Source organism: Aulonocara stuartgranti, assembly GCF_965226115.1.
Source record: "Aulonocara stuartgranti genome assembly, chromosome: 9".
In the NCBI taxonomy this organism is placed as follows: Eukaryota; Metazoa; Chordata; class Actinopteri; order Cichliformes; family Cichlidae; genus Aulonocara; species Aulonocara stuartgranti.
In genome coordinates this window covers 31,276,019-31,377,988 of record NC_138960.1, presented here as the reverse complement: position 1 = coordinate 31,377,988, position 101,970 = coordinate 31,276,019, and the positions used below count along the sequence as shown (strand labels likewise).

At 38.7% G+C, this 101,970-nt stretch overlaps 3 protein-coding genes, 4 long non-coding RNA genes and 1 pseudogene across 19 annotated transcripts in view; 3 read left to right on the top strand and 5 right to left on the bottom strand.

Moving 5' to 3' along the window:
* Positions 1-1,057: 1,057 nt before the first annotated feature.
* LOC309713731 lies at positions 1,058-4,643 on the bottom strand. The gene is made up of 3 exons (XR_014278661.1): positions 4,190-4,643; positions 3,423-3,480; positions 1,058-2,058 (listed from the first exon to the last, which is right to left on the bottom strand). It is a non-coding gene; the product is annotated as an uncharacterized lncRNA (long non-coding RNA).
* A 2,548-nt stretch (positions 4,644-7,191) lies between these two features.
* On the bottom strand, positions 7,192-11,504 carry LOC309713818. Its single transcript, XR_014278690.1, has 4 exons — positions 11,372-11,504; positions 10,324-10,504; positions 9,557-9,614; positions 7,192-8,192 (listed from the first exon to the last, which is right to left on the bottom strand). It is a non-coding gene; the product is annotated as an uncharacterized lncRNA (long non-coding RNA).
* A 5,532-nt stretch (positions 11,505-17,036) lies between these two features.
* On the bottom strand, positions 17,037-26,624 carry LOC309714323. Of its 2 annotated transcripts, none has more exons than XR_014278901.1 (3): positions 26,227-26,624; positions 17,365-17,454; positions 17,037-17,277 (listed from the first exon to the last, which is right to left on the bottom strand). It is a non-coding gene; the product is annotated as an uncharacterized lncRNA (long non-coding RNA). The 2 variants fall into 2 exon arrangements; XR_014278902.1 differs by lacking the exon at positions 26,227-26,624 and adding an exon at positions 24,166-24,724.
* Positions 26,625-31,666: 5,042 nt separating this feature from the next.
* LOC309714858 lies at positions 31,667-35,859 on the top strand. The gene is made up of 3 exons (XR_014279058.1): positions 31,667-31,858; positions 32,615-32,661; positions 34,319-35,859. It is a non-coding gene; the product is annotated as an uncharacterized lncRNA (long non-coding RNA).
* Positions 35,860-36,975: 1,116 nt separating this feature from the next.
* LOC309714545 (CD276 antigen-like) lies at positions 36,976-39,612 on the bottom strand (annotated as a pseudogene). The gene is made up of 8 exons (XR_014280691.1): positions 39,534-39,612; positions 39,330-39,441; positions 38,873-39,193; positions 38,469-38,732; positions 38,032-38,319; positions 37,787-37,888; positions 37,669-37,717; positions 36,976-37,369 (listed from the first exon to the last, which is right to left on the bottom strand). The product of XR_014280691.1 is annotated as a CD276 antigen-like (transcript).
* Positions 39,613-40,485: 873 nt separating this feature from the next.
* On the top strand, positions 40,486-65,072 carry LOC309714831 (NACHT, LRR and PYD domains-containing protein 12-like; the record flags this gene model as incomplete). Of its 7 annotated transcripts, XM_082547554.1 has the most annotated exons (11): positions 40,487-40,884; positions 41,577-41,660; positions 41,843-41,906; positions 43,964-44,117; positions 45,450-45,535; positions 48,059-49,835; positions 50,409-50,582; positions 51,941-52,108; positions 52,696-52,869; positions 54,850-55,020; positions 63,611-65,072. In XM_082547554.1, exons 3-11 carry the CDS (start codon positions 41,885-41,887, stop codon positions 63,624-63,626), a joined length of 2,742 nt encoding a protein of 913 aa, XP_082403680.1. In that variant the 5' UTR covers positions 40,487-40,884; positions 41,577-41,660; positions 41,843-41,884. The 7 variants fall into 7 exon arrangements, with proteins under 7 accessions (XP_082403681.1, XP_082403682.1, XP_082403680.1 ...); XM_082547553.1 differs by having other exon boundaries at positions 40,487-41,660; XM_082547558.1 differs by adding an exon at positions 43,425-43,487 and having other exon boundaries at positions 40,488-41,906.
* A 1,118-nt stretch (positions 65,073-66,190) lies between these two features.
* Positions 66,191-70,555, bottom strand: LOC309713813 (V-set domain-containing T-cell activation inhibitor 1-like). Of its 3 annotated transcripts, XM_082545683.1 has the most exons (5): positions 68,564-70,555; positions 67,691-68,008; positions 67,165-67,431; positions 66,894-66,998; positions 66,191-66,593 (listed from the first exon to the last, which is right to left on the bottom strand). In XM_082545683.1, exons 1-4 carry the CDS (start codon positions 68,640-68,642, stop codon positions 66,895-66,897), a joined length of 768 nt encoding a protein of 255 aa, XP_082401809.1. In that variant the 5' UTR covers positions 68,643-70,555; the 3' UTR covers positions 66,191-66,593; position 66,894. The 3 variants fall into 3 exon arrangements, with proteins under 3 accessions (XP_082401809.1, XP_082401808.1, XP_082401810.1); XM_082545682.1 differs by having other exon boundaries at positions 66,191-66,998; XM_082545684.1 differs by having other exon boundaries at positions 66,191-66,998; positions 69,386-70,555.
* A 26,642-nt stretch (positions 70,556-97,197) lies between these two features.
* LOC309713796 (sialic acid-binding Ig-like lectin 13) overlaps positions 97,198-101,970 on the top strand; it is a 5,320-nt gene continuing 547 nt past the window's right edge. Inside the window, exons 1-8 of one of the 3 annotated variants that reach the window (XM_082545655.1) lie at positions 97,198-97,244; positions 97,388-97,463; positions 97,591-97,974; positions 98,711-99,016; positions 99,100-99,381; positions 99,538-99,616; positions 99,765-99,804; positions 99,969-101,970. The exon at positions 99,969-101,970 is cut by the window's right edge and continues 547 nt beyond it. In XM_082545655.1, the coding sequence (XP_082401781.1) occupies positions 97,391-97,463; positions 97,591-97,974; positions 98,711-99,016; positions 99,100-99,381; positions 99,538-99,616; positions 99,765-99,804; positions 99,969-100,211 (1,407 nt within the window). In that variant the 5' untranslated portion in view covers positions 97,198-97,244; positions 97,388-97,390 and the 3' untranslated portion in view covers positions 100,212-101,970. Of the gene's footprint in view, positions 97,245-97,386; positions 97,464-97,590; positions 97,975-98,710; positions 99,017-99,099; positions 99,617-99,764; positions 99,805-99,968 lie in introns of those variants that run through there. The other 2 variants (XM_082545653.1, XM_082545654.1) reach the window with 2 other exon arrangements.

Below are 101,970 nucleotides of genomic sequence, written 5' to 3'. Positions count from 1 at the left end.
CACACAGAACTTCTTGCTAGCAAGGGCAGCCTCCAGAACTGAGAATCACACTGAGGACTGCCCTGGTCTTTATTTATATGCTTCAGTGAGCGTTTGTTCCTTACATTGGAATGTGGAGGTGTACGTGTGTGTGTGTGTGTGTGTGTGTGTGTGTGTGTGTGTGTGTGTGTGTGTGTGTGTGTGTGTGGTGTCAGAGTGTGACCCCATAAATGACTTCCGGAAACCTGCTGGTCTCGAAGTCCAGCAGTTCATCTAAACAAAAAGCACTTAGACTAAGACAGATATAGCTACGTTAATCCTACTGTAAAACAATAAAACAAGGTACGACCTCTCCCATACTCCTAGGATGTGGGGGTGAACGCCAGAACACCCTGGAATGTTACAGACCTCCTGGGATGAGACATTCTTTCAATATGCCACCAACTATATACTTCTAAACACAAATGATTACATGCAGTATTCTACCATATGCAAACTTATATCATTAAAAGACTATACTGACTACTAAGTACAATTTTCCATTGACAGTCTGTGATTTGAACAGCCCAGCGTTGCTCCCGACGAAGGGAAAACCAATTCTGCAAGGGAGACCTACCTTGGCACTTGTACAGGTGAAACCAAAGGGCAGATATGCTTCACCATATTTTCTAGTCTTTGGCTTAGAAAGAAGTTGGTTTGTAAACATATTCAGCTATGCTTCATCTCCTGCTTTGCGTTTCTGTGGGCGCCCCGTGCTAGCAGTGTCCAAGCGTTTTGTTCTCCCCCCCCCCCCCCTTTTCATTCTGCGCCCCCCTGCAATGGCTCTGTGCCCCCCCTAGGGGGCGGGCCCCACACTTTGGGAAGGTCTGGGTTAATTAATGTATACCAGAGGGTCCAACAGTATGATCTTTATGAACTTCATGATTTTTTACTAATATGAAATTAAAACAAATAGCAAAAAAGGTAACATTTTATAAAAATAATTCATAATATAAAATGAAAACATGTTTCCTTTATTTAGTCATTTTGGTAAGATATCGCTTAACAACTTGCACAAATAGAACACATTTGAACAACAGAGAATTTGAAAAGAAAATGTTTATTTGTGAATACTTCATTACAAAGGGTTCTTCAAAGAGAGTTGTAATACAGATGTATTTACTGCTGTTTACACTTATCTAGATTAACACGATGGTGTTGTGTTTAGTACGTTGCTCTGTTTTTTTTTGCTTGTTTTCTCTTCTTTTTCTCTAAACAGGTGTTCCAGGAGATTTTTTTTCTTCTTTCTCTTTTTAAGTGCCCTTTCTCACTGTCCCTCTTCCCTTCTGTTTTTCTTTTCTTCATCTTTCTTTCCTATAAATAATATCAACAAGGGTTGATCAAATGGACCAATACGGCAAGGCCGTGATGATCCATTTGGCAAAGTAAATCCTTGTTGGTCTTCAGACAACAATTCTGATGGCTAAAGAACCAAATGGGACAGGCAAAAAAACAAAGGGAGTTGTAATATACAAACACAAAGTTCTTCATTTTCCAGGTATGCTACTACTAATAATTTGAATTGAACTGGACTTCTACTTTTGTTTTGTCAAAGTTAGGAATATATCGCCACCTGTTGCTTCGGCATGATTCTAGCAGCATTTTCCTTCATTTCTGCGTTTACGTGTGGACGTGATAATTTTTTAAAACGAAAACGGAAAATCTCAGTTTTCAAAAATATCCGTGTACGTGTGGACGTAGCCTAATACATGATCTAAAGTGCAGAACAGACTGCTTTTTTTTTTTTTCCAATGTGAGCATCCTCATATCAGTTGGTTGAGAAATGGCTGTCTTGCTTTGTTACTTCTTGAAATTTGCAGGAAAGAAAGATTGCGTTCAGACATATGGAAAAAAATAGGAAAAAATAACTGAACAGTAGTGCTGTAGGGCTACATGATAAGAAGATCACACGACAGTTTGACATTATTATCTGAATTAAAAAATGTCATTTGACTGAAATTAACTAGTCTTGGGAGAGAATTGGACCGTCTTCGGGGGTTCTGATGAAGCATTGCTGTTGTCATGTTGTCAGAATTGTCTCTGCAAGCAAGAAGATATTAACGTTTAGTGAAATCAGACTTTTTCCTTTCGTGTGTATCATTGTTCGCTATTCAAAAAAACAAACAAAAAAAACATGGAGTTTTCATAACAGTCGGTCTGGTCCTATCCTTGCTTTGCCATACAAAGTTAAAATTTAAATTGAAGATGAACCTGAAGGTTCAAAGAGAAACCAAAAAGAAATAGACTTAAAATTTAAGAGGTGCCTACACAGGGAATGTATATAATAAAGTGAGTATCTTCACAGATATGTACAAGTTATATACAGGTTATTTATGCCATATAAATTAGCAGGTGCAATATAAGGTGCAATGTGATCGGTTGTAGTGCACATTAGAGATGGCACGATACCACTTTTTTATGTCCAATACCAATATCATAAATCTGGTTATTGGCCGGTACAGATATGAATCCAATATAGTGTGTTTTTTAATCAATAAAACTGTTTTTTTAATATCTTGCTGCATTTTGTATAAGTTCATACTCAAGTTTAAAAACAAAAACATTATTTTAAAAATTATAAGTCTGTATCATAATGTCTGGTGTTTTGGTGTTTGTTGGTTTGTTTTTTATTTTGTTTTATTTTGCGAGCTGGTAGATGCTGCTCCAGCCACAGAATCCCCCGCCGCCCCGCCCTCTCCTCCCTGTGCCGCAAGCAGCAGACGCACCTCTTAAACAGAGGGCGCCCTTACTCCCAGCAAATGGGCGATAGAAAACCGATCGGTGCCTGTGCCATTCCCAATATGTGCTGGCATGACGTTGGGGCAGCATGAGCACGAGCAATTATTTATTTATTTTTTGCCGATGCCCACGATGCCGCCCCGGGCAACCGCCCGTGTCAAAAACCGCTACTGGCTGTTAAGCTTAACGCTGGAATGCTTTACAAACATTCATAGGTGAACTTACACACTTGCTTTACTTCTCTCTGGGATAACTTTCTTGGAGATGAAATGCCGGTTTGGTAGCGAGGCTCCAAATGCTCAACCAGACCACCGACAGGTCCCGCACGCCACAGCCACTCTATTAGGTGATGCATACTACTCCGACGTGCTACAGTTATGAGCCGAGTTTTACCATGTCGCAAGTTTTGTGGGGTGCTTTTTTGATATTTAATGGATTGGATTACATTTTACATTTCTCTCCGATATCCGATCCAGTAACTTAGGTCAGTATCAGACCGATACCGATACGTGATATCGGATCCGTCCATCTCTACTGCACATTGAGTAAGAATTAGGACTAGAGGAAGGAATGCTAATTACTAATGATTACATATTGATTTTCTTGCACTGTCAAGCGCTTCAGTGCATTCTAATAAAAAAATAAAAATAAAACTTCTGACTTACATCTGAGTCACTTCTTGCCTCTTTGCAATTCTTGGCTCCTTGCATTTCTTCTGATGATCTGGGGAAAAGAGAAAAAGCATCAATACAAACAGATTAACCCAAACTACCTCAAAGTCAGTTCTTTGTAAAGTAACGGGAGACGATTATTTTATCCTTTTTCTTTTTACAGTGAATTAGCAGCACTACTTTTATTAGTACTGCTACTGCTATAGCAATAGCATATAGCCAGACTGGGTGTGGTGGTGTGGAGGTGTTGGAGAGGGAACAGTGGATTATTGTTTTAAGCTTTGAGGTTCCAGGTTAAAAGAGAGTTTTTCCTTCCCACTGTCGCCAAAGTGCTTGCTCATAAAGGTCATATGATTGTTGGGTTTTTCTCTGTATGTTGTATTGTAGGGTCTACCTTACAATATCAAGTGCCTTAAGGCAATTGTTGTGATTTGGTGCTGTATACATAAAATTGAAATAAATTGAATTACAGTGGAATTACATATTTATATAAATATAGTGATTTTTTAATATTCATAACATGTTTCTCTTTTACAGTGTCAGTCAGACAGAAGTAAGAAAGCTGTACATTTTTTATGATAATGCTGCTTTTATGTCATGTGCATTAATGTGAGCATAGGCTTGATGCAAACACTTGGTAGGGATTTAATAAACTCATATAGCAAAGTTTTACTTGATTAACACTTAAGAGTTGAATATATTGTGATATCAAGGGCAAGTTAAAGCAAAGTTCATGCTGCTCCGGTATTTGCTTCACTTACCTGCTCTGGAAACTCTCAGTATCCACAGAAACTCCACGACCACCAAAAACATAGTGCAGGAGACCCTGATCATATTTCTCTAAGATTTCATGTGACGGTGCAGCAGTGAACAGAAAAAAATGGTGGCAGTTACATCCAGATAGGCAGGTTTTTCATTCCTTTAAGTCAAGTTTGAACATGCCTGAAATACAAGGCTGAAAAAAGAAATGCTGTTAACAGTCATTGCCCTTTTCAATTCTTTTAACTGCAACAGTTCAGTTTACACACAGAACAACAGAAAAACCTGCAAAACAAATCCAACTATGCAACACAGAGGACAAATCTCTTTCTACAGTTGAAAAAAACTGAATGATTATTATAAGTTCTTCAAAAAGAAAGTCCAATACAGACTGTAGCAACGTTATGTACACATTTTCCCAGTTAGTGGTATGTAAGACATCAAGCAAGCATAACCTAAATAGGAAGATTACAGGCAGATATGGGTAGATGGAAGTCAGAAAAATCACAGGAATATGTCCTGAAAATAGAAAATGCCCCAAAGCAGCTGAAGGAATGAAATGGAATTTACATCCAGAAAAGCCAAAACAAATCCAGATAACTTCCTGAAGAAAACAAGTAAATTCTCCTGCTCAGTTATGATTGGGGGCTGCATGTGAGGTAAAGGACCAGAGGACACTGGAGTAGCCTAAGGTCCTCGACAGTAAGTTGACATGTGTACACTGAAATTTCAGTGACACATTCAAAAACTGTCTGGGTCCTGATTGGACTGATTTCATTAGGGACAGTGGGGGAAAAATGGCCCATGGAAATGTTGTAAAGCCGGAGGTTTCTTCCTGTTAAAAGGGAGTTTTTCCTTCCCACTGTCGCCAAAGTGCTTGCTCATAGGGGGTCATATGATTGTTGGGTTTTTCTCTGTATCTATGAAGCGCCTTGAGCCGACTTTTGTTGTGATTTGGCGCTATATAAATAAAACTGAATTGAATTGAATTGAATTAAAGCTGATCTGTCAGTGGCTTTTGGAGAAAAGTGGGACAAACTCAAAAGAGACTGCTTTTCATTAATCCAGAGAAATCAAGCCTTTGTAAACGCCCGCGGTTCAAGAAAGAACTCAGTGTAATAAATTTGTTAATGATTCCCACGTTTTTCTACTTGATCTGCAAAAGAAGCATCCAACAAATAAGTTATTCATTTTAAATTGTATGTCTCACAAAGACAGAAACTCGAGCCATTAAACAAAAATGTTTTATATGTTTCGGTGATTAGTTTATTTTCTACAACATCCCAGATATGTGCTGATTTCATGACTTTTTCAGGTGCTGTATCAGAAATCACCACAACAAACAAATGTGTCAGTTGAAACAGACTATTTTTTAAAAATGTATATCAATGAGCAGAGTTTAACAGTCTCAAACCTAGAACCAGATGATCTGGTTCACAAGTAACAGAGTTAGTTAGATCTCAAATGCCCTACGACGGCCAGAAACTTAAAATTAAAACAGCAAGTAATCACACCCAGTCAGACCACAGCGAGGAACAAGAAAATGAGAATCTCTCACCCACACATTAGTTTCATAACTCTCCCGACAGCCTGTGTGCAGAAACCCACCGGAGAACAGTACGAGGCAGGATTTAGCACTCCGTGAAGTAGCTCCACGTGTGCTGTGGATGTGAGTCACTGAGCTCCAGACGTGAGAAAAAAAAGTATCAATAAGAAATTTAGATTCTGTTTTCATTAAAACAGCGAGGATTTCCAAATAAAGTTAAGCCAAGGCTGGATGTTAACCTGACACACAGGCACGGACACGGTGTATCAATACATTTTTCAAAAAATGCCTCTCTGTGCAAAATGGGTTTAAAAACATAAACAACTGTAGGATACTGTTTGTCTGTGTTAAGAGATATACTCTAAAACACTTCTTCAGTAGAGACTCAGAGAAGAGAAACACACAGAACTTCTTGCTAGCAAGGGCAGCCTCCAGAACTGAGAATCACACTGAGGACTGCCCTGGTCTTTATTTATATGCTTCAGTGAGCGTTTGTTCCTTACATTGGAATGTGGAGGTGTACGTGTGTGTGTGTGTGTGTGTGTGTGTGTGTGTGTGTGTGTGTGTGTGTGTGTGTGTGTGTGTGGTGTCAGAGTGTGACCCCATAAATGACTTCCGGAAACCTGCTGGTCTCGAAGTCCAGCAGTTCATCTAAACAAAAAGCACTTAGACTAAGACAGATATAGCTACGTTAATCCTACTGTAAAACAATAAAACAAGGTACGACCTCTCCCATACTCCTAGGATGTGGGGGTGAACGCCAGAACACCCTGGAATGTTACAGACCTCCTGGGATGAGACATTCTTTCAATATGCCACCAACTATATACTTCTAAACACAAATGATTACATGCAGTATTCTACCATATGCAAACTTATATCATTAAAAGACTATACTGACTACTAAGTACAATTTTCCATTGACAGTCTGTGATTTGAACAGCCCAGCGTTGCTCCCGACGAAGGGAAAACCAATTCTGCAAGGGAGACCTACCTTGGCACTTGTACAGGTGAAACCAAAGGGCAGATATGCTTCACCATATTTTCTAGTCTTTGGCTTAGAAAGAAGTTGGTTTGTAAACATATTCAGCTATGCTTCATCTCCTGCTTTGCGTTTCTGTGGGCGCCCCGTGCTAGCAGTGTCCAAGCGTTTTGTTCTCCCCCCCCCCCCCCCCTTTTCATTCTGCGCCCCCCTGCAATGGCTCTGTGCCCCCCCTAGGGGGCGGGCCCCACACTTTGGGAAGGTCTGGGTTAATTAATGTATACCAGAGGGTCCAACAGTATGATCTTTATGAACTTCATGATTTTTTACTAATATGAAATTAAAACAAATAGCAAAAAAGGTAACATTTTATAAAAATAATTCATAATATAAAATGAAAACATGTTTCCTTTATTTAGTCATTTTGGTAAGATATCGCTTAACAACTTGCACAAATAGAACACATTTGAACAACAGAGAATTTGAAAAGAAAATGTTTATTTGTGAATACTTCATTACAAAGGGTTCTTCAAAGAGAGTTGTAATACAGATGTATTTACTGCTGTTTACACTTATCTAGATTAACACGATGGTGTTGTGTTTAGTACGTTGCTCTGTTTTTTTTTGCTTGTTTTCTCTTCTTTTTCTCTAAACAGGTGTTCCAGGAGATTTTTTTTCTTCTTTCTCTTTTTAAGTGCCCTTTCTCACTGTCCCTCTTCCCTTCTGTTTTTCTTTTCTTCATCTTTCTTTCCTATAAATAATATCAACAAGGGTTGATCAAATGGACCAATACGGCAAGGCCGTGATGATCCATTTGGCAAAGTAAATCCTTGTTGGTCTTCAGACAACAATTCTGATGGCTAAAGAACCAAATGGGACAGGCAAAAAAACAAAGGGAGTTGTAATATACAAACACAAAGTTCTTCATTTTCCAGGTATGCTACTACTAATAATTTGAATTGAACTGGACTTCTACTTTTGTTTTGTCAAAGTTAGGAATATATCGCCACCTGTTGCTTCGGCATGATTCTAGCAGCATTTTCCTTCATTTCTGCGTTTACGTGTGGACGTGATAATTTTTTAAAACGAAAACGGAAAATCTCAGTTTTCAAAAATATCCGTGTACGTGTGGACGTAGCCTAATACATGATCTAAAGTGCAGAACAGACTGCTTTTTTTTTTTTTCCAATGTGAGCATCCTCATATCAGTTGGTTGAGAAATGGCTGTCTTGCTTTGTTACTTCTTGAAATTTGCAGGAAAGAAAGATTGCGTTCAGACATATGGAAAAAAATAGGAAAAAATAACTGAACAGTAGTGCTGTAGGGCTACATGATAAGAAGATCACACGACAGTTTGACATTATTATCTGAATTAAAAAATGTCATTTGACTGAAATTAACTAGTCTTGGGAGAGAATTGGACCGTCTTCGGGGGTTCTGATGAAGCATTGCTGTTGTCATGTTGTCAGAATTGTCTCTGCAAGCAAGAAGATATTAACGTTTAGTGAAATCAGACTTTTTCCTTTCGTGTGTATCATTGTTCGCTATTCAAAAAAACAAACAAAAAAAACATGGAGTTTTCATAACAGTCGGTCTGGTCCTATCCTTGCTTTGCCATACAAAGTTAAAATTTAAATTGAAGATGAACCTGAAGGTTCAAAGAGAAACCAAAAAGAAATAGACTTAAAATTTAAGAGGTGCCTACACAGGGAATGTATATAATAAAGTGAGTATCTTCACAGATATGTACAAGTTATATACAGGTTATTTATGCCATATAAATTAGCAGGTGCAATATAAGGTGCAATGTGATCGGTTGTAGTGCACATTAGAGATGGCACGATACCACTTTTTTATGTCCAATACCAATATCATAAATCTGGTTATTGGCCGGTACAGATATGAATCCAATATAGTGTGTTTTTTAATCAATAAAACTGTTTTTTTAATATCTTGCTGCATTTTGTATAAGTTCATACTCAAGTTTAAAAACAAAAACATTATTTTAAAAATTATAAGTCTGTATCATAATGTCTGGTGTTTTGGTGTTTGTTGGTTTGTTTTTTATTTTGTTTTATTTTGCGAGCTGGTAGATGCTGCTCCAGCCACAGAATCCCCCGCCGCCCCGCCCTCTCCTCCCTGTGCCGCAAGCAGCAGACGCACCTCTTAAACAGAGGGCGCCCTTACTCCCAGCAAATGGGCGATAGAAAACCGATCGGTGCCTGTGCCATTCCCAATATGTGCTGGCATGACGTTGGGGCAGCATGAGCACGAGCAATTATTTATTTATTTTTTGCCGATGCCCACGATGCCGCCCCGGGCAACCGCCCGTGTCAAAAACCGCTACTGGTTGTTAAGCTTAACGCTGGAATGCTTTACAAACATTCATAGGTGAACTTACACACTTGCTTTACTTCTCTCTGGGATAACTTTCTTGGAGATGAAATGCCGGTTTGGTAGCGAGGCTCCAAATGCTCAACCAGACCACCGACAGGTCCCGCACGCCACAGCCACTCTATTAGGTGATGCATACTACTCCGACGTGCTACAGTTATGAGCCGAGTTTTACCATGTCGCAAGTTTTGTGGGGTGCTTTTTTGATATTTAATGGATTGGATTACATTTTACATTTCTCTCCGATATCCGATCCAGTAACTTAGGTCAGTATCAGACCGATACCGATACGTGATATCGGATCCGTCCATCTCTACTGCACATTGAGTAAGAATTAGGACTAGAGGAAGGAATGCTAATTACTAATGATTACATATTGATTTTCTTGCACTGTCAAGCGCTTCAGTGCATTCTAATAAAAAAATAAAAATAAAACTTCTGACTTACATCTGAGTCACTTCTTGCCTCTTTGCAATTCTTGGCTCCTTGCATTTCTTCTGATGATCTGGGGAAAAGAGAAAAAGCATCAATACAAACAGATTAACCCAAACTACCTCAAAGTCAGTTCTTTGTAAAGTAACGGGAGACGATTATTTTATCCTTTTTCTTTTTACAGTGAATTAGCAGCACTACTTTTATTAGTACTGCTACTGCTATAGCAATAGCATATAGCCAGACTGGGTGTGGTGGTGTGGAGGTGTTGGAGAGGGAACAGTGGATTATTGTTTTAAGCTTTGAGGTTCCAGGTTAAAAGAGAGTTTTTCCTTCCCACTGTCGCCAAAGTGCTTGCTCATAAAGGTCATATGATTGTTGGGTTTTTCTCTGTATGTTGTATTGTAGGGTCTACCTTACAATATCAAGTGCCTTAAGGCAATTGTTGTGATTTGGTGCTGTATACATAAAATTGAAATAAATTGAATTACAGTGGAATTACATATTTATATAAATATAGTGATTTTTTAATATTCATAACATGTTTCTCTTTTACAGTGTCAGTCAGACAGAAGTAAGAAAGCTGTACATTTTTTATGATAATGCTGCTTTTATGTCATGTGCATTAATGTGAGCATAGGCTTGATGCAAACACTTGGTAGGGATTTAATAAACTCATATAGCAAAGTTTTACTTGATTAACACTTAAGAGTTGAATATATTGTGATATCAAGGGCAAGTTAAAGCAAAGTTCATGCTGCTCCGGTATTTGCTTCACTTACCTGCTCTGGAAACTCTCAGTATCCACAGAAACTCCACGACCACCAAAAACATAGTGCAGGAGACCCTGATCATATTTCTCTAAGATTTCATGTGACGGTGCAGCAGTGAACAGAAAAAAATGGTGGCAGTTACATCCAGATAGGCAGGTTTTTCATTCCTTTAAGTCAAGTTTGAACATGCCTGAAATACAAGGCTGAAAAAAGAAATGCTGTTAACAGTCATTGCCCTTTTCAATTCTTTTAACTGCAACAGTTCAGTTTACACACAGAACAACAGAAAAACCTGCAAAACAAATCCAACTATGCAACACAGAGGACAAATCTCTTTCTACAGTTGAAAAAAACTGAATGATTATTATAAGTTCTTCAAAAAGAAAGTCCAATACAGACTGTAGCAACGTTATGTACACATTTTCCCAGTTAGTGGTATGTAAGACATCAAGCAAGCATAACCTAAATAGGAAGATTACAGGCAGATATGAGTAGATGGAAGTCAGAAAAATCACAGGAATATGTCCTGAAAATAGAAAATGCCCCAAAGCAGCTGAAGGAATGAAATGGAATTTACATCCAGAAAAGCCAAAACAGTGTTAGCAGTGTAATGCATTTGTTAATGATTCCCACGTTTTTCTACTTGGTCTGCAAAAGAAGCATCCAACAAATAAGTTATTCATTTTAAATTTTATGTCTCACAAAGACAGAAACGCGAGCCATTAAACAAAAATGTTTTATATGTTTCGGTGATTAGTTTATTTTCTACAACATCCCAGATGTGTGCTGATTTCATGACTTTTTCAGGTGCTGTATCAGAAATCACCACAACAAACAAACAAATGTGTCGATTAAAACAGACTATTTTTTAAAATGTATGTCAATGTGCAGAGTTTAACAGTCTCAAACCTAGAACCAGATAATCTGGTTCACAAGTAACAGAGTTAGTTAGATCTAAATTGTCCTACGACGGCCAGAAACTTAAAATTAAAACAGCAAGTATGAAATCACACCCAGTAAGACCACAGCGAGGAACAAGAAAATGAGAATCACTCACCCACACATTAGTTTCATAACTCTCCCGACAGCCTGTGTGCAGAAACCCACCGGAGAACAGTACGAGGCAGGATTTAGTACTCCGTGAAGTAGCTCCACATGTGTTGTGCATGTGAGTCACTGCGCTCCAGACGTTCGTTCCAGACATGAGAAAAACAAAATGCGAAAGCTCCGCCTATGGATGGGAAGGAGCGTGTCATTCCTCCAAGATCCCGAGAAGCTTGGAGTGCAGGTAGAAAGTTTCTAGTTTTTCTGATGAGCTTCAATAAGAAATTTAGATTCTTGCATAAAGGACCTACGAGCACCTAAACAGCCCATTGGTTTATTTCCAGTACTGACACTGGATTGTCCAATCAAATCTCTTAACGCAAAAGACCCCTCCACAGTGTTTCTTGTGAAAGAAGTGTTTGATAAAGATGAACAAACAAAAGCGAAAACGTTTAGTTCAAAAGCTCAGAGAAAAAAGTAAACTAGAAATAGATTCAGGAAAATGTGTTAAATGAAACTGCTAAACCTCAGCAGCTGCACCAGCGACAACAACTTGTAACAAAACCTCACAGTCACGTGAACCTGCAGTTACTAACTGTAAACGTGCAGTACCTCGTTAACCCGCAGCATCACGTTACTACCACAGTGTGATGCTGTCATCGCCACATTACGGATGATTTTAGTTCTTAGTTAAAGGGTAAATGAGCTCTCCACTGCTCGAAGTAAAGAAAAAACAGATCCAATTTACTTTCTCAGAGAATATTGAGCGGTTCGCAGCCGAGTGTGAAGCAGCGGGAATGAGGATCAGCACCTCCAAATCTGAGGCCATGGTTCTCAGCCGGAAAAGGGTGGAGTGCCCACTCCGGGTCGGGGATGAGTTCCTGCCCCAAGTGGAGGAGTTCAAGTATCTCGGGGTCTTGTTCGCGAGTGATGGGAGAAGGGAGCCGGAGATCGACAGACGGATTGGGGCTGCAGCTGCAGTAATGCGGACGCTGCACCGGTCCGTCGTGGTGAAGAGGGAGCTGAGTGTAAAAGCGAAGCTCTCAATTTACCGGTCGGTCTACGTCCCTACCCTCACCTATGGTCACGAGCTGTGGGTAGTGACCGAAAGAACGAGATCGCGGATACAAGCGGCAGAAATGAGCTTCCTCCGAAGGGTGGCTGGCCTCTCCCTTAGAGATAGGGTGAGAAGTTCGGCCATTCGGGAGGGGCTCAGAGTAGAGCAGCTGCTGCTCCACATCGAAAGGAGCCAGCTGAGGTGGTTCGGGCATCTGACAAGGATGCCCCCTGGGCGCCTCCTGGGTGAGGTGTTCCAGGCATGTCCCACCGGGAGGAGGCCCCGGGGCAGACCCAGGACACGCTGGAGAGATTATATCTCTCGGCTGGCCTGGGAACGCCTTGGTATTCCCCCGGATAAGCTGGAGGAGGTGGCTGGGGAGAGGGAGGTCTGGGCCTCTTTGCTTAGGCTGCTGCCCCCGCGACCCGGCCTCGGATAAAGCGGATGAAGATGGATGGATGGATGGAATATTGAGCCACTGGTACAAAGTTTGTTTTGCATTTGTTGTTTTTAACCATGATCGTCTACAGATATTGAAGTAACACGCTTTCATTTCTGTGCTAGTGATTGTTGTTGTGTCTTGTATGGAGGACCAGAAATTCTTAATTTTGATGCTTGTGACTTTTTGTGACTCGTCCGATATGCTGCAATAACACAGCAGAATTTTGAACTCAGTCCTTTCCCCACAGTGGTGACAGCAAATTGTGCTAGTCGATGCTTTTCTCGCCTCCTCTTGAAATAGTCAGCATCCAAGTGACTTGAGGCAACTGTTGTTGTGATCTGTTGGTATATAAATAACACTGAATTGAACTGAACTGAATTGGATGAACCACAACAATCGACAAAAAAATAAGGCACTGAGGTTTTGGCACAGTGCTTTCACCAAGGAGAATAGGATTTAATGATTCGTGCATTCTTTTAAAGGCATTTCATACTTGCCTGAGGCCATGTTGGAACTTCCCAACATACCTGATACATTACCTGTATTAGCTACATTTACATTGTTTTTATCTTTTTGTGCTGTTAAAATTATTTTCTATTTTTATTTAAAGCAGTTAGGAAGATTTTCTATCGTAAAGAAAAAGTAGCTAAAATGTACTTTAATTAAAAAACTGTGTCTGTATAAGCTGCTATTCAGTTAAACCTTGATAATAATTCAGTATATGTTTTAACAATTAAAGAAATAAAAAAAATATATACTTCTGCATAACAAAAGTATCCACCAGAGACACCAGAGCATTTTAACACACATGGTTGTGTTTGACGTTCTTCTAAATTGCAGTCCAGAGTTTGTCAGGTGGGTTTATTTTTCTTAGTTTTTGTTTTGTTTGTTTTTTTGGATAATCTGTTCTCAGAGTTTACCTGAAAGATATTCTCCATTAAAATGTTTCCTCTAGAGTCACTGCTCGGTTTCACACAAGCAGGGATGTTTATCTTTGAGAGAACTGGCTAAGACTTCGTCACTGTGATGGTCTGAAACTGTCAGGCATAATCAGGCATACACAGATTCATTATTGTTTTCCACAGCAGTCCTCTTTTCAGTACAGTAATGTTACGATTCCCTCCATGCAACGTGTTTATGGGTAATCTGTGAATTGTTACAAAAATTGGACAAAACACAAATATAAGATTTTTTTTTCAGAGCTTTGTCTTCTTTTAACTTTTTCTTATAACATACTAGACTCATGTGTTTTTGCTCTTAGCTTATCCAGTGATGTGATAAGTCAGTTTTGTAGCTTGATTTTCCCACAAGTACTTGATCGTCTTTTTCTCCACCTCATGTCTCCCTCTGTGTTCTTATTGGAAGAGCCTGTCGGAGCAAATCCCTAGAGATTGTTCAAAAAACAACTCACACTCTGAAGGAATGCTTCACCCCACTCCTACTCACTGGTGCAGCCCAGCACTGAGGTGCTGACCTCTGTCCCACATCTCAGCAGTTTTGCGATGAACACTGGAAGTTCCTCACTATTCTTTTCATCTGCTTTTGAGTTCACTAGCCCTCCAGCGAAAATGACACTTTCATTACTGTATGATCTGAAAAATGTTTTATATTCATGAGACATTATCATCACATGTCTAAAATGAATACAGAGCTCAGCAGTGTAGGCAGATTTTCTATAGTACAGTATTACTGTTGGATTTGTATTGTTGATTATCATTTATGCTTAGAAATATCTACTTATCTATGCTTAGAGTTTTATAATTAGTTGCAGATTGATAGAGGTTTGATCCTTAGTAGTCTGCAGAGACGTTGTATGCATTCCAGAGTGTTCTGGCATTCACACCCACATTCTGGGAGCATGGGAGAGGGCATACCTTTGAAACATTTAAAATTTTGGAATTGGTGGAATTTGGTAACTTGTTTTTAAATCAATAACAATGACAAAAGAAAACAGAAGAGATAACAGAAAAATAAAAGTTAAAGTTTGGAGTAAAATAGTAAATTATTTCATTTCTCAATATCCCGGTTGAATGTTTTAGGTCAGTTTGCTGTCTTTGCGAAAACAATGATACAAAAGTTTTGAAAAAACTTAAGGTTGCAATGCCTCACTATGAACATTTCGGACAATGAAAAACCCATAATAATTATATCTTTCATTTTGTCTTTATGCCTTAAAGACACAATGCTTTGATCAAAGCTGCTTAATTTTCCAAATTAATAATGCTTTTGCTACGTATACTTTGAGTTGGTTTTATTGACTGTGCCTTCAAATCTAAAGAGAAAGAGGCTTTCTGTTTTTTCATGTCATGGATGTTGTTGAATGCTGCTTCAGCCTGACACACTATTAAATCATTGTGACTAGACAGCCGTTTAATTAGAGTCATTATAGACATCTGATTGTATCTTCATGACCATAACACTGTTTTCAAACAACTGATTTTTTACAGAGTAGTTCAAACAGATTTTCTCATGGTGGTTCTTTGTGTCTGGGGGTGGGCGTCCGGGTACACACCGGCTCACTCCTTGGCGGCCGCTTGTCGGGGCCTGGGGCTCGCTCGGGCCCCTTTGGAGGTGGGGTGCCCCCGGCCTCTCGGCCTGGGGCTCGGTCACTCAGGCACAGCTGGGGGCCGGCGGAGCTCACGGGCGCGTCACTGCAACTCCCCCTGACTTCTGCTCCGCGGCTGCTGGGCGAGCCCTCATCTGGGACTCTCCTCAGCTCTTACTGGAACAGTGGCGCGGCTGCCCCTCTGTTGGTCTTCCATGGTCTCTTGTGTTCTGGGGGCCTCTGGATGTCTGGAGTTTTGATCTCCTCCATACCCGCTTCACACCCTGGAGGACGGGGCTGTGGCCCCCCCACACCCTCTAGCAGATTATTACATGGAGAAACCTTTGGAATGCAAGCATGCTGATCCACACAGGTATGCACACATGGGTATTCACAGACGCGGACTAAAGCTTTCTTGGCTGCTGCCTCAAAGCACACTGTGCGCTGTCTATCTTGCGTGCTGCACAATATCGTTTATTACTTAGTAAATACTTGTTATGATATTTTGATACCACGGTAAGCATTTACAGGATATTGTTTTATACAGGAAAACTGTTACTCAATAAGGCCAATCTACTAGTTGTTTTTCTCTTTCTCTGTGACCCAAGAATTAATGTGTAGGACTCACAAGCTGGTACCCCAAGGTCGAAAACACCACAGAGATGAGACCACTTCCTTACTCCCATCCTCCCTTTTTCTTTATCTCCTGGAAAAGGCTCGTTAAAGGCTAGGTGGTTCGTTTCAGAATTCACTAATGAAAGAACTCTGTATTTTATGTCTAGGAGTGTATTTTGCTGGGATGATCATAAATTATAGCTGAACTGATAAACTACACACAGGATACTTCTTTGCTCACAAGGCAGGAAGACGTTTCCTTATTTAGTCTGTACCGGTTTGAACTGGGAAAGCTGACACACGAACCTTTTTTTTCATCTATATAAACTGCTGTGTATCAAATAAACCTTTGAGTTGATTTGGGAAGGCAACCTGAAGCAGTCTGTGTTTCCTTGTTCTCCCAAGCTGCTCCCGGCGCTGTAACTAACCCAGCTGAACGGCATACCTGAGTGTTACTTTAAATAATTAGGAATCTTAGAAGGAAAGGACAAAACTCTGCTTATCGCTCACGCCACGGAGGAAACCCGGGACGGCAATTTCCTTCAATACTGATATCTATGACTAGCTAGTTTATTGTGATGGTGCTTTGTTTTCTCTATTATTATGTTGCTCTTTGTTGTTTGCTGGCTCCTCTGTTTGTTTTTTTTGTTTGTTTTGTTTTTTTTTCTCCATACAGGTGACCCAGGAGTTCTTTTTTTTTTTCTCTCTCTTCCCCCCCTTCTCACCGTCTCTTCTCCCCTTTGGTTTTCTTTCTTTCTCTCCCCCTCTTTCTCTCATTCATTCCCCCTGTCCTATTTATTTAAAAAAAAAAAAAAAAAATGACAAAGGATGAACTGAAGCTCTGCCATCACGTAATGTCGCATACTGCTGTTTCTGATGTCATTTAAAAAAAAAAAAAAAAAAAAAAAATAATGCTTTTGCTACGTATACTTTGAGTTGGTTTTATTGACTGTGCCTTCAAATCTAAAGAGAAAGAGGCTTTCTGTTTTTTCATGTCATGGATGTTGTTGAATGCTGCTTCAGCCTGACACACTATTAAATCATTGTGACTAGACAGCCGTTTAATTAGAGTCATTATAGACATCTGATTGTATCTTCATGACCATAACACTGTTTTCAAACAACTGATTTTTTACAGAGTAGTTCAAACAGATTTTCTCATGTAAGATAAGATAAAAGATAAGATAAAACTTTATTAATCCCTCGGGTGGGTTCCTCTGGGAAATTCGGTATGCGTTTCGCTGTCTTTACGTTGTTGCTCTGAGGAATTGAATCCAGAAGATATGATCATCAGTAAAGATAACATAAAGAAAATGAACTGCAAAGTGAAGGGAGAACGTCATTTACCTCTTCTGCTTTTATACAGCATGAAGCCTACTGCTTCTTCTGTAACCACAATAGGTCTAATCACCCCTCCTAAAATAGCTCCTGAATATCCTGAAACACAAAGAAACAGAGTCAGTTTTAATGTCTTTTGGCTCTGAACTCTGAACTGGATCTTTTTTTTTTTTTTTGTCAAAATGATTATATAATTTCTTGATTTATAAAGCTTTTATATAATTTGCTTTATGGCTTTATTGGAAGAGGTTTAACGTCAAACACATAAACAAACTTAAAATGGAGATGGAAGACCAAGTAAAATTAATTTTGAAAGATGTCAATGGTTACTTGCTGAACTATGAAATCAAGCAGGTTTTCTGTTGCATACTGTGGAGCAGGGAAATTATTTTACTGCTATTGTTAAATAATCATCATCATTACCATTGCATTAATAATAGAATCTGCAGCATTGATATTGTATTCAGAGGTTTAAACTGTGTGTGTCTTTTAGAAAGACTAAGTTGCAGGCTGACAGGAAGTTGCAGAGAGTTTGCAGAAGGGAAAGCAGAAGTGAAAGCAGAGTCTAAGTTATTCTGAGCAGGTTAGACAAGGCTATTTGAATTACTAGGTTATTCAAATTGTCTGTTATACTTTTATATTCTTTTACTAAGCCCTTAGTAGAGGTTCTTGATTAAAACATTTATTCAACATAGTACATATAGTTTCAGTTAGGTTATTACACATAAGGATGAGCCTCTGGTCTGGTAGAAGGTCAGAAGTGCAACGGGTGAGATGAGAGGGCATGTAAGGTCAACATATACATACACACACATTAGTAGACTCATTTATAGGTGAGAAGTTGGTCATGTTTGTCTCTGGAAAGAGGAACAGCGTCTGGCAGGATGTGGGGCTCGTGTTCCAGACGAGACGAAGACAGCGTTCTTTTAAACTGTGTTAAAAGTCATTGTGGTTTTGATTTGACGTATGTATATATTCTGTCTGTGACGTATGAAGGGGCGTCATTAATTCAAACCCTGATGCTATAAAAATCTGTGTATGCTTTGATTAAGTCGAAGATTAATTCCTGTCTGCGTACAGATTATTCTTCCCACGCGTGTATTCATTAAAATCAATTGTTTGACCAAGATCTTCTGGACCACGGTTGTTTGTACTCTCCTTCCTCAATATTTGAACCTTAACAATACTGTGGAGTAAACGTCATATAATATTGGCTTCTGCCTACATAATTAAACAGGTACGGAGGTTCAGACTCAAGCTGCCTCTCCTTTACTTGTCTTTAAGATGGCACACAGACCAAATCCAGCACTTTTCAATCTTTTATTCTTTCCTGATTGTCACTTTTGCTTCTTAATAACCTGGCATTAAACAGCTGCACTTAACCTGAAAGCTAACATGTTAGCTAACATTAAATGGCACCACGTTGATGGTGAAATCAGACAATTAAGAAAGTATGTGATTGAGTGTAACAAGAGGTGCTTATATTTTAGAAATGTTTACTAGATAATATGTACTAGGAAAAAATGGGAAAAATGTGTATTCTTTTGGTTTAATTCAATGTTTAGCATTACAGCAGCTTTCATATTAAGATAGTAATCAGTTCCATTGTCTTTTTTGACTCAATGACAGTAGTTAAAACAACCTTAAACAAAATAAACTAATTAATTTTATTTATTAAATGGGTAGTTACTTTTTCTAAAAGTTTTTGTCGTCTCTTCAGCATCACTAACTTCACATGTGTAAATTCCCTCCTGAAAACTTCTGCTTCCATTTCTCTGAGATTGTGTAGTTGGTCAGAGTCCTATTCAGGATGACCTGATTATGGTTGAATCTCTACATGAGTTGAATGTTTGAGGGACTGCATGAGATTGTGTTGTCATACTCATGCACATTTTCAGAAGCTGAAATATTATTCCAAAAACACAAAATTTCCAGCAGGTGATCTAGCAGATTTTTAGTGTCTTTTCTGTCTCTCTCTTCCCCTCTGTTTTTCTTCCCCTCTCCTTTTGTTGAGCCTCTTCCCGGCTTCTCTTTTCTTTGTCTTTCTCTGTCCTCTCCCCCACCCCTGTCTGTTTCGACTGTAATAACTTATTACAAGTAAAATAAATAAATAAATGAATAATAAAGATTGAAAAAACTATGACAATCAAGTTGCCCAGTATGGCAAAAGCCATAATGATCCATTTGGGAAGATAAATCTGTTGGGCAGTTTTCTTGGCCTTCAGACAATAATTCTTGTTGGAGCTATTTGTTCTTATTTTTTTTATTATTTTGAAATTAGTTAAAGTTTGTTGTTAGTTTACTTATATTTGGGGTTTATTTACAAGTTTATTTGTAGGTTAATATTTGTTTTGTTTGTTTGATGTTACCTTGTTAAATTAGTCAGTAAGAGCTGTAGGGTCATTTTGTGTCTATAAATAAAGAGACTGGTATAGGACCAGCATGCACTGGGGTGGGCCCATGGTTTTTTACCAGAGCAGGAGAAGCAGCAGGAAGTAACAAAAATGGATCTTGTTATTGCCAAACTGGATAAAATAAACCATAAAAACGCATCTTTCAAGTTTGGACAGTGGACTTCTTTTGCCTGCGTACGAAATATTATCTCAGTGCAGCAGTGGCTTATGGACTTTTAATTGTGGGATGTTCGGTTTGTCAAACAAAAGGAATTGCCACCAGAAAAAGTAAAAAACCTGCCCGTGGACAAAGGAATAATCCTTCATTAATGGATATGTTGGATATATGGATTTCAAGGATCACCGTCGAACTCGAATAAAAGTTACTGGATCATCTGTGAGTAATCCAGACGGATTTGATGTTGAAGCCTGGATCAACATGTCACTCGTTCATCAAAGCTGGTGAGTGATGATATTGTTTAAGCCTTAAAGGAAAACGGTGAAGCTATTGGAATTTAAAGACATTATTTCACTACAAAGACTGATGAACTGAGTTTTGATGTACTAAATTGGTGCATAATTGGATTGCTAATTGAAACATGCCAACGCCCTCTGTGGAAATGGTTGTTCACTGCAATCAGCAGGTAAATGGATGTCGTGTTTGCGCTTTATGCTATGGACTCTCAGTGTGCTGTGCATCTTTATAATGTTCGAAATAATCCAAGAGGACAATAAAAATGTCGGATATTAAGAGTAAACATGAGGATGACACTCAGATTCAAGCAGAGAAAAGAAGCATCAAATTTACGCCAAAAGGTTTGGATTTGTATATAAAGACATGCCAAGAAAAGTGGAGTTCAATGTGTAAGCAAGCATCTAAGTACATGGGGAAAATTTCCGCTTTAATGACCTCACATGGGAACGTTAAGGAAGTGTCTTCTGAATTTGGGAAGTTTATTAAATGCTATCAAGATGCAAACGCTTTGCAAGAATCCTTTTTAAGTTTGCCACTGCCAGAAGATGAAGTGACAAGGCAAAGCACACATTTTCAGTCGAAGGTGACAGCATTCTCTGTTTTTATGGACAAAGTAAAGGTTTGGTTGCAGGAGGCGGGCGAGCCGTATACTGAACAAAGCAATACTGCTCTTAATGATCAAGCTGTTGAAAGTTTGGATGAAATAAATCCTGAAGACAGTGTCTCTAATATCTCAAGTGTAAAGCCACCTTCGAAAACATTGTCACAGCAAAGTCGAATTTCATCAACATCTTCCGCATGCATTAAAGCTGCGGCTGACAAGGCAGCGCTCATGGAGCGACTCGCTGCATTAAAGAAAAACATTCTATTGAAGCGCAAGAGGAAAAACTGAGAAAAGAAAAGGAGAAATTATCCTTGGAAACAGAGTTGTCAGCAACTAAGGCAAAGCTTCGTGTCTTAAAAATAAACTCAGTTTGTAGCTCTGAGCCTTCTGATGGAATGAACTCTTATTTTGAAAGAGGGCACGTACAAGAAGCGCCTAATTTAAATCCTTGTGCTGATACATTTGTTCCGGCAGAAAGAGATTACTCTGGTATAAATTCTGCATCTGAATCACAAGTAATCATACCTAGACAAAGTCGAAACCAACATCAGGTGGATGAGATGATGGTAAAAGTTGATGCTTCAGCTGGAGAGGATTGTGAGTTGGGCACCTATTAAAAGTGAGGATGTGAAAGGTCTTCAGTCATTCTCTCTTTTTCTTAAAGGATGTTCGAATCTAACACAGCAAGTTGTTTATATGAAGGAGTTGGATTTGCCCTCAAATATGAGAATGATTGTTATGAAACTTCCATACAAATTGAGGGAAAAATGGAGAGTTGTTGCCTATGAACTGCAGGAACAAAATGGTTACAGAGCAGTGTTCACTGATCTGGTTGCCTTCATAATAAAACAGGTGAAAGTAGCATCAGATCCAGTGTTTGGCAACATCCAAGACTCACAATCTGGAAGCAGCTTTAAAGCTTCAAGTTCCACCAAGCAAAGAAAAAAGGGAAGTAGTTTTGCCACTAATGTCAGTACAGTGCCAGGAGTCAAGACTCAATCAACTGGAAGCAGAACAAACTCCATTGTTCTGCATAGTTGTGTCATGAATCGCTGTGTGGCAGGCAGACAAGCAGGAGTGGTGGACCCAAAATGCAGAACTCAGACACGGAAGTGAAACTTAAAGCGCAGCTTTATTGCTGGGAAAAACCTCGTACAAACTAAACTCACCAAAAGACAAACTAAAGTCTGAACAGAGGAACCAAACACTGGAAAAGAAATACTAAACTAGAGCAGGAGACTAAACACTAGGAACATAGAAGCGGCACACACAGCTAGTTGAGGGTACGACGCGGCACCGACACAGAGAAACACAGGGCTTAAATACACAGACGGCAGTAATCAAAGGATGAGAGACAGGAGGGGAACACACCTTGGAGAAATCACAGCTGACGAGACAGGGGAAACGTAACCTGAGCACACTCACATAAGACACAGACCTTCACAATAAAACAGGAAACTCAGACACGGGGAACCAGACAAGACGCTGAACTGAACAGACAGATTCACAAACAGACGGGGTGAGACCATAGACAGACAGAGATACAGACGCAGACTCAGAGGCGGACCGAAGAGAACTCAAACAATAATAATCATCATAATTATAAACTAGAAAATGATAATAATAAACTTAAAGCGCTGGGTCACCGACCCAGGACCATGACAAGTTGTTTGTTTTGTTCACACAGCAATCATTTACTAGAGAATTGTAAGCAGTTTAAAGCTAAAATGCATCGGGATAGGTTGACTTTTATCAAGGAAAGGGGAATTTGTTTTGGTTGTTTAAAAGTTGGTCACACAAGCAAAGACTGTAGGAGTCGTTTGGATTGCAAAGTGTGTCACCAAAAGCACCCAGGGGTTCTTCAAATAGAGCAAAAAGATCCAGGTGTACCCTCAGAACAAACTCAACAGATGACAAGCTCTGATGTCCACTTTTCAACTGCAACCACTCAGACATGTGGGCATATTGGGGCTGGTCATGAAGTTAATGTAGTTTTTCCTATAGTTCCAGTTGAAGTTAAGAGCCAAAAGAGCAATAAAATTGTGCAAACCTATGCGTTTTTGGATCCTGGAAGTTCAGGTACATTCTGTACAGAACCCTGGCAAAAAGACTGAATCTTAAAGGTAAAAAGACCAATATCCTTTTGAGAACAATGAGTCAAAATAGGATTGTTAGTGCACAAGTTCTGTCTGGTTTGGAAGCAAATGATTTCATGGCGTTGCCAGATGTGTTGACTCAAAAGACCATGTCAATTTCTACAGTCAATATTCCCCAGCAAGGCGACATCGATCAGTGGCCTCATCTTAAACCTGTTAAACTTCACAACATTGATGCAGAGGTGGAGCTACTGATAGGGACTGATGCTTCCAATGTTTTAGAGCCATGGAAGGTGATAAACAGTGTGGAGGGTGGACCTTATGCTGCAAAAACAAAAGTTGGCTGGGTCATAAATGGTCCCCTGCGCACTGGAAGTAACAGTGGAAATAAAAACAACTGCACTGCTGTAACAGCCAATAGGATTTCTATTGAGCGTCTTGAAGAAATGTTGATTAAACAGTACAATCGTGATTTTTATGAAAGATCCTCAGAGGAGCAGACTGAAATGTCCAGAGAGGATCTGTGTTTCATGGATATTGTTAGTAGTTCAATAAAGCTTATTGGAAATCATTATCACATTGATTTGCCTTTCAGGAGAGAAGGTCCCAGCTTGCCAAATAACCTCTGTGTCGCGGAGCAGCGTCTCCAGAGTCTCCAGAGTCTCAGACGGAGATTTGAAAAGGATGCTCATTATAAGGATGAATACACTGAATGTGTAAACAACATGCTTGAACAAGGATATGCCGAGCTTGTGTCTGCAGATGAGTTGCACAAAGATGATGGAAAGCAGATCAACTTCCAGTTGAGAGAGCACTGGGTTTACAGTCAGTGTTGGGAAGGTTACTTTTAAAATGTATTCCATTACAGAATACAGATTGCATGCCCCAAAATGTATTCTGTAACGTATTCCGTTACGTTACTCAATGACAGTAACGTATTCTGAATACTTTGGATTACTTAATATATTATCATGCTTTTTACAACAACGTGAATGTACTATTGCTGTGTGATTTATTACTATTACTGAAGGTCCGCGACTCCGAACTGTAGTAAAGGGACCTCTGACTAATACGGCGGGGTCCCTGTCGGCTCATAGCCGAAAAATAGCTTTACTTTGTTGTGTGGGTCAACTTTTCTTGCGAGAGACAGAGAGAGGCATTGAAAGGCTGCTCCAACGGAACTTGTTGTTTCGGAGGAAAACACGAACACAGCGTACAGTCGAGTCTTAATAGCTTACTTACAACTGGGCTCGTCAGGCTCTCTTCTTGGCTGCAGTGGTTATTATTATATTTACATGCTTCCAGCTCCCGTTTTTCCTCGATGACAACTCGTACCTTTCCACTCGCCTTTTTCTCCCTCCTCGCGCTCACAGACACATAACGTGTATGGCAGTCCATTCTCCCTGCAACACGGACTACACTGCCCATGATGCTACATTCTTTAGAGCTATGCTTGTAGCATTCTGCCTGTTAGCTTAGCACAACAACAACAACAACGAAAAGGCGCTCTCTCACCCAGGAAACACACAGTCGCAGAGAGAGAGAGAGCGTCGCCCTGTAACCATGGCAACCGTAACGCTGCCGCCTGGAACAACAGAACGTAGCTGTCAAACAAAACCCAAACAGTCCGGACCCGCAACAATATGAAACAGGAAAGTACCGCAGTGTAATCCATTTATTTCAACAAAGTAACTGTATTCTGAATACCACCTTTTTAAATGGTAACTGTAACGGAATACAGTTACTCATATTTTGTATTTTAAATACGTAACGGCGGTACATGTATTCCGTTACTCCCCAACACTGTTTACAGTGGTGCATAGAAACAGACAAGTTCCAGTTCAGAACCTCCCTGCAGGACCGTCCAACAACCAGAAGGGGCATTTTGTCTGTGGTCAGCTCACTGTATGATCCTTTGGGAATCTTGTCTCCCTTCAGTATGCCAGCTAAACTGTTGCTACAAGAGCTTTGCCAAGAAAATTTGAAGTGGGGTGAAGTTATTCCCCACTCTCTTTCCCAGCGGTGGTGTGATTGGCTGGAGGATCTCCAGCTGATTTTAAAGTTCAAAGTGGAATGTTGCATTAAACCAAGTTGCTTTGGAAGACCAAATAAGGCACAACTTCATAATTTTTCTGATGCAAGTCAAGATGGTTATGGAACAGTGTCATATTTAAAGTTGGAAAAGAATAACATCACGCATGTTGCTTTTATCCTGGGAAAGGCTAGAGTTGCTCCTCTCAAGCAAACTACAATTCCCAGGCTGGAATTAACGGCTGCAGTTCTTGCAGTTCGAGTGAATATGCTGAGTGAACGACTCAGAGGGATTGGTGTTTCCTCCAGATTATACAAGAGATCTTGTGCTTTTTAGGCAGGAGTGTATAGCACTACACTATTTTTTTTGTTTTGTTTTCAAATTGATTACATTGTAATGTGAAAAAGTTACTTGTGACAATGTTCCTCCATGATGGAGTCCAAAGAAAGCAATCTACAATTTATTTGTCTGTTAAGACTGTGTGTAATGTACAGTCACATTGCATCTATTACACATATGCTACAGGGTATTGGCAAACCGTGCCTTTTATGCACAGTAGTGCCTACTAGGTAGGAACTAACATCCAGGTGTATATAAATTCTAACCCTGCCTCGTTCTGGGCTGCATGATGAGGTTTGTATAGGCATCTGGACTTTTACAATATCTACAGCCTTCTTAGTCTCTTAAAGTTATCAAAATTAGGCTATTGTGTGTTACTTTGAATTACAATTGCCAGAAGATATACAGACTAAGGCATTGTGTTAAACATGGTGAAGTAAGAAAGAAAGATCCCATCCTCACTAAGGTGTTATTTCTTATAGTATCATTGCCACTTCAATGATTAAAAAAAAAGGTACATAAACTCTCCCATGCTAGAAGTCAGGAAAAGAGATAAAGAGATCAAGCCAACTGTCACGGATGCTCTCCAGCTCATGGCAAGATGTCATCTGAGACATTGGTACAAAATTATTATTATAGCATAAATATACTGCGCAGGACTCTCAAGATGCCTCTGGTAGAGGACCCGAGCTTGAAGGATAAAGACCACCATATGACACAGTAACTTTAATAGATATTCAAGCAACAGGCTTTTATTTCTGGGGTAATAACTGCTTGAGTTACTGCTGCTGTGCCCGTGTATGGATGCAGCAGCTCTTTCCCTTTAGAGGCAACATATTGCTGCACAGATTTAGAAAACAAGAACACTGACCAAAACGTGTAACAGAGTCATTTTTCTCATCATGGTAACAGCAGAAAAATGTATTACTCACCTCCTTTCGAAATCGTAGGTATTAAAAGAACTATAACAATCACCACATACAAGGCAGCAATGATGATATGCATCACTGGACTGCAAGGAAGGAAACACAGTTGATTTTGAGTATTCTGGGTAAGTCTTCTTCAGACATCAAAGTCCCATAGTTCCTGCAGTCAAAGGCATTTCGTTTTGTGCACAAAGTCATGTTGGAACACGAAGACTTGGAGATAAGATCATGAAGGATCTTCCCCGCCCATCTTGTAGTTTTATTAAATTTTCTTTTTAGCAGAAGAAAAGGTTGAATGGATACACATATCATAACATGTGCCATCTAAAGACACTTTAGACTCAAATCTTCCAGATTTTGCAACTTTACTCCACAGCCAATTAATGCCTTTAACATTTAACACATCACTTCAAAGACAGCATTTCAACAAAATCCGTATCCCATTACTGTAACTTATATATATTTCACTTTTCACCTTTCAAATTCTTTCAGATGTATAACAGTAAATAACAACATAAACTGACTGACTACATGTCATGGTCTGGGTGGTTTTCCACAGCATCAGCTCCTCCCCACTGGGTGGAGTCTTCGTTGTTCCTCACCTGATGGCAATCGGACCAGCAGTATTTATGACCGGCGCACTCAACTGGTCTTCGCCAGATTATCTGCCAACTTTAGTCAGTTCTCGGCCTCACGTCCATTCCTTGGTGACTCATCAGATGTATTAACCGTATCTCTGTTTTTCTCGTCAGCCGCGACAACCCACCTACCAAGCTCTCCTGGAAACCAGTTTGCTGCCGCCGGTAATCCCTCTCCGTGTCGGAGCTGCCATTCTTTCCTGCCTGCCTCCCTGCATTGCATGCAGTACCCACCTGGACCTCTCCTGCCTCCCCCCTCCACGCAACCCTCACCTGCAAGTTTTGCCCTGGCCCGCCACAGTTTCCCCTGCCCAGTACCTGCACTCAGTTATCCCTGCCGTCTAGTTATCATCACAGTATCTTCTCTCGCCTCAGACATCTAGTTTATGTTCATTGATTCTAGTCTGCACTTTCTGTTAGCCTTTGAGCATTGTAAAATAAATATCTCTTTTCGTTACACCTCACCCCTGGCCTCCGGTTTTGAATCTGCACTTGAGTCCCTTCCATTTCCACGGGCCACTGCGCCTGACACTACACTGGTCAAGATTTACACTTATACAGGAACATCTGAGGTCGTTAGCACTGTTGCTTCACAGCAAGAACGTCCTGGGTTCAACCCCACCATCAGTGAAGTTTGCATGGCCTACCCATGTTAAAATTTGTAATGATGGTGCAGTTATTAGCAATGTGATCTTGGGCCTTTCTGCATGATTCTACATGTTCTCTCTGTGCATGTGTGAGTTTGATCCTCATGTATCGATTCTTATGTAATATTTAATGTATAAACACACAGGAAGTGAAAAGAGACAAGTAAAAACTAAATATTCCCCACAGCATGCTAAGGCTGCAGCATAACTCCTCTCTGTCCATCTGTCAGTGTATGTGTTGTAGTGATGTTTATTTCCCTTTTTCTCCAAAGGTGACTCCTCCTGGTTCCTCGACTACTCTGCCAGGCACTCACCTGTCAGCAGAATACAAGCTTTAGTTCACATTGTAATACAGATATTCAGTAAATCAACATATAAACACCATCTGTGTAAAGATTTATGCTTCTAAAGTGAAACAGTGAAACATTAAAGCACTATTAATAAATAAATATTGTGCTTTTAGGTTCTTCTTTTGCGTCTGGTTCAGTGAATTTTGGTTGGAGCGTGGTGAAACTTGATGTTTGGAATAGGTGATAGCTCTGCCTGCTAACAAGCCATTATCTATAGTGTTACATGAAGTCTGGAGAGTTCGGGTGTTTTTAGCGGACTTTTGTGTATTTACATAACTGCTCTTTTAATCATTGCTTGTTTTCGCTGTGTTTGGTGGTTGTAGAAATGGGTTAAATGTGCATTTAGCTGAGATTCTAAGGTTTCTGTGGATGCTACATAGGCTGATATTTGCATAAAAGGCTTGAGGCCTTTCTCTCTGTATAATCATAGAGGGTCACATACCTCTTGAGCCCCAGTGCCCCTGTATGAGGGGCAATGGGGCTTAAGCTGTGTGTGGAAAATTTAACAATAACCTGCAACACACCCAGTGAGCTTGATGCAATCTGACTCACTGGCTACATCATGTGGCAAAAAGTTGTTACTGCAGGTAAATGTTTTACAGTCACATGATGTAATCTCTATGAGTGCTGTCTGAGTTCAAAAGTAAGTAAACTATTATAACTATTATACAACACTGGTTGGTCATTGTTACAGGGACCATGATGGGGACAACTGTTTTAAATATTATCTGGTCGTGGACTGAAGTGAAGGAGCAGTAGCTCAGAAACTGAAACAGGAGTTTTAGTGTTTAGTTAAGCCTCTAAACTCAATTACAAACATTTCAAAACTATGTTAGCTCCTATCATACAGTGTCCTCTCGAGCAGAGCACCTGTTTGCAATGCTTTTGGGAAACCAGTTCCCAAACCCCCTCTCTGTAAAATCAGTATTGCAGTTCAATAAAAAACGTTTGTTTTGTTCATTAGTACCAAGAAGAGAACCTCCTGCATGTTGCTTTAAACTCCAGATCAGCAGGTGGAGCCAAATCAGCTCTGAACTGGTGGAACAACCTCCAATAAATCCAAAGTTCACCTGGAGAATTCTTACCTGTAGAGCAATTGAGCTGTTAGTGTCTGTTTATCTGCAGAGGCGAGAAAAGCTGTTTGTGCTCTTTGCTCATAGAGTTTTTCTCAGTTTGTGCCCTGGCCTACTCTAAAGGTGACAATCAGCAATTAATTCTACACCCAGGTCAAAAATGTGTATAAGAAAATTGGCATAATATAATATTATTTATAAACATACCTGTTCAGCTGTCCAGTGATTAATTACATAAGTACATGGAGGCAGGGACTCAGAACAGTCATATTCCTCAGGATGAGCTGTTCTAGTTGGGCCTCTTGTCAGCTTTCTCTCCGACACTATAAGCAATCGAGGTTTTTTTTTCCTGGAAAGTTCATTTAATCTTGATGAACAAGTGTTTTTTGTAGTTAAATTTGGCTTCTATCACCTGCGCCAAATCTCTAAAACTAAGCATTATGTACCGCACAAGGATCTCGAAAAACGTATCCATGCTTTTGTGACTTCCAGATTATTATGTCCAATCTGTCCCTCTTCACAGATTACAGCTTGTTCAAAATGCTGCAGCTCGCCTCCCAACTGGAACTGGAAAGTTTGCTTCTATCACTCCAGTTCTAGCTGACTTATATTGGATACCCATCAAATATCGTATTGATTTTAAAATCTTGTTGCTTACTTTTAAAATCATAAATAACATTGCACTGAGCTATCTCACTGACCTTCTCAGCCTGTACACTCCAAGTCGAGCACTAAGATCATCAGGTTAGTTACTCTTGGCGCAACCTAGGTCTCAGCTGAGGACCCGAGGCCATTGTGCTTTTGTCTCAGCTGCACCTAACCTCACAAACAACCTTCCTGCGACTATTTGTGCCTTGAACTCAAGTCAATCTTTCAAATCATGGTTGAATACTTACCTATTTAATCTGGCATTCCTGACTAGCTAGTGCCATCATCTCATCTATTTTAATCTTATTATTGTGTATTTTTTAGTTTCTTAGCTGATATCTTATATGTATTAATTGACCCTATCTCATAATTGAGGTCTGATACCTACTTTATTTAGCCCACACTTCTGGTGTGTTAAGGCCCTAACACTAACAGAGCCTTAACACTTTAACAGAGTGGGAGTGTCACCACAGGGCTTAAATCTGGGACTCTCCACCATTTGAACCTAGAACTGAAGAAACTTCATTTCGCCTCAGCTGTCTCAGATCAACTCCACATACAAAATATGAGAACAAGGGACAGTGTTTCTGTATATATTCATTAAAACATTTTGAATCTTTCAAGCAGGCTGAAACGCTACATCTGTATTTTCCTTTTTCTTTTATTTGCTTGTTTTTGTAAGTACAAAACAATACTAGGTAGAGCAATACTGGTTCATGCAAATTTATTGAGCTATATTGTTTATTTCTTGTGCTTCTTGGGACCCTGTTTTGGTTACTGATCAAAGGGTGTGGTGAGCTTTGACTGTTTGTTGCTAGTAGGTTTTTCTCTGGTTCAATCTGGGACCCTGAGACGAAAATAAAACTGTTATATGAACACCGTCTGTTACAGATTGATAAATTAAAAATATAATTTTATTGTTAGCATAAGCTGTTAGTTGCTACTTTAATTAGGTCCATGCCCAAATTTATTGATGTGTTGCTTAATTGCCCTGTGGGGATAAATAACGTTTTCTGATTCTGCTTTCACAGAAGTGTCATCAATGACCATATAGTGTATATGCTGGGACTGGAGAGGACCAGCACACCGGTGTGAAAAGAGCTTTGTGTAAAGACAGCGAGTTAATAAAGTTTTAATCCAAATAGTGTCAGATTGAGAGCAAGAACCCTTTTTATTGTTTGAGTACAGACAGCAACACAGAACATCTGAATAGAACCTCTTCAAGATACCGATTTAAACTTAAAAAAACACTGAAATCCTATTCATGCAATGATCACTGGAGATGCTCCATCAGTCCTCCTGTCAGTCACCTGCTTCACTCTTCCCTCATTCATGTTGCTTTGAGTGAACATGAACCATCACATTTTTATTATCTCAATAAAAACCGCAGCTGGTAGTTAAAATCATGCAGTTTGTAGGTGAAAGTGTAAAATATCCCAGTCATATCGATAACTGGGACGAGGTCACCTTCAGTTCCATCAATCAAACATGAAGCCGATTAGCTTCCTTTCACATTATTGTAATGCATAAAACATTGACGTTGCCGGGCGACACTTGGGTTCCCACTGCAGAAGATCCTTTTTTCTTCAGCTCCCTTTGATTTACACTTACATATCAAACTTTTTTCTTTTTAGTTATAAAGGTTTGGAATCTTTAGTTGGATGAATCAGAGGGACGTTTGGTGTATTAACAGCTCACAGGAGACTTTGGTTCTTTAAATCCATGAAGTTCAACTTCTCTGTTAACTGAAATTGAGGGGAAAACGCATTACAACGATTAGAATTCATCTTTATTGTTTGAATTTCCAGATTGAAGAGGCTTTTGAACTCTGAGATTTACTGAGCTATTGGTTTCACCACTGTCTGACACTGTCATGCATCTTTTAGATCCATGAGATCAATACAAATATACAAATTATTCCAGTAGTTCAGACAGAACCTAGTTTTACCTCTTTTCCTTTTGCAGTACAGCAAACCCCTGCAGTAATTACTATAATAGGCATGGATGCATTTTCCAAATTAAAAAACAAGGTGTAGAAACAGTAACAAAGGGGGCCCAAGTTTGTCGTAGGCTCCAGTATTTGAGTAAATTACATTTCACCGTTTGTCAGCAGGACTAAGAAGAGAACCTTTTTCTTCCTGCTTGTTGCTTTAAACTCCAGACCAGCAGGTGGAGCCAAATCAGCTCTGAACTGGTGGAACAACCTCCAATCAAACCAAAGTTGTTCACCTGGAGAATTCTTGGTGGAGAACCGAGTTGGTAATGTCTGTTTATCTGCAGAGGTGAGAAAAGCGGTTTGTGCTCTTTGATTAATGAGCCAAAAATTGTTAAAGCTTCTTCAGAGTTTTTCTCAGTTTGTGCCCTGGCCTCCTCTAAAGGTGAGGAGAGCCTTTGTAGTTTTGTCATAGATAGTTATTTTTATACATTTGAAAACTTGCTGTGATTGTTGATTGTGGTTGTTTTTTTTCCTGGAGTAATCTGGAAAAGCAGCAGAAACCATCAGAACTAGGTATTATTATTGTGTGAGGGTGTTTTCTATTATTTGTTTCAATTATTTGAATGTTTTAACCAAACTGTACATAAGTGGTATTTCTGTGATTGTGAGAGTACGGTCTCAGAGCCTTTGTGACTTTTAGTTTGCTGAATGCTCTTGCAGCTTTCACTAAGACCTGATCTGTTGCTATTGTGATGAAAAATAAGTTGAACTTTGTACAGAAGTGATTCCTGCAGGGAGGGATCAGGATGACCTCCTTTAAAGCCACTCCCAGACCCAAAAGCTTGGCTCTTGGGTTCAGATGGATTTGGACCTGCTGGACTGAGGGGCATTAATTAGCATTCAGTTTAATTTTCAAATCATATTAGCTGCCTCAACTGGCATTTGTGGATGCACAAAATGTATCTGCAGAGTTTTGTTGGATGTCCATCCCAACAGTCAAATTTGCATGAAGCTCAGGGGTTTCAAACATAAGTCATTACTCCAATCCGGCCCGCTGGTTGGTTAATCGGTGCTGGTAATTCCAATGTGTTTAATCTCACAGGTGATTGGTGATAGGAAGAGGAGACTTGAATGGATTCTTCACAAAAGGTAAAAAAAAATCTGTCTTTTGTTAATGTTATTGTGTGTATCTGTTGAACATCTGTTGTTGTTAGACAGCTGTTCAAAACCTGTAACTTATTCAATAAAAGCAAAAGAATATTTGTAAATTAAAAAAGGTCAAGCACAATGCATATCTTATTCACATTCTTCATAAACTGCATTTAAATTACATTTAAAGGTGCAGCAAGTATTTCTTTTGTTGCAATTACATAACAGCAGAATGTTTTGCTCATAAATATGTGTATAATTTTCATCTTCCAACAAACTGATGCGTTCTCATAAACGTAGAATTGGGCACTGGTTTGTGGAAGCTACTATATTATCTTCCCTCTGTACTCTATATGTGACAATTAAATATTTTTTGATATTTTAAATTTTATTTTACTCAGTCACCCCAGAGTAACTTCAAATGTTCTGCCTGGCGTTTATTTAGTGGGCGCATGCTATCAGATCACCGTTTACTTGATAATGCCAGTGGAACATCCACTATTTACTGTGGATGAGGCAAAACTTTGAATGGATTTTATTTAGAGGGAGTCAGTGAGGCTCACTCCTGTGACCGCTATGCTGAGGTGAGGGTCAGATGCATAATCTGAGCTTGCAAAGAAACGGACAGAATATTCTCAACAACTCGACTCCCTATTGCTGTCACATGTCAGAGGTGAGCTTCACTGACTATCAGACTCCTTTTACAAAGATTTACATCCTCCTCCAGAGTAAATACAGACAGACACCAGGTGATGTAAACGTCAGACTGACATGACAGCCTACACTCGCTACAGATAGAGATGTTTGTCCTACAGCAGCCGTGATAGGTAGCACTATGAACTTAAAGTAGGAGGGATAAGAAGACAGAATTTAGTTGACTGCAGTCTGCTGCTGACATGTAGCAGTGAGATTTTAAACTCTGTACTTTAAGTGACATTTTCATCAAACTTAAGATTAAATTGTTTTTTAAATGAACCTTTTGACACAGGTAACCCACAGTGACTATTCCAAAAGTAAAGTGGGAGAAATTGAAATCGATAAACCTAATAAATATTTATTATTTGTGTCTGAGGGTGGCCGGTGGTGGTTAGCACAATCGCCTAACATCAAAAAGATCCTTGGGTTCAAATCCACTGGAATGAAATCTTCATGTTCTTCCCTTGTGTATATGGGTTCTCTCCGGGTACTCTGGCCTCCTTAAATGAAAATTGTAAACTGGCTGTAGGTGTGAATGGCTGTTTTTCTCTCTGTGTTCGCTCTGCAATTGATTGGTGTACTGGACTGGTGTCCAGTGTGTACCTCCCATCTCAACCAGGGTCACCTGGGATAGGTTTCAACCTAACTGCTACCCTGAATTAGATAAACAAAAGAAAATATATGAATTGATGTACCTGAGCAGAGTCTTATATAGATGCTAGTAACTCTGCACAGTGTAGTTTGATAACTCTGGTATCAAACTGCATTAACTTCATCCACATCATAGGTTACCCTTTTTCCTTTACTGGTAAATAAATGGTAAATGGCCTGCATTTGTATAGCGCTTTTATAGTCCCTAAGGACCCCAAAGCACTTCACACTACATTCAGTCATTCACCCATTCACACACACATTCACACACTTTACTGCATCTCATTGGTTTGTTTCTCTGTCACTACAGGAACAAAGAAGCAACAACCGAAAGAGACCTCGGCACTCTTCCGATGATGACAATGCTAACCTCACACAAGCAAAGAGAGAGAAATCATTCACTTGTGGTCTTTGTGCAAAGAGCTTTATCACAAGGAGGCAGCTCGGGAGACACCAATGTTTCCACAATAAGAAAAGATGCTTCTCTTGTGTTGACTGTGGAAAATCTTTTACTACAAAGAGTAACTTGACGAGGCATAAGCTCATCCACACTGGGGTTAAACCATTCAGCTGTGACCAGTGTGGAAAGTCTTTTACTTCGCAAAGTGCCTTAAAATCACACCAACTCATCCATGCAGGAATTAAACCATTCATCTGTGATGAGTGTGGAAAGTGTTTTACTCGGCAAAGTGCCTTAAAATCACACCAACTCATCCATGCTGGAGTTAAACCATTCATCTGTGGTGAATGTGGAAAGTGTTTTACTCACCAAAGGAACTTAAAATCACACCAACTTATTCATGCTGGAGTTAAACCATTCATCTGTGCTGAGTGTGGAAAGTGTTTTACTCACCAAAGGAACTTAAAATCACACCAACTCATCCATGCTGGAATTAAACCATTCATGTGTGGTAACTGTGGGAAGTCTTTTACTGTGAAGGGTCACTTGAAACAACATCAGCTCATCCACAGTAAAGCAAAACCTTAAAGTTGTGACTAGAAATGCACCAGTTCTACGTTTGGCTGGTATATCAGTCTGATCCAAATGAGTCAACAAGTTGGATCAGATATTGGTGCAAATCTATTGCTGTTCACTGACTTCAGTTATGTTTTGTGTAACACTTGTTTAGAAGATTTTACTGCGGTCACAGCACCATGAAGTATTGCTACCAACTCAGTTACTATCGTTTCGCTTCAGGTGTTTCAGGTCAACTTGATGAACAAAATATGAGAACAAGGGACAGAGTTCCTGTATGCGTTCGTTAAAACATTTTTGAAGCTTTCAAGCAGATTGAAACGGTACCTCTGTATTTTTACTTTGTTTGTTATTTTGTAAGTAAAAAGCAATACTTGGTAGATTAATAGTGGTTCATGCAAATTTATTGAGCTATTGTTTATTTCTTGTGCTTCTTGGGACTCTGGTTTGGTTGCTGGTCACATAGGTGTGGTGAGCGTTGACTGTTTGTTGCTGGTAGATTTTTCTCTGGTGTTCATTTAACATAAAACTGTTGCATAAACACTGTCTGTTGATGCTACAAACTGCCAAATTAACACTATCATTTTATTGTAAGCATAAGCTGCTAGTTGCTACATTGAGGTCCATGCCCCAGTTTATTGGTGTGTTGTTGCCATAAAATTCAAAATGTTCTTTTTTCTTATAATTGTACATTTTTATCAGTTTTTGTTTTCAACATTTTATCACGTGTAAAACATGTCTTTATAAGCTTTTAAATCATTGCATCCTGTTTGTAACTATCTTCGTGTCCATTTTTGTTTTTACATATTTACTCTTTATTCGGGGCATTGGACAGTGAAAATGGGAGTCTAATTGCCCAAAACCCAAATAAAACATTTTTTGCAGTGTAAAGGTTGTGCAGTCCTGATCAAACTGAATTAATGTTTTAGTCAAATGGGTTTAAAACACAGAATTGAACTTCATCTTTAGCTCATTTTCCAAAGTTCCCTCACTGCTTAGAAAAACAATTTGAATTTTATCATGTACGCTGAAGTTGAACGATTCAGCTGGGACCAGTGTGGAAGGTCTTTTGCTCAACAGTTCACTCCATTCAAAATCATTTATGTACAGCATAATACTCAGATTTTAGTGCTCTAATGGGACCATGATAATCAGCTCCATTAACACTTGTACTTGACCTGAATTCTGTCAGGTCAAGTACACATGTAAGATGAAACACCATAAAACCAACTACACTGGGGTTAAATGGCACCTCTATGAGCCGCATGGTCAACGATGTCACAGAAGTGTCATCACTGACCATATAGTGTATATGCTGGGACTGGAGAGGACCAGCAGACCGGTGTGAAAACAGCTGTGTGTAAAGACAGCGACTTAATAAAGTTTTAATCCAAATATTAGTGTCACATGGAGAGCAAAGACCCTTGTTATTGCTTGATTACAGAAGGAGAAACAGGACATCAACACAGAGCCCAGATCACTGGAGATGCTCCATCAGTCCTCCTGTCAGTCACCTGCTTCACTCTTCACTCATTCATGTTGCTTTGAGAGAAAAATTTGGTCCAGCCATTTAATCGTTGTGTATTGTAGGGTCTACCTTACAAAAAAAAAAAAAAAAAAAGCACCTTGAGGCGACTATTGTTTCTTGGCACTGTAAAAATAAAATTGAATCTTGATCTTCAAGGCTTATCCGTATCAGTAGGCCTCAGCTGATGTGGTGTTTATAGAGCTTGTGTTTATGATCACTATGGACCAAATGTTGGACATAGCTGAAAAGTTAAGCACATATAGAATTTCCTTTGGTAATGACTGAGGTGATGTAGATGGTTACAAAATCTTTGGTACCCGTAGTAGTCTGTCATAATTTTGTAGTCCCATAGAAATCTTTCCAGCATGCAGATAGCAATGCTCTTATCTTAGAAACCCAAACACAGATGTAAATAGATAAATAAACTAAATACAAAAATATTTTAAAAAGTCAAAAACCTGATTGTCCATCACATTTTTATTATGACAAAACCTGCAGCTAGTAGTTAAAATCATGCAGTTTGTAGGTGAAAGTGTAAAATATCTCAGTCATAGTGGTAACTGGGACGAGGTCACCTTCAGTTCCATCAATCAAATGTGAAGCCGAATAGCTTCCTTTCACATTATTTTACTGCATAAAACATTCATGTGCCTGGCTGACAGTTGGCTTCCCACTGCAGAAGATCATTTTTTTCCTTCATCTTGCTGTGGTTTACTCTTACATATCAAACCTTTCTTAAAATTCAGTTATTAAGTTATGCAATCTTTAGTTGGATGAATCACAGGGAAGTTTAGTCTATTAACAGCTCACAGGAGACTTTGCTTCTTTAAATCCATGAAGTTCAACTTCTCTGTTAACTGAAATTGAGGTAAAAGCATTACAACAATTAGAATTCATCTTTATTGTTTGAATTTCCATTTGTCAGACTGAAGGAGTTTTTGAACTCTTATTCTGGAACTTTTTACTGAAATGATTTTGGCTAAGCTGAATTCATCAAAGTAAGATCTCAAGTAGGGAATTCTTATTTGACTTATCTGGCTCTAGGGAATATTTAGATTCATGTGTGAGAAAACTGGTCCTAACTCCATGATAAAAATGTTCTCCAATATGATAACTAATAGCACGGTGTGCATTTTTATTCACAATATTTACTTACATGTTGGGTTCACCACTCTCTGACGCTGTCATGCTGTTTTCTTGCTGACCTGAGACATGTTTTGGATCCATAAGATTGATACAAATATTTCAGTAGTACAGGCAGAATGTACTTTTACCTCTTTTCCTTTTGCAGTACAGCACCAGGCAGACTGACGATAGGATGCATACGAGTACTACCACCCCTGCAGTAATTGCTATAATAGTCATGTGTGTATTTCCTGAAACAGTAAAAGAATCTGATTTTTAAATTTCTCCTGGATGCCTTAATATGTTTATTTTGTTTGTATGTCAAAGAGATTTTAAAAGTTTTGAATGATTCTTGCTTTTGTGGATTAGAAGGATGCAACATAAATTCCTTTACCTTGACTTATTCGAATAATGGTGTAATTAATCAGCATCTCCTCAACATTACTAATCTCACATGTGTATATTCCCTCCTTCTCTGAAGATAAGCCCAGTAATGTGAGGCTTCCCAACTCTGATACAGCCTTCACATGCTGCTTCCACTCCTTTGAGACTGTGTAGTTGGAACCAGACCCAGTCTTTTCCAAAATTGCACGATTAAGGAATCTCCAAATGAGGCTTGTTGGAGAAGTGTTAAAGCTGGGGCAGGGGATTGTGGTTTCAGTGAAGCTGCCAGTAACTGAAGCTGAAACAAGAAGGTTGAGCATATGCCAGGTATAGATGAACAGCCTACACATGAAGTGCTTCTGTGTAAATCTAATGCATGTGTTTCAGTATTCAACAATAAGCAGCTTTCAACCTCATTTCCTAGCTCATATGTGAGGTCATACTCACGTAGCTGCCTCAGACTGGCTCTCCTCCTGTTCCTCTGAGTGCTCACAGTGCAGCTGTAGACTCGATCACTTTCATTGAATGAAGCTATCAAAGAACCATTGATGTTGTAGAGCTGCTGCTTGGTCTGCTCGACTGTTGTTGTATTCTTGAAGGTCACCTTGGATGGAGGTCTGGTTGACCAGGTGAGCTCAGGTTTAGGGTAGATGCCCTCTGAGCTGCAGGTGATCCTGTTTCCTGCATGCTGAATGCTGACTTTGACTGGGGCTGAAAAATACAGAGTAAACCTGTGGCTTTTCAACATAACACTACAACTGCTACATATATTAGAGGTTGGTATAAATCTTTTGAAATATCGAGCACTTAAAAGAAAAGGAAAATCCCCCAAAACCTCAGATTTTTCATACTGTGCACTTTAAGGTTGATAAATTAATCCTTTTCTGTATTAATGGTGCTGATGTAGCAGCTGTATCTGCCCTCGTCCTGAACCTGCACCCCTGTCAGTTGGAGTGAGGCGTTTCCTTTGGAGAGCTGGTCCTGGAACAGCGACGTCCTGCTTCTGAATTGTTGGTCCTGGGTTCTGAGCTGGTCTTTGTTGCCATAGTACAAGTATACAAGAGGGTGTCCCTCTGACAAGTGCATCCAGTGGATGTATACTCCTCTAGTGTTTCCCTGGAAAGTGCACGGTAAGATGCACGTTGTCATGAAAACACAGGAAACTTCAGTATCTGAAACATCAGATAAAGACTGTTAATGACTGATGAAGTTTTGCACATAAAATATTTTGCAGTAACATGAAGGGAAATATTAAAGTGAGCCATTTCTCAGTCTGACTCAGCTGGTGCTAGTGAATGCTTCACTCACCTCCTCTGGAAATGGTCAGAATCCACAGAAACATGACAATCACCAGACACATGGTACTGGTAATCATGGTAATCCTGATCCTGTAACATGTCATTTCACATGGAGCACTGGACTGCAGAGAGATTTGTTTGTATTTTAGAAATGTAGCTTTCCCTAAGGGGAACAGGCTTTTATGATTAATGTTACCAAAAGTATCCAATTTACCTGCACAACTTCATGATGGAACCTGCTGAAACAGACATGAGACAAAAGGAAGTCCAAAGGCAGGTAACAGCCCTGTGAACACCTGCACCTGGTATCAATTCAGCCATGTGGGCTTAATTAGAGAGAAGATGGAAACAGGGCAACATGAGGGAGAGAGAGAGAGGTAGAGGTAGAACTTGGAGCATGAGAATAAATTCTAACCAGTGCACACAGTTAATCCACATAATCCACACACATAATCCAAATGTAATATTCACTGTGTTGTGGTGATTACAGCTGGTTAGAGTTACTTTTTAAGTACCTTCATGGCTAGTATCAGTTTAGCTGTACAAATGTACAGCTAAACTGATACTAAAATGAAGGACAGTAGGTAAACTCAGATTTTAAAAACAAATAAACTGCAAATCCAGTGTTGACTGTTTTTGTCACAATCAATCTAACAAAGAAAAACTCACAACTCTAGGTCCAAGGGACCATGCCAACTCAGTTCTGACCTCCTGATTAGATCTCTCACTCTTTAAGGACAACGTGGTACATTTCAACAAACCCCAGTGGAGCTGGCCTGTGGTCCACACTCTTGACAAACAAGAAAGTCTGAGAAAAATGTTCTCAGTTTTCTCAGTTTCTGATATTTAATTAAAATTGACCAATTATTGAAACCTCCATAAAAACTGGCTAACCAGTTCATATATGGTACTGGCTTTATACTTTGCTAGCTTCAAAATGTTACAACAACAAAGGTTATTTTAAATACACTCTTAACACTGTTTAAGGGGCGATCGTGGCTCAAGAGTTGGGAGTTTGCCTTGTAATCGGAAGGTTGCCGGTTCGAGCCCCAGCTTGGACAGTCTCGGTCGTTGTGTCCTTGGGCAAGACACTTCACCCGTTGCCTACTGGTGGTGGTCAGAGGGCCCGGTGGCGCCAGTGTCCGGCAGCCTTGCCTCTGTCAGTGCGCCCCAGGGTGGCTGTGGCTACAATGTAGCTTGCCATCACCAGTGTGTGAATGGGTGGATGACTGGATATGTAAAGCGCTTTGGGGTCCTTAGGGACTAGTAAAGCGCTATATAAATACAGGCCATTTAAGATGAATTAATTTTCTGCAACCCGCAACTGCAACCCCCCCTGGCTGCTGAGTGAGCCCTCATCTTGGACTCTCCTCAGCTCTTTCTGGGACAGTGGTGCGGCTGCCCCTCTGTGGGTCTTCCTTGGTCTCTTGTGTTCTGGGGGCCTCTGGATGTCTGGAGTCTTGATCTCCTTCATACCTGCTTCATGCCCTGGAGGACGGGGCTGTGGCCCCCCCACACCCTCTAGCAGATCATTACATGAAGGAACCTTGCATCCATGCTCACAGGTGTACACACGGGTGCTCACACACACAAACTACACCCTTTTTGGCTCCTACCTCAAAGCACACTGTGTTCTGTTGATCTTATGTGCTGCACAATAATGTTTAAAATTTAGTATTTACTGTTATATTCCCATAGATCATCGTGATGTTGTTTATTATGGTCCTCTTTTTTTCTTCTTCTGGTTGTTTTCTCTTTTTTCTTTCTCAACAGGTGATCCAGGTGATTAAAAGATGTATTTTTGTCTGCTTATTTAGTTGGTTTTTGTTTTTTTGCCCTTTATCCCCGTCCCTCTTTCCCACTGTTTTTCTTTCCCTCTTTCTTTCTCCCCTTTCTTTTCCCCAGTCAAGTCTGTCCCGTATTTAGCAAGTGAAAATAAAAAAAAAAACAATAAAAGGTGAATCAAATGGACCATTACGGCAAGGCTGGGATGGTCCATTTGATAAAGTAAATCCGTTGGGCATCTTTCTTCACCTTTAGACAATAATTCTGATGGCAAAAGAACCAAACGGGCAGGCAAAAAAAAAAAAAAAAAAGCTGAATTCATTTTTTAAATAAATTAATGAAGGATATGATAGAAAAATAGTGACTGTAAAATGCATTTTATATATTATTAAGTAGATTCTGAAAAAAGTATAAGTCTCTTGCTAAAGGGAGTGCCTGAGGAAATATTTGTTTTTGTGTTGTTGGACGTCAGAAGAGGATACAGGCGTAGTTTAATGTTCACTCACAGCAAACACACCCCCACAGAGAGAGAAAGAGAAAGGATAAACTGACGCAGGTAAGCAACCACAGTAGGATCCTGACTATTGTTACTATTATTAATAGTAGTATAGGAGTACTGCTACTACTACTAGTAATTAGTGGTACTAGTATTGATTTTTCTCCCAAATGTGTTTTTAATTTTGCTTGTTGGACTATCTACCCACTCAGTAAAGGTGCACTTTCACTTTATGTTGTCAGCACATCTAATCAGCCTTCATTTGGGTCCACAGCCAGTAATTCATGACAACTCTACTAAAATACAGTAAGTATTTGTACTTCTTTACTTCCCATTATTATGACAACATTTGCTAACATCCCGTCTCTAAATAAGACCTAAATTACAATAATTAAAAAACATAAAAAGTGAACTGCACTAATGTTCAGACTATGTTTAAATGCTTTGCAGTCAGTTTAGCTCTTTGTGGGCTCTTAAAAATAAGATTCAATAAAAGTGCGTACAGAGACAGAGAGACAGAGAGACAGAGAGAGAGAGACAGAGAGAGAGAGAGAGGCCGTCTGATCTGTTGTAAATGGGAAGGGAAAACTGGCAGATATGGGCCCCTATGGCCCATATCTGCATGGCTGAGCTCTGCTAAATAACGCTCACTGTATGGACTAATAACATCCAAAGCGGGTGCACAAACTGAGCGAGTGTGTGTTATCTGCTTTATGCTCTGTGCTGTGTGGAAATGGTTCAACAGGTATAAAATATATACACAGTGTGCTGACTGTAAGACAAATTGTTGATTCTTTTCCACACATAGGAAGAACATTTAGGATTGTGGTCGAACTGGTTTTCTCCACTAGATCATTAAAACAATAATCATGCTTGACAAGTGACACAGACCATGCAAATGTTCTTTAACAGTAAGATTTTAATTTCAGGCCTGTTGATATGTTTGGACCTACAAACAAAAGACTGTTAAACAAACAGCTCCTTAGAACTACTGTCACGGCCACTTTTATCCTTCAACATACTGTGAACTCGCACGAGCTTTCTAGTAATTTCTTTAAATTATTGCCTGGAATAGTTTTCAACTTCCAAGCTCTTCTTTTCAGTTTGTCTTCCCTTTTCTCCCTTGTCCATCAAAGTGATCTCACTCTGCTTCAGTAATGTTGAGGTCTGGGCTCTGGAAAGGTCAGTCCATGGCATCATGAAGCCTGCAGTGGCTGGTCCGTGACCCTAGATCAGACTCAATTTGAAAAAAGAGTGAAAACAAAAGATCTGATCCTGTCTGACTGTTTGTGTTGGGACCTTGTGGTGACAGGGATTTGCTACAGCATCACTTTCAGATACTCTTCATCTTCTGTAGTTTCCTTTTTTTGTCCTCCATTTGTGCAGTTTCCACGTTTCTTTTCAAGGGTACACTGGACACTATGTTAAGATATGCAAAATTCAGGTTTAAGATTTAGGTTCAGTTAATAAAATTGGAATAATTTAAGTTTTTGTGATAGTGTGGCAGGCTGCCAGTAACAAAGTCCCCCAGATACACTTTAAAAAAGTGGTTCTTTGCTAAGTCTGGTTTATCCTTCTGCTTTTTAACCAATTCAAATTAAATGTCTTAACCTTGTTTTTCAATTAGCAAAAAACTGTCATGCGATGTGAAATTGGACAAAGAAGTTGATGAGAGTGAAAAAATGATTTTTAGGACACTCAGACTAAACATTGCTGGCATAATGTTCGCTTAACCAGCTGTTATTTTTCAGCTGGGTTGTTGTCCGGGTTGTAGTATTTGCAACACCATAAACATACATGTTTATGCACATTTTTGTGTATTAGAGCCCCGACTTCACTTCAGAAGATAAAGATTGAGGTGAGGAGGAAGAGGATGACAATTTGTTGGTCAGTATATCAGTATACTGTCAGTCGTCTCTTTTTTGTCCCATGTTTTCTTGTCTTTGGTAAAGGGAGCCCGTTCTCAGATGATACAACATCGGTATGATTCATATCTTGAGTCTGAAGGTTTTCCTCTATGGTCTGAACACCTACAGGTTTCTTCTTCTCTGACTTTGGCATAGTACCTGCATGGCCGGTCTCTAGGTACATTCATAAAATGTGATTGAAGTAATGATACTGCCCATCTCAGCCAATGTATTCAACACGGCAGGTTAACATAGCAGCATCCACAAACTAGTGCCTGCTCCTGAAAACTGTCTTCAGATTTACCAGATGAATTAAGTTTCTCTCTATTCCCTGTGTATCATGACGATCTGGTTTTAGTTTACATGACAATTCTGAAATTGGCTCAGTGGAGAAATCTGACCGTAACTTAATAACCTCTGCTAATGTGAACTCACTGTTTCTGGTTTACCTCTCAGACTCACTTTCAGAAGTTCACAAGATGAACATTTGTGTTGAGGAAGAAAAGAGTGGAGCAGAGTCTGCAGGATCCAGCTGTCCTTCTATGAGAAGTGACAGCTCCAAAGTTGATCATTTAAACTTCAGGGATGAACCTGGACCCTCAGACACAACGTAAGACTCAGTTTCTACTAAGATTTTCTCATCCTCCCTCAGTGTGTAACCACGAGTCCATTTAAATTTGACCTTTATGTGAACAGTACACCCTATTAGTCCAGTTCTTACTGAGGTCATTTTTATTTTCAAATTAAAACGGTTTTAGCACAAGATTATAATATATTTTATGTTAAATGTAAATGTTTATGTCAGCAACATCACTACATAAACAAGTGTGAGTAAAATAAATGATCCTCACATACAAAATACTGAGTGAAAGACAAAGGAAGCATTAAGAGGACTAATGCTGCTAGTATACAACGAAGCAACTCCCCACAACTTTGTTTCCAAACATATAAAATATTCACAGTCAGCTTAATCAAATGAAATTCAGCTGTTAGTTGAAGTATATCGTCTTCCCTACTGCTTTTTACGCTAGTGAAAGACGATGCAAACTCTGTGTTTGTGTGTGTACGTGCGAGCACGTGATTACCTGTGTATTTATGTGAGTGCACGTGAGTGAGTGTGCGTGTGGGTATGTGAGTGTAACAGTTAAAACACTGTGTGTGTGTGTGTGTGTGTGTGTGTGTGTGTGTGTGTGTGTGTGTGTGTGTGTGTGTGTGTATGTGACTTCCTGCCGGTCATAAAAGTAATCTCCCCTCATGGAAGCTAAACCAAATTCCTCTACAAAAAAAGTTAACAGATTACAAGCACTGAGATCCCCACTCTGCATCCACTGGGCCATTGGCCTCTTGTTGTCTTACTTTTACAGATAAGCATGTGGAGAGTCTCCTGCAAACCTACTTCTAAGTTATGACAATTATGAGCTTTTATTAAAGGCACAAGCATCAGCAATCCCCAACTGTAGCTTCCTGTCTCCTTTTATGACAGCAGACCCCCAGTGTCCATAAATTCCTTTCCCTCTACACAATTACACACTCTCAGGTCTACAACTAAGCCAAACTAAAACACACAGACAAATCCTTCCCTATTCCTCTGATCTGCTGGACCCTCTCATCTAAGAAAATTTAACACATTCTATTATAATAATTATTTTCTTGCACTCACAATCACTACACCTGGCTGAGGTTGTAGTTGTTGAAAACTGGACACAGATCAGTGTTAAGTAAGACAGGCTGACAGGGAAAGCACTTTATTACTGTTGATGAAATCAAAAGCAAACATCACATTGATGATTCAAGCTCTAGTTTTCTTCATCTTAAAAAGTATTTCCCTTTTCTCGTTCCTCTTTTGGCCATCACACCGTCTGCACAGTGTTGTCAAATTTTGATCCATTTTTTAAACTGATAAACAACAATTGACTTTAACAATTAAAAAATGTGTTCACAGAGAGAGGAAGGCGATCTCAGAGGATCCAGTGTCTACCAGCCATGGACCAGAAAAATCCAGGACTGAAGCACAACTGCAGATATCCAGTAAGAGCAGCTGTCTATAAAGTAGGATTAAGCATCCGCTTATTCATGGACTCATTTCTGAGAAAAACTGTTACAGTCAGAGTTATGTAATACATCCTCGGTACTTAATATGGCATAGGGGAGGGGCCGAGGGAAGTGAACTGAGTTTTCCAGGTGGAACTGTCGATCTTTAATAAGTGTTATTGTGTAATAAAGACACACAGGCTTTTATTGGCAAGTTGATTGAAAATAATTAAAAACAAACTGGAGCTGCAGAAAAAGAGTTAAACCAGTATTCTACTACCAAATATTATAATAATATATCATAATAAAAAGGTAATATTGGCTGATTTTTTAACATGTTTAGATAGTATTACTATATTATAAGGCGTGAATTAATCCTACATTGCTCAGGGATTAGATATTTAAAATAAACAGGACACCAGAATAAAATGTCATCCAACTCCCACTTTCCCAGTTTGTGGTTTGCACAACACCAGGATCCTGCCCCACCCCCGTCACTGACTGACTTCTAACAATCCAAGGAGTGAAAGCACGTGCAGTGAATAGCACCAAGCTGCCCACTTACATACTGAAAAATTAAAAGTTTTGACAGAGTGTGATGTTCTTTGACCATCAGTTTTACAGATACAGACTGCCCTAATAAAAAAAAATGCAGGATTACAATTTGTGTAACAGTTTGGCACACACTGGAATACTTGTGTCTATCTTTAGAAAGAAAGCACTACAAAATTCATTGATGGTGGATAGCTGTATTCTGAGTACGGCACATCTCTAATCCCCTCTCCTAAACTGAAGTGCTTAATTTTTGGATGAATTAGCCACATTATATAAGGATTATCTGAAAGTATAACTAACCATAACCACCAGTTCTCTCTTCATATGTACAATAATAAATCTGAGTTTTACTGAGTTTTTCTCAACAGAGAGGTTCTATTCTGCTTTCTCTGTCAGCTGTCATATGACTTGATGAAAGTGCTTAGATAAGGACTTCATTTCCCATAAACATTTGCAATATTTTTTATCAGCGACATTTCAGTCCACATTGCATAACAGTTGTTGGTGGTAATGCACAATTTCATTGTTTGGCAACTGCCAACAAAGTAACAAGAATAAGACACTTTGCAGGCCAAACATTACAGTTAATAGAAAAGATGATCTGATAAAGGTTCACAGTGAGCTCAGACATGTGAAATAATAAAATGGAGACAAAAGAACATTGTGTATCAGAGACAAACATCATAAATCATCCTAAACAAGAGCCACAGACTTTGACCAACAGCCCACAGTAGGTTTTTCTGTAATTACGCTTCCCTAATTTTCACACGAATTGCTCAGCAGATTCACTTGCTGAACAAAAACAGAAAAAACAAACAAAACAAAAACAAAACAAAAATAAAGACAAAACACACTTCTGCCAAGAAAAGCTGAGCATGTTCTAGAAAGCAGGTTTAGTAAAACTTTAAGTTTGTTCCTGCTTGAAGAAGGAAGCTCTGGTTTTCTGTTCCACATTTCCTCATTCAGACAGTCAATATTAAAGCTTACATCAAAACACAAATTTGAACGAGTTTATGTCTTTACAAACACATACGAACAGTAGAATCCCAGTTAGATTTTAAATATGTTTTATATTTAACAAAACCACTTTTTATATCAACCTGCCATCAATGTAAAGGCAGAGACAAGATCTATAGACTGCATCTCTGTAATTTTGTGACCAACAAGGCAAAAGTTAGATTTATAATTGCTGCATTCAATCATTTACTATACATTACAATTGTGATCCCAGTTTGAATACAACTATGGCATCAGAGCTCCGGTGACGATAGCTTTTTTCATTATCCATGAAATTCATAGTGAGCATGCTCTGAACATTTTGTTGTCATTTAACATGTTAAAACATGAAACATATACATTACTGGGATTAATTTAGCAGGCCAACATTAGAATAATAACAAATAGAATAACTTAATAATTTCTCTGACAAAACAGCTGATCAGAGTTGGTTCATTGACCTCAGAGTTTATTGTTGGACTCGTTTAGTTAAACATGCTTTTGGGAACAGGTCACTGCACAGCTGACATCAAGCTGCAGCCAGAGTAGTAATCATAATAATCAGCAGTAATTATCATCATTAGCTATAACACACAGACTATTTCAAAATTTGTCATATGGTGTAAAAACTTTGCTAATTACTACTGATGAAAATCAGACTGTTTCTGCTCCTTCACAATAAAGGTTTTCACACATGGAAGCTTTTACTGTCAAATGGAAATGCTGTGTTGTTGTAAGCTGACTAGCAGACGTTGTTATTTCTTATTAAATTGTTCTCCACATAAACACAGGAACACATCTCGAGGGTCTGAGAGAAAAAAAAACTTATCTAATGTGTTCTTAAAAATGTCTAAAAAAAATCAAAAAATCTCAAAAATTCTTATTGCAAACCATTTAAATAATGTTATGGTTAGATGTAATAAAAGTATAACTGTTTTCTTTTTTGTTATATTTGCTCTTTTTTAACAGCAGATGTTGGTCTGCAGGAGATTTTAAATGAACATAAAATACATCTAAAGAGACAATATGAACGTGTGACTGAAGGATTTGGTGAATCAACAAGTGGAACCCTCCTCAACAGGATCTACACTGAGCTTTACATCACAGACAAACAGAGTGAAGAGGTTCATACTCAACATGAAGTGAGGCAGCTGGAGACAACTTCACAAACAGATACCGTCCATGCCCCAACAATCAAGTGTCACAAACTCTTTGAAGTTTTACCTCACCTGAAGAGACCCATCAGAGTGGTTCTGATGAACGGAATTGCTGGCATTGGAAAAACCTTCTCAGTGCAGAAATTTATTGTAGACTGGTCAGAGGGCTTGGAAAACCAAGACATCAACATAGTGATTCTGCTTTCATTCAGGGAGTTGAATCTCGTTAAAGATGAGCGGTACAGTCTTCTGGAGCTGCTCCATGTTTTCTATCCAACATTACAGAAAGTCACCACAGAGAAACTGACTCTTTGTAAACTTTTGTTCATCTTTGATGGCCTGGATGAAAGTCGACTTTCACTGGAGTTCACTAACCGGAAGATTGTTTCTGACATTACTCAGACATCATCAGTCAATGAGTTAGTAACAAACCTCATAGAAGGGAATCTGCTTCCCTCGGCTCTCATCTGGATAACTACCCGACCTGCAGCAGCCAATCAGATACCTCCTAAATGTGTTGACAGGGTAACAGAAGTGCAAGGCTACACTGATGCTCAGAAGGAGGAGTACTTCAGGATGAGGTTTAGTGAGAAAGAGCTGTCCAGAGTTATCTCCCACATTAAGAAATCCAAAAACCTCAATGTCATGTGTAAAATCCCAGTCTTCTGCTGGATCACTGCCACAATCCTTGAGTACATATTGAATACAGACCAAAGAAGAGAGCTACCAAAGACCCTGACTGACATGTACTCGTACTTCCTACTGGTTCAGACAAAAAGAAATAAACACAAGTGCCAAAAAGAACATGAAACGAGTCCACAGGAGCTGACGGATGCTGACAGGGAAGTTCTTCTGAAGCTGGGGAAGCTGGTGTTTGAAAATCTGAAAAAAAGAAACATCATATTCTACCAAGAAGACCTGGAAAAGTGTGGTCTGGATGTCACAGAGGCCTCAGTTAATTCAGGGGTTTTTACTGAAATCTTTAAAAGACAGTGTGGGATTTTCCAAAAACCAGTCTACTCCTTTGTTCATCTGAGCATTCAGGAGTTTCTGGCTGCTGTTTACACGTTTCACTGTTACACCAACAGGAAAACAGAGGTACTAAAAGAAGTCCTGGGGGAAGAATATAACGAGACATCTCTGGACATTTTTCTGAGCAAAGTCATGGAAAAGTCCCTCCAATGTAAAAATGGCACTCTGAACTTGTTTGTTCGCTTCCTGCATGGCCTCACACTAGAGTCCAACCAAAGACTCTTAGTAGGTCTACTGAGTCAGACAGAGAACAACCCAGAAGTTATCCAGAAAATCATCAACAACCTAAAAGAGATGAGACGTTCTCAAATTTCTCCTGACAGAAGCATCAATATCTTTCATTGTCTGATTGAGATGAATGACAGCTCAGTGTTTCAGGAGATCCAAGAATTCGTGAAATCAGAGACAAAACTCTGTGAGATCCACTGCTCAGCTCTGGCCTACATGCTGCAGATGTCGGAGGAGGTTCTGGATGAGTTGGACCTGCAGAAGTTCAACACATCAGATGAAGGACGACACAGACTGATCCCAGCTGTGAGCAACTGCAGAAAGGCTCTGTGAGTCCTGTTGTGATCATTAACACAATTAATCAGATTAGATCAGTAGTTCCCAGGGTGGCTGTGGCTACAATGTAGCTTGCCATCACCAGTGTGTGAATGTGTGTGTGTGAATGGGTGGATGACTGGATGTGTAAAGCGCTATACAAATACAGGCCATTTACCATTTACAGGTGAATCTTTCCATTAAACTGACTTTATTCAAAATCTTCTGGAGCCAAATTAAAAACAGGAAACAGTCCAAATGTTTCTCTTCTTTAGTTTATAATCTAAAACATTGTTATAGAAAAGGTGAATGAGGCAGGTTCTATAAAACACTTTGAGTAGAAAAACTTTTACTCAAGTAGATTAGCAAGGTCCTATATAAGAATGAATCCATTTACCATTGACGAGCATCAGATTTCACTGACAAAATGTGGACATGATCATGGTTTAAATGTAACACAATTTTGTTTTCATCTGTATATTACATATGAAATCCCTTTGTTTTGTCTTCCTATTCCCTAAGTCTGTGTTTACAATGCAAAATTCCTGCTTTTATAATAACATATTTGATGTTTTCTCTTGTCACAGACTAAAAGCTTGTCATCTCTCAGAGACTCACTGTGAAGTTGTGGCCTCAGCTCTCAAATCCGACAACTCCAATCTGGTGGAGTTGGACATGACTGGAAACAAGTTGCAGGATTCAGGACTAAATATTTTGTCTGCTGGACTGTCGAGTCCAGACTGTCGACTAGAGACTCTGAGGTGAGTTTGCTGACTGGAGCTGTTGTTGTTTAATCAAAGATCTAAGTTTTACACTCTTGGTTAATAAAGGTTCACAATTTGTATGAACAAAAATATATAGAAGTGTTATTGATTTCAGAAATGTTTGCTTTTCCAAATGGCTGAATGATAATTTTTACTTTTAGCTCCAAACAGACGTGACAGACTTGAGCAAAGTTAAGTTAAAAGCTGACAGAAGTCAGGTTATGGTAGAGAGATATTTTTACAGTTGTTCAGCCTCCACAGGTCAAACTCAGTCAGTCAGAGAAGATGAGGTGATTGGTGATGAGGCGTTAGGGTCTGTGTGGGGTGTCAGTCACTCTGATAAATAGCAGATAAAAACAGGCTACAGAGATTTTGACAACCCACACAGCTGCTTTGGTGATGTATGTGTTAAAGAAAACAGCAGCCTGACACAGTCCGGAACATAACAGCAAAGCAGGATTCTGAATGTATGTGAGGATTTTTTAAAAACAGCTGGAGAAGAGAGAGGCTTCTTAAAAAGACTATAAGAAGAGGGAAGCTGAGAGTTTTTTTTTAAAGTTTCTGTTCCTCTAAAAATGATCCTGTTTTAACTCATTTTGAGTATTACAGCACCAAATATCGCTTATGTTGTTGTAAAGCAACATAACAACACAAGAAGTCATAAAAAAACAGAATATCTGCATTGACAGCAGACTGAAAGCTGCCTTTACCAGCCCAATATAACCTCACTAACCAGGCAGACAGACTACCATGGTTTGTGAAGTAGTGCCTGCCTAGAGTCTAAGAGTATAGTTCTAAATCATCTGTTCTGTAGATAGAGAATATTTTCAGCACTAAATCTTTAAAGAAAAACTACTGACCAGTTTGAGTGTAAAGAACATTTTATAAAGAGTTGTCAGTCACATTCTTCAGCAGACCATTTCAGGCTCTCATGAACTCAGACGTTGAGCTCAGGTAATGTCACTTCAGTTCACTTCAGGTTTAGAGCTTCAGTCTAGTGTAGAGATTAGGACTGAAACCGTAATAGTGTTCATGTAAAAAATACTAATGAAAAAAGATCAACTGACCACTGTTTCTATTTTAAGAATAAAGGAAACACATTCAGATAACTCTGTCATGTTGGTACTTTGACTTCTGCTCAGCAGACAGATAAAGTCACGTGGTCAGATCCAGCTGTTTCAATATTTATTTAGTGTCCACCATTCTTTAACAGTTTTGTACTTTGAAGACTGATATAATAATGCTTTTAGAATGATGTAATAATGATTTTAGAATCCATGATAAAACTTCTGGGCGTTAATCTTGAAGAGAACCTCACTGATGACTGATGTCTGCATTTTTCATTCTTTATTCAGGTTGGAGAGCTGTTGGTTGTCAGATATCAGCTCTCTGGCTTCAGCTCTGAATTCCAACCCCTCTCATCTGAAATATCTAAACCTGAGCTACAACAACTTGGAGAATTCAGGAGTGAGGCATCTTTGTGGTTTTCTGAAGAATCCCCACTGTCTATTGGAGACTCTGAGGTTAGACACCAAATTTTAACTGTGCTTAGATCCTAATCCCGGATAGTATAGTATTTATAGTCTAAGTATAGTATAGTGTCGATTAACAAACATCTTGGGAACATAGTTTGTACCAGGAATTTTGGCACATTTACAAACTGACACTGCTGAACAGTGACAGTAAACTAGATGAAGCAAAGATGACGAGTTATTTGTGTCAGAAAGCACAAAGAGCCACTGCAGAGCTAAAATTGTACTTTACACCTTCACTGGGGTTTGTAGTGCTTTCATTTCAGTGTTGGAGTTTGTGATCAGTGCCTAATTTAACACATTTAGTTATTTTAATGAAGGTATTTGCCACACACAGTTACAGTGATCTAAGAATGTTTTCACCAGTGAGGAATGACTGACCAGCAGTTTCAGAGGTAGACCTGCATGACATCTAGAAAAAGCAAAGCAAAAAACCCCCAGGAGAGCTAGTGCCAACTGCTCACCAGCACTATCCTAGCTCAGTGCTGACCTTCTTCAGCTCCTGACATATTATGACACTGGATGCTTTCAAGCACAGACTCTTAGTAATAAACACTTTTTAAAAATTCCTTATGCAGATTGCAGCGCTGCAGTTTGTCAGAGATCAGCTGTGATCATCTGCTTCCAGCCCTTCAGTGCAACCCCTCCCATTTGAAACATCTGGACCTGAGCACGAACAACCTTCAGGATTCAGGAGTGGAGCAGCTGTGTGTTTATCTGAAGACTTCAGATTGCAGACTGGAGACTCTCAGGTCAGACACCATGTTTTAGTTGTACTTACATATATATGATGTGAAAGCTGGCATTAACCTACACATACATACTGACATTAACCTAATTAACACTTTAACTGTGGCAGAACAATGGTTCACATTTCAAACATTAAAACTGTGTTACTCATCTTAAGACAAACAGCCCTCATCTGGGTTCCACCCTGATTAATGAAAGAAATCTCCGTCCGTGGATCGGGTTTCCTTCGAGACATGGGCAGCGATAAGCAGAGTTCATCCTTTAACATAAACAAAATTAAAATATTCTCATGCATGATCAATGGTTAATCACGGTACCAGCTGGAGTACCGGGAGCAGTTTGGAAAAACAAGAAGACGCGGAGACTGTTCTAGGTGTCATTCCAAACTGACTCAAAGGTTTATTCTCTGTGCAACAGTTTTATAGGCAGACAAGTTTCAGTTCAGACCCTGCCCACTGGGTGGGGTGGCGTCCTGACAGTTAAATTCCTTTGTTCAGCAAGGGCAATAAAAAAAACACTCACAAAAACAATAAATCTTTACCGAGATCTCCTACATCCTGAGTTCTGACACAAAAACCAGATGGTCTTCACATAAACATTTTCTGCATGGTAAAGAGTGATTTGTTGGTGTTTTTCCTCCAACCTTAGTATACACCATAAATCTTGAGTTAACAAGGCAAGAGAAAATAACAGTTAGCATAAAGAGCTTTGTTAAGTTACAGAATCTTCAGTCTAATATTATCATACAGGTCCATTAAACACTAGACATTTAGAATCCTTTAGTGATATAAGTTTGCACATGGTAGAATACTGCATGTAGTTATTTGCATCTAGGAAATGTTTAACCATATATACCCAGAGGCACATAATCAATTGTGTGTGTTCTTTAGCAGGCTGCAAGCTTGAGGTACACTGAGGAATGCACTATCCCAGTTTAAGTGCCTTGTTTACATATAGATGAACTGTTGGATTTTCCAGGCCAGCAGGCCAAAGGAAATGCCCGTGGGGTTACAAGAAGAGGAGATGAAGTTTTAAAACAAAGGACATTGCAGAAACAGGGTCCTTTGTATAATATCACTATAAAACAATATCCTGTAAATGCTAACCGTAGTGCTAAAATTCACAACAATTAACATTATTGCTATCAACTCTTGGTATACAACACATTGATTAATCATTTACAGTTAACTCGTTTTCATGGTACAAAGGTCATGACACACAGGAATCTGTGGAACAGAAACAGTTTGTGGCAGGAATCATTGCACAATTACAAATTGTACTGCTGAATGGCATGCTGGGTAATGCTAGCTATACAGGTCTGTCAATAGTGGCCAAAGAGTCCGTTGCTACAAAAGGTTTTTCAATCAGACTTGTTTTTCTCTCATTTCTGGTCATGCTGCTGCTTGTGTGTTGAAAGACAAAGACAAAGTTTAGGTGGGGTTCAGGGAGATTTGAGTTTAAAAAAAGTATTATTAATTGATTTAAATAACAAGGGATAATATACAATATTACTATAAATGTTGCCATTTGATGCATTATATCAGAGTTTATTGGCAGGTTACATCAAAAAAATAACACATAAAAAAATTGCCAGCTTTTAAAATGTGTCTGGTATAAAAGTGTCCTCAAATATATACATTTCTTTCAAACTAAATCTTTAAAACTGAAGCAATGTAAATACTTTTTTCACAATTTTGATCTAAAAATTAGGATTTTTGTCAGAATTTCATACCCCCACTCTCCAAGACCCTATTTTTTTCTTTTTTCTTCAGTGAACAAACAGCATGTCATCAGTCAGATTATTGAGAGCTCTTTTTTTCACTTGTACCTTTTGTCTGAACCTCCATCCTGTTGGCTCAAACTGTTTGGATTTTACATTTTTTAAACTTGAACATTTCAAATCTTCTGAACAAATTATCAAACCTTAAATGATTTTACCACAGATTTCGCCTCATAAACTTACATCTTCTATCTTCATTCAGGTTATGGGGCTGCAAGTTGTCAGAGACCAGCTGTGATTATCTGTTCAAAGCTCTTCAGTCCAACACCCATTTGAGAGAGCGTGACCTGACCTTGAACAACCTGCAGGAATCACATGTGAAACAGCTGTCTGAGCTTGTGGACAGCCCACATCACACACTGGAGGTTCTCAAGTGAGTAGAGGCTTGGACTCAGTCCAGGCTGCTTTCCCAGTATAACACAGTGTGAAATCAGTGATCCAGTGTTTCTTGTACATCTGCAGTCTTCTTAACTCAGTGAGGCTGTAAGAAGAGAACAGTGGCAGGCTTCAATATTCGACAGAAAGACAACAGACATCCAATCAAATGACACAGAAGTTTGTGATCATGTGTTTGAGTTGATGTGACGATAACTAATGTTCACATCTACAGAGAATAAATGGATTTGTAAGGGTGTCAGCTGGAAACAAGCTTTATTTCCTGTAGACATGAACACAGAAACATCAAATCACACAGGTGTATTAAATATTTTACAGAATATTTTATTTATTTTTAGAGGAAGAAATTGTCAAGAAACAAAACATTCTACAAAGAAAACAACCAACTCGCCTATCATGGAAATCCAAAATGATGCAGGAAAATTAGTCAAGAACACACGCACAGAGATATGTTGGAAGCAGGAAGCAGGCAGGATTTGTCAGTCTTGACAGGTCCCAGTTTATAGCCAGACCCATTTAATCTCGAACCAGTGGTCAGCCTTCACCTGTAAATTACATTAAACTGCTTACTAAATGAACACCACTGCTCCAGGTGTGGAGAAGTAAATGCAGTACACAAAATTATGACCTGGGTCATAACCTCCAGGAATCAAGATTGCATATGTCTTACTGTCAGTGCTTTCATTGACATTTGTTCAGTAGTAGCCTCCATGTATATTAGTAAGCTGATATTTTAGCAACAGGTAAGAAGTTCAACAATACACAGCAACCTTTGGTCTTAGTGAAACAAGAGAAAATCCATTCATTGGCAGGAGGCACATTGCTTCATCAGCTGACTGGTCTGTTCATTCTAATTCCGTTGTTTTCATTCAAATTCTATTCATTTCATTCTAATTCCGTTCTTTTCATTGAAATGCTGTTGTTTTCATTCTAATGCTGTTGTTTTCATTCTAATGCTGTTGTTTTCATTCTAATTCTACTCTTTTTTTATTAAAATTCTATTGTTTATTTTAGAATTCTGTTGCTTTCATTCAAACTCTGTTCTATACATTCTAATTCCGTTGTTTTCATTCAAATTCCGTTGTTTGTTTTCAAATTCCGTTGTTTTCGTTCAAATTCTGTTGTTTTCATGCAAATTCTTTTGTTTTTGATCAAATTCTGTTCTTTTCATTCAAATTCCATTATTTGTTCTAAAATTCTGTTGTTTTCATTCAAATTCCGTCTTTTTCATTTTAATTCAGTTGTTTTCTTTCTAATTCTGTTGTTTTCATACAAATTCTTTGGTTTTGATCAAATTCTGTTGTTTTCATTCAAATTCTGTTTTTTTCATTCAAATTTCATTGTTTTCATTCAAATTCTATTCTTGTCATTCTATTTCCATTGTTTTGATTCAAATTCTGTTCTGTTCATTCTAATTCCATTGTTTTGATTCAAATTCTGGTCTGTTCATTCTAATTCCGTTCATTTCATTGAAATTTCATTGTTTTCATTCAAATGCTGTTGCTTTCATGCAAATTCCATCGTTTTCATTCAAATCCCATTGTTTTCATTCAAATTCCATTGTTTGTTCTCAAATTCCGTCATTTTCATTCAAATTCCATTGTTTGTTCTCAAATTCCGTCATTTTCATTCAAATTCCGTCATTTTCATTCAAATTCCGTCGTTTTCATTTTAATTCCATTGTTTTCATTCTAATTCTGTTGTTTGTTTTAAACTTCCATTGTTTTCATTCAAATTCCGTTGTTTTTGATCAAATTCCATTGTTTGTTCTCAAATTCTGTCGTTTTCATTCAAATTCTGTTCTGTTCATTCAAATTCCATTGTTTGTTCTCAAATTCTGTTGTTTTCATTCAAATTCCGTCGTTTTTCATTCAAATGCTGTTGTTTTCATGCAAATTCTTTTGTTTTTGATCAAATTCTGTTCTTTTCATTGAAATTCCATCGTTTTCATTCAAATTCCATTATTTTCATTCAAATTCCATTGTTTGTTCTCAAATTCTGTTGTTTTCATTCAAATTCCGTCGTTTTCATTTTAATTCAGTTGTTTTCTTTCTAATTCTGTTGTTTTCATACAAATTCTTTGGTTTTGATCAAATTCTGTAGTTTTCATTCAAATTCTGTTGTTTTCATTCAAATTCCATTGTTTTCATTCAAATTCTATTCTTGTCATTCTAATTCCATTGTTTTCATTCAAATTCTGGTCTGTTCATTCTAATTCCGTTCATTTCATTGAAATTCCATTGTTTTCATTCAAATGCTGTTGCTTTCATGCAAATTCTTTTGTTTTTGATCAAATTCTGTTCTTTTCATTCAAATTCCATCGTTTTCATTCAGATCCCATTGTTTTCATTCAAATTCCATTGTTTGTTCTCAAATTCTGTTGTTTTCATTCAAATTCCGTCGTTTTCATTCAAATGCCGTCGTTTTCATTTTAATTCCATTGTTTTCATTCTAATTCTGTTGTTTGTTTTAAACTTCCATTGTTTTCATTCAAATTCCGTTGTTTTTGATCAAATTCCATTGTTTGTTCTCAAATTCTGTTGTTTTCATTCAAATTCTGTTCTGTTCATTCAAATTCCATTTTTTGTTCTCAAATTCTGTTGTTTTCATTCAAATTCCATCGTTTTCATTTTAATTCCGTTGTTTTCTTTCTAATTCTGTTGTTTGTTTTAAACTTCCATTGTTTTCATTCAAATTCCGTTGTTTTTGATCAAATTCCATTGTTTGTTCTCAAATTCTGTCGTTTTCATTCAAATTCCATTTTTTGTTCTCAAATTCTGTCGTTTTCATTCAAATTCCATTTTTTGTTCTCAAATTCTGTTGTTTTCATTCAAATTCCGTCGTTTTCATTTTAATTCCGTTGTTTTCTTTCTAATTCTGTTGTTTGTTTTAAACTTCCATTGTTTTCATTCAAATTCTGTTGTTTTTGATCAAGTTCTGTTGTTTTCATTCAAATTCTGTTGTTTTCTTTCATATTCCATTGTTTTCATTCAAATTCCATTGTTTGTTCTCGAACTCTGTTGTTTTAATTCAAATTCCGTCATTTTCATTTTAATTCAGTTGTTTTCATTCAAATTCTGTTCTTTGCATTCTAATTCCATTGTTTTGATTCAAATTCTGGTCTGTTCATTCTAATTCCATTGTTTTGATTCAAATTCTATTTATTTCATTCTAATTCTGTTATTTTCATTGAAATTCTATTCATTTCTTTCTAATTCCATTCTTTTCATTGAAATTCCGTCGTTTTCATTTTAATTCCGTTGTTTTCTTTCTAATTCTGTTGTTTGTTTTAAACTTCCATTGTTTTCATTCAAATTCCATTGTTTTTGATCAAGTTCTGTTGTTTTCATTCAAATTCTGTTGTTTTCATTCATATTCCATTGTTTTCATTCAAATTCCATTGTTTGTTCTCAAACTCTGTTGTTTTAATTCAAATTCCGTCATTTTCATTTTAATTCAGTTGTTTTCATTCAAATTCTGTTCTTTGCATTCTAATTCCATTGTTTTGATTCAAATTCTGGTCTGTTCATTCTAATTCCGTTGTTTTCTTTCAAATTCTATTCATTTCATTCTAATTCCGTTCTTTTCATTGAAATTTCGTTTTTTTTCATTCAAATGCTGTTGTTTTCATGCAAATTCTTTTGTTTTTGATCAAATTCTGTTCTTTTCATTGAAATTCCATCGTTTTCATTCAAATTCCATTATTTTCATTCAAATTCCATTGTTTGTTCTCAAATTCTGTTGTTTTCATTCAAATTCCGTCGTTTTCATTTTAATTCAGTTGTTTTCTTTCTAATTCTGTTGTTTTCATACAAATTCTTTGGTTTTGATCAAATTCTGTTGTTTTCATTCAAATTCTGTTGTTTTCATTCAAATTCCATTGTTTTCATTCAAATTCTATTCTTGTCATTCTAATTCCATTGTTTTCATTCAAATTCTGGTCTGTTCATTCTAATTCCGTTCATTTCATTGAAATTCCATTGTTTTCATTCAAATGCTGTTGCTTTCATGCAAATTCTTTTGTTTTTGATCAAATTCTGTTCTTTTCATTGAAATTCCATCGTTTTCATTCAGATCCCATTGTTTTCATTCAAATTCCATTGTTTGTTCTCAAATTCTGTTGTTTTCATTCAAATTCCGTCGTTTTTCATTCAAATGCCGTCGTTTTCATTTTAATTCCATTGTTTTCATTCTAATTCTGTTGTTTGTTTTAAACTTCCATTGTTTTCATTCAAATTCCGTTGTTTTTGATCAAATTCCATTGTTTGTTCTCAAATTCTGTTGTTTTCATTCAAATTCTGTTCTGTTCATTCAAATTCCATTTTTTGTTCTCAAATTCTGTTGTTTTCATTCAAATTCCGTCGTTTTCATTTTAATTCCGTTGTTTTCTTTCTAATTCTGTTGTTTGTTTTAAACTTCCATTGTTTTCATTCAAATTCCATTGTTTTTGATCAAGTTCTGTTGTTTTCATTCAAATTCTGTTGTTTTCATTCATATTCCATTGTTTTCATTCAAATTCAATTGTTTGTTCTCAAACTCTGTCGTTTTCATTCAAATTCCGTCGCTTTTCATTCAAATTCCATTTTTTGTTCTCAAATTCTGTTGTTTTCATTTTAATTCCGTCGTTTTCATTTTAATTCCGTTGTTTTCTTTCTAATTCTGTTGTTTGTTTTAAACTTCCATTGTTTTCATTCAAATTCCATTGTTTTTGATCAAGTTCTGTTGTTTTCATTCAAATTCTGTTGTTTTCATTCATATTCCATTGTTTTCATTCAAATTCAATTGTTTGTTCTCAAACTCTGTTGTTTTAATTCAAATTCCGTCGTTTTCATTTTAATTCTGTTGTTTTCATTCAAATTCTGTTCTTTGCATTCTAATTCCATTGTTTTGATTCAAATTCTGGTCTGTTCATTCTAATTCCATTGTTTTGATTCAAATTCTATTCATTTCATTCTAATTCCGTTATTTTCATTGAAATTCTATTCATTTCTTTCTAATTCCATTCTTTTCATTGAAATTCCGTTGTTTTCATTCAAATTCTGTTCTTTTCTTTCTAATTCCATTGTTTTGATCCACATTCTGGTCTGTTCATTCTAATTCCGTTGTTTTCATTCAAATTCTATTTATTTCATTATAATTCCGTTCTTTTCATTGAAATTTCGTTTTTTTTCATTCAAATGCTGTTGTTTTCATGCAAATTCTTTTGTTTTTGATCAAATTCTGTTTTTTTCATTCAAATTCTGTCGTTTTAAATCAAATTCCATTATTTTCATTCAAATTCCATTATTTGTTCTAAAATTCTGTTGTTTTCATTCAAATTCCGTCGTTTTCATTTTAATTCAGTTGTTTTCTTTCTAATTCTGTTGTTTTCATACAAATTCTTTGGTTTTGATCAAATTCTGTTGTTTTCATTCAAATTCTGTTTTTTTCATTCAAATTCCATTGTTTTCATTCAAATTCTATTCTTGTCATTCTATTTCCATTGTTTTGATTCAAATTCTGTTCTGTTCATTCTAATTCCATTGTTTTGATTCAAATTCTGGTCTGTTCATTCTAATTCCCTTCATTTCATTGAAATTTCATTCTTTTCATTCAAATGCTGTTGCTTTCATGCAAATTCTTTTGTTTTTGATCAAATTCTGTTCTTTTCATTCAAATTCCATCGTTTTCATTCAAATCCCATTGTTTTCATTCAAATTCCATTGTTTGTTCTCAAATTCCGTCATTTTCATTCAAATTCCGTCATTTTCATTCAAATTCCGTCGTTTTCATTTTAATTCCATTGTTTTCATTCTAATTCTGTTGTTTGTTTTAAACTTCCATTGTTTTCATTCAAATTCCGTTGTTTTTGATCAAATTCCATTGTTTGTTCTCAAATTCTGTCGTTTTCATTCAAATTCCATTTTTTGTTCTCAAATTCTGTCGTTTTCATTCAAATTCCATTTTTTGTTCTCAAATTCTGTTGTTTTCATTCAAATTCCGTCGTTTTCATTTTAATTCCGTTGTTTTCTTTCTAATTCTGTTGTTTGTTTTAAACTTCCATTGTTTTCATTCAAATTCCATTGTTTTTGATCAAGTTCTGTTGTTTTCATTCAAATTCTGTTGTTTTCATTCATATTCCATTGTTTTCATTCAAATTCCATTGTTTGTTCTCAAACTCTGTTTTTTTAATTCAAATTCCGTCATTTTCATTTTAATTCAGTTGTTTTCATTCAAATTCTGTTCTTTGCATTCTAATTCCATTGTTTTGATTCAAATTCTGGTCTGTTCATTCTAATTCCATTGTTTTGATTCAAATTCTATTCATTTCATTCTAATTCTGTTATTTTCATTGAAATTCTATTCACTTCTTTCTAATTCCATTCTTTTCATTCAAATTCCGTTGTTTTCATTCAAATTCTGTTCTTTTCATTCTAATTCTATTGTTTTGATTCAAATTCTGGTCTGTTCATTCTAATTCCGTTGTTTTCTTTCAAATTCTATTCATTTCATTCTAATTCCGTTCTTTTCATTGAAATTTCGTTTTTTTTCATTCAAATGCTGTTGTTTTCATGCAAATTCTTTTGTTTTTGATCAAATTCTGTTCTTTTCATTGAAATTCCATCGTTTTCATTCAAATTCCATTATTTTCATTCAAATTCCATTGTTTGTTCTCAAATTCTGTTGTTTTCATTCAAATTCCGTCGTTTTCATTTTAATTCAGTTGTTTTCTTTCTAATTCTGTTGTTTTCATACAAATTCTTTGGTTTTGATCAAATTCTGTTGTTTTCATTCAAATTCTGTTGTTTTCATTCAAATTCCATTGTTTTCATTCAAATTCTATTCTTGTCATTCTAATTCCATTGTTTTCATTCAAATTCTGGTCTGTTCATTCTAATTCCGTTCATTTCATTGAAATTCCATTGTTTTCATTCAAATGCTGTTGCTTTCATGCAAATTCTTTTGTTTTTGATCAAATTCTGTTCTTTTCATTCAAATTCCATCGTTTTCATTCAGATCCCATTGTTTTCATTCAAATTCCATTGTTTGTTCTCAAATTCCATTGTTTTCATTCTAATTCTGTTGTTTGTTTTAAACTTCCATTGTTTTCATTCAAATTCCGTTGTTTTTGATCAAATTCCATTGTTTGTTCTCAAATTCTGTCGTTTTCATTCAAATTCTGTCGTTTTCATTCAAATTCCATTTTTTGTTCTCAAATTCTGTTGTTTTCATTTTAATTCCGTCGTTTTCATTTTAATTCCGTTGTTTTCTTTCTAATTCTGTTGTTTGTTTTAAACTTCCATTGTTTTCATTCAAATTCCATTGTTTTTGATCAAGTTCTGTTGTTTTCATTCAAATTCTGTTGTTTTCATTCATATTCCATTGTTTTCATTCAAATTCAATTGTTTGTTCTCAAACTCTGTTGTTTTAATTCAAATTCCGTCGTTTTCATTTTAATTCCGTTGTTTTCATTCAAATTCTGTTCTTTGCATTCTAATTCCATTGTTTTGATTCAAATTCTGGTCTGTTCATTCTAATTCCATTGTTTTGATTCAAATTCTATTCATTTCTTTCTAATTCCATTCTTTTCATTCAAATTCCGTTGTTTTCATTCAAATTCTGTTCTTTTCTTTCTAATTCCATTGTTTTGATCCACATTCTGGTCTGTTCATTCTAATTCCGTTGTTTTCATTCAAATTCTATTTATTTCATTATAATTCCGTTCTTTTCATTGAAATTTCGTTTTTTTCATTCAAATGCTGTTGTTTTCATGCAAATTCTTTTGTTTTTGATCAAATTCTGTTCTTTTCATTCAAATTCTGTCGTTTTAAATCAAATTCCATTATTTTCATTCAAATTCCATTATTTGTTCTAAAATTCTGTTGTTTTCATTCAAATTCCGTCGTTTTCATTTTAATTCAGTTGTTTTCTTTCTAATTCTGTTGTTTTCATACAAATTCTTTGGTTTTGATCAAATGCTGTTGTTTTCATGCAAATTCTTTTGTTTTAGATCAAATTCTGTTCTTTTCATTGAAATTCCATCGTTTTCATTCAAATCCCATTGTTTTTATTCTAATTCTGTTGTTTGTTTTAGTAAAGTGTTTGTGCAGCAAGGAAGAATTCAGGCCTCTCAGCGGTTAAGCTCCACTGTAGACTTGTCTGAACAAGTCAGTGCTGCCCTTAATAATATTAATAACACCCAAAAATTTGATTCTGTTCATCTTCATGTAGCGTTTTTAGTGGGAGAAACATTTCATCACTTGTTCATGTGACTTCTTCAGTCTCAGCTGACTGCAGGTTTCCCCAACCTTATAAACAGGACATTTGCACAATCACTGAAACTAGCACCACTGAACAATGGGCTACGAGGTCAGTTCCTTAATCATTAATGTAAATTCTCTCTCACTGAAAACACCACGTTCAGATGAACAGAATCAACCTTTTGGGATGTACGTACCTGGATGATTGAGCATGCACCAAGAAAGATCAATAATAGTTAATACTGGATGTGCTTTAACACTGAAAAATGATGAAGACAGTCTCTGCAAACACTCATTTATCTACTCTGCCCTTTCTTATCTTTGCAGACGGAAGGACCCATAAACACAGTTGTTTGTCTTTGTTGTGTGTGTAGTGTGTGTGTGGTGTGTGTGCGTGTCCTGATGGTCCAGAGAGGTTGAAACACCAGCAGCTTGTGTGTAGTGATGCTGTGACAGGGCCAGGCTACAGGGAGGTGGAGTGGACAGCAGAGCTTCATCCAGCAGTGACAGAAATCAGACGTGCAGATGGCTGACAGTGCTGTAAAAATGCTCTGAGAGCTCCTCTGTTAGACACCATGTAGAATCTATCGTCATCCCTTTGTGTTCTTTCATCACAGTGTCTTTTTGCAGACACTAGGTTCAGTTTTATTTTCTTTGAAAAGTTACCTAAATACATTTTAATATCTTTTGTACAATTGATGTAATTTTAAGTTATTTATCATGGTTTTGAAATCTATCGTGTGACAATGACTTCAAGTATCCTTCTTGAAACAGTAAATTTTTTTTTCATCGACATAATCTGTATAGTGCAACTGATCAGGTAAAAAATGTTCAATAATTGAAAAAAGATAGATTTGTTTTATACTTTCTAACATAATAACTGGGATCATGTGATATAAACACTATTGTAGAGAACTGCAAACTGTCCAGAGTTTGGTGTACTATATATCTTCAGTAATTTAGATAATGAAAGTATCCAGTGGTTCAGCAGATGAAGTGCAGGAGGTAGAGGTTTTTTCATGGATGCTAAATCCATCAGTTGTGTTGTTACTGTTAGAGATGTTACACAGTCATGTGACTTCCCAGGGTGAAGACAATTGGCAGCAGTCTGAAGTTTGAAATTCCTCAGCTGATGAATAAGGCTACGTTCACACTGCAGGTCTCAATTCCAATTTTTTGATCAAATCTGATTTTTTTTTGTCTGATTGTTCACACTTCAAATACAATGTGACAGCAAACGCGCTCTAGTGTGAACAGTTCACGGCCCTCAAACCGGCCCGCGTGTGCAAAAGAAGATGTCACACACAACACGCTCTGTTTGCAGAAGTAAAAATGGCGGCTACAGAGCCAGTAGGTTGTTCAGCAGTCTATCAATTTCTGCACAGTCTCAACCGACAGAATTTTGATAAATTAATTACAGAAAGGACACTGAGAAAAAAGAGAGCCCATGCTTTAACAATGGCCTTGTTTGCAGCAGTGGCTGCTACCTCCATGCACAGGTATATATTGACACGGAGTCGGAACCAGGAGTGGTGGGACTGGTTTGTCTTCAGATATGTATCTGATTCAGTACCACATATGAAAGTGACCCAGGTCGGATTTGGAAATATCAGATTTGTGCTGTTCAAACTGTCAGACCATGATCGGATATGGGTCGCATAGGGTCAAAAAGTTGGATTTGATGCGCTTTTGCCTGCAGTGTGAGCATAGCCTTAGTTATCTGTCAATAATGAACCTTAATGTTTTATATGGATAATAAGGATCAATAAATGTGTGGATTTGACTCAAAGGAATGACTCTGACTCATGGAACGACTTCCTTCCTGCTTTTCTGTCATGTCGATCAAATTCAGACCTCTAGCTTAATTAGTCACCCACCACCACAGCTTTCCAATTAAAGCTCAACATTCCTGCTTCAGCCAGTCCACAAATTTTAATGAAGTGTTTTTTGTGTTAAACCTGGCAGTGATATAGATTCCAACAGCATCATACTCCTGTTGCATATGGGATCACCCACATCTGTACTGGGTCACGAGGTGGGGTTAAGGCAGACAAGCCTGCAAATAATTTATAAACTTTTTAAAACAGTTAAAAATGCTTTAATTTATTAGAAGGAGGATATTTCTACGATCTCTCCAGGTTTCAGATTTCACTACACCACAATATAGTGAAAAAGTTTAATACTATACACCACAAAAATATCTTAAGACCATTTATGACCAACATCTTAAAAAAACATTTATGCATGATGATAATGCATGATTTTATTGTAGTAAGATATGAATGGAATAAGCTGCACACAATAAAAAAAAAAGTGACATCACTTGAAACATCATATGCACAGAGTGAAACAGGTGATACAGTTTAAATGTATGTGAATTAGCTAAAATTATTAAAGTTTAAATTATTAAAAGTTTGATAATCCCAACTGTAACCAAAAGAAGATTAGCAGAAGGAACAGAATGAGAACACATGGCAGCAAATGTTACTGTTTTCATTCATTATGAATGAGAGGCTACTAAAACACAATCACCTGAGTATATAAGAACATACTTCTACTTCATTATTTCTCGTTATATTTACGTACCAAGAGAATTTAAATTTTACATTTATTTTTACTTTGTGTGCTGAATTTAAAAAAACAACAACATAATTTGGATTTTATTGTGTTTTGTGTCCAAGTTAGGTTTGCTTCTCCTACAGAGTAAAAATATTTTTGCTTTCACAAAATATTCAAAAAATCAATAAATAAATCCATACATGCTTACATGCACATGCAAATAAATACATAAATAAATAAATGGGATATTTAAACCACAGAAAAACTCAACGATTCATGAAAGAAAAAATTGCTTCCACTGTAAAACATCTGACCACACTGCCACCTGCTGGACTGAAGATAAAATACACCTAATGAAACAGGATTAAAGTAGGTAAGAAAAAGAAAACTCGAAAAATAAAACAGCAACAACACATGGCTAGAAAAAAAAGGTTACATAATTTTACAAAACATGATGTACACTTCATTTTCAATCTTTAAAAAATTTCAGTAAAATCTGATCGTGATCTGTTCTGTGTCATACCTCAAAGAACATAAAATATAGATTACTGTAAAAATATTGCACATGACTACCAAATGAATACTGTTAACAGATCAGCTTTTATTTTCTATTTTGCTGTTGTTGTTTCTATTTTAGTCTTTGTTGCATGAATTAATTCAAGCCCGCTATAACCACGGTTTGAAGTCTTCATTTGACTAAAGCTGGTGGGTGTTTAGAGTTCGTCTGTTTGGAGGATTTATTCCCATCTCTCTGTTAAACAGAGAAAAGAAAAAAACCCTCAAAAAACAGATATACACATAATTTATGTTTCATTTCATGCATTCATAATCTGAATTGAATCATTAAAAAAAATTGAGACAGGAGTTAGGTTAATAGAAAACTGGCTGACAAAAGTACTATCTATTTAATTGGGTTTAAACATTTTCATGAACAAAACTTAATTCCATTTTGCTTTAATAGCTCTTTGATCTTCCCATATTTTTCCTTGTTTATCTGAATAAAATATCAATACAAGCAACATACAATTAAAAAGTGAAAGAAGAACATAACTTTAACTTCTTTTCCATTTGCAGTACAGTGCCAGACCAGCTGCTGCCACGACCAAAAAAGCTGCAAAGACTCCTCCTCTGAAGCCTCTAACAGGGACAACATTCCCTAAATTGAAAGATTATTTTTCATTTAAACTGTCGGATGTATATTTATGATAAACATTTTATAAATAACTGACACATTTTTGCGTGTTGATGAATGAGTAATTGTAAAGTAAAGTAAATAACTAGCACTCTACACACCTATTTGATTTGCTGGTTTCCAGACTCACCTTGTTCACTTAAAGTTGCGTTCCTCCAGTTTCTACGAGTGCTGATGTTACAGCTAAAAACAGAATCTTTATCACTGTCTGAAAGTATCAGAGAACTGCTGATGTTGTAAAGCTGCTGTTCTGTCTGCTGGACTGTGGTTTCATACTGGAGCGACACATTGGATGGAGGGCTGGTGGACCAGATTAACTGGGGTTCAGGGAAGATTCCCTCTGAGCTGCAGTTCATCGTGTTTCCTACTTGCTGAAGATTGACTTCTTGTACTGGAGCTGCAAAAGTGTATTCAAATTTCTCATGTTACAATCAGCTTTATTTCTTGCCTGCTATATATAGACATAATGAATTGCAACTTACAGTTACAATATTGACTCAGAGCTGCAGGCTTTAAGTGTAAGTTCAACGAATTTTCACTAAATATGAAGAGAAACTCATCAATTAAAAAAGTATAACCTGAATGCTCACGATTTTGTCTTATATTCTTCTGTATTTTTATTTCATGTGCTATTATATTCATATTTTACTCCATACCATTTACTTCAAGGTTTATAAACGATTCCTTGTTTCCTGTGATGGTGCTGGTATAGCATTTGTATCTGCCTTCATCCTGAACATCTGCCCACATCAGCAGGAGTGAAGCATTTCCTCTGGAGATTTGGTTGTTGAATAGTGAAGTCCTGCCTCTGAAATGCTTGTCCTGAAGTGCGGGCTGGTCTTGGTTGTGGTAGAATGAGTGGACATGAATGTTTCCTGCAGTTTCCTGCAGCCAGTGGATGACTATGTCAGTGTCACTTTGGAAAGTGCACGGTAAGATGCATTTTTCCATAAATACACAGGATACTTCAGTATCTGAAACATCAGATAATTAAAAACATAAAAGCTCAGTTTAGGAAAAGCAGCTCTGCAACCCACATTAGCTCCTGAGGCAACAAAACAAAGACATCAGCAAACCAAAAGTGTTTGTCATCACGGAAGGCTTAACAGCTGCAAACCATTGTTAGCACCTGGTTACAACTCGGCTCAACACAATGCAGCACAAAGTAAACATGTCAATCAACCTCACGATGCTAGATCAGGAAAAATGAGTGGCATCTGAATCACTGGGCGAGAACCAAACAACATTTTTCTTCACACACACACACACACCCACACACACGCACACACACACACACGCACACATATACTAGACACAATCTAAGTCCTACAGTGGCTTCATTTTTGTAAGATAACAGCAATAGCACTTTTTTAGTTACCTGAAACATACCAGAATATGACAGCTGTTTGTTCTGTTGATTGTTTTTAACTAAAAAACATTATAATTAATCAGTTACATTTCAGTTGTTAGTATTAAAATTTGTCATAGCATCATGGCAACAACAGTTGGAGTGTTAACATCGTATTTACCTCCTTTGGAAACAGTCATCATCCACAAAAACACCACAGTCACAAAAACCATAACAAAGTTTCCATAACAAAGTTTCATGTTTCCTCCAATTCATGGGACCAAAACACCAAAAAAGAAAAGAGATTTGAGAAAAGACGTTTCCTGGTGCCGTAGTTAATCTCAGCTGTATCTAGACAAACAGGTCTGTCCTGACAGGTGTCAGCTATGTATCGCTGTTTCATCAACACAGATGGAGAAACAAAAAAAGGAGGTGGAGAACTAAGAAGGACAATTAAGTATTTTTTAAGATGCTTAGCCACAACCCTTTCTAAAATTCTAGCAACAAATGGTATTTTTCGAGATCTACACTGCTATGACGAGAAGGGTCAAGCGTTGACGTTATTTTACATGGCAGCATATTTAAAATAAAAGGGACTTGACAAATGAAGCATTGATTATAGTGAGCACACAGGAACTGACAGACTGAAAGACATTTTCTTAGAGGCTTCATTTAAAAAAAAAACAGCAGGTGGAACAGGAGTACAGAAGCAGGCAGCTCTCACATCTGTGACTCACATCTCCTCGTTTTTACTTTGGGTTTGAATATTTGCTGTATTTTTTCTAAAGACAGATGTCAGAAAGAACTGCAGAGTATGGATGAGCACTCCTGAGGTGACAGGGTCTCAGAGACCCAGGCCCTGCACATTCAAGGAAGGCAGGGAAAGAAGAATCCCCCTCCTTGGAAAAGATCTAGGCACTGAGACATTTTCCACATAGGCAATCAGAAAAGCTCAGCGTTGCTCACTAGCTACCCCACACTTCTGAAACAGTCTGAGCTTCACCTGGACACCTGCTCTTTCCTTCTCCTCCTCTGTGGCCTGCATGGATCCACAAAGTCCCCATTGAGACCACCAGATGAGGATCTAACCAGCTGCAAATCCAACAATAAGTGTCTCTCAGTAAAAGCACACAAACTCTGAATTGTGTGTATATGTATATATATATATATATATATATTAGGGGTGCAACGATATTCGTATCGATATTGAACCGTTTGATACAGTGCTTTCGGTTCGGTACGCATATGTATCGAACAATACAACATTTGTAATTTATTTTATCAATTTTCCTTCTGACGATGCTGTCTGTGTTGAGCGCTCAGTGAATCTGTGTTCGACTACTCCGCCTAGGCTGCACTGTCGAGCGCAGATCCACTGAGCGCTCAACACAGACAGCATAGTCAGAAGGAAGAGCGCAGGGCAAGCTAGCGAGACAGAAGTTAAGCTCTCCTTGCAACAGGCAAATTGAACCTCATTCAGATCTGGCGTTTGGAATTATTTTGGTTTTCATGTGGCGTATGACCCTGAAGGTAAGCGAGTCATGGACTAAAGTAAAACAGTATGTTGGATGTGCCATGCAATGCTCAATTACATTGGTGTGAACTAGTGTGTTAGCGCAGTTAGCTCGTTAACGTGTTGGCCGTGTAGCCCCATGCACGGAGTGATCGGCGGTAGCTCGTTAACGGAGATTTGCCGTGTTGTGGCGTTAAGGTCATTTCAACGAGATTAACGCTGACAGCACTAGTGGGAACACAACGAATATGACTGCACATTTACGCCGACATCATCGTAGTGCAAAGACAAGTGGAAGCAGACAAAAAACAACAAGCATGCTACTAACTTTAGCCGAGTCATTTAGACAGCTGTTAGCACATGATTCTCCTTATGCTGCTGAGAATATAGCCCAGAAGAAGCGGATAGTATAGCTTTTATTTTGGAAAGAGACATTTCTCTGTAATAAACTCTCTTTTCCAAAGATGAGTGATTCCTCAATCAGATACAGGGCTTGCAATATCGCTAGCCCGACGTCCTGGAGCTAGCGATTTTTTTCAGTCGGGCTAACAAAATCTTTCTCTTCCCTGCCCGTCGGGCTATTGTAGGAAAAATATATGTCAATGCTTTTGCATTTTTTCAGAAATGTAGCTGGGTAATTATGTCATTGGCATCGGTGAGCCACTGTCAATATGTGACATATTGAAGTGGCGTTTGAATTTGTGCTTGTTTTTTTGCTTTCACTTTGCAATGACAGCACTGATCTGTGAGTGATGATAATTTGTGCACCAATTCCTCTGACATAGTCTTATTAATTGTTAGCTTACTATGCAAACATGACAAGTGAAATCTCCCGCAGCAAGCTTAAACATGTGAGAGGTTGATCGCGCAGAGAATCGCTGAGCTTATGTGAGTCCGTGTGTAAAAGTAGCAGTATATATATTTTAGTTCTGCTGAGCCAAATAAGACAGGTCAGGGTGAAAAAGTGACAGCCAAAGAAAAGCTTACCACAAAACGGAGAAGTTATGACAAATGAGACTATAAGGCAAAAAGAAAGTGCACATGGACAAAAGAATTTCTGTGGCTGCAATATGACGAGCTAAATAACCAGGGCTGCACATAAGTGGTCCGCAGGTGCGCATTCGCTGTCAAAATAAAAAACACGCACAAGGGTTAGGGTTAAATTTAAAAACTGTACTTTTGAGTTAAAATATATATTTATAATTTTAATAAATGACAAATTAAAAAGGCATGAACATTTTTTTGTATCGAAAAAATATCGAACCGTGACACCAAAGTTTCGAACCGAACCGAACCGTGAATTTTGTGTATCGTTGCACCCCTAGTTTTTAGTGTAAAACAATACGCAGCCCACATGCTTGAACAGCACTGCGAGTGGCAACTGCAATGGCCGGGAATCGAACCCGGGTCAACTGCTTGGAAGGCAGCTATGCTCGCCACTATACCACCATCGCTGTGAAAGACTGCAACATCACTGATTCATTGTCCGGCTTATACAGATTTTCAGGACAATTAACAAGGTGGGCATTGTGATTACTCGCTTGTCAGGTTCTAAACTGGTCAAAAGGTAGATCACTAAAAAGACTAGTGCTTTCATGCAACTGCACATTTAATCTCATCAGCAAAGCTTCTTTGCTACTCAAGTGTGGCCTCTCACGCATTTAAACTCTTGCGTGATTTTTAGCACCTTGAGAGTCGCAATGGTCACGCGAGTTCTTCAGGTCACAGCAGACAAGGTGAGAATAGGTGTGAATCTGTCTTGGGACGAATCTGGGACGAGGACATCTTTGGCTCCTCTTTCAAGTTATTGGACTTTGGCAAAAAGGTTTTACGCTTAATTCAAAAATGAGAGCAAGTGTCTGTGTCCCGAATACAAAGTGGGAGCTGGTTCCACAGAGAGGGGCCTGAAAAGTGATGGCTCTGCCTTCCATTGCACTTTAAAATCCCCTCGGAAGCCAGCAGTCTGAGAGCAAAGCACTCTGTTGGGATGATATGGCACTGTGAGATCTTGTAGACAAAATTGGTGGTGATTATTCAAGACCTTGTGTGTGAGGGCAAGTATTTGGATTTTTATTTGGGATTTAATTGGGAGCCAATGAAGAGAGAAGTCCATATGGGGGAAATCTACTCTGTCCTTCCAGTCCCTGACTGTGCTCTGGATGCAGCGTTTTGGAAAACAGTGTAAAGGCTTTTCAGGAAGCTTTTAGGACACTGTGAAAATACTGAATTTGAATAGTGGAGGCTAGAAGTAGTGAATGTATCCTTCCTCTCTATCATTAGATGGAGAGAGTGTACAAAGGCCGGCATAGTGGGTCTGTGGCCACTCTTGCTTGCGCTTTTGCGTGTCTGTCAGCCAGCTGTGGAGAAGAGCAAAGTTTTTACATGCAAAGAGCTGTAGTGAAAAGCAGTGTTCCAAACAATGAAATGTGTCCACTCCTTGTGCTTTTCATGCAGTAATGTTTGAAGCTATTTCTGCTGTTGTCCCATTCCCGGTGAAATCCGCTGTGCCTCCAATCCCGATCCCAGTCCTCTTGCAAAGCAATCAGCATTTGTCAGACGCATGAGTCATTGGTTGTACTCAGACTGGATCCTGGACGACTACACGGGGGCACGTGTGGGGTGGCTAAGAGAGCAATTGAAGGATGCCATGTTTACTGAATATGTGCCTAATTTTGTCAGGACATAGCTGGGTCCAATGCTTCTGCGTGCTCTATTTTCACAAGCAAAGGCCTGGCTCTTTCTCCTGGCACCTTCTCAGGTGATCTCCATGCCTTCTTCTCAAATCAACGTCAGGACTGCCGCAAAAAAGCTGACCGTTGTCGACAGGATTCGAACCTGTGCGGGGAGACCCCAATGGATTTCTAGTCCAGCGCCTTGACCGCTCGGCCACAACAACCACATTGGACTGTGCAACTACATACTTGAAACTACATATAGGGTGATCGTGGCTCAGGGGGTTAGGAATCGCATCTGTAACCGGAAGGTCGCCGGTGTGATCCCTGGGCTCTCTGTCCTGGTCGTTGTGTCCTTGGGCAAGACACTTTACCCTACTTGCCTACTGGTGTTGGCCAGAGGGGCCGATAGCGCGATATGGCAGCCTCGCTTCTGTCAGTCTGCCCCAGGGCAGCTGTGGCTACAACTGTAGCTGCCTCCACCAGTGTGTGAATGCGAGAGTGAATGAATAGTGGTATTGTAAAGCGCTTTGGGTGCCTTGAAAAGCACTATATAAATCCAATCCATTATTATTATTATTATTGAAAGACATACGTCTTCCAAGTCCTACGCCACACATCTTTCAAGTAGGATGTGCACAACAACGGCCACGCTGGATTGTAAATGCGGTAGCTGCATGACTTTGGTGCGAAAGCTTGTGGTTTTGCAGTTCCGTGAGATTGGTGCAGCACAGCTGCGGTTGAAGCTAGCTGGCTGACATTAGCTTGCTTGTTTGCATGAACAGTAACACACACAGCTGATGATTTTGCCACCGCAAAGAGCTGATCAGTACATGGTTAGTAAAATGTTATCTTCATTCCAAACATTGAGCACAATATTTAAAGTGGGACTGGGTGTCTTTATGAAGAAGTAGCGTGTCCAATCACAGTTTCACGTAAGAAGGTATAGGTATGAAGTGATGAGAACTCAAAGCCTGTGTGAACAGTGTCTTTCCACAGCAAACGGTAGCAGCGAGGCCGATGAAGAATACACCTGGCCTGACATTGTAAGCATTTGCAGAAAGAGCGGAGAACGTTTTTAGTGTAAAATAGTACGCAGCCCACATGCTTGAACAGCACTGCGAGTGGCAACTGCGATGGCCGGGAATCGAACCCGGGTCAACTGCTTGGAAGGCAGCTATGCTCGCCACTATACCACCATCGCTATGAAAGACTGCAACATCACTGATTCATTGTCCGGCTTATACAGATTTTCAGGACAATTAACAAGGTGGGCATTGTGATTACTCGCTTGTCAGGTTCTAAACTGGTCAAAAGGTAGATCACTAAAAAGACTAGTGCTTTCATGCAACTGCACATTTAATCTCATCAGCAAAGCTTCTTTGCTACTCAAGTGTGGCCTCTCACGCATTTAAACTCTTGTGTGATTTTTAGCACCTTGAGAGTCGCAATGGTCACGCGAGTTCTTCAGGTCACAGCAGACAAGGTGAGAATAGGTGTGAATCTGTCTTGGGACGAATCTGGGATGAGGACGTCTTTGGCTCCTCTTTCAAGTTATTGGACTTTGGCAAAAAGATTTTACGCTTCATTCAAAAATGAGAGCAAGTGTCTGTGTCCCGAATACAAAGTGGGAGCTGGTTCCACAGAGAGGGGCCTGAAAAGTGATGGCTCTGCCTTCCATTGCACTTTAAAATCCCCTCGGAAGCCAGCAGTCTGAGAGCAAAGCACTCTGTTGGGATGATATGGCACTGTGAGATCTTGTAGACAAAATTGGTGGTGATTATTCAAGACCTTGTGTGTGAGGGCAAGTATTTGGATTTTTATTTGGGATTTAATTGGGAGCCAATGAAGAGAGAAGTCCATATGGGGGAAATCTACTCTGTCCTTCCAGTCCCTGACTGTGCTCTGGATGCAGCGTTTTGGAAAACAGTGTAAAGGCTTTTCAGGAAGCTTTTAGGACACTGTGAAAATACTGAATTTGAATAGTGGAGGCTAGAAGTAGTGAATGTATCCTTCCTCTCTATCATTAGATGGAGAGAGTGTACAAAGGCCGGTATAGTGGGTCTGTGGCCACTCTTGCTTGCGCTTTTGCGTGTCTGTCAGCCAGCTGTGGAGAAGAGCAAAGTTTTTACATGCAAAGAGCTGTAGTGAAAAGCAGTGTTCCAAACAATGAAATGTGTCCACTCCTTGTGCTTTTCATGCAGTACTGTTTGAAGCTATTTCTGCTGTTGTCCCATTCCCGGTGAAATCCGCTGTGCCTCCAATCCCGATCCCAGTCCTCTTGCAAAGCAATCAGCATTTGTCAGACGCATGAGTCATTGGCGGTACTCAGACTGGATCCTGGACGACTACACGGGGGCACGTGTGGGGTGGCTAAGAGACCAATTGAAGGATGCCATGTTTACTGAATATGTGCCTAATTTTGTCAGGACATAGCTGGGTCCATTGCTTCTGCGTGCTCTATTTTCACAAGCAAAGGCCTGGCTCTTTCTCCTGGCACCTTCTCAGGTGATCTCCATGCCTTCTTCTCAAATCAACGTCTGGACTGCCGCAAAACAGCTGACCGTTGTCGACAGGATTCGAACCTGTGCGGGGAGACCCCAATGGATTTCTAGTCCATCGCCTTGACCGCTCGGCCACAACAACCACATTGGGCTGTGGAACTACATACTTGAAATACATACGTCTTCCAAGTCCTACGCCACACATCTTTCAAGTAGGATGTGCACAACAACGGCCACGCTGGATTGTAAATGCGGTAGCTGCATGACTTTGGTGCGAAAGCTTGTGGTTTTGCAGTTCCGTGAGATTGGTGCAGCACAGCTGCGGTTGAAGCTAGCTGGCTGACATTAGCTTGCTTGTTTGCATGAACAGTAACACACACAGCTGATGATTTTGCCACCGCAAAGAGCTGATCAGTACATGGTTAGTAAAATGTTATCTTCATTCCAAACATTGAGCACAATATTTAAAGTGGGACTGGGTGTCTTTATGAAGAAGTAGCGTGTCCAATCACAGTTTCACGTAAGAAGGTATAGGTATGAAGTGATGAGAACTCAAAGCCTGTGTGAACAGTGTCTTTCCACAGCAAACGGTAGCAGCGAGGCCGATGAAGAATACACCTGGCCTGACATTGTAAGCATTTGCAGAAAGAGCGGAGAACGTTTTTAGTGTAAAATAGTACGCAGCCCACATGCTTGAACAGCACTGCGAGTGGCAACTGCGATGGCCGGGAATCGAACCCGGGTCAACTGCTTGGAAGGCAGCTATGCTCGCCACTATACCACCATCGCTATGAAAGACTGCAACATCACTGATTCATTGTCCGGCTTATACAGATTTTCAGGACAATTAACAAGGTGGGCATTGTGATTACTCGCTTGTCAGGTTCTAAACTGGTCAAAAGGTAGATCACTAAAAAGACTAGTGCTTTCATGCAACTGCACATTTAATCTCATCAGCAAAGCTTCTTTGCTACTCAAGTGTGGCCTCTCACGCATTTAAACTCTTGCGTGATTTTTAGCACCTTGAGAGTCGCAATGGTCATGCGAGTTCTTCAGGTCACAGCAGACAAGGTGAGAATAGGTGTGAATCTGTCTTGGGACGAATCTGGGACGAGGACGTCTTTGGCTCCTCTTTCAAGTTATTGGACTTTGGCAAAAAGATTTTACGCTTCATTCAAAAATGAGAGCAAGTGTCTGTGTCCCGAATACAAAGTGGGAGCTGGTTCCACAGAGAGGGGCCTGAAAAGTGATGGCTCTGCCTTCCATTGCACTTTAAAATCCCCTCGGAAGCCAGCAGTCTGAGAGCAAAGCACTCTGTTGGGATGATATGGCACTGTGAGATCTTGTAGACAAAATTGGTGGTGATTATTCAAGACCTTGTGTGTGAGGGCAAGTATTTGGATTTTTATTTGGGATTTAATTGGGAGCCAATGAAGAGAGAAGTCCATATGGGGGAAATCTACTCTGTCCTTCCAGTCCCTGACTGTGCTCTGGATGCAGCGTTTTGGAAAACAGTGTAAAGGCTTTTCAGGAAGCTTTTAGGACACTGTGAAAATACTGAATTTGAATAGTGGAGGCTAGAAGTAGTGAATGTATCCTTCCTCTCTATCATTAGATGGAGAGAGTGTACAAAGGCCGGTATAGTGGGTCTGTGGCCACTCTTGCTTGCGCTTTTGCGTGTCTGTCAGCCAGCTGTGGAGAAGAGCAAAGTTTTTACATGCAAAGAGCTGTAGTGAAAAGCAGTGTTCCAAACAATGAAATGTGTCCACTCCTTGTGCTTTTCATGCAGTACTGTTTGAAGCTATTTCTGCTGTTGTCCCATTCCCGGTGAAATCCGCTGTGCCTCCAATCCCGATCCCAGTCCTCTTGCAAAGCAATCAGCATTTGTCAGACGCATGAGTCATTGGCGGTACTCAGACTGGATCCTGGACGACTACACGGGGGCACGTGTGGGGTGGCTAAGAGACCAATTGAAGGATGCCATGTTTACTGAATATGTGCCTAATTTTGTCAGGACATAGCTGGGTCCATTGCTTCTGCGTGCTCTATTTTCACAAGCAAAGGCCTGGCTCTTTCTCCTGGCACCTTCTCAGGTGATCTCCATGCCTTCTTCTCAAATCAACGTCTGGACTGCCGCAAAACAGCTGACCGTTGTCGACAGGATTCGAACCTGTGCGGGGAGTCCCCAATGGATTTCTAGTCCATCGCCTTGACCGCTCAGCCACAACAACCACATTGGGCTGTGGAACTACATACTTGAAATACATACGTCTTCCAAGTCCTACGCCACACATCTTTCACATGACTTTGGTGCGAAAGCTTGTGGTTTTGCAGTTCCGTGAGATTGGTGCAGCACAGCTGCAGTTGAAGCTAACTGGCTGACATTAGCTTGCTTGTTTGCATGAACAGTAACACACACAGCTGATGATTTTGCCACCGCAAAGAGCTGATCAGTACATGGTTAGTAAAATGTTATCTTCTTTCCAAACATTGAGCACAATATTTAAAGTGGGACTGGGTGTATTTATGAAGAAGTAGCTTGTCCAATCCCAGTTTCACGTAAGAAGGTATAGGTATGAAGTGATGAGAACTCAAAGCCTGTGTGAACAGTGTCTTTCCACAGCAAACGGTAGCAGCGAGGCCGATGAAGAATGCACCTGGCCTGACATTGTAAGCATTTGCAGAAAGAGCGGAGAACGTTTTTAGTGTAAAACAGTACGCAGCCCACATGCTTGAACAGCACCGCGAGTGGCAACTGCGATGGCCGGGAATCGAACCCGGGTCAACTGCTTGGAATGCAGCTATGTTTGCCGCTATACCACCATCGCTGTGAAATACTGCAACATCACTGATTCATTGTCTGGCTTATACAGATTTTCAGGACAATTAACAAGGTGGGCATTGTGATTACACACTTGTGAGGTTTTAAAAGAAGTTGAATTTAGATAATAAAAATAACAAAAACACTTTTTACAGTAGCTTCACTCGTGCTGTCCTTTTCTAATGTTGATCTGCCGGTGTTCCTTCAGGTAATCTGGATCTTTAAAAGTCTTATCACATATATCACAATCAATCCTCCTATTTATTTACGAAAGTGAATAGGAAAACTGTATGTTTGTATGTATGTGTTTCCAGCATGTTGCAGATCTGAAAGAATATAACCTCCGTCACCACTATGTGAGTCTTCATGCCGACAAATATGACAACTTTCAAGGACAGTGAAGTAGAGAGAAGGTGAATGAACCGTTGGTGGGTCTGAAGAAACAGCCGTCTGTATTTACTCACAGCCTAGACATCAGTGACAATGCAGTGAAAGCTAGCTACCTCATCGCTAATGAAATTGCACTAGCATCAAAACCATTTATTGAGGGTGAATTTTTAAAAACGTATAATGAAGGCATCGGAGATAGTGTACCCTGAAAAGCGCCAGGCCTTTGTAAATATCAGCCTGACAAGAAACACAGTTGCCAACAGGATTTCTGATCTTTCAGAGGATTTGGACAGCCAGTTGAAGCAAAAAGTAAAGTTATTTATTGCGTTTTCAGTTGCAATTGATGAAGGCATGGACATTACAGATGTTCCGCAACTGGCAATTTTCATCCGCGGAGTTGATGACACATTGACCGTTACAGAGGAGTTCGTGGAGTTGGTGCCGATTACAGATACAACGACCGCAGCTGCTATTTTCACCACACTCGTCGGCGCACTGGACAGGGTTGGAGTGGAGTAGTCCCACGGTGTCAGCCTGGCTACAGCTGGTGCGCCCTCAATGATTGGGAAAAAAGCAGGCGCCGTAACCAAGTTCAGAGATAAAGCGCAATCTGCAAATGGAGTATTTGATTTTTGGGCTTTTCACTGTATTTTGCACGAGGAAGCTTTGTGTTGCAAGTCATTAAAAATGGATAATGTCATGAAGGTGGTCATCCAAATTGTTAATCCCATCTGTTCCAGAAGCCTCAATCACCGTCAGTTTGTCAGCCTTCTCAGAGAAAAAGACCACATCTATGGCCTGCAATACCACACTGAGGTAAAATGGATGAGCTGAGGTGCTATGCTGAGGCATTTCTTTGATTTACAAGAAAAAAATTGAACAATTCATGGAAGAAAAGGGCAAACCAGTGTTAGAATTTCATTCCGCAGAATGGATGCAGAACTTGCATTTATGGTGGATGTTACAGAGCACCTGAATAACTTGAACAAACAGCTTCAAGGATGCAATAAAGTTGTCGCGCAGTATTATGACAGCATACGTTCTTTCAAGTTGAAGCTGTCATTGTGGGAGACGCAGCTCACTGGTGGTGATCATAGCTGGACTGGCCATCGGGCATACTGGGCATTTGCCCGGTGGGCCGATGAGTTTTTTTTCCTTTTTTTTTCTCGTAACGGTATAAACACTGAAAGGTGGTGGATTGGCCAGATGCTGGGAGATGTGTAAAAATAACTCAATTGTTGTTTGGTGGTGGCTATTGCGGAGCTTCCACAGATTCAGTAATGTTAGCAAGTGGTGGAGGCCAGCAGGTGGATGATGGAAAGGTGAGGCAGGAAGAGCAGAGACTTGAGGTGGCCGTCGGTCCGAGTGTCAGGTGAACTGAACTTCAAGTGAGAACTTATGACCTGCAGTCTGTCTGGGTCAGATATAAACCAAGTTTAGGTGGAGTTTATTTTCGTTATGCTGACTTTTTACAGTCAGTTACAATAACTCTGCGTACTAGCTAGCATGACGGAGTTTATATACTGCTGGGCGGGTGCTATGATGTTACTGATGTTTAACTTTATTTTATTTATAAGGTAAGTTATTAGAGTTTCCAACCGTCCCGTAAAAAACCGAATCGTCTCGTATTCAGAGAAAATATTCCGCGTTTCGTATTGACCTAAGGAGCACAGTTTGTCCCGGACTTCAGCTAGAATGGAAAAAGACACAAAGCTGGAGTTTTTCTGCGTCTTTACGCTGTCAGCTGTCTCTTCTTCTCTCATCCTCTCCCCCTCCCTCTCCTTTTGCTACCACAATCATGAAACTGATCAATGATCAGATGATCGGCTTTTCTGATGCAAGTCCTGTCTCTCTTGCTTGTTTATTGTCCACTTTGCACCAGAACAAGGAACCCAGAGGAGGTTGCGCTAAACAACAGCAGCACGTTTAAACTTGATCAGCTGTTGTTAGAATTTATGTAATATTAATTTCTACTATCAGCTGATGTTTTCTGGAGCCACAGCTGTAAAGCTGCTGGTCATGATATCGGTTTGGATATGTGGTGAGAGGGAAACATGAAGATGAAACCAGGAGATGTCCTTACTGAATCATCAGAGCTGAACAGGTGATGGAGAAACAGGTTTACCTTTTAGGTGACATGAATGAGTTGAAGGGAAGTTATGAACTGTTTCTGAGAGACAAATAACACCAGGATCCTTTTTCTATGTAGCTGACAGCTGGTAACTGTGCAGGGGCGGGTCTAGCAAAATTTTGCCAGGGGGCCAGGTAGGGCATTAACAGGGAAAGTGGGGCACAAGGACTACTTTTCTTTTATTATTCTCAATTAAAATGTCTAGCTTTTACCAAAAATTATTTGAATCTTACAACAAACGTTTTCATCTGATGTAAAATGTATAGAAATCCATTATTGTACATAGTAATATTTTTTCAGGGTCCCATTATACTGTATAATTAAGTTTTATTCTTTCTCACCTGTCTTTCTGTCTCCTTTCACTTTTTAAAGGTTGCCATGTTAAAAAAATATTTTGTCCTGCCATGCTGTTTATTGATGTGGTAAATGAATAATTTATGAAAATATATCTAAATCTGTCATTTATTATTTTTAATATTCAGTAATGATCATGTCTCACCTTTAGTCTTCTCTGTCTTGATTTCAGGTTTCCACCATATGTTGTAGATAGTTCAGGAGGTTAACTCGACCGAGCAGTCTTTGGGTTTCGGCTAAGTACTGTTTAGAATACCAGAATAGAGAGGATGCTGTAGGTTTAAGTTTATTAGATTGATACATATATACCAACAAGACAGTGTACATCACTGTCACAACAGTGTTTGTTTTCATTCAAAGGCTTTATGGTTTTTCCTATAAAAAAAACCATAGGAATATTCCTATTCCTATAATACCTGGTGGGCTGGTCGCTAGTCAAAATGCCCGGGCCGTTTTTTTGTCCCAGTCCAGCCCTGGTGGTGATGCAGCTCACTTCCCCTGTTTGAAAAATGTGTGCATGACCCAAAGTGTGGTAGACATGAAGCAGTTCAAAGATAAAATAACGGGACTGTTACTGGAGTTTGAGCAATGATTTCAGATTTTTGGTGAACTGGAGAAAGACTTCAAGTTTTTTGCTCGCGTTCACCGTGAATCCCTCTGATCTGCCCATCAGGATCCAACTTGAAATAATAGTGTTACTTTTATATTGTTGGATTGTCATTTATGCTTAGAAATATATACTCATATATCCTTAGAGGTATACACTGTAAAAAAATTTGTAATATAAAAGTATTTTACTGTGTATTTTACAGTTTTGTACTGTTCTTCTAAAATATCATTAAATTTACATCAATAGACTGTGATTTTACATTTCAAATGTAAATTAACGTAAAATCACTGTATTGTAATAAAACATAATTTTCTTGTTTTTTTAAATGTATTTGTCTGTACATATGCATATTTAGATTGTTAAAATACATTCACAAATGTTTGTCCGTTATTTGAAAGATTGAACTGTTTAATTCAAATGTAATGCTATGGAAAAATATATAAAATGATTCTTATAATTTTTTTTTACATCAAATAATTATTATTATTATTGCCATTTAGGGCGATCGTGGCTCAAGAGTTGGCAGTTCGCCTTGTAATCAGAAGGTTCGAGCCCCGTTGTCGAACTGACAACGTTAGGCAAGACACTTCACCTACCACCTACTGGTGATGGCCAGAGGGGAATTATAAAGTGGAATTGTAAAGCACTTTGAGGGTCTCAAAAAGCACTATATGAATGCAATCCATTATTATTTAAACCAACTGTTAACTGTATATTTCTGTACATTTCAGTATTATTATTCATATTGCCGCATTCATGGACCTTGTTTATAGGTAATTTCATTGTTTAATCACATTAAAATGTTCCTAATTTAATGTTTAAAAGCATTTGAAAAAGGCAAAATCCCATGTAAAATTAGGGCAACAAACTGTATTGTCATTACTGAAAATAACTGTAATTTCATGTGAAAGTTATTTACTGTTATTTTATGGTATTATTTTGGCTCCCCAGCTGCCGGAATGTTACCGTTTTTTTAGGATTTTTTTTTTTACGGTGTATAATCGATTGCATATTGATAGGATGTGTAGGAGCCATTCTTGGGTTAATACCTTATGTGGTCGCTAGAGGTCACCTTTTTCTGTTTTGATCATGTAAAGGTATTTAAGGTAGACGCACGTACTCGGCGTCAGGTGTGTCATTAATTGTAAGAAGGCAAACAGTTTGTGACCGTTGCGCTGTTATGTTAAGTTGATATGGGAATAAAGACCAAAAAGGACAAGATAAGTACTGCTGGAGTTATTGGACTTTTTACTTAATTCATACATACCAGTGACATCGCGTCACCCCGGTTAACGACCACCTCAGTGGCTTCAAGCATAGGCTTAGCCTCTACAGGATGTCTGATCCTTAGCAGTTAGCAAAGACTCTGTGTGCCTCCCAGAGCACTCTGGCATGCACACACATCCTAAGGTCATGAGAGAGGTTGTACCTTCTCTTACTGATTTATGGTATAGGAGGACACCTACTCTGTATCTGTTTAAGTATAAGACATCATATGTTAATGAACCTACGCATATTCATGTAATCTCAATAAAGAGCAGTGTGGTACTGTGTGGTTGTGTGTTCATTGTCCTCAAAATTTTAAAATAACTTGAATTAATAGCTATGTTGTGCTTTTGGACACACTGTCCTCGGGCTCCAACTTTATGTTTATATGTTTTATGTTGATGTGCTACTGTTTCTAATTGATTATATTTATATATTTAACCTATTCTTGACTCTGTGTTTTTTGCACTTGTTTGGGGATTTCATTATTTTTATCTACATTTCTGCCTGAGAAATGACACCCTGATATAGTTCTGTGATCTGTGAAACAGTTTTGCAAATCACTGAGGCACTGTGTGTTTGTGTGTTCTTTGTCCTCAGAGTTTTCAAATAACTTCCGGTGTTTTATGAATAATAGCTATGTTATGCTTGTACTATTTTGAACATACTGTCCTGAGGCTCTAGCTTTATTTTTTATGTTGATCGCATTAAAACAAAAAAACAATGCTTGTACCAACATTATAGACTCAATTGCTCCTCTAAAATGTAGATGGCAAAAATTTAAAACTCAGCCTTGGCTAAATAAGGCCACTCGTGGCGTCAGACAGGAATGCAGGAAAGCAGAACGAAGAAAGATAAGCTCCACGGTCCTTTTGAACCACCTACATGTTCATTCTTTTTCTCCGAATTTAAAGCAGTCTCATTATCCCATCTTACTGATATAATAATGCACATGAAACCAACTATGTGCCCCTTGGGTGTGTTACCTACGCCATTTCTCAGAGATGTGCTGAAGACAGTCGGCCCCAACATCCTCGCTATTGTAAATGGCAGTGTTTCAAATGGAACTGTCCCTCATTCATTTAAACAAGCTGTTGTCCAGCCACTTCTAAAAAATCCTGGTTTGGACCCGTCAGTATTTGGCAATTCTAGACGAATCTCTAAGCTGCCATTTTTGTCTAAGGTTTTCGAGAAAGTTGTCCTCCACCAATTATATTCATTCTTAGACACACATAATATTCTGGATAAATATCAGTCTGTTTCAGAGCCTTCCACAGCACAGAGTCCGCTCTACTGAAGGTGTTCAATGATGTGCTTTTAGCTGCTGACTCTGGAAAAAGTACAGTTTTAATTCTTCGAGACCTGAGTGCAGTATTTGACACTGTCAACAACACAATCTTATTAAACTGTCTAAAGACGTGTCGGCATTCAAGGCTCTGCTTTAAAATGGTTTGCCTCTTATTTGGAGAGCAGATCATACTCTGTGATGCTGGGTAACAAATACTCTTTCCCATCTATACTCAGTTGTGGAATACCTCAGGGCTCTATTCTGTGCCCCGTCTTATTCTCCCTATACATGCTCCTATTAGGCTCCATGCCTTCGTATCATCACGTCTTGACTACTGTAACTCTCTTTATTCAGGCATCTGTCACTCAGGCCTGTCCCGCCTGCAACCTGTTCAAAATGCAGCCGCAAGGCTCCTAACGGGTACCAGAAAGAGAGAGTATTACTCCAATATTCGCATCTTTACATTGGCAGCCAGTTAAATATAGAATTGATTTTAAGGTTTTATTATTTGTTTTTAACTCTCTCTATGGTTTGGCTCCAGGTTACATTTCAGATCTCCTTAGCTTGCACCTACCCACTTGAACTCTGCGCTCCTCCAGTCAGATGCTTGTATTAGTTTCACGCTCCCAGTTCAAATCTAGAGCCACTCCCACATTCTTTGCAGTAGTTCAGCTTGTGTCAAGTGCATCTTTTAAGGGGATTACAGTGTTGTGGTTTATTTTATATCAAATTTACATTAGCAGATTTAACAAACTTTTAGGTGATTTTTATCCAGTTTGACTTCAATATTCTGTACATTAAGTTTTTATGTCCCCTTGGCTTTTAAAATGAAAGATAATTTAGATGTTTTAAAATCACTGTAACAGTATTTCCTCTATGCTGCTCAAGGCTAACAGGTGTTTTTACCTGGTGGCAGAAGATTTTGTGCCTCCAAGTTTAAAAAATTTATAATTCAGATTCCATTTCCCAATGCTGCAGTTGAAACATTCATGTAAATGAGTGATACATATGAAAAAAAGTGGGATCAGAAACAAAAATTAGAACGGGCTGTTAAGGGCCGACTTCTTGTGTCAAACATTAAAAAATAAAAATAACACAGTAACTCCAGTTGTAGTCTGTTTGTGGTGTGGATCTGCTGGTGTTCTTCAAATCAAATTAAATCAAATCAAATCAAATCACTTTTATTGTCACATCACATGTGCAGGTACATTGGTACAGCACATGTGAGTGAAATTCTTGTGTGCGAGCTTCACAAGCAACAGAGTTGTGCAAAATACAATAATGTAAACAAGCAAAATACAAGAATGGCTACATCTGAAACTAATAAATATATGTACAATATATAATAGTATATGCATTTCTGGATGTGTATATTAAATATTTTTCTACGTGTGTGTGTATGTGTGTGTGTGTGTGTGTGTGTGTGTACACATATTTTACAAATTAAATAGAGTAAACAATGAATAGAATATATAAAATAAATAAAATAAAATATACAGAGTTGAGACATGTGCAAAACAGTGGCATTACTGTACAGTATGGAGTGCATAATGTTAAAGTTCTAGTAGTGAAGCTGAGGTGTCTATGACGTGTTCAGCAGTCTGATGGCCTGATGGAAAAAGCTGTCTCTCAGTCTGCTGGTACGGGACCGGATGCTGCAGAACCTCCTTCCTGATGGAAGTAGTCTGAACAGTTTATGGCTGGGGTGACTGGAGTCCTTGATGATCCTCCCCGCTTTCCTCAGGCACCGCTTCCTGTAGATGTCTTGGAGGGAGGGAAGCTCACCTCCAATTATCCGTTCAGAGCACCGCACTACTCGCTGGAGAGCTTTGCGGTTGTAGGCGGTGCTGTTGCCATACCAGGTGGTGATGCATCCAGTGAGGATGCTCTCAATGGCACAGTGATAGAAGGTCCTGAGGATGCGGGGGCTCATGCCGAATCTTTTCAGTCTCCTGAGAAAGAAGAGGCGCTGCTGCGCCTTCTTCACTGTTTTGTTTGTGTGTACTGACCACGTAAGATCCTCAGCCAGATGTACACCAAGGAACCGGAAGCTGCTCACTCTCTCCACAGCAGCGCCGTTGATGGTGATGGGGGTGTGTACTTCTCTGCACCTCCGGAAGTCCACTATCAACTCCTTTGTCTTTGCGACGTTGAGGGTGAGATGGTTGTCTTGACACCAGTGGGTCAGGGCGCTGACCTCCTCCCTGTAAGCCGTCTCATCACTGTTGGTGATAAGACCCACCACTGTAGTGTCGTCCGCAAACTTCACAATGATGTTGGAGTTGTTAGTGGCCGTGCAGTCGTAGGTGTAGAGTGAGTACAGGAGAGGGCTCAGTACACACCCCTGTGGAGCACCAGTGTTCAGTGTGACGGGGGATGAGGTGATGCTGCCCAGTCTGACCACTTGGCGTCTGTCAGACAGGAAGCTAAGGATCCAGCTGCAGAGGGAGCTGCTCAGTCCTAGATCCTGCAGTTTCCTATCCAGCTTCGAGGGAACGATGGTATTGAATGCTGAGCTGTAATCTACAAACAGCATTCTCACATACGTGTCTCTCTTCTCCAGGTGTGACAGGGCAGTGTGTAGTGTCAGGGCTATGGCATCATCAGTGGACCTGTTGTGGCGGTATGCGAACTGTAGAGGGTCCAGTGAGTCGGGTAGTGCAGAGCAGATGAAGTCCCTGACCAGCTTCTTGAAGCATTTGCTTACGATGGGGGTCAGGGCTACAGGTCGCCAGTCGTTCAATGAGGAGATGGTGGAGGATTTGGGTACAGGGACGATGGTGGCCATTTTGAAGCAGGCTGGGACTACAGACAGAGAGAGGGAAAGGTTGAAGATGTGCGTGAACACTCCAGCCAGCTGAGCCGCGCATGACTTGAGGACGCGGCCGGGAATCCCGTCCGGACCAGTAGCTTTGCGTGCGTTCACCTTCCTGAAGCACTTCCGCACATCCTCCTCAGACACAGTGTGCGCACTGACGTCATCCGCGGTGTGCACACTGTCCGGTCTCATGGTGTTCGCTGTGTCGAATCTAGCGTAGAATACGTTTAGATCCTCACACAGAGAGGCCGTGGTCTGCGGTGTGCTGGTTTTCCCTCTAAAGTCTGTGATCGTGTTTAGTCCCTGCCACATACTCCAAGGGTTGTCAAACTGTTGCTCCACCCTGTCCCTGTACTCACGTTTGGCTGCTTTGATTGTCTTCCGGAGTTGGTAATGTGCGTGTTTGTAGTCCGATGTGTTCGCGGAGGCAAAGGCGGTGCTCCGTGCCGCCAGTGCCGCGCGAACATCTCCGTTAATCCAGGGTTTTTGATTTGGGAAGGATTTAACTGTTCTGGATGGGACGACATCTTCCACGCATTTCCTGATAAATCCACAGACTGAGTCTGTGTACTCATCAATGTTCCTAGCAGCCACGTGAAACATTTCCCAGTCCGCGTGATCAAAACAGTCCCGCAGCGCAGACTCCGATTGGTCCGTCCAACAGTGCACCGCCCTCCGGGTTGGAGCTTCCTGTTTCAGCTTCTGCCTGTAGGCGGGCAGGAGCAGGATGGAGCGGTGATCTGATTGGCCGAATGGGGCGCGGGGGAGGGCTTTGTACGCATCCCGGAAAGAAGTGTAGCAGTGGTCGAGTAGCCGATCTCCACGAGTGTTAAAGTGGATGTGTTGGTGGAGTTTGGGTGAGACTTTCTTCAGGTTTCCCTTATTAAAGTCTCCGGCTGTGATAAACGCCGCCTCTGGGTGTGCGGTTTCCTCGCTGCTGATCGTGCTGTACAGTTCCCTGAGTGCTCGGTCAGTGTCGGCTTGTGGGGGAATGTAAACAGCCGTAATAATCACTGCTGTAAATTCCCTCGGTAGCCAGAATGGCCGGCACTTAATCATCAGGTACTCTAGGTCCGGTGAGCAGAAGGATTTGACCGGGTGCACGTTCGCATAATCACACCAGCTGTTGTTGATCATGAAACACACACCACCGCCTCTGCTTTTCCCAGTAAGATCCTGTGACCTGTCCGCGCGATGCATGGAGAACCCCGGTAGTTGTATTGCGGAGTCCGGTACCTTGTTCGATAGCCAGGTTTCTGTGAGGCAGATCACGCAGCAGTCCCGCATCTCTCGCTGGAATGAGATCCGTGCCCGAAGCTCGCACAGCTTGTTCTCCAGAGACTGCACATTAGCCAGTAATAAACTGGGTAAGTAATAAACTTCTTTAAGTGAAACTGGATCTTTAAAAGTTTTCTCACACAGGTCCAATTTATAAGGCCTCTCCTCAGTGTGGGTAAACGTGGGGTTTTAAGTGGGAGTCTGTTGCAAACTGTTTGTCACACTGATCACAGCAGTACACATCATACCCGGTGTGAACATGTAGCTTTCATCTCAGTAGCCAGCGGAAAGTTTGTCCAGGGAAGTCACAGCTGTATGGTTTAACTCCATAGGGTATAACTTGATGACTCCGCATGTTGCAGATGCGAGCCAAAGCTCTGCCACACTGATCACAGCTGTAGGTTGAACTGTGCCCTGGAGGAGTTTGGGTCTTTTTAAGGTTCCAGACTCAGTAAAAGACTTTCCACACAAGTCACAGCTGAATGGTCTCAGTTCACTGTGGACGAGTTGGTGTCTTTTTAAATGTTTAATCTTCTGTGTTTGTCGGCCTCCTGAGAGCGCTGACTTCTCGGTCCGTGTTTGTCTTGCAGTGACAGAGATACAGACAGAGGCAGTGAGTGAAATGCAGTCGTGGAACAAACTGAACCTTCAAACTCCCTCCATTAGTTAAAACGAAGCAGTCACTGAACACCTATTACCACCACCTACTGGCAAAAATAGAACATGACATCCAACCTGTTGCAAGAAAAAAAATCCCAAAATTAAATATGTATTTTTGCATAAACTATTTTTTTTTAACTTAACAACCACTAGCATATACAAAACTCTTGCCCATTACGGTAGCTTATGTACAAATATTAATCGTAGCATTGTATCACATTCAGAACAGTAGTAAGTGTGTGTCAGGCTTATAGATTTCATATTTTCTATTTTAGTTTGACATGTAGTATGGTAATATCTGCTAGTACAGATTATAAAGAATTACAGTAGTAAAGCTTAGAAAAGCCAAATACTTTTACAAATACATTTTTCAGTGTCACTCTGAAACAGGATGGGACAACACTACAAATGGAAGACAGCCATCTTAGAAACCTTTCATTAAAAGGGTTTGTGACATTAGTTGTTGTTCTGCTCTGTGAGTTTGATGAGTTTGTCTCTCACCTTCTATACCCTCTGCTCAGAGTGACGCTAAAGCTTGTTGTGGACCTTGAAAGCAGGTCAAGAACTATTGCCACCAGCTGAAGTCCAAGACAGTGGAGTCTGTTGAACCAAAGATAGAGACTATTGAAATTCAGATTTCAAAGTTTGGAGAGAATGACCTGGTTCTAGCCTACTATGTTAGGAAGAGCATCTGGAAAGAGTAGCTGGGAAGTTGCCTGAAAGAAAGATAGGTGGAATGGGGAAATCATACACATGTGCTCTGTTTCAGTTTTGTGGTTTTGTGGTCAGTTTAAAGACTGAAGAAAAAACAGAAGCAAAGCATGTTGGAGCCTGAAGGTGGCGCTAAAAATCCAAAAAAGGGACATCAGAGCAACTCCTAACAAATTAGCCTTCTCCAAATGAAATGTATTCAATAAATTAAACCAGAAAACAGAAGAAGAAATTACAGAATATTTGGTGTTTCCAAGAGGTACTAATACACAGAATGGCAAACCACATGACTGAGTGCCTGTATTAACACAGGTTGCAGGAACTTTACCTGCAGCTTCCTGTTGACCAGCTTCCTCAATGTGCTTAAATGTTTCTGCTTTAATTTAATGAGTCAATTATCAGTTGAGCCACTTGCACCAAAGCAGGCATTTAAATGTATATTTCTATCACTGTGGTCCTTTCAGCACCAAAATAAATCATAAATCATCATTCAACTTCAATTACTCCCAGGAGAAAGTAATTAGTTACACTACTCCTTACATTACTTTTGCATTTCTCTGTGAAATGAACTAAAAAGCACTGTCTCGTTGATTATTTATTATTATTTAACAATATAAACTCATAGGGTACAGTCCTACACAACAACACAGATCTCTATTCACACAACATCTTTTTAGTATTTAGGTATGAAGATGGAGCCGACAGCACCAAGAAAAGATGAAAGCCAACACAAATAGACCTATTTGAATTGCTCACTTTCTAATGATGTCCGCCAACTATTTCCTTGCCATGTTAATTACACTTTCCACTGCTTCCCCACACTTCTACATGCCTAGTGTTAGTAACAGCAGTTACAAAGTGACTGGATGTCACCATGGATGAGTCCATTTGTCATCGCAGTAAATGACATCTGGCTTCCAGTAAGAGAGGGGGAAGGAAGGGTGTATAAGTATAAAATGAACATGAAGAATGCATATGGGGTTCTTCCTTTTTGTCTTCTGTGAGATCTTCAGTGAGAAATTCTGAAGATTCGATTTCAGACATTCAAAGCTAAAAATTCCAGCAGAGAAACCAAAGAGATCAACCACTGTTCAAACTGTGAACATTGTTTTGTATATTTTTGGCTTTTTCATCTCAATTCTTGCCACGTTAGATGATTAATTTTGAAAGATTTTGATTTGCATCATACTTCCACTGAGTGCCCAGGGGATGTTGTTTCCTGTTGGGTGATTGCTTTGTCCTCTCCAACCTTTCGCCTCCAAAGGATCAGAATAAAATCACTATTAGCTCAGAGTAGGTTAGTAAGTAGAATTAAAATTATTTGGTAGTTATAATTTGCGTTGGTCCTGCTAAAGTGCATCAATACAATTTCTACCTGCAAACTGTGAAATGACTGGACCCACACAGTGGCTTTAAGATTTATTTTTATACAACAAGCACTCTCCACTACACACACCTCTCGCCAGTCTCCTGCATAACAATAAGAAGGGGAGAGAGTCATTAGTCCCATCAAAAATCGTGAAATCGTAAAGGGAGAATTTTTTCCCCTCCGTTACAGATTCTTTTTTTGAAGTGCCACTTTGTCCTCTGTTTTCTTTTTTGGGGGAAGGGGGGGGGGGGGGGGCATACACTGAATTGATACTATGTTTTTGGGTAATTGGCTCTATTGCAATTATTTTGTAAAACAAAACAAAACAAAAAACCGTACCTTAAAATAAAAATAAAAATGCAGAGTCCTAACTTCTATATTAAAACACACACACACACACACACACACACACACACACACAAACATGGACCGAAAGCTCAAAATAGCCACTGGTCTCAGAAAACACATATCAGAACTGATAAGAACAAAGCAGAACAGACAATGCCAAAGGAGAGTACATAAACTGCTTCATGTTCAAGGGAACTACTGAGAGATTGAGGAATATGTTTGCATGTGAGTGGAGGGTTCAGAACAGATGAATCTAGAGGCAGGTGGGAGTTGCAGCTTTCTAAAATGACAGCAGAGTGCATGATGGGAACATAAAAAGCAGACTGACTGAAAAAAGAAAGACAGAAATCCAATCACAGGTCTGTTTGCTTTGACATTACAACATCCAAACAGAGTGTTTCACTCGCTGTCTCTGCAGAAATCACACAGTGACTTTTACTTTGTCGTCTCTCCTCTGTGTCTGATCATTTGGTAAGAAAACATTCATACAGGTTACAAATTTTGTGCCTGGTAACGAAAAAAGGCTTTAGTTAATGGTGTTTTTTTCTTGTTTTTTCTTTTTTAAGTACTTTACAAAATGAGGCAAATTCCTGTTTTTGTTTCTTATTTGTGTAATTATTTCTTTCTTCATGTTTTTCCAGGTGATGGGTTTTATGACAGACATCACGTTACTGAGTCTCCTCATTATTCCAAGTGAGCCATCTAGTTTCAGTCATTTACTGTCTGACAGATCAGAGCAGAAAGAGATACTTTACAAAGTCACACATTTTATACTGAAGATGTTGACAGAACAAGAGATAAAAAGCAAACCCACGACTCTTAAAGTCAAATTGTTCATCATGAATTTTCTCTTTATCTACATTTCTATATTTTAATGATATTCTGTTTTTCAGGCACTTTACTGGTCCAGCAGCACTAAAGTTGCATGGGATTTGTAAACAAGATCCACTCAGAGCTTCCATCTCTGTTGGTGCAGTGATGAAGAGGTTTGTAGGATCAGGACAAGCAGCCAAAGTTTGACAGCACAAGACCTGTGTTTGGAGCGTGGATTAAAAATAATTATGAATTTGGCAATAATCCAAACAATGTGATCTTCAACAGCAGTGGGACAGTTTACATCTATCCAATGAACATTACAGGAGATTTGACAAAAAAAAACTGCACCACTCTGTTTTCCACTTTAACCACAGATTATACAAACACATACTACTTCAGAATCGTGAACTTGCCCTACAGATGTACAGCTGTTTGTGATCCTCTTCAAATAACAATTAAAGGTAAGAAAGTTTCCTCTCATTCTAAAAAGAATAAAGAAAAATCAGCTGCAGCTTTTGTGAGTCAGCTGCTTCTGTTATACTCATTTTCCATGAACAGAATCAACTTTTGGTGTTTTGGAAATTTATTTACCTGGATGATTGAGAATGCATCAAGACATTTAGTATAACACATTATTAGTCCCAGCAGAGGTGCTGCTCTTACTTTTCTAATCTCTTACTATTTTAAGAGTCTTTAGAAGGCGTTTCTGGATTTGCAGATTATAAACTGCCTTGTGGATAAATTGTTGAATCAATGTGCACTGCTGCACTACTTCACACTTATATTTCATCTACGTCTATCTGGTCATGTGTCTTTTATGTTCTCTGGTTAGTCTGTCTTGTCTTCTGTGTTTTACTGTTATGTCCATGCCAGGGCAGAAGTAAATTTTCTGGGGTGAAGTTGCTGTTCGCCTTGATCAGCTAAGACTACAGATTATAGATGAAGTCAAGAAAAGTAAAAAGAATCCTGTCCTGATTACAAAGCTGATGCACACCACTTTGGCTTTGCGAATCAAAGAGATTATCAGTGATGACCTACCAGTGGGTCAGATCCTGGATCGCTGGCTTACTCTGAAATTGGAGTCTCAGGTAAAAATGTATATAGATGTATCTAACAAGATGTATTTTATATTGACTTCTGTTATCTGGCCTGTCTGAACAAGTTATTCCTTTGTAGTGTAAGGATTTTGATGTACTTTGCAGAGATTTGTAGATTAATTGAAACTTGTAAATGTAAATTTATCCTGTGTGTTCACATCTGTGTATAATTCCACAGGATTACACACCTTTACCTGAAGAACCACTTTTGTGATTTGTTGGACCAACATGCTCCCCGGCTCCAGAGCTTAATCTGAAAGAAAGCTGCTTGTTCACACATTCACAGCTAAAAATTCCAGCAGAGAAACCAGAGGGATCAACCGCTGTTCAAACTGTGAACTTGCAATTTTGTTTAGTATATTTTTTGCTTTATCCTCTCAATTCTTGCTGTGTTAGATGATTAATTTAGAAGGATTTTGTTTTGCACCATTTTTCCACTGAATGCCCAGGGGATGCTGCTTTCTTATTGGGTGATCATCATCAACTCGGGACACAGTGATACGTGCATCTTTGGATTTGGTTTGCTTTGTTCTCCAAACTTTCTCCTCCAAAGGAGAATAAAATCAGTGTGATGGCCAAACCCGTGGCCACACTCTAAAGTCGGTAACTTTTGTATTTTCATTCATTTGAACATAGTAATACATTTTAGTTTCCAATAACTTTATTGATTGGTTTGGATACATTTGTTCTATTTGTAAGCGCGCACATTTAGTTTACTTATGTATTCATACTACTTCATTTCTTTGCTTTCTGATTAACTTTTGTCTTTTTATTTCTTACCTGCCATCATCCCTGGGAGTTGCTGGACAAAACATGGTAGCCAGGGTTTGAAACCATTAAATATGAAGGAAGATAATTGGACCACACCACCACTTCCTGCTGAAGGGGGAATGTGTGTTTTCTTTACTTTAAAAACAAAGTATTTGTATTTAATTAATTATTTGAGTTTAGGGTTTAATGGGGTTTTTGATTTTCTTCTTTAGTGTTTAGTTTATTAACAAACTAGATTGTACTGCATCGTTTGTGATTTATGATTGTGTTTTGTTTGTTACCCCTCATGTGTCACAATGGTCTGATCAGCCATTATATATACCCTTGTATGCCATTTCATGTTTAGGTCAGTTATGTATGTTTGGGCAGTCATTTGGTTTGTTAAGGTTGCAGTCTTTGCCTGAGTTCAGTTTTGTTTCTTTGACCTCTTTTATGAGCTCAACATTTATTATGCTTATAAATATAATTTTTGGGGGTTAAATAAATGGAAACTATATTTTTCTAATAATTCCTGGGCTCCTCCTGTTTTTCAACTCAACAGTATTAGCTCAGAGTAGGTTAGCAACTGTTGGGATTAAATAATTTGCAGTGCCTCACTAATGCTATGCTTTTTTATTAATAAGTGTTATATAGTTATAAAGTGTAGTATTAAGTACACAGCCCTGAAAAAAAAAGGCATGTGAACATGTGTCCTCGTGAGTACAAAGCTGCAGACTCTCACTCATGCTTGCCTGGGAAAATGCAGATAAGAGGGGACCATCTCTAGTGGAAAGTTAATGGGACACTGTTTTTTAGACTAGAATGAGAGAGCTTCTGTAATAAAACTTTTAGGGGCACACCAACATTTTGAGATCCGTGGCAGTGTGTCATGCAGGACGCATCTCCCGTCTAGAAGTAGTATGAAAGAGAAATAAAGAGTTAAATGGTCAACTGAGCAGTGTTTTGTCTTCCATCGAATGCCTCTGAGGAATTAAAAGAACTTGGTGTCGATATTTACACAACATAAGTAGAATGAAAATGATTTGATTGTTATACTTATACACTCACCTCTTGCCAGTCTCCTCTGTCACTATAAAAAGGGAAGAGAGTCACTAATCCCATCAAAATCACCTGTCCACTTTGACATCCCAGCAGTGCCCCATACGCTCAGCAGCAGCAGGCTAGAGACCACACCCCTGCCACATGGACATTAATTTGGCAATCTTTTGTGAAAGTGCTGCAGATTTTTTTTAAGGCATGCCACTTTTGTCCTCTATTTTCCTTTCTTTCTTTTTTGTGTGGAAAATACAGTGTACACCATGTAGATACTATGTTTTTGGGTAATAGCTGTTTGGCAATTATTCTGTTGCTGTAAGAACCCCCCCCCCCCCCCCCCCCATTTTTTCTAAAATATTTTTAGATACAAATAAAAATGAAATGTCCTTATTTAGCAAATAAAATAAAACAAACACACGGACACTAAGGTCAGTCTCAAAAGACTCAGAACAGACAAAGCCAAGGGAGGCGTACATGGAAGGGAACTACTGAGAGAATGAGGAATATGTTTGCATGTGAGTGGAGTGTCAGGTGAATCTACAGGCAGGTGGGAGTGGCAGCATCTGAAGTGTCAACAGAGTGCATGATGGGAACATAAAAAGCAGACTGACCGATTAACGAACAACAGAAAACCAAAATTATCACAGGTCTGTTTGCTTTGACATTACAACATCTAAACAGAGAAGTGTTTCACTCGCACTGCTAAAATCACACACTGACTTTTACGTTGTCATCTCTCCTGTGTAGCAGACTGATCATTTGGTAAGAAAACATTCATTCAGTTTATTAATTTTGTGCATTGCAATGAAAAAAAAAGGCTTTATTTGATTTTTTTAGTTTTTGTTTTGTATGTGCTTTACAAAATGAGGCAAGTTCCTGTTTTTGTGTCTTATTTGTGTAATGATTCTTTTCTTCATGTTTTTCCAGGTGATGGGTTTTATGACAGACATCATGCTACTGAGTTTCCTCATTATTCCAAGTGAGCCATCTCATTTCAGTCATTTACAGTCTGTTAGATCAGAGCAGACAGATACTTGACAAAGTCAAGAAAATGACTTTGTCAGATACTGACAGATACTTGACAAAGTCAAGTATCTGAGGATGTTGAAAGAACAAGAGATAAAAAGCAAACCCACGACTCTTAAAGTCAGATTGTTCATCATGGATTTTCTCTTTATCTACATTTCTATATTTTCATGATATTCTGTTTTTCAGGCACTGTGGCTGCTTGTCCTCCAAACACACACCTGTTCATCACTGCACCAACAGAGATGGAGGCTCTGAGTGGATCTTGTTTACAAATCCCATGTAACTTTAGTGATGCTGGAACAGAAAAGTTTGACAGCACAAGACCTGTGTTTGCAGTGTGGATTAAAAATAATCATACTGATTTGAAAAGTCATCCAGAAAACGTGATCTTCAACAGCAGTGTGACATTTAACATCTATCCAATGAATATTACAGGAAACCTGACACAGAGAAATAAATAAAAAAGTTAAATAAATTCCAATATCTGCATTTGGTTGAATGTCTCGACTGAAGCACAAAGCAAAGGAAGAAATATTTTCTACACTGAGGAAATTGGTCAACAGGTTTCTACAACCTGTGTGTGTACAAAGCTGTAGACATACAGCTTTCTGCAACACAATTTCTTCATTTGGCCTCTTTATTACTTCTTTTTGTGTAATGTTTGCTTTAAGATTGTTTTCTCTTAAGCATCTAAAATTGATTTATGTCAAAGTAACACACACATGGATGCACGGACCCAGCAGCACATTGCACTGTGAGATCAGTGATCGTGGCTCAAGAGTTGGGAGTTCGCCTTGTAATCGGAAGGTTGCTGGTTCGAGTCCCGGCTTGGACAGTCTCGGTCGTTGTGTCCTTGGGCAAGACACTTCACCCGTTGCCTACTGGTGGTGGTCAGAGGGCCCGGTGGCGCCAGTGTCCGGCAGCCTCGCCTCTGTCAGTGCGCCCCAGGGTGGCTGTGGCTACAATGTAGCTGCCATCACCAGTGTGTGAATGTGTGTGTGAATGGGTGGATGACTGGATATGTAAAGCACTTTGGGGTCCTTAGGGACTAGTAAAGCGCTATATAAATACAGGCCATTTACCATCAGTGTTATTTACTTCATGCATCTATGGTTTTAATCCTGTGTCTACATGAGATATTGATAAACTCAGGTAAACTATAAATTAATCACAAACACAGTTAAAATCAGAACATCTAAGGGCAGACAGATGAGGAGTACAGCATCTGAAAAACTGGAGTGCATGATGGGAACATCAGACGTCTGTTTGCTTTGACATTACAACATCCAAACAGAGAAGTGTTTCACTCACTTTGCTTCTGCTGAAATCACACGTTGACTTTTATTTTGTCGTCTCTCTGCTGAAGCAGTCTGATCATTTGGTAAGAAAACACATTTGCAGTTTTGTTTGTTTATATCAGACTGTGATATTGTGTTTCTATTTTTAATAACAAATTACTTTTTTAAAGAATTTACATGTTCCTTATTCATCACTGGATTCATGTATTTTTTCATATTTTTCCAGGTGATGAGTTTTGTGACAGTCCAGTCTGTGAACATCATGACAGGCATCATGTTACTGAGTCTCCTCTTTATTCCAAGTGAGTCGACTCATTTCAGTCATTTACATTCAGTTAACTTTATATTGAAGATGTTGAGAGGACAGGAGAAAAAAATTGAGAGATTTCAACATTTTAATGATATACTCTGTTTGTTTGTTTTTTCCAGAGCCTTCGACTGCTTGTCCTGAGTATTCAGACCTCTTCATCACTGCACCAACAGAGATGGAAGCTCTGAGTGGATCATGTTTACAAATCCCATGTAGCTTTAGTGCTGCTGGACCAGTAAAGTTTGACATCAGAAGAGCTGTCTTTGGAGTGTGGATTAAAAATCACTCCAATGTTAATAAATTTCCAAACAATGAGATCTTCAACAGCAGTGGGACAGTTAACATCTATCCAATGAAGATTACAGGAAACCTGACGGAGAAAAACTGCACCACTTTGTTTTCCAACTTAACCACAACTTATACAAACACATACTACTTCAGAGTTATGAACTGGCCGTTCAGAGCAACAGCTGTTTGTGAACCTCTTGAAATAAAAATTAAAGGTAAGATACATTTCTTTTCATCAGTCGATGCAATTTTTATTGAAACAAAAATATAAAGTTAAATGCAGCCTTGTTTTAAACAACAAAAAACAAATCCAACACAACAAAGTCCAATATAACAAAAATATGTTTCTGTAATTGTTTTGTATTTAGATGATTTTTTGTGTTCTTTATTGTGAACAATAAAAGGATTTAGTCAAAAATAAAAAAGGTTTTCATTTCAGCATAAATGTTGTTTAGTAAAGTTTATAAACACATACGAAACACAACCTGACTGCACAATGTTAACATACATAGACATATGGACTATAGTCTGTATTATGCAAATACCAAGACTCCATCAAAACTGCAAGAAACAGAAAGAGAAAAATAAACCCTAAAAGACATGAAACTGTGCAAAAAAGTAAATAAGTAATTAACAATATTTAGAGGATAGATGACATAAACATATTGTAAAAAAAAAATTAATAAAATATATTCCCTGAATGCAGCAAAAGTCCCACATTACTCTCTGTGTCTTGACTGTATTTCCTGTATTATCACAACACTAATCCAGAGCTCAAACATGTCTGCTACTTTCTGCAAATAATATAACCTGAATACATTTTACATTTGTTCTCGATTGTACAGTAGAAACATGTATGGGGACTTTCAAACACCTACACTGAGCTCTGTCTGTATTTGCTGTATTTCTCTATTATCGATTTACAAATACGTTTGTGATGTGAAACCACAGATTCTCCTTGGAGGCCCGATATTACAATCCCAGGTGATCTGAAGGAGAAGGAGTCTGTCACTATAACCTGCTCAGCTCTCACTCCCTGTCCACACTCCCCTCCTCAACTCACCTGGAATCTCCAACAAGACTCTCCCAACAAAATAGAGGAAAACACAGATGGAAGCTTTACAACTAAAATCCAGCAGAACATCACTCTGTCAGACACACATGATGGAACGAAGATCAGCTGCTCTGCCAGATATCCTGTGAACCAAGGAAAAGACACCAAGACAGCAGAGACAGAAGAGACTCTCAGTGTTTCATGTAAGACAATCAGAGTTTGTTGTTGAACTGAATCTTAAAGGACAAAATGATGTATGGGATATCTCTTTCTTTTTTCTCTCCAGATGCTCCTAAAGACACCTCAGCATCCATCAGTCCAACATGTTTGGTGTCAGCAGGCAGCTGGGTGAACCTGACCTGCTCCAGCAGAGCCAAACCTCCAGTCAGCAGCTTCACCTGGTTCAAGAAGAGCAGAGATGGAGCTGTGAAAGTATCTGAAGGAGAGATTTACAGCTTCAATGTAACAGATGGAGGAGTTTATTACTGTGTGGCCACTAATGATCTGGGTAATCAGACATCAGCAGAGATTAACATGACTGTTAAAGGCCCATTGCCTAAAGAGGAAAGTATGTGCTCCCATCATTTTTTTAAAACTTTTTTGTATCTATTATATCTTTCATTTAAAAAAACTACTTCAAGTAGTAACGAAGCACAGCCTGAATCAATATGTCAACATAAAATCTTTTTTTTTTTGTTACTTCATGATTTCTGTGCTTCAACAGACAAACTGTGGCAACATATTGGCGTAATTATTGGGATCATTTTACTCTTAATCTTACTCTGCTTGATAATCTTTGTTTGGTAAGTATCACACATGAAAGTAGAAAACACATACTGTTAGTGTCAAAGATATTTTATCTGCAAATTAAAATATCTGTTTTCCAACAGATTAACTTTATTCACAATTATATTTAGTAGAGTTAATTTAACAGCCTCTTGTGTCTTCCAGCTGGTTAAAATCAAAGCATCAAAGACAACAACAGACTCAGGTAAGGGAATTAAAACAAAACAAAACAAAAATCTATCTGCAGGATAACTGACTGTTCTAGTGATTATTTACAGTAGCATCTTTGTCAGAGCAGTCTGATCATTTAATGTAACAAAAAAATAACAGAGTCAGCTTAAGGAATATTCTATTATTTTAATTCCATAGATTCAAATAAATGAAAAGCAGGTTGTTGAAGAACCAGGAAGTAAAACAGAGGAAGTTGAAGAAAACATCCATTATAGTGAGATTAACATTTCCAAGCATCAAGCATCCTCTGACTCAGTGCAGGACAGAGGACAGGAGCAGGACACAGAGTACGCACAGGTGCAAATCAGCAAGCCAGAAAACAACTTAACACAGAGTCCTCATGTCCAGGAGGAAGTCTATAGTGAGGTGAAGAAAATTTAAAATGTTGTAAAATGACATTACTTCAGCGTCGACATACACACATGGAGCCTTTCTGTGGGTCAGTTTCACAGTTCAGTGATGACAAAGAAACAACACCCTGCAACTTTTCATGTTCTGTTTTCATTTTCTTGTGTTCATGAAAAATCTGAATAAGCAGAAGTTTCAGCACTTCAATAAGGAACTGGTTTCACATGTCAGCCGATTCTGTTCTGTAAAACTGAAAATCAAATTGAAACATGCATGTGGTAGAAAGTATGACAACTGTAATTGATAATTTACTAGAATGTATAACAATTGAAATTTATAAGGAAAAAGAAAAAAATGTAATAATTAGCTGTATATATAGAACACCTGGCTCTAGTATTCAAGTATTTAATGACTTCATAGAGGAAATATTCTCTAAAACAAATCAAAAAGTTATGTTTATCTGTGGTGATTTTAATATTGACCTGTTGAATCCAAAAAAGCATAAAATGACCGACGAATTCCTAAACACTATGTACAGTTTGAGTTTACATCCTAAAATAACCAGGCCTAGCAGAATTACACCACATTGTGCCACCTTACTTGACAATATTTTCACTAACAATATGGAAAACAACATTGTGAGCGGAATATTAATTAATGACATCAGTGATCACCTACCAGTTTTTGCAGTTTATGACACTAATTATAAGAAAAATCAGCATGAAGAACAACTGAGATACAGACGTGTAAGGACAGAAGAAACTATGACTGCATTTAAGAATGATCTATTAAATCAGGACTGGGACAAGGTGTACAAAGAAGCTGATATTGATATTGCATATGGCATATTTTTAAGAATATTCATGGAGTTGTACGATAAAAACTGTCCAACAATAAAATACAACAGAAAGCACAAATATTCAGATAGACCATGGCTCACTAAGGGTTTACAAAATGCATGTAAAAAGAAAAATACACTCTATAGGGAATACCTAAAACAAAGAACAAAAGAAGCTGAAAATAAATATAAAAAATACAAAAATAAGTTGACCAATATTATACGTGTATGTAGAAAGGAGTATTATAGTAAAATATTGAACAACAATAAACATAATATGAAAGGAATATGGGATGTTTTAAACGGTATCATTAAAAATAATTCTGGACAACAAAGTTATCCACAATACTTTATCGATAATGGCAATATTATGGAAAACACTGCTGATAAGGTCAACAGCTTTAATCATTATTTTGTAAATATTGGACCAAAACTGGCAGAACAAATTCCTGAGTCACTGCCATCAGTAGAATGTAGTGAAAACCTGATTGATAGGAACCCTAACTCAATGTTCCTCACATCAGTGGAGGAAAAAGAAATAATTGACATTGTACACATGTGTAAATATAAAACATCCACTGATTGTAATGATATTGACATGAAAATCGTCAAGAAGGTCATTGAAGGAATTGTAGGACCTCTAACATATATTTGCAACTTATCATTTCAGACGGGAAAAGTGCCAAACAAAATGAAAATAGCTAAAGTTGTGCCGCTGTATAAAACCGGGGATAGACGCCACTTCACAAATTACAGGCCTGTTTCTTTACTACCACAATTCTCCAAAATCCTAGAAAACCTGTTTAATAAACGATTAGACAAATTCTTAGATAAATATAAATTACTCTCTGACAGTCAATATGGATTCAGATCAAAAAGATCAACATCTCTGGCATTAATCGAATCAATTGAGGAGATTACGAATGCTATAGATCAGAAACAGTATGCAGCTGG

Coding starts and splice junctions, on each gene's coding strand:
- LOC309713813 (XM_082545682.1), bottom strand. CDS start 68,642: ATGAAACTTTGTTATGGAAACTTTGTTATGGTTTTTGTGACTGTGGTG. Junction 67,432..67,690: donor TATAAACCTTGAAGTAAATG/GTATGGAGTAAA, acceptor ACACTTTTGCAG/CTCCAGTACAAGAAGTCAAT. Junction 66,999..67,164: donor CGCAACTTTAAGTGAACAAG/GTGAGTCTGGAA, acceptor CTTTCAATTTAG/GGAATGTTGTCCCTGTTAGA.